Source organism: Rhinoderma darwinii, chromosome 2, assembly GCF_050947455.1.
Source record: "Rhinoderma darwinii isolate aRhiDar2 chromosome 2, aRhiDar2.hap1, whole genome shotgun sequence".
Lineage (NCBI taxonomy): Eukaryota > Metazoa > Chordata > Amphibia > Anura > Rhinodermatidae > Rhinoderma > Rhinoderma darwinii.
The window spans coordinates 447,753,123-447,897,301 of NC_134688.1; the positions used below are offsets into that span (position 1 = coordinate 447,753,123).

The 144,179-nt window shown below is 44.1% G+C and overlaps 2 protein-coding genes across 4 annotated transcripts; one reads left to right on the plus strand and one right to left on the minus strand.

The window, feature by feature from the left end:
• Nucleotides 1–32,512: 32,512 nt before the first annotated feature.
• On the plus strand, nucleotides 32,513–75,317 carry CXADR (CXADR cell adhesion molecule). Of its 3 annotated transcripts, XM_075854505.1 has the most exons (8): nucleotides 37,837–38,048; nucleotides 48,458–48,624; nucleotides 49,892–50,090; nucleotides 50,983–51,138; nucleotides 51,310–51,432; nucleotides 51,962–52,100; nucleotides 53,899–54,097; nucleotides 71,723–75,317. In XM_075854505.1, exons 1-8 carry the CDS (start codon nucleotides 37,946–37,948, stop codon nucleotides 71,744–71,746), a joined length of 1,110 nt encoding a protein of 369 aa, XP_075710620.1. In that variant the 5' UTR covers nucleotides 37,837–37,945; the 3' UTR covers nucleotides 71,747–75,317. The 3 variants fall into 3 exon arrangements, with proteins under 3 accessions (XP_075710619.1, XP_075710620.1, XP_075710618.1); XM_075854504.1 differs by lacking the exons at nucleotides 37,837–38,048; nucleotides 71,723–75,317 and adding an exon at nucleotides 32,513–32,738 and having other exon boundaries at nucleotides 53,899–59,667; XM_075854503.1 differs by lacking the exon at nucleotides 71,723–75,317 and having other exon boundaries at nucleotides 37,848–38,048; nucleotides 53,899–59,667.
• A 6,616-nt stretch (nucleotides 75,318–81,933) lies between these two features.
• BTG3 (BTG anti-proliferation factor 3) lies at nucleotides 81,934–105,965 on the minus strand. The gene is made up of 5 exons (XM_075854506.1): nucleotides 105,836–105,965; nucleotides 94,749–94,985; nucleotides 90,051–90,188; nucleotides 84,471–84,666; nucleotides 81,934–82,573 (listed from the first exon to the last, which is right to left on the minus strand). Exons 2-5 carry the CDS (start codon nucleotides 94,916–94,918, stop codon nucleotides 82,349–82,351), a joined length of 729 nt encoding a protein of 242 aa, XP_075710621.1. The 5' UTR covers nucleotides 94,919–94,985; nucleotides 105,836–105,965; the 3' UTR covers nucleotides 81,934–82,348.
• Between the last annotated feature and the right edge of the window lie 38,214 nt (nucleotides 105,966–144,179).

Sequence of the window (144,179 nt, forward strand, 5' to 3'; positions counted from 1 at the left end):
CTGCGTTTCAGAGAAACGCAGGATTAGCTTTTAGTTGAGCCGTCAGTGCAGCTGACCTGACAGAATCGGCTTTGATGGCAAGAAACAACTTCTATGTATACAGGATACATAAAAGCTGTATGTCAAAAAGTAAAAAAATACGTTTTCAAAGTTGTGTAGAATTAAATAAAACATTGATCTTTCATATACGGATGCAATACTGATGATATACTGAGGTATCTGTATTTTGAACATTCTCCATAGACTCCAATGGGTGTTTTACAATTGGATTTGTCTAAACAAAATCACTTTCGCTTTAAAAAAATAAAATAAAAAGTAGATCCATTAGTATACCAAAAGTATACTAAATAAATGTAAGTGTATACGTCTTCACCATGTTTTTCCAGTATGTTAGTTCTATGTATTTTTCTATAGTATAGTTGTTTTTTTAACATATACTTCAACTCTATAGTCCAAATATGATGTGAACAAAGAAGGTTATCCGCTGATTACATTTTATGACGAGTCAATCAGACCACGACCCACTGATCCCGATTAGGAGTGGATCCCATTCCGGGTTCTTGGTGAAGAGGAGGCCGCTCATGCACGGTCACTCCCCATTGAAGTGAATCAAAGTTACGGAAACCTCAGTTATAAAAGTTAATGATTGGAAAACCCCTTGAACATAAAGATTTCTCTGCATTGAATCCTCAGACTATTACTGACAATGGCTTTGTGTATACTATGCCCGCGCATTTTAAAAGGAGAGGAATCAAATCTTGTATTTTCTCAATAATAACCGATTCTTATTCTGTTACATAAAATGTTAGGCTTTGTATATTGGAGCAGTCTTTATGCCTTCAGCTTTTTTTGTGTAGAAGTTATATACTATAAAAGTGCAGTTTATAAACATTTGATGTGATGCGTGACTTCAATAAGCTGACTACAGGATAAGTGTGTCACGTAGATGCAAAATGTCGAGTTCATATCATCATGAAATGTGTGGTATGTGCTACTCCTACGGAGATTACTCACTGGGAAGAGGAGCGAGCTGCCTGGAAGAGTTGCATCAAATTATTTTTTTAGCTACATACAAATCCTAATACAAATATTGCAACTACAATTCAAGGGGCACTATAGCAAAGTCATGGATGGGGCCCACCACCTAATTTTCTGCATAACTATTTTTACTTGAGGTGAATGATGGTCTAATATAATAGACAACGGAGAACCCACATAATGGAGCTAGACAGCAAAAAGCCACCACCTTGCTTTTACCTACAAAAAGGAATGATAGTCTTACACATGCGTGGGCCCCCTCGTCTGAGCCCCATAGCACCTGCTATAGCTGCTACGGCTCCGATTACTTCCATGCCTTGAACCCAGGATATGTGTCCAAAAGTGTCTGATTGCCCACCCTACATTTATACAGAACTCGTTCACTTTTTATTGCATTTTAATCTTTGTTCTTATTACACACACCGGACATATCATTAAGAACGAATAGTTCATTTGTGAATCATCTTATAATAGAACCTAGTGGTAAGTGATTGCCTCCAAAGTCACCTCCAAATGGGGATGTCTTCTGATGGACATTTGGGGCCCGCTATTGTTACAGAAAACCGGCCATAAATTATAGTAAAAACCTACACCAGCTCCTATTTGATGTAGCTTTTGGTGTAGATTCTACTCTGTGGGGCGTAGGAAGGTAGAGGCCCGTGTCCCGTCCCCCCCCCCCCCCCCCCGGGTCTGGCTACACTTCCCCTCATTGGAGAGTTCAAATAAAAAATAAAATGACATAAAGAATAAAAAAAACAATCATACTGAGCGCTCCTCTTCTCCCCTCCTGCTCCCTCATCTTTCCAGCACTGTTCATACAAGTACTTGACACCGTGCAGCATCATCTTGTTTGAGCGGCGCCGGAGTAATGAGGGGGCAGGAGGGGGGAAAAGGAGAGGTGGAGAGAGTATGTCGGGTTTTTTTTATTTTATGGGCAAAGGGAGGAGGAATGTATGGCACATGGCCGCGCCTGTTGTGCCACAATTGTGGGCCATGAATCGACTGAAAGGTGCGACACATTTTTGAACAGGCAAAACTTTACTCCAGTTTTTCTTTCTATTAAGACTGGAGTATTAAAAGCTAGTCTTAATAAATTTCCCACTAAGTGTTCCAGGTTTTTTTGTATGTTCTTTTTTAATTTAGAGCGACATTATTTTTTTTAATTATTTTTTCTGCCTAAATGCTGGCTCTGAACTGGCAGATTTCAGAAATATATTGCCTTGAACAGAACACTGTCTCTTTAATTACTACTTATCACAATAGAGCCTCTTTTGGGGGCTATAGACACAGCTGATGCATCCCATTAAATGACAAGTATTGTTAGGTCATTCTTTTCTTTTAGGACTACAGGCCTCCATAAATCTACCCACTCCTAATTGTGTTTTCTCATTGATTCTGGTTTAATTGTCCAATAATGGCTGGGATTGGAGCTGGATTCTATTATTCACTTTGTTAGCGCCAGGATAATGTTGGAACGCTGAGCCACTTGTCCATGAGAGGTCTATTCATCAAAGTCGTGAAGGTATGTGAGCAAATCCACATGCAAATTCCCAGTACTTTTAGATTTTTGATTTCACTTAACTCTAAATTATTATGGAGAAGCATTGTTACGTAGAGCTTCATATCTGCATAACTAAGGGCTTCCTCACATTTTCAAAAATTAGATCCGTATTAATTTTGTTCTTTTTTACATTGAAAAAAACTGTGCTAATAAATTGAAATTCACATTTGTTTTTTTTATACGCGCGTTGTTTTATACACATGATGTTCAATACACAGCACGTTTCATCGGATCAGAAGTGGTACTGTTTTTAGCCAATAGAAGTTAATGGGTTGATCTTAAAAACGCTCGTTCCGTTTTTGCATAGTACACACGTGCATATGTGTTCAGTTTTTTTACATCCGTTTTTCAGCAGCTTTACAAAAAATAGCAAAAAAGTTAATCCTTTAATATTTAAAAAAACAACAAAAAACAGAACAAGTACGAATGAAAAACGTACAACTCATAACAATACGGTACAAAAACGGGACAAATTGTAAAAAAACATCAGTATTGCAAATCTGTATTTGTAAGTGTGAAGGAGCCCTAAGGCTAATTTCCCACGAGACACAAATCCCGGCCCGACCGCGGGTCTGAAGACCTGATCTAACAGCATCATAGGTACCACTGACTCCAAAAATGCTACTATAAAACTACTATACACATGAAACACTGTTGTAACCTCTTCCTGGCCCGCGGGTAGTGGGTACTATACACACCATACCGTACTGTAACGGCAAAGGGATGGTGTGTGCTCAGAAACTGTGTCCAGACCATCAGTAGCGGATTTAAAAAGGGAACTCCAGTTTTTGGGTGCAGTTTTATTTAGTCAAATCCAGGAGTGGACACAGAGAAGAGGTATATCAGTATTTCATCAATACTTTTCCTTACTTTTGCATCCACTCTTGGCTTTGGCTCAAAAACTGCATTAAAAACTGCAGGATTTACAGGCGTTTTGCTATTTTACATGGCGTTTTCATTGGTGTTTTTCACAGCATTTTTTTTTAGGTGAAAAATATTGAGGTCAGATGTTACTTTAAAGTCTTTAATGAATTGTGACGCTTTCGTGGCGTTATTTTTTTTTTTTATGTAGCATGCTCTAGGTATGGTGTTTTTTCTGGCATTTTTTTCATAGGATTCTATATGGGACTTGAAAAAGGCCTGAAAAAAATGCATGTTTAAAATGTTTCTAAAAAGAAACCCCCATCAAAAACACATAAAAAACGCTGGAGAATGAGGTAAGTTTTTTTTCAAGCATTTAAAAGCGCTGACAGAATGGTGTGTGTGAAGGCCCTCCGAAGGGAATTTCATGAGGTTAGGTGCCCGGCAGATCATTTGCTAAAATTTTCAGCCACAGATAGTGAAAATCCAAAAATAAATCTGCCTTGTCTGAACATGCCTGTTAGCTGAGCTCTGTAAGATAGGGTCTTAGTTGCAATAATGACAGTGTGTCCAAATTTGATGCAAAATAACAGTTCAAGGCCGGTGGTTTCGACAAATGACCACAATGGAGGATAAAGGCACGGCCTCTTTAAAATGATACACAAGTAATGGCGGGCAATGGTGGCTCACCAACTTTACATGATATAGGGGTACATCCTTTCTCTCTCTGTGTGGCCTTGTTCAATCTCTATCTCTCCCTGACAACTCGACCCACCGTTAATGGCCCATATACAGCTTCAAGGTCTTCCGCTTCTCATCTTCTCTCTAGGGCCGTAGCCTATGTAATGACCCTGTAAGGGTATGTTCACAAGCAAACTCAGAAACCTCTGAAAATACAGAGCTGTTTTCCCTTGATTTCCTGATTTTCAGACGTTTTTTAAGCCACTCGTGATTTTCGCTGCGTTTTTTGCAGCGTTTTTTTACGGTTGTTTCTGGAGCTTTTTTCAATAGAATCTATGAAAAACGGCTCTAAAAACGTCCTAAGAAGTGACTTGCACTTCTTTTTCACAGCCGTTTTTTTACGTGGCCGTTTTTCTAAAATCACATCAGAACAGAACTCCGTTTTTCCTATTGAAATCAATGGGCAGATGTTTGGAGGCGTTCTGCTTCCGATTTTTCATCCATTTTGCGGGCGTTTACACCCCAAAAAACGGCCGAAAATAGGCCGTGTGAACATTCCCCTAGGCGGAAACAGATGCCTTTTATCAACTAAGTCCAGTGTACAGGAGCTACACTACTTAAGTTGTATATATGATGCTGACTTCTTTCTCATGCTGTTGAACTTTATTGTTTATGTACCTTTTAACCCCTTGGCGACATGTCACGTACATACCGAGCGGGCGTCAGCTGTATCTTACAGCTGACACCCCAGTGTAATGGGCAGAATCAAAGATTACCAAGATTCTGCCTGTATAACTACTTAAAGAGGCTCTGCCACCACATTATAAGTGCCCTATCTTGTACATGATGTGATCGGTACTGTAATGTAGATAACAGCAGTGTTTTTTATTTAGAAAAACGATTATTTTTGACGGAGTTATGACCTAGTTTCTCAATGGACAACTGGGCGTGTTTTACTATATGACCAAGTGGGCGTTGTACAGAGGAGTGTATGACGCTGACCAATCAGTGACCAGTCAGCGTCATACACTTCTCTCCATTCATTTACTACAGTAGTATTGCAGTATACCATGCAAGCGATCGCTGGTTCAAGTCCCCTAGGGGGACTGGTAAGATACAGTTAAATAAAGTTTTTTTCAATGTACAAAAAGAAAAAGTAAAAAAAAAAACCTTTTCACATATTTTCCCTAAAGTAATGTTAAAAAAAATGTACATAACTGTTATCGCCGTGTCCCTAAAAGTCCAAACTATTACAATATAATGTTATTTACCCTGTTATTTAAAAATTTAAAACCACCCAAATTACTGTTTTTTGGTCAGCTTAGCTCCCCAAAAAAAATTGAATAAAAGGTGATCAAAAAGTCGCTTGTACCCCACAATGGTACCAATAAAACTGCAGCTCGTCCCGCAAAAAAACATCACATTACTAAATTGACTGAAAAATAAAAAAGTTATGGCTCCTAGAATATGGCGACACAAAACGAATTTGTTTTTTATCCCAAAAGTTTTTTTTTTATAAAAGTGATAATACATGAACGAAACTATATAACTTTGGTATCTCCGTAATCGTATCAACCCGTAGAATAAAGTTGGCAGTTGAGTCTAGGGCAGGATGAGGTAAAGTAAGGAGGCTTTCTCTGCAGGAGCTGGGGGAGTGTTTGTGAGTATTCGTTGAACTTTACACACAAGGGTATGTGCACACAATAACTGCATTTACGTCGGAAATTACGGAGCTGTTTTCAGGAGAATACAGCTCCGTAATTTCAGACGTAATTGCATGTACTCGCGTTTTGCGAGGCGTCAATTACGGCCGTAATTTGGAGCTGTTCTTCATTGGAATCAATGAAAAACGGCTCAAATTACGTCTCAAGAAGTGTCCTGCACTTCTTTTGACGAGCTGTCTTTTTTACGCGCCGTCGTTTGACAGCGACGCGTAAATGACAGGTCGTCGTCACAGTACGTCGGCAAACCCATTCAAATGGATGGGCAGATGTTTGCCGACGTATTGGAGCCGTATTTTCGGACGTAAATCGAGGCATAAAACACCTCGTTTACGTCTGAAAATAGGTCGTGTGAACCCAGCCTAAGACTCGGTTAGTTTGTCACTGGTCTGACCTAGTAATTCCTGCGGCTTCCATGCTGCTCTGAAGTTAATAGTTTGGCACGGCACAGATGGATTTACCAACCAAAAAAGTTGTGCCCCCTGCAACTGGGAACTGCATATTAAGAATAGCTGATCGGAAGGGAAAAGAGAGAAGTGAGAGACCTGCGGAATCTGCTACAGCCAGAACTGTAAGGGTATGTGCACACACACTAATTACGTCCGTAATTGACGGACGTATTTCGGCCGCAAGTACCGGACCAAACACAGTGCAGGGAGCCGGGCTCCTAGCATCATACTTATATACGATGCTAGGAGTCCCTGCCTCTCTGCAGGACAACTGTCCCGTACTGTAATCATGTTTTCAGTACGGGACAGTAGTTCCACGGAGAGGCAGGGACTCCTAGCATCGTACATAAGTATGATGCTAGGAGCCCGGCTCCCTGCACTGTGTTCGGTCCGGTACTTGCGGCCGAAATACGTCCATCAATTACGGACGTAATTAGTGTGTGTGCACATACCCTGACTCTGCTGGAAATTGACTGCCTTCAGTAAAGGTAAAAGTGAGTTCACCAAGTAGCATCCCTGTCTCCTGCCTTATTACACTACAGCATCAAGGGCACCCCAGCATACACCTGACTGGGAGACAAATATCCGACGGTGTGCCCCGAGGGACTACTACTACTACCACCACCATCTTATAGTGCACCCCCTCTTCACTATGCCAGCCCTGGGAGTGAGAAGATTGGTGAGACGACTGTGTTTTACTACTGTGAACACTGTGTTTTACTACTACCACTGCTACTCCCATCCTCTCCACAATGCTCTCTGGGCTGCCGCATAAGCACCACCCCAGTGTGAGGCATGCAGCGTACCTCAGCTGGTTGCATCTTCCCGCTGCTGTTGGCGCAGAGAAATCCACCAGAAAATGGCATCGGGCTTCGATACATAACGTGAGTCACCATTACCTGCCAAGGCACAGTACACTACTAAAACAAGCATAACATATGTAGTTTAGCCAAAGCTATTCTTCAGAATAGGACCTGTAGGACAGAAAATAGTTACACAAACCTAAATCCATACATTAAATGCAACAGTAGCATTTTATTTTTCACAAGAGGGAGCTCTGCATCCTTACATGCCCTTCTTGGACGCCTTATTGACCTATTCTAGAGAGTATAAAATTGCCAATCAGCAGCCAGGAGAAATGAGCCATTGGTACTGGCCAGAGGAATAGACATGGCAGAACTGTTCGGCCTCCATTGAGCCAACAATAAACTGGCAGCAATGAGATTCTCATGATGCAATGTGTCGACGTCTCATTCAGTTGAATGGTAAATGTTGCTCAATATCTCCAGCCAGTCTGAGGTATCATTTTTGATACAAGAATTGGTGGCTCTGGGCTTGGAGGTTAATGCTGAGACTTGTATTTCTACAGGTGCAGGTTTCTCTAATCAGTCACATGGTTTTTCATTTTTGGCAAGAGAACTGTTCAATAAATCCAAGCAATAACAGTTACTTTAGTAAATATACCAGAACCCATTATTTTTACGGCTACATATCAAACAAAGCCAAATTCTGATTCATTTACAAAAAGTAGATAAATGTGTCTGCAAGAACATCACTCACAGCTGCATAAAGTTATACAATGGAGAGAGATGAAGGATGTTCTTGTAAACGACATAAATCGTGCAAAAATTCCCCTGTCAAATGCATAATATACTAAGACCGGCTAGGTGTGGTGTAGCCTGGCCTGAGAATAAGATGTCCACGACTGAAAAACTGATGACCTATCCACAGGATAGGTCATCAATATATGATCGGTGCGGGTCCCACACCCGGACCCGCACCGATCAGTCGCTCCGGCTGCCTCCGGGCGCCGGATGTTTCGAACGGCATGCAGTGGTTGGAGCCGGAAGCAGATTATTCCGACCACTGCATACTGGCCGTTCTGCAGTACTGCAGCTCAGCCGCTATTCCGTGACCGGAGCCATCTGCTTCTGACATGGACGTCCGATGCTGGAGCAGCTGATCGGTGCGGGGTCCGGGTGTTGGACCCCCACAGATAATATTCTGATGACCTATACTGTGGATCGGTCCTCAGTTGTCCGGTCGTGGACAACCCTTTTAATGACAAAACACTCTTAAAAAGGAATAGAATATTGTGACACTGTATATTGGAAAGAGTTTACATCTCTGGACATATACATCTAACGTGCCTATAACGTGCTTTCATTAGCCAGATATATCCAAAAAAGTGAATCCTTTTATCACACATTTGGCCAGTTTACATCGGTATACGTTTCCTCTTAGGCTTCCTGTTGGCAGCTGCAGATATCATTGTGCACCTAAGAACCCGGCACAACATTACTACACCTTGGCTATCTTCTATGCTATAAATTACGAAAAAGGTCACATCCCTGATGAACAAACAAGCATGTGTACACTAAAGTCAGAGTAACCGCCCTTTACACACATCAGAGAAGGATAGAGGAAAAATCTGGGTGACCGGGTGACAAAGAAATTAGCCCCATTAGAGCCAATGTGAATGACATTGGTAACTGTTAGACAGCTACTTCCTGTCCCAGCACAAATGTCTGAACTTACAAAAGAAGAACTGCACACAGTTAAGGCCCTTTTACACGAGCCAATAATCGGGCAAACAAGCGTTTACGTGAACGCTCGTACCTGTTCATTGCCTGTGTAAACAGGACAACGATCAACCGATGATCGAGCAAACACTCGTTCATCGGATGATCTCCCTGTGTAATCAGGTAGGTGTGCCACCGTTATAATGGAAATGTATGGGGACGAACGATTGTAGTAATGATCACTCGTCCCTATACATTATTGATCATAGCTCCTTGTGAAAGGAGTAAATGAGCGCCGAACAACGAGCTGTCTCATTGATCGGCGTTCTTTTTCACGGCCTATATCGGGCCTTGTAATAGGACCCATAGTCCCATAAACAGTTATGTTTTCATTTCTGGCTGGATATATGCGAGCAAATATATATATATATTTTTAAAGTACTGTAACCCCACTGCACCCAGCAAAACACATAGCTATGTTAATAAAGACGCACACTTACATCCACTTAAGTATGACTGACTGTGACATGATGTAGTATAATCGATACTATAGAACAGGTTCTCAAGCAATGAAGGACTCTGCACATGAAAAATGTTCCAATCGAATTACAAAAAATGTCATTCTTACAAGCACTCAGATCGCTATAGATAAGAAACTCTACAGAACAAAGTACTTCATCAGAATAAGTGTCCCTAACACCACCCGCCACATCACTGTGTAAACAGATTGCTGAGTCAGGTCATAATATAATATAATAATAATAATATTAAGCAGGACTTGTAGATGTCAGGACTAGTTGAAAATTTTTATCAAATTTTAAATGTTTTTTAACATGTCTATTTTAGTAAATACTTGTATACTCCATCAAATAACAATTATTGAACACATTTTCTTAGAACTCTGTATTATGTAGTTTCTCTGTTATTACTCTTAGAAATTTATGAATAAATTGACACCTGGTTGTTAGGCCCTGTTCACACAGAGTTTTTTGCAGGCAGAAAAAATCTGCCTTAAAATTCCTGCAGGAATTTTTTGCCTGTGGTCATTGAGCGCTGCGGCCAAAAAACGCTGCAAGAAAAAAGCTTTCTTCTCCTCCCATTGATTTCAATGGGAGGTCAGAGGCGGAACCGCAGCAAGAAAGAGCATGCTGGTTTTTTTTACCGCGAGCTGATAAAAGCCGCCACGGCAAAAACAACGCCACCGCCTCCCATTGAAATCAATGGCAGGTGGTTTCGGCCAATTTTTTAGTGCTGATTCCGATGCGGTTTCCGCATAAAAAAACCTCAGTGTGAACTCGGCCTTCCTATTCCTCTTGTCAAAGGTGCATGTCCCTATACAGTGACACCTTCAGCACTGATTGGACATTGTCAGTTTGTGTAGGGACAAACCCCCAACTAGTAACACCCAGATGTCAATTTATTCATAAATCTACAGCAGGAATAATAGAGGAACGTCACTACGTAGAGATCTAAAAAAACATCCTCCAGAATTGTTATTTTATGGGGAATAAAAGTACCTACGCTAACAGACATATGAGGGTACAGGCCCTTTTTAAATTTAGGCATTGAATGCATCAATTTACTGACAGCAAGCAGACATCGTAAAAACAGTAAAGAAAAATATGCAAAGCTCTTCATTATAGTGTAATTAAAGGAGTAGAAGCATCAGGACCAGGATCGGCCTTACTTTGGATGGTGTCCTCTGTAATACCTTCTGTATGGTATAGTATGATGGCAGTACGATGGCTCAGTGGTTAGCACTATTGCTAACATCTGCATGGAGTTGGTATGTTCTCCCCGTGTTTTCGTTGGTTTTCTCCGGGTACTCCAGTTACCTCCCACACCCCAAAAACATACCAATAGGGAATTTAGATTGTGAGCCCAAATGTGGACAGTAAGTGGGGACCTCTGTACAGCGCTGCGAACTATGTTGGCGCTATATATGTAACAGAAATAAATAACCAAAACAAACAGTCCCTAATTATAAGCTCCATACTGTATGGTTCCCAAATAATAGTGCCATATGTTGGCCAAATAACCCTTTCATACAGTTGCCAATGCTTTAATGTGCTGCCACCTCCATAGACTGCAAAAATAATATACTGTATCATGCCAAATTAGTTAAGCCACACAAAACTACCATACAGTGCTCAAATAATACCAACATACAGTGCCCACGTAACCTCTCCATACAGAAGGCTATCCAATCATTCTGATAGTCAATGTCTAAATAATACTGATATACAATTAATACTTCGATTTGTCGTAGACACAAGCCTCAAGTGCCTGAACATCTGGGTCCCCTTCATCCGGCAGGGGTTGGTAATCTGCCCTGTCCGACCGATAAGGTCACACACCCCTAAGGCCGGCCCTAATCAAAACAACTCCTTCTCTAAAAAAAAAAGCCGCCACTGAGATCAACTGATCACCAAAGGTTTGGCTCCTAGAAGTTTTGTCTGGCACTGCACTGCAAATGTAATATTACATAGCTCCTATCATAATAAATGGGCAATTGTACTAATATATGGATAGGCCGGGTTTGCCAGAACAGGAGCTGCTCTTACTTAGTGGCTCTCCAGGCTTAAGAATAATCAGAGAGAAAAAACACTAACAAACTTTATATGCATGGAGGCATTATCCCCTAGTAGCATCGCACCCAGCAGATCCTGTGTGACGGTGTATGGAGGTTGCGTGGTTCCGTGCTAAGGAGCCGTACGACCATTGTGCATGATGAGTGCTAAAATTTTATGATAGAGCCCTGAGGCTATGTTAAAAAAAAAACTTCTGAGAAAGTCAGATTTCAGCTGGGGGCCATATATAATTCCATCAACAAAACCCTCTGATAACCTTCTGACAGGATAACCCACAAAATAAACCAGATACCACCTAAACTCACTAGATATTTATAAAGACACATTTGGCACATTTATTTACTTGCTGTTTGCACTTGGCTTTGTTACATTTTGTGCTATAACCACATGTTCTGTTTGGCTACAATATGAATATATTCAATCTGACCGTTCACCAGACTTGTAAAGTGATCATTTATCATCCATGACCATGACATTGGCAAGTGATATAGCAGATTTATTTTTTTTGGGGATAACGGACTGAACTTTGTACTACTGACTGCATTAAATTTGCTGATTTTGAAAAAAAAATATTGCTAAGTCAACACAAAATCAGATGTTACATTGTTTAAATTCTACTCAGTTTACCTGTCATTCCATCAAATTCTGAAATAAAAGTATGGCCAGGTAGCTGAGTTTTGGAGCACATACCTTTTTATCCCCTCAGGCTGTAGCGCTGTTTCCAGCCATCCAGTCGTTTCATTGGGCAGTTACACGGCCAAAGAGATCTGCTTGCACGCCAGTTCCCTTAGGGCCCCCTTACACTGGCCAATTATCCGGCAAAGGAGCGATCACAGAACGCTCGTTCCCGAGAACTGCCCTGTGTAAACAGGACAAAGATCAGCCGATGAACGAGTAAACGCTCATTTATATTAACTGATTGTATTTTATATGCAGCCTAAAATATTATCGTTGTCGGCAGCACACGTGCTGCTGACATGATAATAATGTATGGGGACGAGTGATCAGAGTGACGAGCGCTCGTCCCCATACTAGCTCCTTGTGAAAAGGAGCAAACGAGCGCCGATCAACGAGCTGTCTAATTGATCGGCGCTCGTTGTTATGGCCAAAATGGGCCGGTGTACGAGGACCCTTAGTTCCAGTCATGTTATTTTCAGTAAATAAAGTGATTTGCAATTTTCTATTCATTAGACTGGCTATCAAATAGACATAAGTTGGTTGAAGCCACAGTGACCATTTAAGACAAGTATGGTTGAATCATGTTGAGTGTTGCTGCTGTTGGGTATTGACTGCTAGGGATGAGTCTTAAGGTGACCTTACATATTAAACTTAGCGTATCCCATAATTTTGGCCTCAAGTCTATGGGGCTGTCAGATCCCTCAGGGGAGACGTGTATTGGGCCAAGTTAACATTTTTTGTGCCAGATTTATTATTTACCCTCTTCCCCTAGAGAAAAGAAGAGGCATTGGATGAGTTCTGAATAATAAAAAATAAAGCAGAATGTGTCTGGGCCATGCCAAGCAAGAATCCAAAAATGACAAATCTTGTCTATTTTGCTGTTGACACTAAATCTAATCCAGGCTGCTTCCTTTAGATGATGTATGGTTTTTGCCAACCAATCATCTCTGCCCCTCTCTGAAGTGTACTGGAGTATACACACTACCTGTGACATGCATGCTGCTGCACAAGGCACAGTCTAAAGCCTTCCCTGTGCCTTTCCTGTGTCTTACACTGTAACCTGTGGCTCTTCAACATCCTGCTAATAATTTCCTTTTTTGAGAGGATAGGGAGGGCAGTGTAATGATACCTGTTGTGTCATCCAAGTTGAATGAATGAGTAATCAGCGTTTAATGCCGCCGGCAACTGCTCCAGAGGCGGCCCCTTGTTTTCAAGTGCTCCAGACTATTCTCCCTGAACACTGCCTGCCCCTCCCCTCGGGTCTGAGTGATGGCTCTATTGTCCAAACAAGAGATCGCTACAGACATCACTTAGAGCACGGGTGAGCAGCCGGCAGACTTCAGTGTGGAGAACTTGACCATGAAGGAGCTGCCTCAGTGGCACTTGCGGTAACGGCGCCAGGGGTAGTAAACGCTGATTTCTCGGTCATACAACATGTATGATTGACACAACAGGTACCATTACACGGCCCTCCCCACCCTGTATATAGCGCTGTCAGACAGATTCCCTTTGAGTCTGTTTCACATGAAGTAATACTACTGCAATTTATTGTTCGTATTATAGCAGATTCCCCTGCGGTTCTACTGACCTGAACTTAGATTACCATAGTGTTACAAGGTGATCTAAGGTTGGTTCAGTCAAACCGTGGGCCGACCGATTGTTGTGGTCAAGGGCGCAGCCAGGGGGGCCCTCAATTCTGGGTATCGGAAAAGGGGGCATTGTGTTACTCTGTCTTGGCCATGATATTTCGACACAGGGTCAGGGCAGTGTTCTGAATCTTTGTCCTTGGTAAAAGATGCCCCAGCTACGCCATTATAAAGAAGACGCTAAATACATATAACCGGCCTTAAATGCACTTTTACGTTTTAATAAAGGACAATAAATGAACTTGCTAGATATGATAACTTTTAGATGATTTGGAAAAACATGTTTGGATTATATGTGTCGTGGAGCGTCAATCTCTGCCCTTATTTACAAGTGTTTGTTTTTTACTCTCATAAGTTACAATATAATATATTTCACATTTTCCTGGGAATCTTTGACCATTTGAGCTGCAAACAAAGAAATGTATCTGTACTTCAATTAGATATGTCTTATCCAATTACAGGATATTATCGTGGCAGACAGGAGGGAAGACTTTAGCTATTCTCTAACAAGGCAGCATTATTTCCCATTACAATCATCCAGCTGACTAAGCGGTTTGAAGTAACAAAGATTTGCTCTTAGCGCCTAATCCGTCGCAGCTCATCATTTTGTTAGCAGAAAAAAACACGAGTATGCAATCTGTCACAAAACATGAACATTGCTGCACAAAGGTTTGGATCTTTACTGGCCAGAGAGACGTCCATCTGTTTGAGTTTACAAAGTTATAAAATATAATATAAAAGATCAAATAAAGTGTTGGCCTCTTCTGGGATCACTGCGTTTCTATGTCCTGTCTTTGTTGTTGCAGTGTTGACTATTAGTTGATTATTAACCAAATGAAAATAGGAAGTATCGAGATTTGTACAAAGTTGAATTAAAACTTATAATAAAAAGCTGAGCACTGCTGAATACTCCGACAACACTCGTAGACTTTTTGCTGGTGAGGCAGCCCAGGTTTACGTTCCAGAATTCACCTGATTTCCAGACTATTTACGTAAACACCCAGATAGAACCGTAGCAAGACGCATCTGGGGGTCACACTCCCTCCTCTTTTTTTCATTTTTTTCCTCTCTTTCTCCTCCTCTCTGAACATGGTGGGTCAGTGGTTTGCAGCACTGGGGACCTGGGTTTGAATCCGACCAAGGACAACATCTGCATGGAGTTTGTATGTTTTCCTCGTGTTTGTATGGGTTTTCTTCTGGATACTCCAGTTTCCTCCCATACTTAAAAAACATTTGGAATGTGGTTAATTTGTCATTCAGATTGTGAGCCCTAATAGGGACAGGGTATGATAACAATCTCTGTACAGCGCAGCAGAATATGTTGTCACTTTATAACTGAATACAATAAATAAATTCCTTCCCCTCTCATTTTCTTTTATACGTAATACTGCTGATATGAGATGGTGGGGTCTTCTCCTTGGTCACTGTGTGTCAAAAAGTTGCCTCCTAGCCTAGGAATATCATCTAGGGATAGGTGTGGGGCCACCTGGGTCTAGCAGCGCACACTTTATAGTTTGTTATATATTCTTTTGCATTTGCTGAAGGCAGACCTGGGGGCCTTTGTTAGGCCCCCGGCTGCCATGGAAACCAGACGGCGCCCCGCGATATCTTTGCGATGGGGTGACAGAGGGAACTCCCTCCCTCTGTCAAACACATTAGATGTCGCTGTCGCTATTGACAGCGGCATTTAATGGGTTAAACTGCCGGAATCGGAGCGCGCTTCGATTCCAGCAGTTGCGGCAAGAGCCAGGCTGTGTATAACAGCCGTGCTCCTGCTGCTGATCGCGTGGGTACACTGGCAGTACCCACGCGATCAGAGGACGGATATATCCATCCTTTTGCGGGAACTAGCACCTCCACAGGACTGATATATCCGTCCTTCGTCGTTAAGAGGTTAAAGGGGTTTTCCCATAATCAATATTTATCACCTACCCACAGGATAGATGATAAATATCTGATCGGTAGGGGTCCGGCCGCTGGGACAACCACTGATCACGAGAATGTGCTTACCTTGCCGTTCCTGGGAACCCCATAGGAATGGAGCGGTACTGTGCATTCTCGACCATCACTCCATTCATTTCTATGGGGCTACCGAAGATAGCAGTACGGTAGCCCCATAGAAATGAATGGAGCGTTGGTAGAGCAGCTCTATGTATAATAAATTGTACCCAGTCTAAGCACATAGTCTAGGCAGCTCACTAACTTAAGGTGGCTACACGGCTTCAATAGCTGTCACCGAACACTTGTTCAGCCGACAGCTATTCCTCCCGACCTGCACATACACATCCGGTTCGGCGCAGCGTTCAGATGTTTTAAAAGGAGTGGAGGGAATAAGCCGCTGCCAGATATCTCAGGTGGCGGCTTATCTCCCTTGAGAACAAAGGATCGGGCACGTTGAATTTCAACATACCCAGTCCTTTTTTATCTGACATACTGTATGCCAAACAAATGTCGGCCGAACATCTCATACACATTACATGGTTGGCCGGTACCGCCGAAAATAGCTGGTCCAGCAGTTAGTCTAATATATACAGTGAAGGAAATAAGTATTTGATCCCTTGCTGATTTTGTAAGTTTGCCCACTGTCAAAGAGATGAACAGTCTAGAATTTTTAGGCTAGGTTAATTGTACCAGTGAGAGATAGATTATATTTAAAAAAAAACTGAAAATCACATTGTCAAAATTATATATATTTATTTGCATTGTGCACAGAGAAATAAGTATTTGATCCCTTTGGCAAACAAGACTTAATACTTGGTGGCAAAACCCTTGTTGGCAAGCACAGCAGTCAGACGTTTTCTGTAGTTGATGATGAGGTTTGCACACATGTTAGATGGAATTTTGGCCCACTCCTCTTTGCAGATCACCTGTAAATCATTAAGATTTCGAGGCTGTCGCTTGGCAACTCAGATCTTTAGCTCCCTCCATAAATTTTCGATGGGATTAAGGTCTGGAGACTGACTAGGCCACTCCATGACCTTAATGTGCTTCTTTTTGAGCCACTCCTTTGTTGCCTTGGCTGTATGTTTTGGGTCATTGTCGTGCTGGAAGACCCAGCCACGAGCCATTTTTAATGTCCTGGTGGAGGGAAGGAGGTTGTCACTCAGGATTTGACGGTACATGGCTCCATCCATTCTCCCATTGATGCTGTGAAGTAGTCCTGTGCCCTTAGCAGAGAAACACCCCCAAAACATAATGTTTCCACCTCCATGCTTGACAGTGGGGACGGTGTTCTTTGGGTCATAGGCAGCATTTCTCTTCCTCCAAACACGGCGAGTTGAGTTAATGCCAAAGAGCTCAATTTTAGTCTCATCTGACCACAGCACCTTCTCCTAATCACTCTCAGAATCATCCAGATGTTCATTTGCAAACTTCAGATGGGCCTGTACATGTGCCTTCTTGAGCAGGGGGACCTTGCGGGCACTGCAGGATTTTAATCCATTACGGCGTAATGTGTTACCAATGGTTTTCTTGGTGACTGTGGTCCCAGCTGCCTTGAGATCATTAACAAGTTCCCCCCGTGTAGTTTTCAGCTGAGCTCTCACCTTCCTCAGGATCAAGGATACCCCACGAGGTGAGATTTTGCATGGAGCCCCAGATCGATGTCGATTGACAGTCATTTTGTATGTCTTCCATTTTCTTACTATTGCACCAACAGTTGTCTCCTTCTCACCCAGCGTCTTACTTATGGTTTTGTAGCCCATTCCAGCCTTGTGCAGGTCTATGATCTTGTCCCTGATATCCTTAGAAAGCTCTTTGGTCTTGCCCATGTTGTAGAGGTTAGAGTCAGACTGATTCATTGAGTCTGTGGACAGGAGTCTTTTATACAGGTGACCATTTAAGACAGCTGTCTTTAATGCAGGCACCAAGTTGATTTGGAGCGTGTAACTGGTCTGGAGGAGGCTGAACTCTTAATAGTTGGTAGGGGATCAAATACTTATTTCTCTGTGCACAATGCAAATAAATATATATAATTTTGACTATGTGTTTTTCTGTTTTTTTTTAAATATAATCTATGTCTCACTGGTAAAATTAACCTAGCCTAAAAATTCTAGACTGTACATGTCTTTGACAGTGGGCAAACTTACAAAATCAGCAAGGGATCAAATACTTATTTCCTTCACTGTATGGCCACCGTTTCTTAGCTATGGGAGACCCCTTATCATATTCCTAAATAACTGGAACCATGGTCTTAAATATGAATGACCATAATGCTTTGCAGCGACCCTGCTGAAGGGAAGGAGTCATTTAATTTGCAGAAATATAGGAAATAATATATTTGTTTAATTCAAATTGAATATAAAGACAACTCAATTCTGTAGTTGCTATCAAGGCGCATAAGTGGATTAACCTGGATGTGCAGAGAAGTGTAATTAGATGGTGTAATGCGACCTGCTTGTTCCTTGCAGTATAAATTATAGTACAAAATAATAACTACAACAGAAAAGCCAGAGGCTATAGAAATAACGATTTAAACAGAGAGTGTATCAGAAAACTTTCCTAACAAATCACTGAACATGTATTATTCCCCAATACACCCACACTGCGCCGGAGCAGGTAGCAGTTTACACTAATGTGAAGTTGAATCATAATCAATTTGCCGCTAAAAATAAAATGTGAAAAAGGCAAAAACGCTAAAGAGCACTTATTCCAAAGACCTATGCACAATAGGCATATAAAAATAATACGCACTAACATAGTAATAATTGAAGAGCCCTTCTCCTAAATAAAAAAAAATCTAATGTAAATATCAGTCCTTGGTTTGTCCTCTAACAAGTCTTCTAATATCCTACTCAGCTATTTTTTAATCAGTTGGGGGACAACAACTATTACGGCCATCATTATATTTCTTATACACAGCAAATACAGTAAGTTATAGGGTGCCTTCACACAAAGTCTTTTTTGGAAAATAGTCAATAGACATTTTTTTCGTGGTGTTTTTTTCTTTTGTCTTGCGTTTTTGTGCTTTTTTTGCATTTGCAGCATGGGATTTGTTTGGCCTTTTTTCCAAGCGTTTTCCCTAGGCTTCCCTATTCCCACACCCCAGGATTGACACCTTTCTCCCTGCTCAGTAATAGGAAGATAAGTGTCAATTGGGATCTTCAGGGTGGGGGAGGTGAATATATAAGTATACTTGGACTCAAACTTGCAGTGAACCACACGCCACAAGTTCTAAATACTCAATAACTACTTAACATAACCTAGTAAGTGACAGCATGGTGAAATCAGCATGTCTGTCTCTTCTTTGTGCTGCCCCCAGACAGGCTCTGTCACCAGATTTTGCAGCCCCTATCTGCTATTGCAGCAGATAGGCGCTGCAATGTAGATTACAGTAACGTTTTTATTTTTTAAAAACGAGCATTTTTGGCCAAGTTATGACCATTTTTGTAGTTATGCAAATGAGGCTTGCAAAAGTCCAAGTGGGTGTGTTTAAAGTAAAAGTACAACTGGGCGTGTATTATGTGTGTACATCGGGGCGTTTTTACTACTTTTACTAGCTGGACGTTCTGAAGAGAAGTATCATCCACTTCTCTTCAGAACGCCCAGCTACTGCCAGATCACGCTGTGACGTCACTCACAGGTCCTGCATTGTGTCAGACGAGCAAGGACACATCGGCACCAGAGGCTTCAGTTGATTCTGCAGCAGCATCGGCGTTTGCAGGTAAGTCGATGTAGCTACTTACCTGCAAACGCTGATGCTGCTGCAGAATCAACTGTAGCCTCTGGTGCCGATGTGGCCGACACGATGCAGGACCTGTGAGTGACGTCACAGATCTGCACTGCCAGAAGCTGGGCGTTCTGAAGAGAAGTGGATGATACTTCTCTTCAGAAAGCCCAGCTAGTAAAAGTATTAAAAACGCCCCGATGTACGCACATAATACACGCCCACTTGGACTTTTAGTTTTAAACACACCCACTTGGACTTTTGCAAACCTCATTTGCATAACTACAAAAATGGTCATAACTTGGCCAAAAATGCTCGTTTTTAAAAAATAAAAACGTTACTGTAATCTACATTGCAGCGCCGATCTGCTGCAATATCAGATAGGGGTTGCAAAATCTGGTGACAGAGCCTCTTTAAATATCTGACTGATTTGCTTTAGGATCTGGGCTCCCAAGCAATAAATAATTACAAAATTCAATAAATCAATAAATTATTACACTAATCTGGTCACACCGGATTGCAGTGCTTTACTGCATATAATGTATTCCTATTTGATCACATAAAATTGCATGTCTTAAGCGATTTTATGCTACAGTGGTATCGCAATTGTGGTATCGCAGCAATGTTGGATTTATAATCTGGAACCCATAGGGTTATATTAAAATTGATGTGATATTTTGGAATCATGATTTTATGTGACATCCCCATGTAATTTTTCCCTCCTACGTACCCTTTTTCTTAGGGGTCAGTGTACAAATATTCTCAAATGTGGAATTGAGCGTCCCAGGAGCAATTTTAAAGAATTTTTAAATGAAGCGACAAATTAGCATATATTTAAAATGTTCCCTTAAAGGAATGTTCATTTAATTTCTTAATTCTTCCAAAAATTACATTTTCCCATTTCGAGTGGTGGAAGATGGTAATTAGGTGGTGATCTAGCCACTATTGAAAAGTAGTTGGTGTTTGATCTGGAGGCAATCCGCATTATTGCAAATATATTACAGAGAAGAGCGGTGGGACAGTAGATTAAAATTATGTCTACGAGTATACCAGAGTCTAAGGGAATGTGCAACAACTTTATTACTAACCAAGCATAGGTGTGTGCCAAGATGGTGGGACAACATTAGGGCCCATGGGAAAGAGTGAGATATACAAAGAAATTCAAACAATGCCTCGTGTAATGCGGGTTATCAATCCATACTGCTAGTTGAGAAAATTGTGAAGCAAGATAATAAAATTTTATATTTGGCAATCCCAGGTCACCAGACAGAGGGGAATGATATTGTCACGGCCAGGGGCGTAACTAGGAAAGACTGGGCCCCATAGCAAACTTTTGACTGGGGCCCCCCTCCCCTGGGTATCACTCAACCCCCCCTTGTAGATAGTGCCTCCCTATAGATTCCACCACACAGCGCCCCCTATAGATAGCACTATACAGCCCCCTGTAGATAACATCATACAGCCCCCTTGTAGATAACTTCATACAGCCCTCCCCCTTTAGATAACGTCATACAGCCCTCCCCCTGTAGATAACGCCATACACCCCCTGTAGATAACACCAGAGATCCCCCCTGTAGATAACGCCATATATCCCCCCTGTAGATAACACCATACAGCCCCCTGTAGATAACGCCATACAGCCTCCCCTGTAGATAATGCCATACAGCCCTCCCCCTGTAGATAACGCCAAACAGCCTCCCCTGTAGATAACGCCATACACCCCCTTGTAGATAACGCCAGACAGCCCCCGTGTAGATAACGCCAGACAGTCCCCCCTGTAGATAACGCCAGACAGCCCCCCCTGTAGATAACGCCAGACAGCCCCCCCTGTAGATAACGCCAGACAGCCCCCCCCTGTAGATAACGCCAGACAGCCCCCCCTGTAGATAACGCCAGACAGCCCCCCCTGTAGATAACGCCAGACAGCCCCCCTGTAGATAACGCCAGACAGCCCTAAACCCCCCTGTAGGTAATGCCATGCAGCCCCCAACAAAAAACGGCCTATAGTTTGTCCTACAAAAGACATGCATCCACTATCCACAGGATAGGGGATACATGTGTGATCGCTGGCAGCGATAAGGGGAAAGGGGGACCGAAAGTCCCCCGAAGTTCTCCATGACAAACCTCTGACTTCCGGCCTCTGCGTAGTTCAATAAAAATGAAAGGTGCGCTGGTCACGCATGTGCACAAGCGCGACCTGCGCACAAGTAATCTCTATGGAGCTGCAGACAGACCCCGGAAGTCCGAGGTTTGTCATGGAGAACTTCGGGGGACTTTTGGTCCCCCGTTCTCCTTATTGCTGCCAGCGATCACACATGTATCCCCTATCCTGTGGATAGGGGATGCATGTCTTTTGTAGAAACAACCCATTCAGTGGCATCGTGCTGTAGCAGCCATAGCGGCTGCTAGCGGAGCCTCAGGCCATGGGAGGGGGGACCATGCCGGCGGGCGAAGTGGGCCCCCTCATGCTGCGGGCCCCGTAGCAGCCGCTACGGCTGCTACTGCGTTAGTTACGCCACTGGTCTCGGTTATGGGGTGTGTGGACCCACTAGGCTGCTCCACCGTAGTGGAGTAGCTGCTGGCCAAACGACAGTCAATAACAGTCTCTAGGTTAAGAGTTAGGGTATGTTCACACGCAGTGAGCAAAAACGTCTGAAAATACGGAGCTGTTTGTTTAACAACTCGCGTTTTTTACGGCCGTTTTTGGAGCTGTTTTTCAATGGAGCCAATGAAAAACTCCTCCAAAAACGCCCCAAGAAGTGTCCTGCACTTCTTTTGACGAGCCGTCATTTTACGCGCTGTATTTTGACAGCGACGCGTAAAATAAAGGCTCATGGGAACAGAACATCGTAATTCCCATTGAAAGCAATGGGCTGATGTTTGTAGGCGTATTAGGGGCGTTTTTTCAGGCATAATTCGAGGCGTAAAATGCCCGAATTACGTCTGAAACCACTGCGTGTGAACATACCCTTACTTGATGACGTTCTTGCAGATACTCGGAGTAGCAGACACTTGGCATGGATGAGGCTTGGCGTGGCAGATGATACTGGGCGTGGCAGATGACACCGAACGTGGCAGATGACACATGGACGTGGAAGATTACACCTGGATGTGGCAGATGACACTGGACGTGGCAGATGAGACACACACGACTCCAACAATAGAGTTCAACTCAGGAACAAACACAGCAACAGGATACAGGATACGGGAAGCAGGATACGAGAACACTGGGAGCAGGATACAACTAAGGGACCATTTGATTAGACTAACATGGGAATACAACAACGCTCAGGCAAGGGGTGGGGGGGCAAAGCCCTTTTTATAGTCCAGGGTGATCTGGGGATTGGTTAGGGAACTTTTTATCGGTGCGCGCGCTGGCCCTTTAAGGCCGAGGACAAGCGAGCGCACCCTGGGAGAGGCTGCAGGGCAGTACGGCCACATGTGCTGGAGTCTCCGGGGAAATAAAGTCTGCCTGCAAACTCGGGGTCTTCAGCCGGCCCAGATAAATTTATCAATGATGCCCTGGATATGTAATAGAGCACGTCAGACGATGGGCACATTCAATGATCTGAAGAAAAAAAAAATAGCAATTCAGGAAGACTAGTCATGTGGATAGCTGACAATCTCCACAGCCATATGTGATAACGGGACAATTCCTCCAAGAATTTTCTAATGCCTGAGAAAAATTTAGGGAAATTACATAAGTAAAGGGAGGTCGTGTTTTTGGGAATGGTGACCCCCTAGATACGACATGTGTTCCCTTTTCCATCTAGATCCAAAGTCAGTGGCGCATTAAATAGACCATAGGCCCAGAGCTGTTACCCAAACTTAGGCCCCCCCTTCTCCGCCGCCGCCCTGCAGTGCCGTAACTATTGTTAACTCTACCTTTTTGTGCAAGTATTAACAAATGGGTGTTACGATTCCCCTTGTCACAGGGCTGTGTCCCTACGTATTGACAGTATCACACTGTGCAGGGACACATTCTCCTGACAAGGAGATGGTAACACGCATTTGTCTATCAGTCCTGAACTGCACAAAGACTTTTTGTGAAATACAAGGCTTTCCTATAATAAACATGTCAGGAGAGGTGACAGATTCTCTATAAAGCTAGTGACTCACAGGTGACGTCTCAGATTCTAGTAGTTTTTTTCCCTCTTTTCTTCTCCATCTAGTCCAGACTCCATGACGACTTCTCACGGCCATGACCCATTTCTGCAGAATTTGCTGCTCAGACGTCTTCGGCTCCTCACCATTCCAAGATTTCCACACCTATAAACGAAGATAAAATTATCATTGTGCCACACACTGCACCCCTAAATATAATAGCATCATACACTGCCCCTGTAGATAACGCCACATACAGCTCCCTGTAGATACCACCACACATAGCCCCTGTAGATAGAATCACACACACGCCCCCTGTAGATAGTGCCACACACTCCCCATATAGATAGCGCCACACACACTCCCCCTGTAGATAGCGCCACACACCCCCCCTATCGATAGTGCCACACACCCCAGTAGAAAGTGGCACACAGCCTACTGTAGATAGCATCACACACACCCCATGTAGATAGCGCCACACACAGCCCCCTGTCAATAGTGCCACACACAGCCCCCTGTAGATAGCGCCACACAGCCCCTGTAGATAGCATCACACACAATCCCCCCTATAGATAGCGCCACACAGCCCCCCTGGAGATGGCGCCACACAAAGACCGTGTAGATGGCGCCATTCACAACCCCTGTAGATAGCATCACACACACCCCCCTGTAGATAGTGCCACAACCCCACTGTAGATAGAATCACACACACACACACACACACACACACCCTGGAGATAGCGCCTCACCCCCACTGTAGAAAGTGCCACACACACACCCCTGTAGATAGCATCACACACATCCCTCCTATAGATAGAGCATTACAGCCCCACTGAAGATAGAGCCACACAGACCTCCTGTAGATAGTGCCCACACCCCCCGTAGATAGCATCACACACAGCCCCTCCTTTGGACGCGGACAATTGATTCCAGGGGCCTTCAGGTTTGTTGCGGTTTTTGCCGTGACAAAACTGCGATGTGGTCTTTAGGCGGCCAAGGGCCCCCTGGGAGCCTTTGGCCCTTTGCGGCCTCCCATAACGGACCTATGGAGATCCGCCACTGATCCCAAACTATATCCCGAGATAGCAGTATTTTGATGTATAGCGAGGGCTAAAAGCTCCATGTCGATTGCAAAATGGAGAAGGTATAGGGTATGTTCACACGACCTCTTTTCAGACGTAATGGAGGCATTTTACGCCTCGAATTACGCCTGAAAAGACGGCTCCAATACGTCTGCAAACATCTGCTCATTGCTTGCAATGGGTCTTACGATGTTCTGTGCCGACGACCCGTCATTTTACGCGTCGCTGTCAAAATACGGCGCGTAAAATGACAGCTCGTCAAAAGAAGTGCAGGACACTTCTTGGGACGTTTTTGGAGCCGTTTTCTCATAGACTCTATTGAAAACAGCTCCAAAAACGGCCGTAAAAAACGCCACAAAAAAACGCCGCGAAAAACACAAGTTGCTCAAAAAACGTCTGAACATCAGGAGCTGTTTTCCCTTGAAAACAGCTCCGTATTTTCAGACATATTTTGTTAATCGTGTGAACATACACATAAAGTGCATCCCTGCCGGATTACGCGTTCTATTGGAAAGAAGGAAGACAATTGACCCTGTAGCTTAAAGAGGATCTGTCACTAGATTAGTAATGCCCTATCACCTAGCTAATCTAATAGGCACTGTTGCACTGATAATACTAGTGAAAATTGTGTACCAGTTAAAAGTTATAGGCTTTTTCTAAATATGCAAATGAGGCTATACTAGACAAGTGGGTGTCAACACTAGCGATTCTCCTGAGGTGGAGCCTCCTCACAGCCTCTGACGCTGTCCTATCAGCATGAAGCTGCTTCACACAGCGTGAGAGACTGAGGCTGGAGGGAAGGGGGATCATTTCAAACAGCCATATCTCCGGCTGTGGACCATCTAGAACAGCAGTTCTGGTGGCATAGGAAAGATGAGATTTTGGATCAGTATCAGAGTTCTAGCTGTGACACAACCGGAGATATCACCAGTTGAATACACAGTCAGGAATGGAAGCTGTATACTATATGATCAGGCTGTGTTGCTGGGCTGGGAAGAGGAGAAGCTGCATGCTGATTGGACAGCTTCATACAGAAAACATAACACCACACAGAGTGAAAAGAAAGATTCACCTCCTATTTGGCGATTAGAGCCACATTAGCATATTTAGAAAAATGCTCATAACGTTGCAAATAATAAACTTTAAAAAACAAAAACAAATCACACTGTAGTTATCAGCATCATAGCAACTATTAGATTAGTTAGGAGATAGGGAATTAATAAACTAGTGACAGATCCTCTTTAACTTTGGAACAAGGAGCGGAATAGAGAAACCACAGCACCTGCAAAAAGGAGCCCTGATACCCGTTCTTCCCATCACCAGCACTAAGGCCTCATTTACACGAACGTATTATACGCGCGTGCGACGCGCGTGCTTTGCACGCATGTCGTACGCACCTATATTAGTCAATGGGGCTGTTTAGACGATGCGTGAATTGCGCTCATTGCGTGTGCGCAGAAAAAAACTCACGACATGTTCTATAATCGTGCGTTTTTCGCGCACTCACGCACCCATTGAAGTCAATGGGTGCGTGAAAACCACGCATGCCGCACGGAAGCACTTCCGTGCGAACTGCGTGATTCGCGCAAGAGCTGTCAAACTCCTGAATGTAAACAGAAAAGCACCACGTGCTTTTCTGTTTACAAACATCCAAACGGAGTGTCAAATTCGAGATGAGCGCCCCGAACTTCACCGGGTTCGGCCAAACTCGTTTTGACCGAAACCGGTAAAAAATGTTCGGGTACGCGACGTCAGGAGACAGTCACTGTCCACGGTGCTGAAAGCGTTAAACTGGTTCAGCACCATGGACAGTGACTTCCGCTCCGAAAATCCATGAACCTGTAAAAAAAAAAAAGACGTTCTGACTTACCGATAACTCCGGTCCGACCTCCCGGGATGACAGTTCAGTCAAAGTGACAGCTGCAGCCAATCACAGGCCAAGCACAGGCTGCAGCCAATCACAGGCCAAGCACAGGCTGCAGCCAATCACAGGCTGCAGCGGTCTCATGGACTGCGGCGTCATCCTGGGAGGTGGGGCCGGATGACAAGAGAGGGACGCGTCACCAAGGCAACGGCCGGGAGCCCGGACTGGGGGAAGCAGGAAGTTCTTGGTAAGTATGAAAGTCTTTTTTTATTCACAGGTTGGTGTATATTGTGTTCGGCATTCACTGTCGAGGGTGCTGAAATAGTTACTGCCGATCAGTTAACTCTTTCAGCACCTTGGACAGTGACGGGCGTCGACTAGCCTCATCAATATGATGGCGGCTGCGCGAAAATCACGCAGCCGCGCATCATACACGGATGACACACGGAGCTGCCAAGTGCCTTTTGCGCGCGCAAAACGCAGCGTTTTTTGCGCGCGCAAAACGCACACGCTCGTGTAAATGAGGCCTAAATATTCCCATTTCACAAAGTCAAAGGCTTTCTCCAAGTCTGGACTCAGCAGCATTAGTTCTTGAGCATTAGGGAAAGCATGATGAGATGGAATGGACATAATGATTTTGTTACACAAGTCAACCTATATTTTTGATCAGCCCATAAATTAATGGAACGTCTCATAAAATAGTAACGATGAGAACAATTTGGTACAGGCCTTCTTATTGATTTACAGTGTACCTATAAGTTTTGATCAGTAGTGGTTCCGAGCACTGAGACCCCCACCGATTGCTAAAACGAAGCTGCAGAAGCTCTTGGGTGAGCGCTGTGCTGCTTCGTTTCTGATTGGCTTTCCTCGGAGCGGTGTACGGGCTCAATAGAAAGTCTATGCATCCGTACACCGCCGGCTCAGCTTCCCAAGGAAATCCGATCAGAAACAAAGCAGCTCAGCGCTCACCTGAGCCTTGGGGTCTCGGACCCTGACCGATCAAAACTTCTGACATGTCACTATGACGTGTCAACGTTTTTGAAAGTTTAGTTACCCTTTAAAGGATTTCATGTCATTGGTTCCAACTGTTTGGACATCTCAGATTCAATTTACTAACAGAATTCTGGCATGCAATGGCAGATCATCATAGGGCGTTTTGGGTGGCCGCCCGGGGCCCGAGGCTCCTGGGGGGTCCATGGCTGCCCAAAGTACAATGTATTTTTGTCACGTTTTTGCCGCGAAATCCGCGATGAAACGGCACTGTATGTGTCCTGCAAAAGCACCTTTAGACATAAGGTCACATGACCTCATCTCTGAAGTTCTTCCCACTGCTCTATGAACAGCAGCAAAACTCCACAGAGAAGACTGAGGTGAGCTGCTATGTAAGTATAAGGGGATGGATTTGTTTAAGGGGTCTGTATTTAGGGGGTCTGGTGTAGGACTGTATTTAGGGGGGCTGGTTTGGGGACTGTATTTAGGGGGTCTGGTGTGGGGACTGTATTTAGGGGGTCTGGTGTGGGGACTGTAATTAGGGGGTCTGGTTTGGGGTCTGTAGTTAGGAAACTTGGTGTCTGTATTAGTTTAAGAGGTCTGGGGTCTGTATCAGTTTAAGGGGTTTAGGGTCTGTATATTTAGGGGTCTGTGTTAGTTTAAGGGGTCTGGGGTCTGTATTTCGGGGGTCTGTATTAGTTTGAGGTCTGGGGTCTGTATTAGTTTATGGGATCTATTTAGGGGGCCTGTTCTAGGGTCTATATTAGTTCAGGGGTCTGTATTTAGGGGTCTGGTCTGGGGTTTGTATTAGGTTAGGGTGTCTGGGGTCTGTATTACTTTAGGGAGTCAGGTCTGGGGTTATTATTAGTGTAGGGGGTCAGGTCTGGGGTCTGTATTTAGGGGGTCTGTATTAGTTTGAGGTCTGGGGTCTGTATTTAGGGAGTCTGTATTTAGGGGTCTGGGGTCTGTATTAGTTTATGGGGTCTGTATTTAGGGGGCTTGGTCTAGGGTCTGTATTACTTTAGGGGTCTTTAATTAGGGGTCTGTATTTAAGGGTCTGGTTTGGGGTCTGTATTAGATTAGGGGGTCTGGTCTGGGTCTGTATTACTTAAGGGAGTTAAGTCTGGGGTCATTATTAGTGTAGGGGGTCAGGTCTGGGGGTCTATATTTAGGGGGTCTGTATTAGTTTATGGGGTCTTATTTAGGGGGCCTGGTCTAGGGTCTATATTAGTTTAGGGGTCTTTATTTAGGGGTCTGTATTAGCTTAGGGGGTCTGCTCTGGGATCTGTATTAAGGGAGTAAGGTTTGGGGTCATTATTAGTATAGAGGGTCGGGTCTGGGGGTCTATATTTAGGGGTCCTGTCTGAGGTCTGTATTTATTTAGGGTGCTTGTTCTGGGGTCTGTATTTGTTTTGGGGGGTCTGGTCTGGGGACTGCAATAGTTTAGAAGGTCTTGGTCTGTATGTATTCTATGATCTAGTCTGGGGTCCAAATTTATTAGTCTGAGTAAAAGGGGTTGTCTAGGCACATCGATAGGTCATCAGTATAAAAAAACGGTCTGTGCCCGGACATCCCTTTAATGTATGTTCTGGGCCTTGGTGTCTAAATTAGTGTGTTTTCCTATAGAGGCTGAAAATGGCTGCAGAAGTGATGGGCAAAGATGTCTCATCAGGAGAAGTCGCCATAATGTTCTGCGTCAGATGGAGAAGAAAAGAAAACGACTCCCAACAGAGAAGACATCACCTGTGAGCAGGGGCGTAACTAGGAGAGACTGGGCCCCATAGCAAACTTTTGACTGGGGCCCCCCCTCCCCTGGGTGTCACACAACCCCCCCCCCTTGTAGATAGTGCCTTTTTTACAGCCCCCCCTCTAGATAACGCCATACAGCCCCCTCTGTAGATAGCGCCATACAGCCCCCTCTGTAGATAGTGCCATACAGCCCCCTCTGTAGATAGCGCCATACAGTCCGCGCTGTAGATAACGCTATACAGCCCCCTCTGTAGATATCTACAGAGGGGGCTGTATGGCGTTATCTACAGGGGGGACTGTATGGCGCTATCAACAGAGGGGGCTGTATGGCGTTATCTACAGGGGGGACTGTATGGCGCTATCTACAGAGGGGTCTGTATAGCGCTATCTACAGGGGGGACTGTATGGCGCTATCTACAGGGGGGACTGTATGGCGCTATCTACAGGGGGGACTGTATGGCACTATCTACAGAGGGGGACTGTATGGCGCTATCTAAAGGGGGGACTGTATGGCGCTATCTACAGGGGGGACTGTATGGCGCTATCTACAGAGGGGGCTGTATGGCGTTATCTACAGGGGGGCTGTATGGCGTTATCTACAGGGGGCTGTATGGTGTTATCTACAGGGGGGACTTTATGGCGTTATCTACAGTGGGGTCTGTATGGCGTTATCTACAGGGGGTCTGTATGGCGTTCCCTACAGGGGGGGTCTGTAGGGAAAGCCATACAGCCCCCCCCTGTAGGGAACGCCATACAGACCCCCCTTTAGGGAACGCCATACAGACCCCCCTGTAGGGAACGCTATACAGCCCCCCCTGTAGGGAACGCTATACAGCCCCCCCTGTAGGGAACGCCTTACAGCCCCCCCTGTAGGGAACGCCTTACAGCCCCCCCTGTAGGGAACGCTATACAGCCCCCCCCTGTAGGGAACGCCATACAGCCCCAATCACTCAAAAAAATGCGACCTACAGTGTGAAAAGACAAAAGACATGTATCCCCTATCCACAGGATAGGGGATACATGTGTGATCGCTGGCATTGATAGGGAGAGCGGGGGACCGAAAGTCCCCCGAAGTTCTCCATCACTCACCTCTGACTTCCGGTGTCTGCGCAGCTCAAGTGTGACCGGCGCTCCATTCATTTCTACGGAGCTGCCGACACAGACCCTGGAAGTCCGAGGTTTGTGATGGAGAACTTCAGGGGACTTTCGGTCCCCCGTTCTCACTATCAATGCCAGCGATCACACACGTATCCCCTATCCTGTGGATAGGGGATACATGTCTTATGTTTAATGGCAGAGCGGGGAGATACTCCCTGCTCTGCCGTAGTGTTCCGTGGCATCGCACTTTAGCAGCCATAGCGGCAGCTAGCGGAGCCTCCGGCCAAGGTGGGGGCCCGTGCCGGCAGGTGACACGGGCCCCCTCATGCCGCGGCCCCGTAGCAGCCGCTACGGCTGCTATAGCAGTAGTTACGCCCCTGTGTTAGGGGGAGTTCACACTGAGTTTTTTTTCGCGAAAAACGTCAGAAAGTGCCTCCCATTGAAATCCATGAAATTTTTCCTGCGAGCAGTAAAAACCGCATGCGGGAAAAAGAAGCGCAATGCCCTTTCTTCGGGCGTTTCTGTCTCTGACTTCCCATTGACAACAATGGCAGGCAGAAAATGCGTTTTTTGCTGCGTTTCCCTGCCCACGGCCCGATGGCCGAAAAACGCCACAAAAAAACGCAATGAAAAACGCGGGAAGTGTTCTACCGGCAGGTCAAAATATGCCTCAAAATTCCGGAAGGAATTATGAGGCAGATTTTTCTACATAAAAACTTCTCCCTTCTGACATGAACTTTTTAACTTCATCTACCTGTCCTCTGCAGTCTGCACGTCCTCCACCCGTCCTGTGTCTGTCCTCCGCTAATCCTATGAGTTCTCCGGCAGTCCTGACTGTACTGTCCAGCCGCCCGAAGTCTTACGTCGCACCGCCCCCTGTCCTCTCCCCTGCCTGAGCGCTCCTCCTACCACCAGCATCGCCGTCCTGTCCTATTCATCTGTGCCAGATTGGCAGTGCAGTGTAGCGGCTATCACCGGGCCCGGGCCCCCGCCCCCTCCCTCCCGATTGGTAGTGCAGTGTAGCGGCTATCACCGGGCCCCCGCCCCCTCCCTCCCCTCATGCCTAGTGTTGAGATGCTACTAGGCATGAGGGGGCCCGTGCCGCCAGGCCTGGCACATAAAATGTAATGTGCCTGTCAGGGCGACACGGGCCCCCCCATGCCGCGGGCCCCGTAGCAGCTGCTACGGCTGCTACTGTGGTAGTTACGCCACTGCCTGTGAGTCACTGGATCTATAGGGGATCCTGACATGTCTGTTGTAGGAAATCCTTGTATTCCACATATCTTTGTGTACCCAGGACTAATAGACAAATGCGTGTTACTATTCCTATTGTCAAGAGGACGTGTCATACTGTCAGCGATGGTTGGAGACTGTCAGTATGTAGGGACACAGCCCTTTGACAAGAGGAATCATAATACCCATTTGTCAATGCTCGCACAAAAAGGTAGTGTTCACTATAGACACGGCAGAGTGGCGGTGGGGAAGGGGGGCCAAAATATGGGGAACAGCGCAGTACTTAATCTGCCACAGATGGCTTGACTGAATTAAGAAAACGTCATTAGTTATGATCACCATATCCATGAAGGTTCAGCGCCTCTTTTACCGACAGGACTAACGCTTCTATTTTGTGTCAGTACGCAGGGCGTGGTTTTTGCGACTTTACTGTATTGAATGGTAAATCCCAGATACGACCTGGTATAATTTAGTAGTCACTATATATTGCACAACAGACACGCAGCTTGATGGGGAATATGGTATGAGCAAACTAGACAGTAGGTAGCAGTCATGATTAGAGTTGGAGGACTTGTTATTGGTCATATAGTACAAACTTATAATTTCTAGCTGTATATTCTTATATTTACTGATACTATTAAGGAATAATATCTGTAGTAACAATCCAAAGTATCCTGTAGGACATGTGAATCTGGACTAGTCCACGAACTACAACTCCCAGCGTTCCTTGCCAGCCAGAAAACATCCGTATGCCTTCAAGACCCAGCTGAGACAACCTGTGGCATGACACCTGTTGTGGGAGCGCCTGATACTACATGTTGTGCTGCTTCTGCCTCAGTGACTGCACCTCTCTTCTCCTGGGAAAGTAGAGGGAATGCTGGGACTCGTAGTTCAGCCGGGACAGGTGTACTGTACAGAGGTCATGTGACAGGTACCGCTGTCAATCATAACCCTGTAGTACAGGGGGAGTAGGGAGTGTCCGGCCGGAAGTGACGTCACCGTTCACCTGCTGCTGGCTGGGCAGAGCCGGGAGGCAACATCGAGTGAGCGGAGGAGACGGCGCGGCACACGGCGGTCCTGTACCTCGCACCGGAGCGGATATAACTAGTGTCTGCCGGGGATATTACTACCTTGTGAAGGAGGCTGCAGGATGGCGCTGCTGGGGTCCTCGCTTGTACGGCTCTTTATCATCAGCCTGAGCTGTGGTAAGTACCCGCCCGGGGGGACGGTGCCATCTTCACACATCATTTGTAGTACGATGTGTATTAATTACTCGTTACCCTATTGAGTGAGTTTTGGTCGCTGGTAACAAACTGTAATTGCTTAGAGCGATGTCTGCGACCTTTTCCTTCAGATGTCTCCGGTCGTGATGCGTGTCTCTAATACTCCAGACTGTCCGGAGACTACCAGGAGCTCCGCGGCCGGGCGCATCTGTCCTACGTGTGCGCCAGTTTTATAAGACCAGATTATTGATGCTGATAAAGGTGTCGCAGGGCTTCATGAACGTGTCAGAGACCGGTTTAAAAATAATTGTCTTAAAAATTAACTTATATATTTTTTTTTTTATAAAACTGGCGCAACCACCTGCGATAGAGTTCAGGCGACTTCTGTTTTAAAGCTTCAAAGCAACACATTTTCTGCCTTTACATAAGTGAGATATTTGCTTTATATTCTAGTGGGAAAATCATCCCATGAAACCGATGTGACCGTAGAAAATGAAAATAAGTCCTGTGTTTTGGGATCGTTTTTATAGAGATCTCCTGTGTTTGGGGGTTCAGCACCCTTTATAATGTCCCCGTTGGTTTCATTGATGGGCAGGGGGCGTCCACAAAGTTTTGGAGATTGTGGTGAATACAGTGTAGCTGGCATCTCTCCTGGCGGAGGGGGATGGGCATGTTTTGGTGTTTATCCAGCGTTACTACATTATAGGGTTAACTACGCAGCGTATCTCTAGGGGGCACTTGTACTGTTGTCATGCGGTGCAGAGCAGCATCTGATCGCCCCTTGGGGGGGTACATGGCTTAGAAACTTTGGGAAACACTAATCTGGGACTTCTCCCTTCCTTGAGGCAGTGATGGGGGGTCCGTCTCCTGGAGCCCACGTTGATCTGATATAATAAGGGACACAAGCTGCAGGTGAGGACACTTCTCCAGCAGAAGATGTGGTATTATGTGGTGCCCATTAAATCATCGCTATGAGCCCACCAGAAGGTGTTCTTTACATTGGCTCCCCTAATAGGTGCCCCACTCAGGACCCCCCTCTATCCGTAATATCACAAAGCTTCTGGTGACTTCAGCTGTATGTAGTCTCTTGGCAGCATGGGATGGCACGATGCAGTAACCCACCTGTTGCTTGGGGCTGGCATACTGATAAATTGTGATCTTACGTCACACCTATACCGAGCTGTCTGTATTATGGTTGTATGTGAGGGTCTCTGATGGTGGTCATCTATGTATTCTGGTGGTACATGAGGGTCTCTGATGGTGGTACATGAGGGTCTCTGGTGGTGGTCATCTGTGTATTCTGGTGGTACATGAGGGCCTCTGATGGTGGTACATGAGGGCCTCTGATGGTGGTACATGAGGGCCTCTGATGGTGGTACATGAGGGCCTCTGATGGTGGTACATGAGGGCCTCTGATGGTGGTACATGAGGGTCTCTGGTGGTGGTCATCTGTGTATTCTTGTTGTATGTGAGGGTCTCTGGTGGTCATCTATGTAGCGGTTCCCCTTGGTCCTGTGAAGGTTCCCAGCCTCCCTCCCCCGGTGTCCATGTGCTTTCTTCTTCTCTATCTTCTTCATCATGTTCACTGGGGGGTTTTACATTGGGGGATGGTGATGGAGACCTGATCCTATTAAACAATAAATAAGAGGGGTCTTAACATGTGGTGTGGGGAGGGGGCTCAGCCTTACAAAGAATCCCGGTGTCTGCTGCTTTTCAACTCTTATAAAACATTAATTGGGTGCTACAAATGTATCAATTATTTACCTATTAGTAACAACGTTGACACCTCTGTTTAGTGCGAGGGGAAAATCGTAGCAAAAAGCGTTACTTAAAAGAAGTGAATAGTGAAATACGAGGATATAGTCTGGAAACAGTCGGCCGGGCACGTTTATGGGGAGGGGGGAATAATCCGCTGCCAGAGGGGGTAACAGACGTTTTCTTAACCAGTTGTGGGTAAGCTGGGTGCCTGCCAGTGCGACCATTCGTTACAGGGGTTGTCTGTCACTCAGCTTTCCTAGCATTCTGCATGACAGATTTGCCTTTAAAATCCATCAACTAAACCGAAGATTCCATTCTGGAATCTGGGAAAGCTGAGTGACCACTCCTGTGTAATGGTAGATGTTCCTGCTGCCGGATCCCAGGCTGGTGGTGTGATGGCCGGTCCTGTATGCGGGCACTATGCTGCGTTTCCAGGGTGCGGGGACTGGTGTATGTGTAGATGTCCAGTGTGTGTTGATCTTAGTAGAACGGATCCTCCCAGCTGGCACAGGGAATTATTTATTCAGCGTAGGCGATGTGGTTCACCCTCCTTTACCCTGTACACTTCTAATTACTCCAGAGTGTTTATCTAATCTCGTTTCTCCAGCAGCCCCCCAGCCCCCATTGTCTCTAACGGGTCATTAGTAAAAACAGAGAATTATTTATTGGTTGACCATAGACACACATGTGGTTCATTCACACGAGTGTGATTCTCGTCCGTGTATTGAAACCGCACAGCGCACGGACCCATTGATTTAAGTGGGGCTGTTCACACACACACACACGAGTTTTCACGCAGCGAGTGTCCTATGCTGCATATCTTATATCACCCACCTAGCCGCCAGTTGAAGTCAATGCGTGCGTAAAAACCACAGACAGCACACGGGTGTACATCCGTATGCTGTCCATCTTTCACGCATCAATTACATTGAAGGAAAAAAAAAAGTGCTTATGAGTGCGTGAAATGCAAAAACGCAACGCACACGGACAGATTTACGTGCATTTTTTTTACATGCGGAAATCTATCACGCTTGTGTGAATGTTGCTGTCCGCCAACCGCATGTACGGCTGACACCTTCTGACAACCACATACACGCTCCGCTCAGGACACCCCCATACATGCTCGATAGTTGGCTGGTCCCACCAAAATCCGCAGGTCGGGCCAACTTTCATCTAATGTGTATGGGCCCCATTAGCCTTGTTCTCTGCAACCCGTGGCTCCCCAGCTGTTGTGAATCTGGAACTCCCCAGCATGCCCGACCGCTAGATTTACATCTGCCGGGGAACCACTGGTTGTAGTCCACCTTTTTGGCAGGATCTGCTCTCCATCCTGTCATTACAGGGGCTGTCGGACCAGTCGCCCCCCCCAGATTCATTTGTTTATGTGAATTCCTCCATAGACATTAAAGTGCTATTCCATCTGTGATCCTTATGGCATGTCTGCAGGATCACCCACCCCCCCCCCCCCCCGGGCCTACAGGATAAGGCTGTCCCCAGATCCTTGCGTAAAATGAATGGAAAGGTGGCTGTGCATAGGCATGGGGGTCTATGGGAGACATGGAAACAGCTGAGCAAGCCGACGGCCACCTCGACTTGCTGATCAAGAGGTCAAGGGAACCCCGTTCTCCCAATAGGCATCGCAGAGGAGAAACCACATGCTTTAACCGGGCACACATTACATATCGTTAAAGGGGGCTTTCCCACAAAACGCATGTATCCCCCTATCCACAGGAAAGTCCCCTGATGCTTAATGGGACTGGAGCGCTGGTGCACATGCGTTCATTCCATGTGACTTCCGGTACCGCTGTCTCCAGCAGCTCCATATAAATGAATGAAGCGCTGGTCGATAATCCGCACCAGCGCTGCATACTCATGGAGCACTTCGGGAGACTGTCCCCCATTCTCCTCATCGCTGGTGGTCCCATCAGTCAGACCCCCAGCGATCACACATGTGTCCCCTATCCTGTGGATTTTGGATACATGTTTGTGGGAAAAACCCTTTAAAAAAAATAAAAAAATCTGCCTACTTCAACAGTCATATGACAAACTTGTGTATATCCCAAATGGCAGATGTCGGGTAAAAGAAGGGTCATGCTGGTTGGCAGCAGGTTATTCCCCTCTCTAAAGTCCTGAGGATTCTAGATAATGGAGTAGTTACAGATCTGTATATGTCACCTGTGTGTATTTTGTGACGTCCCGATACTGGAATGATTATGTAATATATAGATGTGAATGGTCGTTTATTTTGCTCCGTCCTCGGTGCCTCTGCTGTGAGGTAGGGTTTAGTACATAGCTTGCTGCGAGCAGTAGGAGATGTATACAAGTCATGTGCAGCAGGAATATATCTTACTTGTGGCTATAAACCTTGTTTATGGTCCAGTTTCTGGGTTAAAGGCGTCTTCAGCTCAACATGCAAAAAAATTCTAGTGATGCGTCGAACACGAAAATCTAGTGTTACTTGTCCCACTCCATGTCCTGTGGCCAGTATACATGTATGTGTGTGTGTGTGTGTGTGTGTGTGTGTGTGTGTGTGCGCGCGCGCGCGCGCATGGTGGGAGTATATGCATGGAAGGGTTTTCCTGAAAAAATGTGGACTTGTCAATAGATAATGATCGTAAATTTTTCTTATGGCCCCAGTCTGCCAAATCCCACAACTACGTGTAAGCAATAAGGCGGCGAGTGTCGTCGTCTATTGTGACGTCACATGACCACATCACCCAATGCACGCCCGCTGTCACATGATTTCACATCGCCGCAGTTGTGGGATTTTGGAAACTAGGTGGTGGAGACTTGAGTAAAAATGATAAGTATTGGTTGGGCCTCTGTTTCCAGACCTCAGGTGTTGTGGATTTCATGGTCACCGTTTTCCTTGGCTGCGCAGGTAATCCAGGTCTAGAGGAGTAATGTGTGGGTGGAGTTACCTTGTATGGTAGTAAATCCTCTGGTAGCTCTTCCTGTATCGAGCGTGCTATTTATTGTCTTTACAGCATGTTTGTATTGAGAAATAGTTTCTGTGGAGGTTGCGCTCCCTCCCTCGGTCACGTTGGCTGCGAGCGCCCTTTGTCCTGGAGCTTATCTTCAGTCAGTGGGCATCTGTTGATTTTCAGTCCTCAGCTCTGTGTTATGTGCTGACAAACCGCAGCTCATACTTCTTATCTGTGCTCTGTAAAATGGATGAGCTGCCTGGAAATCCATATCTTCATATCCCGCTTTTATAATACCTGCCAAGAATTTGGACGACTTGTAGGAAACTTCCAGCATCTTCAAATGCAAATGATTCTCCTTCCATCTTTACCCCCACATCCTGCCGCTGAATACATCCATGATCTGTAGTATTTTATGGCTGCAGACAGTGAAACTATGACAGTGAGCAGCCCATTCAATGCAAGACCCTAAACAATGAGTATCTGGTGGCTTTTCTTCTACGGGTCATGGGGCCGTGCATGGTAACACCCCACAGACTCCTTTGTCCAACTGAAGCTGGCCATAGACAGGAAGATTTACTCGTGACCCGATATCTTTTACTATCGGATGGTAAGAAAGTTTCTCGCTTTTGCTTTAGCCTTTGGATGGACACGATAACGTTGCCTAATGTCCATAGCCTCTTAGTGGCCAGCAAGTTCCTTAGAGATCAACAGAAAACAATCCAGAAAGTTAGGTGCCGGCAGCTCGTTTCTAGACGTGGCGGCTACCTGGCTCCTGGCGTTTGTCCAGCCTTGTGTTAGAGTTGCAGGCTGAGGATGATTTGTGTGCATTGTGTTCACTTTCACCTTCTCTATAGTTGTCAGCTCAAGTGTAACACGGAAGATCGTGTGTTTTTGTTTTATTTAATGGTTACTTCCCTTAAATTCTTTGAGCAAGAGCCCTTTCGCTTTATTCAATGGTATTGATGGAGAGAGCAGAGTACAGCGCTTGGGTGTCTGCCTCAGCCCCATAGATATTTAAAGGAGTAGCGCCGCTCATTCTCGACCGCCGCTCCATTGGACCCCCTCACCACTGCAGTCGTGCAGTGAGGAGGAACAGGGTTTTGGGACCACATTCTGGTGACAAGTGGGGGTCCCAGTGATGAGACATTTATCATCTATCCTGTGGATAGGTGATAAATGTCCATTTATAATATGAGAGCCGCTCCCAATACCCCCCATCAAACGGATCATTTTGCAAGGTGAAGTTGCCAATGGCTACTCATTGTCGCTGCAGCGTCCGCTACCGAGAAAAGATCGTATTGCATGTGGCTGTTCAACTGGGTCTACTCTTTCTAATGCATGAGGTCCCTAGCGATGGGGCTCTTAGTTGTCAATTGGGCTTATGGGAGGGGATTTTTGAGATGAGACCACTTCTTCAAACTGGCCAGTCATAAGATAGGATATGGCTGTTGGATGACTGATTTTTCGGTATTGGAAATAACAAAATATCGGATAACAATCCAACCTGCCCGAGTTATGTTAGTTAGGCTCTTAGTCAGCGAAACCCACAAATTTTGTCATCTAGGAGTCCCGTCTAAGATGTAATGTCGCTACCAACTAGTGCAGAACTACAACTCCCATCATACCCTGACAGCTGCAGGGCATGCTGGGAGCTATATATTTGCAACAAATGCAGAAATGCTGTTCTATGGCATATACTAATGAGAGCTGTAAGCTGATTCGGTGCTATGGGCATGTTTGTATTTGCACCATTGTGGGCCGATTAGTCACGGCATTGTCCTCGGTGGACTCTTTTATTAGTCATCCGCTACGGGGAACGGTTGGAGCTCTGATTTGGTAGTTTGCTGGAACAACAGTGATGACTAGATCCCTATCATGTGAGTCGCTCGCTGCAATTTCATGCTATGACTCCGGCCGCTTCCTCCCTTGTAACTCATAATTGCTGGAAATAATGAGTTTTACTTCTAGATAAGGATTGATGGGGTCTGCCCTCTGTGTGCCCAGATCAGGGAACGCGATACTGGACAGACTGCGGCTCAGCACCCATATATACTATATAAGCGGGACAGAAGATACATTACAATCTAAGAAAACCCATGAAATACTTTACAGATAATAAGCTCCTGTGTACACTATGTCGCCAGACTTATATGTGGGGCGTGTTACGTCCTGAGGGTCCGCACCTCCAATTTTATACAGATGTCGTTTTTTTTGGGTTTTTTTTTTTTTCAGTCTGATTCAGACATAATTGAATGTGCTTTGCGTCCAGGAGAGAATATTCCTGTAATAGGGTGTTGTACGGAGTCTCCATAGGGTGAATTTTAGGGTAAAAAAATAAATCTTTAGGATTAGTTTGTGTATGTCAGCGCCAAGTGTGCATGTTTTTAGTCAGGCTGGCCCCTGGATGTAGTGGGGTTGTGTCTGCACATAAGGTTAGCTGTCACCTGTACTTTACTGGGGAAATGTTCATCATCAGTCCTATTAGGAGACAAATCCGGAAGAGGAACGTGCCTGACCCTGCACGTCCTGGACAAGCAGAGGTGCCAAATGTTTACTAAGCTGGTTCTCTGCTGTTTTTACTGTATTTCTCGCTTATATAAATATCTGCTCCTGTGTTTTCGGGGTATGGTGTGGTTGTAAAATGCGTTTCGGACCGGTTCAAAAATGCGTTGGCAAACCGTGACTTATGGCTTTTTTTTATTTATTTTTATAATTGCGGTGATTTAGTGCAGTTGTTTTGCGGTTATGTGACCCTTTCTGACGTACTTCCTTTCAGTATGGAGGCTGCTGGAGGCCTGAACCACTTCAAAGCGGTTCTACATCAGAAGTTCCGATACGCAGTGTAGCCGGTGGTGCAGCATAGCCCATGACCATAACAGGAGGGAAACTGCAGTTAAAAACGCAACTTGGCCGCTTTGTAACATCTACATTACGAATACAACATGATAAGCATCCATTCATTACCTGAATAATCTATCGCAGATCATTTCCGTTTCAAAACCGCACCGTGCAAATTTACCCTTAGACTAGGTTCATATTGTGCATTTTAAATACCTGCGTGTTTTTACAAAGCCTAATCTGTTTTACAATTTACTGGTCATATGCTTCTAGCTGAATCGCGTTGTGAAAACGCACGGGTATTTAAACAACACAGGCACTTTTTAGGCAGCATTTTAAAGCACAACAAAAACACACAATGTGAACCCTGCCTTAGGGCTGGCCCACACGTCATGGAATTGCTGCAGAAATTGTCTGCCGCATTTCTGCTAAAACGATCAGAAATTCCACTGCGGAAAAAAAACGAACCGTTTCCTGCATTTTTTTCAAGTCTGGGAGATGGTGATATCTGGAAATTTTACGCAGCGCGTGGATGAGCTTTGTTAAATCTCACCCAATTTACTGCTACTGTGTTCCCCTGCGTATTTTCCGGCTGCAGTTCCAGATGGAAAATACGCAGCAATTTCGCTACGTGTGAACAAGCCCTTATTCTTATTCTTCCGGTGTTTGTTCACCAATTAGTAGAAACATGAATAAATGAAGGTGGTATATGGCGCCAACGGTTTATTTTTCACACACAACTCATTGTTGCCCAGAACAAAGCTTCAAAAACACAATCTGTAAAACTGCGTGTGTGTGTGCGCGTGTGTGTGTGTGTGTGTGTGTGTGTATAGATATGAATCTCTCTCTTATTGCAGCAGTTGCCCGGTGTAATGTCAGAAGCTGGAGCAGTTCTTCATGAAGCGCTCGTTCATTAGGGTATGTGCACACACACTAATTACGTCCGTAATTGACGGACATATTTCGGCCGCAAGTACCGGACCGAACACAGTGCAGGGAGCCGGGCTCCTAGCATTATACTTATGTACGACGCTAGGAGTCCCTGCCTCTCCGTGGAACTACTGTCCTGTACTGAAAACATGATTACAGTACGGGACAGTTGTCCCGCAGAGAGGCAGGGACTCCTAGCATCGTACATAAGTATGATGCTAGGAGCCCGGCTCCCTGCACTGTGTACGGTCCGGGACTTCCGGCCGAAATACGTCCGTCAATTACGGACGTAATTAGTGTGTGTGCACATAGCCTTATTTCACTTTCATGCTGATGCTTTCTGTGCTTTTCATGCGCTACTAATAGGATCATCAAATAATCGCACGTTGGATTCATTTTTATGCATCTGGAACATGTTCACAAAGCGCATGTAAATTGTAACACAACCAGAACAAATGCACTACATCTATCTGGTAGACACACACACACACACTGTGTGTAGAAGATCTAGATGTGTGTGTATATAGATATATAGATTCTTTCCTCCTTTTAATTTTTTTTTTTATTCTATGGAGTCGCAGATTTCTGCCTCTGGGTATGTAGCATCAGGGCAAATTTGTTTTTGTAATACCCAGCTGGATTATATATATATATCTATCTCATGTGCACGTGCCATCCTGCTGATCATTTTGTGTCGCAATGCATTTTGGGATGCATTGATCAAGCGTGGCATAGCAGCGTTGTGCGGGCTGTCCTCCCCAGCAGGCCTGCACTGTTTTGAGGAATATCAACCGGGTTGTACCTGCTGCAGTTTTCCACCGATTTTCCCTAAAAAAAATTTTTTTTTATAAAAATGTGATTATAAGGCTATGTTCACACGGAGTATTTTGGGGGAGGAATATCTGCCTCAAAGTTCCAAACGGAATTTTGAGGCAGATATTCCTCCCCCAAAATACTCCGTGTGAACAGCAATTATCGCGCCGTTTTTCGCCCGCGGCCATTGAGCGCCGCGGGCATAAAACACGCTTTCTCCTGCCTCCCATTGAAGTCAATGAGAGGTCGGAGGCGGAAGCGCCCGAAGATAGGGCATGTCGCTTCTTTTTCCCGCGAGGCAGTTTTACTGCTCGTGGGAAAAAGACGCCGACGCCTCCCATTGAAATCAATGGGAGGCGTTCTCGGGCCGTTTCTGCCGAGTTTTGCGACGCGGTTTCCGCGTAAAAAAACTCGGCAAAAGACCCCGTGTGAACATAGCCTAACTTGCCACCACCCTGAGGGGTTATTTATTGTTGATGTCTATAAAGGTTCGTATTGCTGGGCCCCTAAAAACAAATGTTAGTTTGGCTACTGGAGAAGTCCAACGAATCATATGGCTATCTTTTTTTCCAATCCTTCCATATCATGTTATGTTGTTTTTATGGAGGGAGGGATACAAGCAACTTTTAGTTACGTCGGTTTCTGGAAAAGATGGGTGACCACTAACATGGTTATCTTACAACTCTCAAATTGTCACCTTCTTTCCTAGACTTTAATTTAACATCCCGGCTGCACCAAAAAAGCACTACAAAAAACACTGATAAAAACATCAAAAACATGCAGCAAAACAGTGTATGTGTGAATCAAGCCTTAAAGGGGTATTCCCATATTGTACATTTATAGCATATCCAGAGGATGCGCCATAGATGCGGGTCCCACCACCCATCAATAGAACGGCGCCCCTCACCCACTTCTTACCTTGTCCGGCTCGCACTGCTCTCTGGCCACTGTCTGATGAGGTGGTCGAGTGTATGGAAATATCTGCGCTGTTTCTGGGAATTGGTAGCTATAAAAACAGCATAACTTGTCGTACTCCACCGTTTCTGAAACTCTTGTTTAGTTCTATGGAAGTTACAGAAACAACGTATCTCAGCAAGCTCGGCTCCTGACCATTTTGTCGGACTGTGGCTGGAGACATGTGGCAGCGGGACAAGGTAGATATATGGTTGTGTTCAGACCGCACCAGTATCTTCGGGTGCTCGAAATAGGGTCCCAACCCAGATGTAGGTCAAGAAAAGTATTCTGCACACCTTGATTGTGTTCAAAAAATCTTTTTATTAATTTCTCAGGGTAAGTGCCAGAGGCTATGCGTGCAACGTCAACGTTTTGGTCGTGAGACCTTCGTCGGGCACTGAGCCGTACTGGGGACTCGATCAGCATAATTATCGCGTTTGTAGTAGCGCTGCTTTCGATTGTGTCTGGCGGCTTACCGCTCTTAGTGGGACAAGGTAGGACGGTGGTCAGGGTGCCCTGTTCTAGAGATAAATGGGACCCGCATCTACATTAATCTTGTGGGTATGCCGTAAATGTCCAACACTGGAGAACCCCTTTAAACCATTAACGACCTATCCTTAGGACCTCCTGGACACCCAATGATCAGCTGCTCAGAGGGGGCCCTTCAGTTTTTTTTCAGACAGCGTCTCATCCGGGTGCGTGGCCGTACCTGGTACTGAAGCTCCGATGCATATGTAGCCCCTAATTCAGCTGATTGGTGCGGGTCCCAAGGGTCTGATTTCCACCGGTCACGTGTCTATATCCTATCCCAAGGACCGGCCTTTGATTTATTTATTTTTCCGTTATACCCCTATAAGCTATTCTATATTCTCCAGCATGAACGTCAGAGACGTGTGAACAGCTCGGAATCAACTTGAGTAGACGGAAGTAAATCTTTCCATTGTGTTTGCTCTGCTTGATGTTTTGGTCTGTTCTCTGATACTTTATTCCTGTAAGGGTATGTTCACACTGCAAACTAAAAAAACGGCTGTAAAATACAGAGCTCTTTTCAAGGGAAAACAGCCTCTGATTTTCAGCCGTTTTTTATGGGGTTTTATTTACAGATGTTTTTGGAGCCGTTTTTCTATTGAGTCAATGGAAAATGGCTCAAGAAGTTACATGCACTACTTTTTTACGGGACATTTTTTTAAAAAACTCCCCGTGTGAATGCAACTCAGTTTTTGCCATTTGAAATCATTGGGCAGATGTTTGGAAGAGCTCAGCTTCCGTATTTTTAGCTGATTTTTGGGGCGTTTACGGCCTGAAAAACGGTTGAAAATAAGCCTTGTGAACATAGGGGAGTATGTTCAGTAGAGCCGGTTAATACTCAGCATATACAATATGTATCAGTATTTGTAGATTTTCCTCGGAGCTCTGCATTGATGTGGTGTTGGATGTATTCCTGGTGGAGCGAGGTCATCCCTGGACTTGTTGCTTAGGAACCTACAGACCGGCTAAACACGACTCCTAGGGAGGCGCGGCGCTGCGTACATGGATCCAGCCTCTGACACTCTCATGTTACATCACTTGGCTCATAATCCGTGAGGGATGTAACAAGGTCCTGGTACAAGTCTTATTCACAGCTCAAATCCCATCTCCTGCGTATTCATCCACGTGTTCAGGAAGCGTTACAGACAATGAGGCCATATGAGACTTCACATTTTTACTATTTGTTGTGCAGCTGGAGGGGAACCTATTGCCACGAATGTGCATGTAATTGCTCTCTCCGCCATAGGGGTAAATCAGCGGTGAATTACACAGTGATTGCAAAGTGCGACAACCACGGCGTGTAATGTTTATTATTATTCATTGATTTTATTTTTTTGTATGTGTAAGTGACACAAATTTAACGCGTGTTGCGATATTTTTATTTCTTACTTGATTTTATTTTCGGGGAGAGGAGTGTAATTTTGAGGCATTCTTCCGTCATGGGTAGATTAAGTAGATAGACTATTTTAACCTTTTGGGTTCTGGCTTTGCTGATACCTCCCCTTCCCAATGGGGCATATGGGTACTTTTTTTTTATTTTTTTATTCTGTGAATATAGAGCCGTGCGTGTCTGCTGCTCTGTCTTGAAGAGAATGCGTTAAGATCTGGGGAGTTTGTAACATTTTTAGGCGCTGCTTTAACCACGGGATTAATGTGATTCATTACTACAACTATTCCTGCTCATATTACTGCTCTGATGCTGGAGATCTGGACACTTAAGGTTTTTACGACTCGCTTCAATAATTTACAGGTGGTTCTTCCCAGTGTACGACTGCCTATCCGGAGAGAAGACCTATACGGGTAGCCTGAAGTCCTATTTAAAGGGAATGTGTCGCTAGAAAAATCTATATATATATATATAATATATATATTTATTTATTTTTTAAACGGTTAGTATATAAATGATTACACATTTGTTTTAATTTTTTCACAAGTCAGGAAATATTATAAATTCGATTCTAATTTATAACCTTTCCATGTGCTGGTCACTAGAGGGAGCAATTCCCAAAATTGCAGCATTGGCATGTGGTAAAGCAACCTCATTGCTTTATGCTGCAAAATTGGAGAAGACTCACTCGCTCTGGTGTGCTCAAACAATCCCCCCTCCTTTATCCTGGCTAGTGCCAGGAGAAAGGAGGGGGTTGTATGTTCAAACCTCCTACACTGTGTGCCGCCATTTTTTTGAGCGAATGCACAGTGTAGGAGGATTAGATACAGTGGTAATCACACAGTATAACACGAACATACACACACATCACATACACAAACATAAGTTACCTGCTCCTGCCTCTCCCTCCGCTCCTAGTCCTTCTGAACATATGGACGGAAGCCGCGACCAGAAGTCATAGAAGTCATCATCTTACTGTCCGGCCGCGGCTTCTGGTCCACATGAAAATGGCGCCGGATGTCGCTCTGCCGAAGACCTTCCTTTTGGACTGTGTGGGAGCGGCGCATGCACCGTTCCCACACAGATGGCGTACGCTATAGTGAATGGAACGGCTCCCGTTCACATTCTCTATGGGGATGTATGTGCCGTATTCCATCTCTGTATGTGTCGTTAATCGACACATAGAGATGAAAAAAAAAAATGGCAGCCCCCATAGAGGAGTAAAACAGAGAAAAAAGTACAACACAAAAACACAAATAAATAAAATGTATTTTCATGACCTACTAAAAAGCAATAACATATAAAAAAAGAAAGGGGGAATATGATCAGTGGGTTGTGCTCTTGGCAAATTCAGTCTCCCTCACCCAGTCCATTATTATTTATTTTTATAGCTTTGGCATTTATTAAACTCCCAGTAGTTGGGCAACTAGTCTTCTAATACCGTTTCATTGGGGCGTTAGTCAGGATCGTGATTTCTTCAAAACACATTCAGATCGTGGACATTTACAGGTTTTGTTTTCATTGGGTAAAATGAGAGCCTCTCATCTACACATTAAGCTGACTGTACACATTAGATCCATGTTAGCTGAACCCGCCAATTTGACACATTCAGCCGACTATCTAATGTGTATGAGGGTTTTCTGACGACCGATGTTTGAGACTTTGTTCTGGCTGCTTTTGGAGGCTGGTTTAGGTCCTCCCTTGAGATGAGCTTGGTCGAGCGTGCATGTATGTGGGGGAGTTGGGAGCCTATGGCCAGATTTACACCAGATATTTGTCTACTGATGGAAACTGGTTGATGGATGATTTTGTAATATTATTTTCTGTGCTAGGAAACCATTTGGTAAAAGCGTCCCACTGACCCCTCAACCCTCCATATCTGGATTTCTCTAGTGAAGAACAATGGCCTACGGAGGATTTCCCCTTGATACTTTATTCAGAGCCAGTTTTTCTTCATTTACACACTCACTGCGGCCCCTTCGGTATGTTTGAACGTCGGCTGACGTTACCTCTCATTCACTTGCTCAGTTTACGTAGCTTCGCTGATGACTGTTATTAAATAAGTTATGAAGTTGTGAGCATTCGTGTTTGTTGTCGGGGAGCTGGGTGACCAGTAGTATGTGACCAATCTCCCAATGAGCCTAGGTCTCAGATGTGGGTCCCACAACCATGAGACATTCATGACCTATCCAACTTCTACACCATCATGCCAATGGTTTAAATGCCTCGTAGGTTTCTCGTACACATAAGATGAAGAACCTGCTGGTTTTCGGCTGGACTGGCCAACTATCTAATGTGTGTGTGGATGCCCATTCCTTTGTATCTGCAGCAGATAAGCCGCTGCCTGAGGTGTCCATTCCCCCCTCCTTGTTGAAAACACTGTCTATGGGGGAGTTGGCCCGACCGCTATTGTATGGCTATGGGAAGCTTTAACCCCCTCAAAGTCTGTTGTATATGATGTTTTTACGTCGGTCGACATCTTCTGTTGCGCCACCTTGCTACGGTCGTCATGTAGAAGAAGATTGCAGCATGATGCGCTGTACAACCCCGGTAACCATACTGTTGCTAACAGACTTTATTGTAGGGCACTAATCGGAGACCAATAAAGATGGTCTCCGATCATTTAACCCCCTAGATGCGATGGTCAATTAGGTAACTCCAGAGGCATGGCCCAATAGTTTGCCTGTTTGTGTAGCACGGACAGGCAATAATGCTTCAAAATATTATGAATTTTAAAATATTACTTAAGCGATCGGGCAAGTCCCTAGTGGGACAAGAAAAAAAAGTATAATTCGATTTTAATAAAGTTTTCGACATTTAAAAAAAAAAGCTGCTAAATTTGAAAGAGCCATTATCTATTTTTATTTTTTTTCTTTAAATGGTTCACCATTAAAAACTACATTTGGTATTGCCGCAATAGTAATGACCAGTAAAATAAATGTAACTTTTATTTTTTTTCTACTGTTTTGCGCACTGTAAAAATAACAAACTATGGCGGAGTAGCTGCCTTTTTGCATTTCCTCTTAAATAAAGATTACAAAATCAAATTATTTGTACCCTAAATTTGTAACAAAAAAACCTTCAACCTGCAAAAAACAAGCCCTCGCATGGCTGGGTTGAAGGAAAAATAAAGTTATGGATCTCAGAATTCCATGATACAAAAATGACTTTCCTATAAAACGGGCACCGACCGACCTGCAGAATAACATTAACTTGTTCATTTCTTCTGCTTGGTGAACAGCGGGGAAAAAATAAAAAAAACGGAATTACTGTGGTTTTATTTTTATCTTTTAAATTCCTCCCCAAAATAAAAATGAACAGCTAATTATAAATTATATTTACCCTAAAATGGTGGCGTTGACCAAATAGATTTCGTCCTGCAAAAGACAAGCCTTCCTATGGCTAAATTCACGAATAATCGAGTTCTGGCTTTTGAAATGGGACAACAGAAACAAATCACTTAGTCCTTATGGTCCAAAATATGTTCGGTCGTCAAGTCAAAGCGGCATCGAGGAGTATACGTTAATGTTTACTCGCCATTCACCCGGTAATGTTTTGTTTTTCAGCCTTGTTGAATGCTTTAGAGCTCCTTCCATCAGAAAAGAAGTATGATGGGATTCAAGGTGATAAAATGGCTCTGGATTGCAAGTTCACTCTCGCGCCAATTGATACAGGAACACTGGATATTGAATGGTCCTTAGTGGCCGCTGATGCCCAGCAAGCAGATCATTTGGTAAATATATGAAAGATTGAATGTCTTCTATACATTGTGTTTACCCCGCAATAATAATCATCCACGGGGGAGTTCTGATATCTTTATTATGCCAACTATCCAATACCAACGTTTACTACATGGCATTGAACATTCTTTTAAAGCAGGTCGGTCATCAGACTGTTCTGTTCTATGTAAGGGCAGCAAAGTACGGGGACTGGTCTCCTCATGAATACACCGGACAGTTTTTTTTTTTTTTTTTCCCCTTGATGACATTCCCCAAAATCACAGAAAAAAGGCTCACGGTTTTTAACATGTTGTCTCCGCACAGACAATCCCTTTAGTCTTAGGGTATGTGCACACGATAACTGCATTTACGTCTGAAATTACGGAGCTGTTTTCAGTTGAAATAATTTCAGACGTAATTGCATGTACTCGCGTTTTGCGAGGCGTCAATTACGGCCGTAATTTGGAGCTGTCCTTCATTGGAAACAATGAAAAACCGCTCAAATTACGTCTCAAGTGTCCTGCACTTCTTTTGACGAGCCGTCTTTTTTACGCGTTGTCGTTTGACAGCGACGTGTAAATGACAGGTTGTCTGCACAGTACATCGGCAAACCCATTGAAATGAATGGGCAGATGTTTGCCCACGTATTGGAGCCGTATTTTCAGACGTAAATCGAGGCGTAAAATGCCTCTATTATGCCTGAAAATAGGTTGTGTGAACCCAGCCTTAGAGCACCAGGAAAAGGCGGATTTTGCTGCGGAAGATATGCCCGGTTTCCCTTTTTTCCCATTTTTTTTTTTTTTTTTAAATGTTTTTATTTTTTTACCGCTACTGCAGTGGAAATGTAGCATTGCATGACGGTTATTCAGATAAATGGTTGTCCACCCTGGATAAGAGCGGAGGACACGGTCTTTCAAACTTCAGGGAGTGAAAGAAGCAACCAACCCCCCCCCCCCTCTTCAAGTATTCATGTAAAAAAAAATAATAGTACTTTGCAATATTCTAATCCAAATAAATATTTATTAATAGTTTTAAAAAAACAAAAATAGGAATCAACCAAATAGATGCAGAATATGTCTATACAAGCGCACACTAACTTAGGGGGAGACTAGAGACAAAAACATAGCATTGTGGGGTCTGGAGAGGTACCTATGGCTCATTATCCAATGGTTGACTTGTCTAGATAATAAAAATACATTCGTCTCAATGTTTGTCCTTTTTTTTAATTTTATTTTTAAACTGTTTTTCTATCTATTTTCCCTTTTTTTTTTTTCTTATCAGATAATTGGTTTCTCTGGAAAACCATACCAGCAGGATGGGCCTCTGAAGGGCAGGGTCGATTTTGTGTCTTCCCTTCCTGAAGAAGGTGATGCTTCCATAATCATTTCTAACTTGAAAGAATCTGACTCTGGTACTTATCAATGCAAAGTGAAGAAGTTGCCAGGTTCACAAAACAAGAAAGTGACCATGAATGTTTACGGTAAGCTATTGTCATTGCTGTGGAACAATATCCGGGATGCTGCTTGTTATTTGGCTAGGAGTACATTTCTCCATATATTTATCTTAGCAGTGATGGGTCAAAAAATGATCTCCCTTTTAAAAGGGAAAAAAAAAAATGTGCTGTCCCAAATTTAGGTAATCCTTTTAAGTTGCTTAGCATTTATATCTTCATTGCAGAACTGTCTCCATGGTAACAGACTACAAACAAACTCTTGTGTAGTCTGTTCCTACAGTGACTACCCAGAGTTCAACTTTCCTCCATCAACTCTACTTATTTAAAAAAAAAAATACATTTGGTCTGTTGGCAAGAAGTAGGGGACAGATGGAACAAAGTTTCAGACTAGACAGGGTTGTGCGGTTGGTTACCATGGCAATGCAAAGGTCTGCATAGCGGCTGCAGGCTCTAAACAATTGTAATCAAGACTTTTTGGAAAGTTGCTTTAGTATACTGGTTAGACCCTAAAACTGAGACTACATACACGCTACGTCATGATCTTCTTAAAGATGATGATTCTCTTGAGTGCTTGGAAATGGACGGTTGCGCTTGTTGTTGTATCAAAACTGTACCCAGCCCAAGGAGCTCTCAGCTGGCACTAGTGACACCTTCCCATCAAATTGCAAGACTGAACTAGGTGGATCTGGATGTCCATTTCCAGCCTCTGTGTGTTGTGTGCAGTTTCTGGTCTGAATATTTCCATACAGGTCTGTAGTACAGGAAGGGGATGAGGGAACTGTAATCCAGTGTTGGGCTAGGACTACATACAGACTTCAGAAGACTTAAAGGGGTTGTCCATGTTTTACAATCTTTTTGTTAAAAATTGGTCACAGGTTGTCCCACCGTTCTGATAAGATGTCATGAATTATTTTCACAGTCAAGCCTGCGAAGACCAGGTGCTTAATCGAAGGAAAGCAGGAGGTCGGGCGAGATCTTGACTTAAAGTGTATGGCCAATGAAGGTTCCTCCCCAATCACCTACTCCTGGCTAAAAGTCAGTGGTCAGGAAAAGCTTCCGGCAACGGCAACCGCTGGCAAGTCCTATGGGGTCTTATTCTTAAGGACCTTTTTTATTTTATCACCTGTGTTTCCATTTGTCTCTTTGAATAAGTTGCCATTCTCTCATCGACGCGCTCTATACCCCTTGTGCACATGCTTATATGACAAGATGTTCTTGACTCGATTAAACTTTTTGCTTTATTTAGATCCAACTGGAAGTGTCCTTCATGTAAAAAATGCTTCTCAGGAGTACAGTGGTACGTACAGGTGCATTGCCAGAAACCGAGTTGGCACTGATGAATGTCTCGTCATCCTGAATGTTGTTCCTCGTAAGTATATTTTATTTTGCTGTTTTATCTTTTATTTATGATGTAATTTTACCCGGCTACCAGAATTGGATGCTGGGATTTGGCTCTATAATGCGTTATAATTTGGGCTATTTCTAGACCAAATGTGTCGCCTCTTAGCAGCTGTGCTTGTTTCTAAGTGGATTTGGCTGATGACCGTATGGCAACTTGAAATGCAACCATCCCCCCCCCCCCTTTTCGGATTAGAGCAGCTTAGAAATAAAAGGTTTACTCCTATAGCATTGCAAGTGTGCGCAGCAATTCGAAGATTTCATGGCTGTGAGAGAACAATGCTGGCACAATTTGATAAATCAAACACATACATATATACATACATACATACATACATACATACATACATACATACATACATACATACATACATACATACATACATACATGCACACACATACATACATACATGCACACACATACATACATACATACATACATACACACACATACATACATACATACATTTGATATTTGTTCCTTTGTTTTTTTTTTCCAGCTTCAAATACAGCAGGAATTATTGCCGGAGCAATCATTGGGACCTTATTATTCCTTATTGTATTGGGAATTTTGTTATTTTTCTGCTGCAGAAAACAGAAGGAGAAAAAATATGAGAAAGAAATACAGCATGAAATCAAGTAAGAGCATTGATGAGATAGCAGTGCGCCTCGCCGCTCAGGGACCCCATAATCTGATGTCTGCACGGGGCAACTGCCTGCAACTAAAATGCTTGTTGTACAGGACAGTCATGGAAATGAATAGAATTAAATAATGATTTTTCCTTTCCGTTAGCACTTTAGATAATGGAAAAGTTTTTTTTTGTTTTTTTCTTCTGCTATAGATACCCCCAATAGGGCATTTATTAGTGGGTAATGTACCCCCTTACAGCCAGTTACACAGGCTTTGCTCCAAGTTCAGAGTGCTGGGCTTGGATAATACAACTGTTGTGGGACCATAAGTGGTCGGGATGTTTTCGTTTTCTCATAAAATCGCAGGCAAGGGCATACATAGAAGAGAGAAGGCTCGATAGCACAGATGAAAATTGAGTTGTTCATTTGCACGTACAACCAAGGATAGGAGGTCCTATTGCTCATTTAATCCCCATAATCCTTTGGTTACCTTGGTTGCTGTGGCTGTGTAGAGCAGGAGTCTGGCACATATGGTCAGTGGATTAGGCCGACCTGGGCCTAACCGGAATCACATGGGCTGCCTTAATGAGATGTCTGCTCTTGTTTATGGCTAGCATTCATCATTCTCTTAAAGGGGTTGTCCATATTGGTCAATGGCCTTTTGTTAGGGGGGTCCACTGACAATAAGTTGATCACAGGCTGTTCCCCTGCAGCACCACCGCAGGGGACATTAAGTATTACATAGTTCCTGTTGAAATAAATGTGCTGTCCGTGTGATGCATGGAAAAGCTATGTTCTCCAGATCAATGCATTCTTTGTAGCCGCTTTCTGCCCTGGCTGATAGATGAGGGTCCTGAATGGGGGGATCCTCAGTAAATGGGTTTTCCGGCTCACAACAGGATTATGTGTCTTAGAGACTGACTTACTTACTTGATCAATAGGGGTAAAACAGAATCCTGTAGTTTACCAATATCCCTTCCCTTTCTCCCATCCATCCCTTAGTTGAACTTGATGGATATGTCCTTTTTTTAACCCTAGTAACTATATAGAGAGCCCCTGAAGTGGTCAGATGCGCTGTTCTGCCTGTTCCCCGTTATCTGCATCGGTCATCATTATGTGACCAAATACATCTGCGTGCTTGTAAGTTGTAGATGAAAAGGAGGGCTTCAGGCTGTGTGTAACGTAATTGACCTGCCCATTTGAATGCCCTCTGAAAGAACGGAGAGACATGATCACATGAGTGGTGCTGATAAATGTGAAACGGGCCGGTATAGTGCATCTGACCACCGGAGCGGCCATCTATATCGAAGTAACTTTCCTTACATTTAAAGGAGCATAAACCTGTTATTAGCCGTAAAGCCCCTTTAACCGAATCCTTTAATAGGGTATTTTAAAATGGGTTTTCTAAACCAGACCACTCTTAAAGAGGCTCTGTCACCACATTATAAGTGGCCTATCTTGTACATAATCTGATCGGCGCTGGAATGTAGATAACAGTGTTTTTTATTTAGAAAAACGATCATTTTTGACGGAATTATGACTTATATTAGCTTTATGCTAATGAGTTTCTCAATGGACAACTGGGCGTGTTTTACTAAATGGCCAACTGGGCGTTGTCACATCATGTACAATATAGGCCACTTATAATGTGGTGACAGAGCCTCTTTAAGGCTTTACTTTATCATATATGGGATGGCGACTTACAGATGAAATGTACTTGATTGATGACTAAATTGCTAATGTAAAAACATTGTCCAGTGTGCATCCTATAAGAACAGGAAATAACTTTTCTTCCTCCTTCATACAGAGAAGACGTGGCGCCTCCCAAAAGCCGCACTTCAACAGCACGTAGCTACATAGGAAGCAACATTGGAAGCAATCACTCATCGCTAGGTTCATTGTCCCCATCAAATATGGATGGTTACTCCAAGGCTCGATACAACCAAGTCCCCAGCGACGAGATGGAGAAGTCACCAAGCCAAGCACCAAACTACGTCCCGCCCAAGGTAGCTGGTCCAAATCTTAGTAGAATGGGAGCCATCCCTGTCATGATTCCAGCACAAAGCAAGGATGGCTCAATAGTTTAAGTCATCTCTTGATGTCATGAATAATAAGCGGTTGACCCGGCGTCCTTCAGACTTTTTGTTGGTCGTATTCCTTCCCCCTACATTCCATAAGGACGCCTCATACTGAGTTGCGGCGGAGAGACCAATCAGCTCTTTCTCTCCAGTCACATGGATGGTTCTGCATTTGTTATTCTCTTTTATAGACTTCTCACGTTTTTGTTAGTTTCTTTTTTTTTTTTGCCGTTCGGAAATTCACTGAACCAATTTAAGTCTATTGGGGTTGGGACATACAACATGCCAGAAGTGAGAACATGCAGTATGTCCCAGATTTCCTATTTCTCTCATGGGAGGTACCAGTTGAGTATTAGCATTTTTCATGTATAGTTGTATAATTTTTGTTTTTCAATGAATTGTGTACAAAAGATGATCTCGTTTCTAGAAAAGCCTTCGTCCATAGCATGATATGTATCAGAGTTGGTGTAAATGCCGGAATGATGCTTGTTGCGTTCTTTATTTATTTTGCTTCAGTGCTGATAATTCGTAAGTGGACAGTAAAGTTGTTCGGTTTTTTTTGTGCTTTTATAAGACCTTTTAGCTTCTGGCCGATCCAGCATGACTTGAAGAGAGTAGCTATTGTAATAAATTGGGTTACTCTTAGCCGGACAAACTAAGCTCTGAGATACCGTTTTTGGCTACCTAGGTCGTTTGTGGTCCGTTGTTTAACCAGATTGTACAGGGCATGTAGCATCCTTTGTTCCTTCCACCGTCAAACCAACAGGTAACTTTTTAAGTGTGTTGATATAGGCCATTGCTTAATGGGAAGACACAGTTGGAGTCCACCGATAGTGCTTTATAACATATATATGTAGTCCCGGAGTCGGGGGGAGTGGGCAATGCTGCTTCTATGCCACGTCTTTACGTGAGGCTGTAAGGGTGGAGCACCATGCCTTGACGTCCATGTAAGGCTGTCCTTATGGGGCACGTACACAAACATGGCATATAAGGAATCCCTGCACCCTTCTCGACTGTATTGGGACATAATTTGCTGGCAGATTTTGATCAGTTGGGATCGATGATTTTGTCACCACAGCTGATCATCGGAGGTCTCTTACTCTGACTAACGTTACCATGATACAGATCAATGTTGATTACTAGGGTCATGGTATTTCATTTTTTTCTCTTTAATTGACCCTTCGACCACCAATGTTTGCGTTTTGTCCATCTTACGTAGTGAAGGTCGGTTATACATATCCAGACTCGTGCCGGCTGTGTGAATGTCAATCATGTTCTGGGTCAGGGTTGTCCGAATACCACCACAGATCTTTTGGGTTGATGTCTGTTTGGTTCTTTGCTTCAGTATAAACCCAGTTACACCTCTGCCGTGCGCAATCTCCCTAAGATGGTGCCTTTATTAAAATGAACCTTACGCAGGAATGTAACTGACCACGCTCGTGCCTACATTGGTCTTTATTAAGGTGCTTTAAATATGATGGCGCAGGATGGGAGCTCTCCTTTCTACAATGATTGTCTCTTTTATTAAAACCATTTTCATACCCAGGAACTCCCTACTAAATACATGAGGAGGTTTCTTGAATGGGACCATTAATTGGCTTCAAACCCTGTAACGTTCTTGAGTATGACAATGGGCTCGAGTGTTTTCCTGCTCGTTTTGACACAGTTCATCATTTAAATCGGAAAATCTTCTATAAAAAGTAGACGCGGCCATTTTGGGATCTTAAAGCCGAGCTCCACGCTTGTGGCTACGGACTGGCCTTGGAAAATTGTTCCCCATACGGCACCACTCTTGTCCATGTGCTGTTCCTGGCATTGCCACTCTGCTGCTGCAGTCCTAGGACGAGAGTGGGTATATTTCTCAGAAAGCAGGGATATTTTTTTTTCCCAGTCTCTTTAACTCAAGTTTTATAGTCACAGGGGTCTAGAAAGCTGAGGAGTTTGGTGGGGGTCTTCATACTGTAGAACTGCTTTACCGGTCTCTGTGCCGGCTCCTGACATGGAGGTAACAAGGCGGCCACTGGTAGTTTTTTATTTTTTCCCCTAACCTGATAATGAATCTATGGGGTCACCAATCAAAACCCTGCAAGACTCATAATTGTTAGTCTAGTTAAAAAATGACCAGTGACGAACATATTTTTAGCGTGGCAGAGGGATGAGTAAAAATTGTTACATGTGAGGCCCCCTGCCAAACTGTGCGTGTGATAGAGGGGGGATAAAGGGCAGATCATAAAGAATACACTGAGATCTGACATATGTAGACCGGTCAAAGGAGAACAATAGTGGATGACCATGTGCTGAATCCTCACCAACGTGCCCTTTATAGAGCTCCCAAACCCCTCCGCTCTGAGTTCTGGTGACACTGACCTGAAGAAAAAAACTCCCAAAACCTTTTTTGCATTATTCATTTTAGAACAACAATATTTTACAAAGTTTGGGGGGTCCTTGCATAGCAGCAACCCATGTGACACAAGGCGACCACCATTTCTGTGTCCCGTTACCAGGCCGGGTGTTCTGTACATCTTAAGGCAGCTCAGATGAGGGACAAGCACTCTTTGGAATATGTATTTAGATTCCCCTTTGTCATTTTACTGATGATCATACACATGTCCCACAATGATCAACCGATCAACTTTACAATCCTTTTGGTTTTTATAAGTGTTATATGATGGACTGTGCCAAACTTTTTCTACAGTGTAATTGGTGTAAATGTGCGATGTCCGATTCCACTGTTCTTTAATCCTAACATCTTTTTTTTTTTTCTGTTACAAATATTTCTCAAGTTGTCAATTTGTTAGGATAGAAAAAAAAACAAAAAAAACAAAAAAAAACTGAAATAAAACTGAAGTTTCTTCAATTATTTTTTTGGAAGTCCTGATTGCTGAATTCCCAAAGTAAATGTGTAGATAAAAAATAATTTACCATTGACTGACCTGCTTTAATGTAGTGATGACCGGGGAGTAGCAGATAGCAAGCAGGAGCCGCAGTAAACGGTGAGGGCCGGCTCAACACACTGCAATTCTGTCAGGTTTTACTTACATTTTTTTTTTAACAGAAAACGTTATACTTTCTTTACTCTTTAAAAAAAAGAAAAAGTAGGAACTCCGACCCAATTGCAGTGTGTGGACCAATCCTTAAAGTGAATGTTCACCCTTGATTACCATCTTTAGTGGTTTTTTTTTGTTTTGTTTTTTAAACCGATATTCTGGAAATTTTTCTAATATGTTTTTAGAGAAGTTGTAGGTCTGTTTTTCTCACCCAGAACTCCAAATCCACTGCATAGATAAATTAAAATGTCATCTGCTTGCTGTCACCACTAGAGGGTGCTTATGAGCTTACTTCATACTTATTGAGTTTAACACTTTTACGACCGCCAATGTTACATGTACATCCTGGGTAGACGGGGGCTGTATGAAACGGCTGGGATCGTAGACTCTACCCAGCTGTTACACCCTTTAGAGGCTGCGGTCAATAGTGATGAGACATCTGATCGCTCCCCCGCGGTGGCGATGGGCTTCATAGGAGCCAGTATTAATCTCGATATACTGCAATATGTCAGTTTTGGGTTATTTTGTGCCTGTGATCCAACGATCGCTAGTTAGTCTCCTTGGACTAGAGAAAAAATAAAAATGATAAAATAAAGTTTTTTTTTTTTTTAATATGCAAAAAACAAAATTGAAAGTTGGGAAAAAAAAAAGTAATTCCCTCCCCCCCACCACAAAAGCAGTGTAAAAACATAATTGGTATCGCCACATCTCTAGAAGTCCAACTATTATAACATTTAGCGCGGTGAAAGCTGTAAAAAAATGAACAAAAACAGATTCACTGTTTTTTCTAAACTTCATCTCCTACAAAAAGTGGAATAATATATCAAAAAGTCGTATGTACTCAAAAATGGTAACCATAAAAAACATGCCCTCACACAGTTCTATTGGCGGGAAAATAGGAAACGTTACGGCTCAGAATATGGCGACACATTCATTTATTTTATTAACAAAATGTTTCTATTTTGTAAAAGTAGTAAAACCTAAAAATAACAACTATAAATTTGATATCGCCATAATCCTATGGACTCGCAGAATGAAGTTTTTAACATGTCACTTTTACCGCAGGATGAACGGCGTAAAAACAGATCCCAAAACACTGGGGAAATGGCTGTTTTTTGTTTTTTCCCCATTTCACCTTACAACATTTTTTAAAATATCTCGGGAAAATTAAGTGGGATATTAAATGCTGCAATCCTTATACCGCAATGTCAATGGTAAAATCTAAAAGTTCTGCTTCTCTGAAGGGGAAAAATGCCCTGTCATTAAGGGGTTAATAAATAAACCATACGCTGTAAGCTCCTAATGTCCCTCTAGTGGTGGCTACAGGTAGCCTAAATGTTATCATTTACCAACTATGAAGGGGATTTAGAGTTCTGTATCAGAAAAAATAAGCTGTAACCCCTACAAAGATATTTATTATGAATTTAAAGTGGTTTTCCCATCAGGGACATTTATGACACATCCACAGGATAGGTCATAAACATCAGATAGATGCGGGTCCCACCGAACTCTAGAACAGGGTCCCCTAAACCCCGTTCTAGTGCTCTGTGTTGCGGCTGAAGGGTGTGATTTCCGAGCATGAAGAAGAAAACGGTGCAGGTCGCTGCGCTACGTGGTTTCCGTAAGTCCCATACTAGTGAATGGCAGTTGCGGAAAAAGCGTAGCATGCGAGCTACTGTTTCCGTAACCACCATTCAGCTCTATGGGACTTACGGAAATCACGTAGCGCAGCGACCTACAACGTTTTCTTCGTGCTCGGGAATTACGCGAGTCAGCCGGAGCACAGGATAGGTAGAATAGGGCTCAGAGGGCCCCGTTCTAGAGATAGGTGCAGGTCCCAGAGGTGGGACCCGCATCTATCTGATGTTTATGACAGATCCTGTGGATAGGTCATAAATGTCCCTGATGGGAAAACTCCTTTTAATTTGCACCGAATTTTGGCCCTGGTGTTTAAAAGGGGAGTCTTCACTTTTAAGGGGTTTTCAGTTTTATGTATATAAAGCTTCATCACTGTATAGATGAAAAGTTCAACAACTTTCTGATCTAATTTGAAAATGATGAGAAATCGAAGTATACGTTTGCTGTCGGTGAACAGTCTTCTTTACATTCACAGACTGCAAACCTGTACATACCTAGTCCTTCTCTCAATTGTATCTCGTGATGAAGCTTTTAACCTATAACCGGAAAACCACTTTAATGGCCGTTACCTGTTGCAGCTCCACTCAGTATTGTTTTCTAGGCTGATGTTTTTGCAAAATATTTCCTTCAGAAGATCTGGCAGAGCGCGATTGCGTCTCCTTTTTATATCTATTTCCTAATGAACTTCAGTGACACATTTGTGTTGCTTTTTACTTTTTATGTACACTAAGGGCTTTCACACTTGTAAAGTTTTTTTCATAGTTTTGTGAAATGATTGTACTTTTTAAAATAAAAAATAACTGGTGAAATCCGCATGTGTCTCTTTCAGCATTGTGTCTGTGATTTCTCTCTTTCTGGGGGTTAACCATAACCCGGTCTTTATTTCTCGCTTTTCTTTCACCACTTTATAAATCGTGGGTCTTTCGGAGTCATGCGGGGGTCGTGTGAGTTGTGACGATTCACAGACGTGGTGTTTGAGGTAACGTTGCGGTGATGGCCTCGGAGGGAATGATATGAAGTTTGTGAACCTCAGGAAATAAAATAGCTTGACGTTCATGTGGTTATTAGTTCAAGGCTCGTACAGTAGACTGGATTTTTATATCACAGCACAAATGAAAAGCTAAACTGAAATAGTGGAGTAAAATGGGTTACAGAGGCGCTGTCACCAAATTCTCAAATCCCTATCTCCTATTGCACGTGGTTGGCGCTGCAATGTAGAGAACAGTAATGTTTTTGTTTTGTTTTTTAAAACATAAATTTTTGGCCAAGTTATGAGCTATTTTTTATATATGCAAATGAGGTTTGAAATGGACAACTGGGCGTGTATTGTGTTTTTAACTGGGCGTGTTTACGTGTATGATGCTGACCAATCAGTGACCAGTCAGCGTCATACACTCATCTCCATTCATTTACACAGCAGCGATGTGCAGCCACATAAACAGAGATTAACGTTACTACAGTGTCCTGATAATGAATACACATGAAATCCAGCCTGGACGTCATGTGTACTCAGAATCCTGACACTTCTGACTTTTCCGTGAGACTCCGGCAAGCCACGCATAATCTTGCGAGATTACGGAGGTAAACGAGATTTGGTTTCCCTTGCTAGAAATCTCAAAGAAAAGAGTCAGAAGTGTCAGGATTCTGAATACACATGACGTCCAGGCTGGATGATCATGTGTATTCATTATCAGGACACTTGATTAACGTTAATCTCTGTTTATGTGGCTGCACATCGCTGCTGTGTAAATGAATGGAGATGAGTGTATGACGCTGACTGGTCACTGATTGGTCAGCGTCATACACGTAAACACGCACAGTTAAAAACACAATACACGCCCAGTTGGACATAACGAAAAAAACACGCCCAGTTGTCCATTTCAAAGCTCATTTGCATATATATAAAATAGCTCATAACTTGGCCAAAAATGAACGTTTTTAAAAAAAAACAAAAACGTTACTGTTATCTACATTGCAGCGCCGATCACATGCAATAGGAGATAGGGATTTGAGAATCTGGCGACAGCCTGTTTAAGCTTCAAGGTGGCCATGGATAGAACGGGTTTAATGGGCTTGATCATAAGCAAAGAATCAGAAATTAAATCAAAATTTTTGCTTTCACATTTGGTTGTTTTTGTGGTCCTTGTGTATTTGTGGTATTAGGTTTTCGGACCATCAGAAAATCCCAATAACTCCCCATATTGAAAAATAATAATTCTCTTACCTTTTAAAATGTTGCTCCAGGCCCCCTCTGCCGGCCTCCATTACCCCCGATGATGTGTTTAAATTCCAGTGCAATAATCTGTTGTCCATAATGACGTCCATTCATGTGATCCCAGCCGCTGTATCGGAGAAGTTCAATCTATAAAAGCTCAAGCTCTACCGCCATGACTTCCATACCTGAGGCACCTATGTATGGAGTGAATGGCTCTGTACTTAAAAGGCTGTATCTGCGCTATACACTGGCGGTTCAGGATGCATAATCGGACCCATTTTGCATGTCTTCCCCACTGTCCTAATACTGACTGCCACATCTAAGCGAACAAATCAAATGAGGTGGGGCTCCCTTTTGTCTTCCCATTGCCGGCCCCATGGCTGCCATATGCAGCTGCCTATTAGGTTGTGCCTTGGGTATGGTCTAATAGGGGCCTTTAACTGACACTAGTGTATTGTAATACAAAGGTATTATCCAATGTAATATTTGTTAAAGTAAAAGTCTCCAAGTAAGACAAAAGATAGATAAAAAAAAAAAAGTCCAAATAAAAACAAAATATTTTTTCATGAAGGAAAAATACATATATGATATAACCATATAGACCCGCAGGCTAAATGTAACACTTAAACAATGTATAAAAAAAACAAAACCACGTAATTTCTTTTATTTTTCCCATTACTCCACATGATAAAAACTGCCAAGATATATGCAACCCAAAATGGTGCTATTAAATCATATCGCACATCCTGCAAAGAATAAGCCCTCGTGTATGTAAATCAAATTTAAAAAAATACAATGACAATACAAAAACATTCCCTGCATCAAGAGAGTTGGTGACCATGTCAGGTCCTTAGTGCATCTAAAAGATAACCTGTGGCGCTGCTCCTGCCACGTTTCTGGACCACTTGTGAACACGTTTAGTTAATAGAAAAGATTCTCCAACCGTGTCCTGTGTGGTCACCATGTGTCTCTGAGGCAATAGGTCGTGTCCTGTGCGGTCGCCATGTGTCTCTGAGGCAATAGGTCGTGTCCTGTGCGGTCGCCATGTGTCTCTGAGGCAATAGGTCGTGTCCTGTGCGGTCGCCATGTGTCTCTGAGGCAATAGGTCGTGTCCAGTGCGGTCGCCATGTGTCTCTGAGGCAATAGGTCGTGTCCTGTGCGGTCGCCATGTGTCTCTGAGGCAATAGGTCGTGTCCTGTGCGGTCGCCATGTGTCTCTGAGGCAATAGGTCGTGTCCTGTGCGGTCGCCATGTGTCTCTGAGGCAATAGGTCGTGTCCTGTGCGGTCGCCATGTGTCTCTGAGGCAATAGGTCGTGTCCTGTGCGGTCGCCATGTGTCTCTGAGGCAATAGGTCGTGTCCTGTGCGGTCGCCATGTGTCTCTGAGGCAATAGGTCGTGTCCAGTGCGGTCGCCATGTGTCTCTGAGGCAATAGGTCGTGTCCTGTGCGGTCGCCATGTGTCTCTGAGGCAATAGGTCGTGTCCTGTGCGGTCGCCATGTGTCTCTGAGGCAATAGGTCGTGTCCTGTGCGGTCGCCATGTGTCTCTGAGGCAATAGGTCGTGTCCTGTGCGGTCGCCATGTGTCTCTGAGGCAATAGGTCGTGTCCTGTGCGGTCGCCATGTGTCTCTGAGGCAATAGGTCGTGTCCTGTGCGGTCGCCATGTGTCTCTGAGGCAATAGGTCGTGTCCTGTGCGGTCGCCATGTGTCTCTGAGGCAATAGGTCGTGTCCTGTGCGGTCGCCATGTGTCTCTGAGGCAATAGGTCGTGTCCTGTGCGGTCGCCATGTGTCTCTGAGGCAATAGGTCGTGTCCTGTGCGGTCGCCATGTGTCTCTGAGGCAATAGGTCGTGTCCTGTGCGGTCACCATGTGTCTCTGCGGCAATAGGTCGTGTCCTGTGCGGTCGCCATGTGTCTCTGCGGCAATAGGTCGTGTCCTGTGCGGTCGCCATGTGTTTCTATGAGGCAATTGGTAGAGTCCTGTTATTAGACGTCTGAACATCTGGAGACCGTCTCTCTGCAGCATTGAACAGCGTGGTCTACAGCAATATCCAGCAGAAATACATCGACCTTATGGCCTCCACTTTACACATCTGTTAGACTTTCATTGTAGGAAAGTTGTATAATGTGAACCTGTGCACTTGGGGCGGGAGTGGAGTGATATGAGGGGTATGTGAGCCTGGATGCAGCACATATGACTCGTGCGGAAATCATATAGTATATAGTGTTGGTACAGCAGTCAGATTATGCCACATACAGGTTCACATATAATACTATACGTCTGTCATAGACTTTCATAAGGTATTTCTGCTGGATATCGCAGTACACTGCGCTCCAATACCGCAAAGAGACTGACCATCTCCAGACGTGTGATAACAGCACTCTCTACTGTTGTATGGTTGCCTCATAGAAACTTATGGAAACGCCACAGGACATGGTTGGAGACGTGTTTTTTTTTTTTCTTTTCTTCTACCAGCCAAAAGTATTCTTCAGATGAGGCCCAGAAACGTGGTGGGAATAGATCCAAAGACTAACAAGCCATTGAGATGCTCTGTTCAGGCAAAGTGAACAGGATCGGTAGGAGACCCGCCCCTATTAGTACCACGACCAATGATGCCGAAGTGTCGACCAAAATTTCACCTTTTGCAGTGACCATTCTGTAGGTTATTTATTTTACTTTGTGGGAGTTTTTTTATTTGTTTTTTTTTTTTAAATTTTCTATTAATCTATGTGTAAATGGGGAAGCAGGAGGAGATTTTGTGTATCGGTTTGATGTAACTTATTCTGCTATATATTAGACCCTTTATTGCATGGTGCCCCGTTGAAAAGTTGTGTCCATGCCATAGAGGATGGTTGTTGCAGTGCAGGTGAGGTCTAGGAGGGGTTTCATTTTGTTTTTTTTAGAGACTAAAACTCCTCTTTAAATCAAAAATATCTGCTAATTTGTTTTAACTTGGAATCTGGACAATATACAAGAAGTAATATTTTTTACCATGCTCTGTCACCAGATTATAAGTGCCCTATCTCCTACATAATGTGACCGGCGCTGGAATGTAGATAATAGGAATGGCTTTTATTTTGAAAAACTAAAATTTTTGAGCAAGTTTATGAACAATTTTAGCTTTATGATAATTAGTTTCTTAATAGACAACTGGGTGTGTTTTTACTATTTACCAACTGGTCGTTGTACAGAGGAGTGTATGACGCTGACCAATCCGTGACCAATCAGCGTCATACACTAATTGTTCTGGAACAATGAGAAGTGTAAAATGTCCTACTTTTTTGCGGTCCGGGCAATGCACAGACCTTGGAAGCCACGGTCGTGTGCATTGGCCCATAGGATAGCATGTGTTCTATACTATCAGCTGATAGTATGTGGCCGCAAATGCACGGTCGAGTGCATGAGGCCTTAGTACTTAGTTGCATTGCCTTGCGCAGGTAAAACTATACTACTCCACTGTGGTAGTAGCCATAATACCCATGAGACAGGTAGCAGGAGGACATGCCCATTTTAAACATTTCACAACCGTTGACACCGAGCCTTTGGAACAAACAGGTTGTCCGTGTAATCCAGAGAGAAACACTATAGCCGCTCTTTGCTCTGGCTATGAGATGGGGTCCTCAAATGTGGGACTCCACTTTAAGTTAAGGGCCCTAATGGAGTGTTTTCTAATGAGAAAGTCTGTCTTTAACCCCTTCATACATCCGCTGTGTATATGGAATATATTAGATGCTGCGGTCAATAGCAACTGTGGCATCTAAGTCATTAGAAAGAGGGGCAGCCCTCCTCCGAATGACCTTCGTTCCCCGCAACATAATTGCGTGGTGCTGATGGTGGTTATGGCAGACCTGGGGGGGGGGGGGGGCAAATGAAGGTCCTCCCAGGTCTGCCATTTTTGTGCTGTTAAAGGGGAGTTCCACTACTGAACAAATGATGACCTATCCACCAGATGGGTCATCCGTACATGATATGTGGGGGGGGGTCTGACACCCGGATCCCGTATCGTTAAGCCGAACCGGCTGCCTCCGAGCACCGGATATACATACCGGAAGCAATTAGCACTGGCCACAGAATAGCGGCGTACTGCAGCTCTGCACCTATTCAAGTGCATAGGATCAGAGCTGCAGTTCAGCATCACGGCCGCTATGCTATGTACGGAGCCAGCTGCTTCCGGCTCCGTACACAGCATTATGTGCCATAAACTCCAGTGCCCGGAGTGTCGGACACGCACCAATGATATACTGATGACCTATCCGGTGGATAGGTCCTCGGTTGTTCAGTAGTGGACAACCCCTTTAAGTCCCGATAGGAGCCTGTGAAAATCACAATATACGGCAATACAGTAGTATTTTCTCCAAAAGACAATGTAAAGAAAAAATGAACATACAAGGTATCGCTGTGTCAGTAAACGTTGGAACTAGTACAACATAGCATTATTTAACCCGCATGGTGAACGCAGTAAAAAAAGAAATCACCAGAATCCGGTTTTTTTAGTCGCCTTCTCTCCCACAAATCTATCCAATAAAAACTACAGCTCACCCCCAAAAAATAAAAAATAAGCCCCCACCGCACTAAATAGACAGAAAGATAAAAAAATAAATAAAAATAAGCTATGGCTCTCAGAATATGGCGGCACAAAACAAACTTTATTTTTAACAATATCTTTTCTTTGTAAAACCTAAAATATATAAATTTGGTATCACCGGTTCCCAGTACATTATATGGCGCCATCAATGGTGATGTGAAAAACTACATCTCGTCCTGCAAAAGCAAGCCCTCCTATGGCGATATTGATGGAAAAATAAAGACGTTTTATGGCTTTTGGAAGGAGGGGTAGGAAAAATGTAAAATTGGCTGTGGCAGGAAGGGGTTAAGGGTAGTTTGTCAGAGTATATGTCTGACCTCGCTAGGTAGCTAATGGATTAGGGACATACCTGTATTCCTGATGTTAATAGTTGCATTACTGGAAAAAAAAGTTTTATTCTGCCACACCCACCGAACCAGGAAAGAATCTGACATCTAGCGCTCCAGCCCCCTCCCCTCTCCTGTGCATTTGATTGACAGCTGTATCAAACTTTTAGTTTTTCCCATTTCAAGCAGGAACACAGGTATGACCCTAATCCGTTAGCCACCTAGTGGCGTCAGATGTGAAGTCTAATGATAGATTCCTATGATATCTGATTCTGAGTCACATCTCTGTTCACGTCAAAAACAAAAGCTCCTTTGATTTGGGCTCCCACAATGCACTGCTCTCGGGTAACCTGCAGATATTGGAAAATTTTGTTTGAAACCGCTGTTCAAAAGTGGAGTTTTCCTTTAACGGAGTGTCCATTATATTACATCGCTTCTCTGACGAAGGGTCCGTTTAAAGTCGGTGCTCCGTCTTTGAGTACAGGTGCTTCCTTTATCCTCCTTTCGGCCTTATTCACACGACTGTGTGCGTTTTGTCATAAGTGTTTGCTGCGTGATTATCGCGCATATGCCATCCTTAAGACACGCGGTTTTGATGTTTCGAAAAAGAAATGAAGAAAGTGGTTTTATCTTTCCTCTTCATTTCTTGATCTACTGTTGCGTGAATCATGCGCGACACACGGAAGTGACTACAATGGATGCGTGAAAAACGGCCAAGTATAGGACATGTCGTGAGTTTTACGCAGCGGACACGCTGTATGAAAATCACGGACTGTCTGAACGGCCCCATTGACTAACAAAGGTCTGTGCGAGGCGTGGGATTTTCACGCGCGTATCACGGACGTTAAACACGTTCGTGTGAATAAGGCCTTACAGGAATTATAAACTTCCGGTTTACAGATATTTATCTAGTCATCTGATGTGTCATGTGATGTGAATCGTCAACCCCGCTGTGACCGCATGAGCCCCCCCCCGCACTGATCAGGCCTCATTAATGGATTACTACCACCATCATTTTGTTTGCCAGTGATGTGACATTTTATACTTTGAGTAAAAACTGCAAAGTTCATTAAACTGAACACTCAATGAAAGCGGAGGACCGTACAGTCCACATCACAATTATTAGGCGGGGAGCGATCGTACGGCACCCGGGATGTGTGATCTTGACGGTTCACTCTTATGTACACTACGTGGCTGAAAGTATAGGGACACTGATCCTCAATGGTGGGCTTGGCCATTGGAGCCTCCTGTATGAGGTGTATACAGCCATGCGATATCCATAAACCACCATCAGCGGTAGAATGGATGTTACGCCAGAGCTCCATGACTTTCCAGCGGGCACATTGTAATGTTTGTAGCCGGAATCAAACACCGATCTGATGGCGATTCTGTCGCTTTTGGTCTTTGAAGGGAATTTTACAATTGGACCATTTCCACCACTTCTAAAGCTTTTTGGAGCTTAGCGGAAGAGGGTGGGGCCAGTTATACCTACGCTAGTTCCTGGCTGGCGTGATTTAATTCAGTGGCACATGAACAGCCGAAGCTGCGTCACAGTTGTGTGGCAAGCGCCTCTAAATAACGTTGTCGCGTCTTACTCCAGCTTGTTTCTTATTAAGAATGATGTAATGAATCCCTCCCTATGACTTTTATAAGTGGGTGAAAATGGCCCCTGCCGACGTAGTGTTACATGTGCTGACAGGAGACGACTGGTGCTGCTCTTGACACGGCATTTTTCAGCCCGGCGCTGTCATAGGAAGCCACCTTTAGGCTTCATTTTGTCAGTGTTCTGCAGCCAATGTGGATGCAATGCAGAGAAGTAGAAATCTTTCCTGTGTTTTAGGATCCAGTCCTGGTTTTGGCTTTGATGTAAAATACTGACCAAATCTGACATATGTGAATAAGGCCATACAATAAGTTCATAAATGATGGCCATTCTAGAGCTGCCCCAGTCAAACGTCGCTGTCCCTTCACAGAACGGGACTGTTGAATCGCTGCAGGAGCGGTCTATGGGATACAGGACACTCGCTGTCATATCACCGCTGTCCGCTCCAGTCCTAGAGGATGGGGACATAGGGATGTAACATCCTATAGGAGGATTTTAGGGTTTATTCTGCTATTATAAATGGCACAAAATAATTTTAGGTGGGTTGGATTGCCTCCTGCGGCGAGCTTACCATCACCATGTGCAATGTCTGGAGTGGAATAAAGCACGCGACTATCGGACTGGAGTGGCGGGAATGTGGTAAACTCCATTACTATAAATCTATACTGATAGTGAAGTTTATAAAACAAAATCTCTGTTTGTGACCTGCAGACATTGACTTCCCTTTGGTTTCAGGTTCTTGTTATAAATGAGTAAACAGTTGATAGGTTATCGGCATAGATTAGTTCTATCAGTTCTGCGGGCTTGTTTAACCAGTGCCTGGTAAGAAGTGACCTGAGGTGACCTCTGCGGAGCAGGTGGTTTATGACTGTTTGGTCGACTAATCAGAACCAGATCCTGGATAATAACCGCGTGTGACAGTGTCTATAGGTCTTATGTAAGTGACGATCAGCGCTGATCTGACTATGCGGATACGATAGTAAATATATGGCTCCATAGAAATGCTCTTTCGGAGAACTACTTGTTGGAGTCCTCAAATGATTGAGAATTGGGTCAAGGATCTTATAACAACTTGTTATCAAATAATGAATCGCATTTTTGTTTTCATGTGTTTTGAAACGTTTGCTGCCATCTAGTGGCATTAAAGGGGTGTTCCTATTATTGAATCTTAAACAGAACCTTTCACTTGCCCAAACATGTGCAGCATGTTATAGGAAAGGCTTCACAAACCCTGTCTCACGTAAAATTATTTAAGAGACGAGGAGAAGGAGATCTACTTACATCCGTCGATGTGCGCGCAAACGGCCGTGCGCGCACACGCTATCTGCAGCACAACCACCAAGTCTGTGTGTGTTCTCGTGGGAGGGAACACAGCGCAAGCCGCCCTGACACTGTCCACAGCTGATTGGACAGTGTCAGAGCAGAGACATCTCGCCCCCTTGCATTTTAGTTAGTTAGAAACGCCCCGTTGACTGTTCAGGGGGTTATTTATATATCAGGCACCAAATATAACGGCAGCAGTATGTAAATAACGGAGGGAGTTAATAATTTTACGTGAGACGGGCAGGTGAAAGGTTCTCTTTAAAGAGACTCTGTCACCACATTATAAGTGCCCTATCTCCAATATAAGGAGATGGGCGCTGTAATGTAGGCGACAGTAATGCTTTTTATTCAAAAAAAACTATCTTTTTCACAACGTTAGCAGCGATTTTGGTTTATGCTAATGAGCTTTCTTAATGCCCAAGTGGGCGTACTTTTACTTTCGACCAAGTGGGCGTTGTACAGAGGAGTGCATGACGCTGACCAATCAGCATCATGCACTCCTCTCCATTCATTTACACTGCACTAGCGATATAGTTATATCACTATGTGCAGCTACATACACAAGCCCTAACATTACTACAGTGTCCTGATAATGAATACACATGACCATCCAGCCTGGACGTCATGTGTACTCAGAATCCTGACACTTCTGAATCTTTTCTGAGAGATTTACAGCAACGGATACGAAATCTCGCGAGATCACGGAGCTAAACGAGATTTGGTTTCACTTGCCGGAATCTCACAAAGATTCAGAAGTGTCAGGATTCTGAGTACACATGACGTCCAGGCTGGATGGTCATGTGTATTCATTATCAGGACACTGTAGTAATGTTAGGGCTTGTGTATGTAGCTGCACATAGTGATATAACTATATCGCTAGTGCAGTGTAAATGAATGGAGAGGAGTACATGATGCTGATTGGTCAGCGTCATGCACTCCTCTGTACAACGCCCACTTGGTCGAAAGTAAAAGTACGCCCACTTGGGCATTAAGAAAGCTCATTAGCATAAACTAAAATCACTCCTAACGTGAAAATAGATAGTTTTTTTTAAATAAAAAGCATTACTGTCACCTACATTACAGCGCCGATCTCCTTATGTAGGAGACAGGGCACTTATAATGTGGTGACAGAGACTCTTTAAGGCATGTTCTGATTTGAGGGTGTCCATCAACGTCCCTCATGTTTATTCCTTTACAACAGAGCTCCTGTGCGTGGATTTGAGTAAGCCCTTATTCACACGAGCGTGTCCGTTTTGCGCGTGTTGCAGTTCCATTTACGGCAGCAAAAAAAGTTAAAGGTGTTTTTCTTTTTCCTCATCATTTCTTTAGCAACTGTTGCGTGAATCACGGACAACACGGATGTACGTCCATGTGCTGTCCGTGATTTTCACGCACCCATTGACTTCAAAGGGTGCGTGATGCGCATAAAACGCACAAGAATAGGACATACGCTGCGTGAAAAAGACAATGTCTGAATGGACCCATTGAAATGCGTAGGTCTGTGTGACGACTGTTGTTTTAACGCACGTAACACGTACGTTAAATACGCTCGTGTGAATAAGGCCTAAGATTGTGTTGTCGTTACTTGCACGGCAGGGGAACGCTGAGAAGGATCATGGAGCTCCAGGCTGGCGGATCAGTGAGCAAAGGGAGAGTCTAATGAGATGTCATCACTTGCTATGAGGGGAAAACCCCTGTAATGAGGAAACTTAAAGGGGTATTCTAATCCGGACATGGGATATGCCAAATAGATGTGAGTCCCGCTTATCTCTAGAACGGGGCCCCCCTGACCCTTGTCCTACCTTGTCCTACCTTGTCCAGCCACTGAGTTAATAGATGGCCAGGAGTACAGAAACAGCTCAGCTACACTTTTTCTGTAACTTCCATAGAAGTGAATAGGAGTTACGGAAATCGCGACTAGGCTGTTTCCATAGCCCAAGAATTCCATGAAAAGTGTAGCTCGCGGTTCTACGCTGGTTTTGCAACTTCCGTTAACTTCTATGGAAGCTGCGGAAAAAGCGTAGCTCAGCGGTTTCCATTCTTCCGACCATCTCGTAACTCAGTGGCCACAAAGCAGCGTCAGCTGGACAAGAGTCCGGGGCCCAGGATGGATGTCCATGATGAGAATATAAGGAACCTTTTACAAAAAGTGTTTTGTTGCCAGTTTTAGGTTGGCAAAAATGTCAGCGATTTTATTAGACACACCGTAGTCACAGAGAACACGTGGAAGCGTTACAATTTTACCGGAAAACATCAAAAGTTCCTTTAGTGTAAATTAAATGTGTAAAACGCTTTACGATCTTCTTGAAATCACAGGCCCCAACCTAAAGTGGCAATAATAAGATTATGATAACACTTCCTGTTCTGACTTCTATCCGGTGCAGTGTTGTCATGGGAGACCTTGTGTGGCTTCAAATTGCAAAATACAACAAATATCTGCCTCTTGACTGACTTGAACAGTCGCAGATTGTAGGGAAACCAATTTTAATCCACATGTTCCCCATGAGAATAAAGGAGGTGTCATCGCAATCCCTCAGCCTTGAGATACAGGAAAAAGGTGTGTACACTGATCTTTAGTCAATGAATCCCCCTATTAATCAATCTCCGGCCCCCGGATTTGGGGGATGACTTTTCTATTTTTTATAATCTTTCTTTGTTGAAGAAAAACACATCCCCCTCCCACCTTTGGGCACAGGTCTTCTATGCCTAAGAGTAAATTGGTCCCTACTGATCGTTCTCATATTCATCTATTGTATGTGAAAAGAATGTATTTTCCATGCCGCCATCTAATGTCATCCGTTTTGTCTCCTTCATTCAAGTATCATGGCTTAACCGTGGTGTAAACCGGACCTCGCCTCCAGTATGAGCAGCGACTGGGACATGAAATTCCTTTTACTGACGCACTTTTATGTACATTTAAGGTTTACGCCACACACGACTTGTTTACGTGGCCTCCCGCCTTGAGGAGTTCTTGAAGACCGGGCAGCTCGTCTTTTATAACAATGACTGTAACTTGGAGACACGTTATATCGCCCTGCAGTTCAGGGGGTCGCAGCTCCATCATCTTGTAGATCCTAAGTGTAACGCTATTCCGTACATGAACATTTTCCCTGTCCTCACAGGGGTCCAGGAAGCTGAGATCTGAGGTGCTGCTTGCCCTTGGTGACATGGTGGTCACCGGTAATTTACTGGTTCTACAAAATAAAATCTCCTACAGATTAGTGTCTGTATTATGGCCGCTAGACCTAGACGCCCTGCGGTTCACATGAACTGAACTCATCACTTGGAACCCTATGGTAATCGAAGATCAGCTCACATGAACCACGGGGAGTCCAGGTCTAGCGGCCATAATACAGACACCAATATGCGGCCACATTATGCCCATCTTATTACAGCCTTAGGATCGGGGTTTATTTGGTTTTTGCTTTCCTTGATTATTTTTGCTAATTTAATATCGTGGGTATATTGAAGGGTTTAATAACTAATGACCCATATTTCCTCATTTACAAAAAGACCCTACTAACTCAATGATACATTTCTAAGCGCTATATATATATATATATATATATATGTGTGTGTGTTTTCTATATACATTTCAGTGGTTTTGAGGGGCTGCGATGAGCAGTTGATCAAAGCTTATTATATTACCACAGTAACATTCCTGCAATGTAGCACTAAAAAGACCTGAGAGGTTCCAGATAATCAAATGTTCTAGACTACTGGATGGTGGTAGAACATTTTTTCATCCAAGCATCATGCACACGACCGTTTCCATTTTGTGGACCGCAAAATACGGATCCTTGTGGCCTCCATGTGCTGTGTGGGGTTTTTTGCGGACCCATACACTAGAAAGGGTGACAGACTGCAAACACTGACAAGAATAGGACATTATAATTTTGATGAACGGACACAAGGGTCCGCAAAAAAAAAAGGGATGTGTTCATGGCCCCGTAGCAATAAATGGTTCAGTATGCTATCCTCAAAAAAAAAACAAAAAACGGATAGAACACCGAGGAAAACGATTTGTCTGCAAAAAAAACTTCCGTAGTGCATCTGTGTGACATCAGTGTTGACAGATCCGCAAAAAAAAAATAAATGCAGTGACGGTCATGTACGATGGGCGAGTCCGTGCCGCAAATACAGACCATAAAAATGACTTGGCCGGAGTCTTTGCGGCCCGGACTCGAGGCCTCCGCACGGATTTGTGAACATCACGGTCGTGTACATGTGGCTATATAAGTGAATGGGTCCGTGTGCTATCCGCAAAATTGCGGAAAGCACACAAACAAAACAAAAAAACCACGGTCGTGTTCATTAGGCCTTATTATTCTACAAACACAAAGTTGTCTAAATTGTTTATTTCTTGAGAATTAGATGCCGGATTAAAGGAATTTTACTGTATGAAATGAAGAATTCTGTGTAAGATTTTGGTTACATTGTAGCTGCTATGAATTGCGCCTTTAGATCTGATAGAGAACATATCTACAATACTATAGGGCGCGTGCACACTGGACCATTCCGTGCAGTTTACAAATGCAGCAACTATTACTTCCACAAAACCGTGTGGAGAAGAGCGAACAAAAGTGACTGGCGGCGTCGCCGCCGCCGACGATGAGCTGAAGTATCTCAATGTGAATGGAGTCTAGTGGTTCAACATTCCTGCTGCCTTGCATTGCTGGAGTCACAGCCTTGTGTTCAGCCAGGACAACGGTGTGGTATCTGCACGTTCTGCCCATGCTGCCATTGTTTCCTCCTCCAAGCTGAGACAGTCTGTCAGATTGTAAGCTCCACTGGGGCCGGGACTGAATGCAATCCTTCTCTGGACTACATCAGATCTTCTCAAAAGCAAGAAGATGGTCAATGGCTGCTATAAATAATGCGGGAGGAAGGCGGCCGCCATTACCGGCCATGTACTCTGATGTCACAAGTATATAAAGCCTCAGCCATCTCAACAAGTGCGTGGCTACGGCTGTGTAGGGTCCGGGTTCCCTTGCTGACTGCATATAGAGCTGTGGCCGTTGTATGCCCCTGTGGACTACACGTGTTTGTTTTTTACCCCGGTCACACTCATTTTCACCCAAGCTTGTTTCGAGTAGTTCGGCATGTTTTGGCTTGGGGTGAGTCGGGGCTTCTAACCTTTTTGCTGCCTGAGACAAAATGTGGAATGGCAAAAAAAAATTAATTCTACATGAGAAAGTGCATGGATGGACGGACTACGTATTTTTTTTTTATTTTATTTTTTTTGGTGAATGGTATCAGTTGAGGTGACGTTCTCATCTCATGGGTGGTGCACCCCTATATTTAAAAAAAAAATATTTTTCCTAAGGTAAACCGCACATGGAAACACGATCTTCACACAAATACCCTATAGATTCAGGCTACTGTTTGGAAAGGAGACAAAATTAAATGTAAAAAAAAAAATACTGAAAACATACATTTGGTAAAATCTTTACATTCCCTAACAATCAATCTGTGACACATTGCGATCATCATATGGGGTCTTCTGATCCAGACGGACGATGCAAGAGCCAAATAACTCAGTTAAAGGTGAAATCCATATTAAATGAGCCACATGTAAGATATCCCCACCCCCGATTCCTAAATTGGAAGGGCAACTAAGTCTTTGAACACAATTTTTTTTTTTTTTAATAAAACATTTTATTAGGGTGTTTATTGCAACTTTTGAATTGGTTTTTGAAAACACATTTTTAGAAATAGAAGCTGTAACTTACGGCCTCGGTCACAGCCGGGCCTGCATGTCTCTTACACAAAGGGTTCTCCTGTTACCGAACACGTCTAAGTTATGAACTTAAATGTGATCAATAACAGGTGGATCGATCTAATTGATAACAGGTGGATCCTGCGTACCGGCTGTCACCAAAGCCGTCAGTCCCGCTAACCTGACGGATTCGTGTTTCTGCACAAGCTCCAGCTTCTATGTATCCAGGATACATAGAAGCTGTATCTCAAAAAGTTAAAAAATTCAAACATTGCAATAAACACTATAATACATTGTTTTATTTAAAAAAAAAAATCACATTCTACTCAATGAAAGCGGTGTCGTGAACGCTAGTTTATTACGGATGTGACTGGAGCGGCTGTAGAGGGCATTAACCAATATAGAACAATGTAGTGTATATAATGTGGAGCGCAGTGATCACATATAACGGTAGGAATACCTAGAAGCAGACTTACTTACTGTATTCCAAACCGAGAACAACATGGATGATTTCCATACATTTACATCAACTCCAGAAATAGAAGCCAATACGAAGGTAAAACGGCTCAGATTGACTTGGAGTCGGATTGAGGAGACTGCTGGAACAATACAGCTTAGAGAATATTTCTTATATGGGATTGCGATGTCGACTTGTATACTTTTTATGTTAATATGAATAAAGGCGTTTTATTTGAGTTTTTACTGTTACTATTAACAAAATCTCCAAATACAAATTTGCATAAATATAATAATGAGGATTTAAGCGCTGCGAATGAAAATGGACTTTTTAATTGTACAGCCGAGTGTCCGCCTTATACGCAGCTCCCCCCAGATTCATAGTGGGACCCATCTATAAGTGGCAGAGTTGCAGCCGTATTCTGCATCAACCTATAGTTTGCCAAGTAGACTCCCCTCTACTGTACCCCAACATGGAATGGTTGACAAGTCTCTTCACACAGGGGTTTTTTTTTTGTCCGTACATTCTAACAGAAAAAACACTATACGTAGAGCAGGTTACATTCTGAGCAAATTCCACTGACCCCAAAACCACCACAAACCAAAACACCGTATATGTAGCATCTTCGTATTTTACTCTAGACTTTAAACTAAAATCTGGCTGAAGTTGTTTTAGCCCCCCCCCCCCCCAAAAAAAAAACATTTCTCGTGTCATATACAATACTATGGGGAGACCAGATTGAAGATGCCCATGGACAGTCGAATATCTATAGGGCTGCTTGAAATATCACCTCCTAAATAATACTTTATCTAGAAACAAGTAGTGCCATGATTAATGTGCAGCTGCTTATCCCCCCTCCCCACTTTCCATGAGTTCCTAATAAACACTGAATTGGTAACAACCGATTTCACAAGCATTTCCCCTAAAGTCAACTATTTGTTATATGAGATTCGGGTTAAGCTAGGTGACAAGTGAAAAACTAACAGAGTCACAGCAGGTCCCCAGAAAAGACATGTACATAAAGCTGTGCACGACCGGTTTCCAGATGATAGATGAATGTCCCAAGTCTTATCAGTGTGGGAAAGGTTAATGATCAGGTGGAGTGAAGCCCATTTATAAAGCAGGCTAAGGCGGGCCGTCTGTGAATAATTACTTCACTGCGTTCTGCGTCTTTTCACGTAATCCTAATAGATCAGTGACCGCTCTCACATATACATTTTCTCTGACAATTGCACTATGGAGCGCCCTCTGGTGTTTTGCCCATCTAAAATTGCATGGGTGCAATTGCCATGCAAACTCAAACGCTCAAAAGATGATGGAGGAAAAACAAACAAATTTCAGCCAACCATTTGCCGTAAAAGTCTAAACCAGCCACGGTGGACAACTTCTAACTAATACTTCCTAATAGGTAGACGGACTACAGGATTAGAAGAACTTAAAGGAGTGGGCTCCAAAACGACTCTGAGAAGGTATGAACAGAGATGGGCAACCTGAATAGCCTGCTTATTCCACCGGGCTATTATTGACTTTGGGACCCCAATTTTTTTTCCCTAAAATTGAAGCAGCAAGTTTTCAGCTATTTTTTAGTCCTTAGATCCCTTAGTAAACATCAGCAAATATCAAGACTATTGAATACTTCCTCTATTTTGTGTTTAAGATTCAGGCAAAAGGATGGTAGAAATACTTCTTGTTGTCTATGGAAGTCAGACATGACCTTTGGGAGAAAGTAAAGGTGTAATGACGATCCTACCATCAAGTATAGAAGTGAAAGGGCTATAGGCTAAAAAAAAAAGTCTGCTATTTTCCTGCACTCTCCTATTTAAAGAGAAGCTTTCACCTCCCCATACATGTGCAGCAAGTAATGGGGAGGGCTGCACAAACCCTGGGGCACTTTACATTTTTTCCCTACCCTCCTCCGTTATTTAGATGAAGGTGCCGTTATATTTGGCGCCTGATATTTAAATAACCCCCTGAACGGTCAATGGGGCAAGTAATGGCAAGGGGGCGTGTTACTATGGCCGTGGCACTAACAGTGCCACAGCAAGAGCTGGAGAGAAGAGAGCGTGTGCGCGCGCATGCTCTCACTCTTCAGCTCTTGGCAGACAAGGACAAGACTGATCTCTCATGAGAGATCAGAGTCTTGTACTTGTCTGCGGAACTGGCAAGGGAGCGAGTAATGGCAAGGGGGCGTGTCACTGCTACGGACAGTGCAAGAGCTGGAGAGAGGAGGATTCACTTCTATGGGAGTTACGGAAACAGCGTAGCTCAGCGAGTACTCGGCTGTTTCCATAACTCCCGACCACCTAACCAGGAAGTGGCTGGAAGACAGCGGAGCCGAGTAAGCTAGAACGGGGTTTAGGCGCCCCCGGTCTAGAGATAGGTGCGGGTCCCAGATGTGGGACCCACATCTATCGGACTTTTATGGCATATCCTGTGTATATGCCATAAATGTCCAAGATGGTAAAAGCCCTTTAATAAAAGTGTGGATTGAACACCATATAGCCACCTTGCAAATCTGGTCTGGGGATGTGTTTGCTTTCTCTGCCCAAGAAATAGATACAGCTCCATTGGAATGAGCTCCAAAGAATTCTGGGGGATTAGTGTTCTGGCCCACATAGGCTAAGTGTATGGCCTGTTTAATCCACCTTGCTATTGTCAGCCTGCTAGCTGCAGAGCCCCTATTTGGACCCCAAAATTGAATAAAAAGATTCTCTGCGGACCTCCAGTCTTTTGTAGCCTTTAGGTATTGAACTAAACACCTCACATCTAAGCAATTAAACTCCTGCTCCTTTGGATTTTTTGGGGAGTCACAGGAGGAGGGAAGAATAATATCCTGATCTTGATGGAAGGGGCCAATCACCTTTGGTAGGAAACCAGGTAAGGTCTTCATAATTACCCTATCCTCCAACACCAAGGTATAAGGAGGGAAGGCCGAGAGTGCTTGAATCTCGCTTACTCTATGGGCGGTGGTAACCGCTAGTAATAAAGTCATCTTTAGAATGAGAAACTTGATGGACAGGGAATCTAGAGGTTCAAAGGATGAACCCATCACGGCTGTAAGTACTAAGTTTAAGTCCCAGGGTGGGACTGAAGATCTTATTTGAGGTCTTATCCTGGAGGCTGCTATTAGGAACATCCTGATCCAGGGGTGTTCAGCTAACCTGAAGTCATAAAAGGAGCTTAGAGAAAAAACTTGTACCTTTAGGCCTTATTCATACAAGTCAATGGGTGAGTGAAAATCATGAACAGCACATGGACGCACATCCGTGTGCTGTCCGTGATTCACACGACAGTTGCTAAAGAAATGAAAAAAAGCAAAAAAAACACCTCGGTTTTTTTTTTGCAGACGTAAAAAACGCGTGACATACGGATGACATGCGCGTAAAAAATGCAGACGCGCACCCTACACGGATGTCACACGGAACTGCAACGCTAGAAAAACGCCACGTTTTTTACGCACGCAAAATGAACACATTCGTGTGAATAAGGCCTTAGGCTTGAGATTTTTGTCCAGCCCAGCGTGGAGAAAGTCTAGAATCAAAAGGTATATCAGGATCTGTTAAGAGATTTATATCAATTCCTGTAAAGGAGAGAAAAGCTTTCCAGACCTTTAAATATATATTTGAAGTAACCGTTTTCCTATTTGCCCATAATGTGGACATGACAGATTCTGAAATGCCTCTCCTTCTGGGAATCATCCTTTCAGTCTTCATGCTGTAAGGGTATGTGCACACGACCTCTTTGCAGACGTAATGAAGGCAAAACGCCTGAAAAGACGGCTCCAATACATCGGCAAACATCTGCCCATTGCAATGGGTCTTACGATGTTCTCTGCAGACGAGCTGTCATTTTACGCGTCGCTGTCAAAAGACGGCGCGTAAAATTACGCCTGCGTCAAAGAAGTGCAGGACACTTGGGACGTAATTGGAGCAGTTTTTCATTGACTCCAATGAAAACCAGCTCCAATTACATCCGTAAAAGATGCAGCGAAAAACGCGTGCACTTGTAAGGGTATGTGCACACACACTAATTACGTCTGTAATTGACGGACGTATTTCGGCCGCAAGTCCCGGACCGAACACAGTGCAAGGAGCCGGGCTCCTAGCATCATACTTATGTACGATGCTAGAAGTCCCTGCCTCGCTGCAGGACAACTGTCCCGTACTGTAATCATGTTTATACTACGGGACAGTTGTCCTGCAGAGAGGCAGGGACTCCTAGCGTCGTACATAAGTATGATGCTAGGAGCCCGGCTCCTTGCACTGTGTTCGGTCCGGGACTTGCGCCCGAAATACGTCCGTCAATTACGGACGTAATTAGTGTGTGTGCACATACCCTAAAAATGTCTGAAATTCAGGAGCTGTTTTCTCCTGAAAACAGCTCTGTAATTTCAGACGTATTTGGCGTTGTCGTGCGAACATACCCTAAAGGTGATGATGGGATGAACCACTGGGCCTTAGGACAGGAGATCTGGGAGAATTCATGGTTGAGCTAAGGAGAGCTTCCTCAGTCACGTGAACCATGGTCTTTTTGGTCAAAATGGAGAGATTAAGATGACCGAGGCCCTGTCTTTTGATCTTCTTTAAAACTCTTGGTAGTAGACAGAGGGGGAAATGCATAACTCCGTTCTTGACTCCCAACACTGGGAGAGAGCATCTACTGCTACAAGGTTGTCCCTGGGGTCTAGGGAGACGAATCTGCACACTTTCCTGTTCTCCCCGGTTGCAAAGAGATCTATGGATGGATCCTCCCATCGGAAAACCCATTGGTTTAAGGACCATTCTGACTGTAGCAACTGTTTTCTGCTCAAAAACTCTGCTACCTGATTGTCCTTTCCCTTTAGGTGGACTGCAGAAAGGGACAATAAATGAAGTTCTGCTACTGAGAAAATCCTTGTGGATAATTCCATCAGAAGTCTTGACCTTGTACCTCCCTGATGATTTATGTGCGCACTGTAGCCGTTTTGGCTGAGAAAAAATCTTTACCTCCTTTCCCGAGGCTATAAGTATGGTGCCTTTTATGGCTTGAATTACTTCCTCCAGTTCCCTGTAATTGGAAAATATTACAGAGGTCTGAAGATCCCATTGACCCTGAAGGTAGAAGAACTCGCCCTGGGCTCCCTACACCCAAGGACTGGCATCTGTTATGTTTAGGGTTGGAGACATCTCCCATGACACTCCATTTCTGAGATTCTCCACCTACATCCACCACCTGAGCGAGTCTCTGGCTACTGACCAAAAGGTGTACGGAGTGATCTAAGGAGAACTTGCTTTTGTCCCACTTCTCTAATATTGCCCTCTGCAGAGGTCTGGACCTGAACGGTTCCCACATTATGGCCGGGATACAGGAAGTTAGAAGACCAAGCACAGACAATGATCTTTTGAAAGAGGTTGAGTGATCTAGAAAGAGGTCGGAGACCCTTTATATCAATGGTTGGCACTTTCCGAGGGAGAAAGACATTTGTTTGGAGGAGTCTAAGTTTTCCCCAAAAAATTCACTTTTTGGAAGGCGTTAAATTCGACTTTTTTATGTTTATGTTCCACCCTGGATCTATCAGAGTTGAGCAAACTGACTGTAGATGGTGTCAAGGTCTGGGCTGTATCTGCCACTAACAAAAATTTGTCTAGGTAAGGAATTACAGGAATGTCTCTTGTTCTTATGTATGAGGTCATCTCTTAGGCTTATTATAACCCTGAATTTGCCTTCTGGTTTTCTTACCAGAAAAAGGGGTGATTGGTAGCCCTTCCCTATCTCTAGTTTCTGCACTGGAACTAGAACCCCCTTCCTGATAAGGGAAAAAACCTGACTCTCGAGTGAGTTGTTTCTCTGTCTGTCTGAACTTTTGTAGGGAGGAATCTGTCTGGAGGAGGGGTCCTGAATTCTAAAGTGCATCCTGTTTTCATGATATTTAGAACCCATTGACTTGACGAGATCTTTTCTTACTGCTTTACTGCGAATTGGCACAAATTTGCAATGCGCATTCAAGATGTTTAATGTATGCCGTTGGCTATGTTCACATCTTGTTTTTGGTATATATGACATACACTGAAAGAATCCATAGGATTTATTTGACCCGACATGTGCCAAGTTCTGAGTGTCCGTCAGGATGGTACGCATTGTCATACCTTTTCTTTATTCCACGGTACTAAAAAGCGCAGTCAACTACACTTTTCAATATGAAGGGGTCCCTTGTGGGAGTCTCTGAGCAACTGCATGACATAGTTGCATACATCTGGAGCATGTCGTGATAGTGAGATGTGAACAGAGCCTATGCTTCTCCATCCAGGTCCTCCCTCACTCCAAATAGATTACTACAAAATGGTTCATAGTGCATATCCTTAAAGAGGACCTGTCACTAGGTCATATAATTTGAACTGGTTGTCGGACCTGAATTGCATTTGTTTTTTCCATTCCAGAGAAATGGACCACTGTTGTGTTGGCTCTCTATATGCTAATGTACTGTAGTTCGCCAACGGGGTGGAGCTAGCTTCCTTGCCTCTGATGCTGACCAATCAGTGTGAGGCAGCTTGAGGATCGTTCACACCCAGTTGGCGAACTACAACAAAGTAGCATATAGGGAGCCAACACAACAGTGGGCCATATCTCCGGAACGGGAGGGTCCAGAAAGGAAAAAAAAAATAAAAAAAGAGCTAGAATCGGGATGACCGCACTAATCAGGTCAGTAAACCTAGTGACATGTCATCTTTAAACAGGGGCAATTAGATTGTGAGCTCTGCAAGAGAGCAGGGACTAAGGTGAGTATTAGAACCGCGCAAAGGAATACATTGGTGCTATATAAACAACAAGGACTCGAATGTTCATTATTATTATTTTTTAGTAACATTTTCATAGCATTATTACAATTATCAGTCCATCCTCATTACAATGTAATTTGTTCCATTGCTGTAATACAATATGTTTATTACATTATTATTATATTAATAAAAGATCATTTATTAGTCTAATACATAAAATATCAACTTGAGATTTGCAAATAAATACATTTGGTTTTGAAACGTCCAGAATAGCAACTGATTAACATGATTTTTCTGTGCAAGTCGTAATATATAAATATTAAAAATACTTAGGCACTTAACTATCAACCCTATACAAAAAAAAGTGTTTCTGAAATTACTAGTAAATGTACAAAAGTGCAGCAAAGTTTGAGTTAAATAACCATAGAAAAAAAAAAAAATCTAATAGAAAAAGATGCTCCTATGATTTGGTCCAGCATTAGTTTAGTACTTAGATTACAGAGCGACTTATCATTTAGACTAAGCACTGGTGACCAGTGCCCATCATATGCAGACTGTGCCAGTGGTTCCGCTCAGCTTGCATGACCGGCTGCAGCCAGGGGACGCGACCATACGCCTGGTTTCTTCCTTGCGGATAATTGGAAGTAAAATGGGGCCGATAGTGGTAATGGGCTCCTTGCTTTCTCTTTGTATTATTGTTGTTCCATGAAGGAGTTGGTTGGGGTCTGAATTCTGGCACCTGAACAAAGAATGGGGGGGGGGGGGGAGAGAAAAATTAAAATAAAAACCTGTAAATAGCACTTATATACATCTCCTATTAAAATTAATAGGGTAACTACAGCTCCTGTACGGAATATGGGATACCATGTCCCCTTCACCCGATCTCCAGAGATGGGCCAAGTATAGGTGGATATGGGGTCCTTGCGTACTTCATGTATGGGAGATTATACAACAAATTGCTGCCATTGGCCTGGGTACAAACTGCCCCAAGTGGATGGGGCAAATGAATGCTCAAATCTGTCCTGCATATTCACACAAGCCATACAATAAAACGGAAACCATAACATCTAATGATAAGCCTGCTTGTTGATGGTTTCCAGGTAGTAATAGACTACACTGCAAAAAAAAACCACACATATATATATATATATATATATAGTTTTTTTTCTTGAGTCAATGTTAATCATAAAGGTGGAGCGGCACTTCTAGATAACTGAAATAACTAGAAGTGGCACGACCTTTAGGCCTCTTTCATACACAGAACGTTTTTGGCAAACTGCATATAAAAAAAAAAAAAAAGGGTTACTAAATTATAACATGCGTTTTTTGTGGCTTTTTTGCAGTTTTTCATTTTTTACATGATTTTTTTTTTTTTTTGAACGTTTTTGAAGTCCTATAGAGAAGCCTACGGGGAAAAATACCAGAAAAAAAAACGCAATACCCAGAGAACGCTGCGTTTAAAAAAAACAAATGCCTCAAAAACGCAACGAACCAAAACAGTTGTGTGTAGTGCGTTTGATGTTTTAATATAGATTTTAGGCCTCATGCACACAACCGTCTTCAGTCCGTGATATACGAACCGCATGTCATCCGCATTTCCCGGACTGAACACACTGCAGGGAGCCGGGCTCCTAGCATCATAGTTATGTATGACCATAGGAGTCCCTGCCATCACGTTTTCAGTACGGGACAGTATTCCCACGGGGAGGCAGGGACACCTATGGTCATACATAACTATGATGCTAGGAGCCCGGCTCCCTGAACTGTGTTTGGTCTAGGAAATGCGGCCGACATGCGGTCCGTATATCACGGCCGTGTGGATAAGGCCTTAAATGTGACCTTTGGCCACACGAAAAAAAAAAAAATAATAAAAAAAAAAAAAGCTGTTAGAGAATCTTTCACCTCCCCATATAGGTGAAGCTGAGTGCAGCATGTAATGGGGAGGGGGGGCTGCACAAACCCTGGGGCACTTTAAATTTTTTTTTTCTACCTCCCTCCATTATTTAGATATCGGTGCCATTCCACTCCCCACGCCCCCTTGCCAGTTCGTCAGACAAAGTACAAGACTGATCTCTCACAAGAGCTGAAGAGATGGGAGCTCCTCTCCTGCCCAGCTCTACACTGTCCGTAGCAGAGACACGCCCCCTTGCCAGTTCGGTTGAAAAGACTGCAATCGCACACTCTCTCCTGCTATGGCACTCTCCATATCTGATTGGACAGTGTCACAGCCATAGTAACACGCCCCCTTGCCAGTACACGCCCCGTTGACTGTTCAGGGGTTTATTGAAATATCGGGCGCCAAATAGAACGGCACCGATATCGAAATAATGGAGGGAGGTAGAAAAAAAAAATGTAAAGTCCCCCAGGGTTTGTGCAGCCCCTCCCCATTACATGCTGCACATGTATGGGGAGGTGAAAGCTTCTCTTTAAAAACGCTGTCTGAATCCAGCCTAAAGGGGGTTTTCCCCACAATAGACATGGCATATCCCATAAATGTCTATAGTGGCAAAACCCCCTTAAAATATAACCCACCCTCTTGCATCTCTTAAAAAAATCAAAACATTTTATATCACTACACCATAGCGCTGTAATTCTATATAATTAGGGATATAGTTCTATCTGATGAACGCAAATACCTGATAATAATCGTTGGCAGCGAGTATCAGCGGAGGAGGCACCATCTTCTTGTTTATGTAGACTTCATCATCTGAGGAGCCGGAGTGATAATCCGAAGTAACTTTCTCCATGGCATAGATCACTTTCTGAGAGATCTCCATCTTATCTTTACTTTCAAAGCTGGCCACCACAAATGAAGGGTTCCTCTCTCCATATCTAATGTAACAACGTCAGCATCACGTTAAACTAATACACCAAAAACAAATCAAGTGTTTATCCCTTCCTTCTCATCTCTTACACCCGCTTTCTCTTGCGCCACCATAGGTTTTACCACTTTACACGGATATTATATTGCCTGGACACTGTTAGTTCTTCCTGTTATTCACTGTACAGTTCCTTAAAGGGGATTTCCCATGAAGGACATATCCACAGCATAGATCATAAGTGTCAGATAGATGCGGGTCCCACAGCTGGGATACGAACTTCTCTCTAGAACAGGGCCCCCATAACCCCATTCTAGCTTTTTGTGCTCGCGCTGCCTCCGGGCCACTTACTGATTATATGCTCAGGAGTTACGGAAACAGCATAACTCGCTGAGCTATGCTGTTTACGTAACTCCCATAGAACTGAATAGTAGCTACAGAAACAGCGTAGCTCAGAGAGTTATGCTGTTTCCATAACTCCCGACCATGTAATCCGTAAGTGGCCGGGAGTCAGCGTGAGCACAAAAAAGGTAGAACAGGGTTTAGGGGGCCCTGTTCTAGAGATAAGTGTGGGTCTCAGAGGTGGGAGCCACATCTGACATTTATGACGTATCATGTGGATAGGTTATAGATGTTCCTCATGGGGTAAACCTCTTTAATGGTGTCTTTTACTGTCTCGGATACATTCTACAACCCCTGACAAATTATGTAAATCACCACAATTAAAGGATGGTTACCCACGTTTTTTACTTAAAAAAACCTTCGCACACTAGGACGCAACTGTATGTTGCGGTGAGGACTAACTTCCCGCACTTTGACGTAACAGTAAAGTCGCAGTGATGGCATTGACACAGAACCTGTGCCCGCGCCATCAGCAGCAAGTGCCGGCTGCACTATAGAGTTGGTATCCAGCTGCAACATCAAAGGAGTTTAACAGAGGGAGAGGAGCTCCCTTTGTATCCCCTCCCCCCCCCCATGGGCAACCATGGAGCATCGTAGGGTTGGATTTCATGGCAGCTGGGGCCTAACAAATTCCTGCCATGTCTAAAGGACTATTTGGTTTGAGTTTTACACTGACCGGCAGTAATGCTTTGGTATACCAAAGCATTATAGAAGTGATCAGAAGATCACATTGTGAAGTACCCTTGGTACAAAAAAAAAAAAAAAATACATTTTAATAAATGTATTAAAGGGAAAAAAAAACCAATAGTGGCACAATCATAACAACCCGTAGAATAAAGGTAACACGTTATTTTAAACGCACTTGGAACTGTAGATTTTTATTTTTCAGTGAACAGCGCCACCTGCTGATTATTGGATAGTACTACAATCAACCGATAATTATAATGAGTTTGGACAATAGAAATCCATGCAGATTCCTGAACAACATTTAATCCCTCTAAAACAGCCCAAAAAATTGTCACCTACTATTCTGCCTAGGGTTGCACGATGCCATTTAGAAATACTGTGCACCCTCAAACGGTTCAATACCGTGAATGCATGTATTTGGATACTAAGATGTGCGGTCGCACTCATTTAGTCAGTAGCAACATGTGATGCAGGTGGCGCTGCACTAATGAGCAGCGGCACCGCCCCTGAAGACAGAACATGGAGCGCGCACATTGCACAGCGGCCCCTTGTTCTCGGCCTTCAGTGCCACCACTCTTTAATCCAGTGCCAGCCACATCACATGCTGACCGATCAGGAGCAGGGCAACGGCAGTATTACACAGACGCAGCCCCGCTCTAACAGCAGAGAACTGCGAAACCGGTGATCTCCGCCGCTACCCCCTTGAATTCCACGATTAAAGCAGACCGCAGCATTCAAGGGGAAAACGAGAAGGGGAGATACCCTTTTGATTGCGTCACAGGAAATCCCTGTGACGCGATCGAGGACCATACCATATATGGGCAGACAGCCCAGGGTCCATTAAAGGACCCCACGGCTGTTTGACCATATTTCCTCTTAGGCAGTTGTTAGGGCATACTTCGGTATGTCCTATCAGTACACAGGCTAATGTACTGGCATATAGATATATGCCTGCACATTAAAGTTTAAAAATAGAAAACTAGATAAAGTAAATGTTAAATAATTTAAAAAAAACAAACAAAAAAAAATTAAAAAAATCGCTATCGTCGCGATCGTAATAACCTGCCTAACAAATTTATAGCGTCTTTTATTATGTGAACGCTGTTAAAAAATCAAATAGAAACTGCTTTCTTTCACTTATTAACGTGAGGCACGAGGTGTTCTGAATTTTGAACCTCCATGTGCCTCACATTAATAGTAATGAACCCCATCATGTACCTCACACATTAACCCAATGTTGTCCATTATGACAGTGAGAAACACGATGGGGTGAATTACTATTAATGTGAGGCACGTGGAGGTTCAAAATTCCTCACACCTCGCGCCTCACATCAGAAAATGGAAGAACTTTTTTATTATTATTGTTGGCCAAGCATCGTTTTGGTATCGAGAATCACAATACTGCACAAAGTATCGGCATCCAAGTCCAAATTCTGGTATCGTGACAACGTTAGTTCTGCCTGTCAGCTTTCCCTGCAATTCTTGCATTTTATTAACAAACCAGAAAGGTCAGTGCTAGAGAGAAGAGAAATGTGGGTTGTGTTTTTTTTTAAATTCCATATATTACCTTGGGTAAGCATACGATGAAGTCCCCTACAAATAGCTTTTTATTAAAATATAGGGACCAGGTGACAAGAGCACCACCATTCGGCAAGTACACACATGCACCACTTTCTGAATTTAAAACGAGAGTGAATACCATGCCAAGACTGGAAAAATATGTATATGGAAAGGGGGTACCCATGCCAAATCCGAAAACCTATGGTCCCCTTGGTTGGACGCTCCAGGCTTGGTGCCAACAATTTTGTTAGTGGATAGGTCCCCCCGGTGTTAACACTTTCCCGTTGGCTCTATGATTCTTACAATCCAATCGTACATTTAGGCTGCGTCCTAGATCTGTTTGGCACCTGAATGTTCTATTTCGGCTACTCATGTACTTCATGTACACACATCCACGTGCCCAGCATTCGCTTTCTACAGGACAGGGGTGTGGGTGATCAATTTTAACCATTACCTGCTTTCAGCAGCCCCCCTGGAGGTATTTACAACATTTTCCAGGATTGGACAAACCCCAGGCCTAGACAGTACACCACAATCTTCTATATACAGTGTTCACTTTAGAGGAGTGGTCCTGTAGCGTCATCCCCTAGCTGTTTCAAAACTACAACTCCCAGCATGCAGAATAGGTTGGCGCAATATAAGCAACACAAAATAAATGAATAAGAGCCTCTGCCTTCTCCAACCGCCGGGCACCTCACAGCCCCTACATGTTCTTCATTTATTGTAAAGATATGACAGACCAGGTTTACATCTCGTTCCGAATACGGTGCAGCACTTCTGGTCTCTAGAGGATATTTGGTTCCCAGCTGCCAAATGCGTTATTGTTTGTTTTACATGTTTGTCTCGCTGTAATCCTGTAATTATTAGACTGTGTCATTGCCAGATTAGAGAATTTTTCATAAAAGAGAGATGCCAAGTACGGAGATTAGACAGAAGCCTGCGCCATTTCTTACAATGTTCCAGACGGCCTGGAGTGCTTAACCAAATAATTACCTCTCACTATAGAAAAAAATACAGACGACCGAATATTAACCTCATGTAGAAAACAAAGACTCTGCATTGTCTGCTCGGCTATTAGGACTTGAATACGGTGAAAGAATAGAATTCCGGAAACAATTTCTTCTTCTAATGACATTTTAGCAGGTTTTGTCTCAAATTAATTGCGGTTTCTTGTGAATACGGTGGAAAGCTCGGCTCTCCGGTGAGAGAACGCACAGCCACTCATTATCTGCGGATTGCAGGGTTTTCCCAGTGTCTGTGTATGTTGTAAATGTATTTACATAACGCTCCGTTATTCATCAGCGCCTGGCAACCGAGTACATGCTTATCAATGCCGGCCCACAGATGGAGAGAATGAAATCCTCCCTGATCGCAAACATCCAGAGCAAACTCACAGGATCGGTCATTAATAAAAGATGAATTATTGCGGTGAAGCTGCCGCCAATATCCCTAGCAGAGCGTCTATGGCGGCAGCTGCCGGATATAAACCCAAGATCTGGCGGATTATTATTATTGGACGTGTTGATAAAAGCAATTGGAGAAGGACAGATGGGCCGTCTTCTACAGGATTATTTACTTATCACTTTCTTTGAAGGAACCTCAGTAAAGCTTTGAGAATCTAGATAGGAGAAGACGTTTGGCTTTCCACTCCCCGCCTTCCAAGCCATAACTCTTATTTTTCCGCCAATGGAGTGGTGTGAAGGTTGTTTTTATTGCCACTATTTAAAATGCCATATAATATACCGGGAAACGGATAAAAAATTCTTTGTGGGGTGGAATTGGTAAAAACGGATTCCGCCATTGTTTTTTTGGGTTTCGATTTTCGATCACCGAATACCAAAAGCGTTTTACGTTTTTCTGCGGGACGAGATGTAGTTTTGTCACCATTTTTTATTTGTAGTACATACGACTTTTTGATCACTTCTCATTAAACCAAAACCAGCAATTTCGTTTTTTGTTTTTCTTTTTAAACGGAGCTCATCGTTTGGGTTAAATAATGATATATTGTAATAGCTTGGACTTTTACCGACATAGCGATACCAATTTTATTTATTTTTTACATTACTTTAGAGGAAATGATTATTTTTTTGCTCTTTCTTTTTGAACTTTATTCAACTATTTAACTTTTTTCATTTAGTCCCCCTAGGGGATTTAACTAGCGATTGTCAGATCGTTGATACAACACTGCAATACAAATGTATTACTGTGTAATGTAATTTTTACCCTCTCCTGTTAACAGAAGCAGAAAAAAGGCAGACATGAGGGGCCTTGATTAGGCCCCCGAACTGCCACAACCACCATCTGAACCCTGTAATCAAGACGCATGGGGGGGGGGGGGGTGAAGGGGTCGCCCCTCTTTATCTTACATGCTGCGGTCACTATTGACTGTCATCTAAGTGGATAAACGGCCAGGATCAGCGTTTTCTCTGTTCCTGGCCATTATTGCGAGCGGTCACCCGCAACATATGGAGTGGGATCAGCTGTGAGCCCACTCCATACCTCAAGCTCTGTACTAGGACGTAGTGTTTTCATGGTGTGTCGAGGGGTTAAATAAGGTGACTGTCACCATGACTTTATGTCTACTGCTGGAAAGAGAGCAACAGAGGAAGGTAGGCACCCACCAATAATAAGGAAAATGGGGGAACGGGCAAGATGACGGTCCAATGAGGAGACTGCACAAATCGCTTTATGCATTGAACAATGCCGTCAGCTAAATTTATACAGTTATTAGATTTGCCCATCACTTACCTACAACACACTTCACATGGGTCTACCCACAGAGTCATTTCCCGGGGCAATCCTAAATCTTCATACATTAGTCCACTGTTGAAACAAGCTTTCTGGAGATCGGGATCAACACCTTGAAATCTGTTCACACGGATACATCTGAAAAGAGAATCAACAGTGACCTTTATGGAGATCTAAGGATAATGTAGATTGCGTCCACTGGTTTCCCATGAGTAGAGTTTAATCCAGGCTTGGACAACTCAGTCAGGTCTTGCAGCCAGCAACAACAAAATGTGGGCGGCTCTACACATCTTCCCCGGTGGTCACAGCTGCCACCACGTATATCGTCACCTCCAGCTGGCAGAAAGCGTTCCCATTACCAGCTGCTGTATGTAGCTTCCTGCATTGGTGTCTGATAAAAGATCAACGCAGGAGGGGCACACAACCCTGTCCTTGCAGGACAGTCGCTACATGGTCATGTGATGGACACACAGGTGCTGGGTCAGAAGACACAGTTCTGATAGACATACTGTAACGAGCCGTGCACCTGTGCGTCAGTCACATGACCATGTAGCAAGCCGGGCGCCTGTGCGTCAGTCACATGACCATGTAGCAAGCCGGGCGCCTGTGTGTCCATCACATGACCATGTAGCAAGCCGGGCGCCTGTGCGTCAGTCACGTGACCATGTAGCAAGCCGGGCGCCTGTGCGTCAGTCACGTGACCATGTAGCAAGCCGGGCGCCTGTGCGTCAGTCACGTGACCATGGAAAGAATTGTATCCACTGGAAATAAACAATGAATGTTGCTACTGAACAACAAGCAGAGATCTTGAAAACCGGGAGAAATTAATACAGAAAATATATTGGAAAATTATATAACTTAAATTGTACAGAAAAACACTACATTTTGCGGAAACTGGAAACACCTTATAATTGAAACAAGCAAAGTAGTAATGTCATAAAAATATTCTATGGCTTCTGGTCAGGACAACTAGTCCTGCTACAGGCAATGTTAAATTGGTACATCCGCTTATTATAACTACGGCACGTCTTTAAGGCTCACATTCCTATATTCTATTCTTCATATAGTCTTGCCGGTTTTGGTCACCAAAAGCAGATCTCGAGCTTTACATTCTGTCCTTAAAAGTCCTTCGTGTACCACTGCTAGACCCTGTAATGTCTTCAACAGTGGCGGATTAAGAAGACCATGGGCCCTGGGCTGTTACCCAAACTTGGGCCCCCCTTCTCCACCACCACCCTGCCGCGCCGTAACTATTGCTAACACTACCGTTCAAAAGTTTAGGGTCACTCAGAAATTTCCTTATTTTTTAAAGAAAAGCACAGTTTTTTTCAATGAAGATAACATTAAATTAATCAGAAATACACTCTATACATTGTTAATGTGGTAAATGACTATTCTAGCTGCAAACGTCTGGTTTTTAATGCAATATCTACATAGGTGTATAGAGGCCCATTTCCAGCAACCATCACTCCAGTGTTCTAATGGTACATTGTGTTTGCTAACTGTGTCAGAAAAAGAGAGCTTTCATGTGAAACTCGACAGTCTATTCTTGTTCTTAGAAATGAAGGCTATTCCATGCGAGAAATTGCCAAGAAACTGAAGATTTCCTACAACGGTGTGTACTACTCCCTTCAGAGGACAGCACAAACAGGCTCTAACCAGAGTAGAAAGAGAAGTGGGAGGCCCCACTGCACAACTGAGCAACAAGACAAGTACATTAGAGTCTCTAGTTTGAGAAATAGACGCCTCACAGGTCCTCAACTGGCAGCTTCATTAAATAGTACCCGCAAAATGCCAGTGTCAACGTCTACAGTGAAGAGGCGACTCCGGGATGCTGGCCTTCAGGGCAGAGTGGCAAAGAAAAAGCCATATCGGAGACTGGCTAATAAAAGGAAAAGATTAATATGGGCAAAAGCACACAGACATTGGACAGAGGAAGATTGGAAAAAAGTGTTATGGACAGACGAATCGACGTTTGAGGTGTTTGGATCACACAGAAGAACATTTGTGAGACGCAGAACAACTGAAAAGATGCTGGAAGAGTGCCTGACGCCATCTGTCAAGCATGGTGGAGATAATGTGATGGTCTGGGGTTGCTTTGGTGCTGGTAAAGTGGGAGATTTGTACAAGGTAAAAGGGATTTTGAATAAGGAAGGCTATCACTCCATTTTGCAACGCCATGCCATACCCTGTGGACAGCGCTTGATTGGAGCCAATTTCATCCTACAACAGGACAATGACCCAAAGCACACCTCCAAATTATGCAAGAACTATTTAGGGAAGAAGCAGGCAGCTGGTATTCTATCTGTAATGGAGTGGCCAGCGCAGTCACCAGTCTCAACCCCATAGAGCTGTTGTGGGAGCAGCTTGACCGCATGGTACGCAAGAAGTGCCCATCAAGCCAATCCAACTTGTGGGAGGGGCTTCTGGAAGCATGGGGTGAAATTTCTCCCGATTACCTCAGCAAATTAACCGCTAGAATGCCAAAGGTCTGCAATGCTGTAATTGCTGCAAATGGAGCATTCTTTGACGAAAGCAAAGTTTGAAGGAGAAAATAATTATTTCAAATAAAAATCATTATTTCTAACCTGGTCAATGTCTTGACTATATTTTCTAGTCATTTTGCAACTCATTTGATAAATATAAGTGTGAGTTTTCATGGAAAACACAAAATTGTCTGGGTGACCCCAAACTTTTGAACGGTAGTGTGTGTGTGTGTGTGTATATATATATATATATATATACACACACACACACACACACACACACACACACGAGTATGCACATTATACACATCAGACACACATGAGTATGCACAATATACACATATAAAGTACACATTGTAAACACACGAGTATGCACATTATACACAAATAAAGATGCTGCGTAAAATTTCGGCCAAGACATTTTGTCCTGTGGTGCGTATTTCTCGTACTGCAGCATGTCAATTCCTGCTGCGAAAGTGGACAGAATTGATGCGTTTTTTCAGAGGAGACGTCACCATCTCCCAACATTGAGAAAAACGCAGCAAAATACGCACAAGTTTCTGCCGCATAAATGCAGGAAATGGTGCTTTTTTCTGCAGCAAAATTTCTGCTAGTTCCTGCGGAATTGCTGCAGATGTATATTATATATATATATATATATATATACACACACACACACACACACATATATATACATACATAAGTATGCACATTATAGACATTGTAAACACACATAAGTATGCACATTATAGACATTGTAAACACACATGAGTATGCACATTATAGACATTGTAAACACACATGAGTATGCACATTATAGACATTGTAAACACACATGAGTATGCACATTATACACATATAAAGTACACATGAGTATGCACATTATACACATATAAAGTACACATGAGTATGCACATTATACACATATAAAGTACACATGAGTATGCACATTATACACATATAAAGTACACATGAGTATGCACATTATACACATATAAAGTACACATGAGTATGCACATTATACACATATAAAGTACACATGAGTATGCACATTATACACATATAAAGTACACATGAGTATGCACATTATACACATATAAAGTACACATGGTAAACACACATGCACTTACCTTTTATGTAGGATATTTGTGAGTCTTCACTGCAGCTCTTCTCCTGCTCACAGCCCGACACAGAGCCCGCCGACAGTCTCCCCTCCCCCATGTCCCGACAGCTAGCAGCAGGAGGAGAGATGTTTAGAGCAGGGAAGGGGGAGCTTCTAAAGCAGCAGAGACCACGGCTGCCAAGTAGGAGCGTAGCTCCCCTCGTCTCAGGACAGGTGCGGTCCTGGCACCGGGGCTCCCTCCGGTGCTAGCAACGCCACTGGGCATGAGGGGGTTCGGGTGACTATGGGCTCCCTGGGAGCCTTGGGCCCCGGGCGGCCGCCCAAATCGCCCTAATGATAATCCGCCACTGGTCTTCAACCGGGAGCAGGGTAAAATAAAAACCCTGTTCTTGGTTTGACTGTGTTGAGGGTTGGACTCCCCATAATAAGATCCACCAACAGCAGCTTGACTACTTATTGTTAAAGTTTCAGTAATGCAAATAGTTTGCTAAGTACAAATGCCTATTATTTGCACTAGGTAGATGTGTTACAGAGCCAATGAAAGCCACAGCTAATTCACAAAAGCAATCCACTGCACAAAACAGACACATAATAGGGATACCATATCTGTCAACAGCAGCTTTTTGACAGCTTCCAGGTTGCAATTATTTTATACTTATATTAAATACATAAGGACAGGGGTTGTTAGCGGACAGTCCCATTAAAGGGGTTTGCCGCCTTCTGGCAACTGATGACAGATCCACCGGATAAGTCATCAGTACATGATCTGTGGGCGTCCAACACCCGACATATGCCGGAAACACTACGCTCCAGCCACGGAATAGCATGGCTACTATGCTATGTACGGAGCCAACTGCTTCCGGGCTCCGTACATAACATTATGTGCCATAACATCCGTGCCTGCAGGCCACTGGAGCGGCTTATCGGTGCGGGATCCGGGTGTTGGACCAGCACCAATGATATACTGATGACCTATCCGGTGGATAGGTCATCAGTTGTCAGAAGGTGGACAACCCCTTTAAGGTTTATCCTCCTCTTGTTACCCAATAATGTGAAGTCAGGTCAGTTTGCTCCCTTCTCCGCAATTACCTGTATGCTTGTCCTTTTGTTGGAGTTTCGGGATACCAGTGGTTAACATACTTGTTATGCAAAATCCTGCACAGTTCTTCAGAAAAGATCTCAATCTGCTCTTTACATAACTTATTATTTTTTAGCAGCTTTGAAAGAAAAAATACAACCGCGGAAATTTCTCTCTTCATCTTCTACTACTCAAAGTAAAACAAAAAAAAAAGTATAAAAAAGGAAATGTGGGATAGCTATAAGGATCTGAAACAAAAAGGAGAGAGACAACAAATTACTAACGTGCTGAAGGATAAGAAAATATATTACATTGGTTCACGTTGAATGCATCAAGATCGAAATTCGTCAGGGTATTAACAAGAGACAGAGGACCTCGGTGTCACAAAAGGAGCCGCGAGCTTCAAGAGTCTCTGTCACCACATTATAAGTGCCCTATCTCCTACATAAGGAGATCGGCGCTATAATGTAGGTGACAGCAGTGCTTTTTATTTAAAAAATGATCTGTTTTTACCACTTTATTAGCGATTTTAAATTTATGCTAATGAGTTGCTTAATGCCCAACTGGGCGTGTTCTTACTTTAGACCAAGTGGGCGTTGTACAGAGGAGTGTATGACGCTGACCAATCAGCGTCATGCACTTCTCTCCATTCATTTAGTCAGCGCATAGGGATCCTCATAGGGGTCCACCACCGAAAGAGCATGTGAGCATCAGAACTGGACCATGATGTAATGAAAGATGGCGGCTTGGTCTTCTGAATCACCTTTTATTTGACATCATGTGGACGGCCGGGTGCGTGTGCGTCGCTTACCTGGGAAAGAGATGGCACCAGGATGCACTATGGGAAGAATACAAAACGGCGGAGGTAGTGTGACGCTCCGGGAAATGTTCTGCTGGGAAACCTTGGGTCCGGTCATTCATGTGGATGTTACTTTGACACGTACCAACTATCTAAACATTGTTGCGGACCAAATGGAAACCGTATTCCTTAATATTAACGACAATGAACCCCCAAAATATTTGAAAGTGGTTTAGAACAACGTCATGCATATATTTAAACCAACTCGGAAAAATAGAAGAAGTCCTAAAATCCACAAACGCACAATGAGCAGCCTTTTCATTGCTGTTGGGATGGTTTTTAATTCTACATATCCAATAAAGTTGTTACAGTATTGATGTCGCATTATCGGAGTGTGTACGGCTTCAGAGTTGTATCCATATCCTTATTCCATTCTGTATTTTACATTTATTTAATCAAATGTATATTTTAAATTCATAATATTCTGCTCATTGTGCATTTTTGGATTTTAGGAATTCTATTTTTTCGAGTTGGTTTAAAAGTATTCCCTAATAGCAGCGGTCACTTGCCGCAGGATAATGCCACACTGCAAATTGTTCAGGAATGGTTTGAGGAACATGACAGAGTTCAAGGTGTTGACTTGGTCTCCGAATCTCAATGAGATCGAGCATCTGAGACGTGCTAGGACCTCCAAGTCCGGTCCATGGAGGTCCCACCTCACAACTTACAGAACTTAAAGGATCTGCTACTAACATCTTGGTGCCAGACACCACAGGAAACCATCAGAAGTCTTGAGTAATCCATGCCTCGACGGGTCACAGATGTTTTGGCGGCACGAGGGCGACCTACACAATATTAGGCAGGTGGTTTTAATGGTCCTAATAGCCAGCAGTAACTTTTTCAGCAAGGCTAGCCTCTGCTCCCCACATGCATCAATGAGACTTGGACCACTTTCGGTAGAGACGAACCACTGCGTGTCGTGCCAGGAACACCCCACCCCAAAAGACCTGCTGTTTTGGATACGCTCTGACCAGCCATCACAATTTGGCCCTTTGTCAAAGTGGCTCAGATTCTTTTGTTTGTCCATTATTCCTGCTTCCAACACATCAACTTCAAGAACTCTTTGCTGGCTGTCTAATATATATCTACCCCATGACAGGTGGCCTTCTGGGAGCCCAAGTGACAGCTGTAATGTGCAGGGAAACCGGTCAGTAATTGCTCACTACAGCGCCACCACAGGATAAACTACAGAATACAAAGAGCTCATTCATATTGATGGGTTGTCTGTGTAATGCAGGACAGGACAGGTCCTCCAGAGTGACAGACGCTCTTTGTAAGCGATCTCCCCAATGGTAAAAAGAAGATGAGGACCCTGAGCAGAGGGCCACGTCTATTAACTCAGAATTCCATAATAGGGTATATGAAAGTGGGGTTTCTATACTGCACAACCCCTTTAAATGACTGCAGTTATCTAGTTCCCTTTGTTTAGTATTAGAACATTGGGAGGAGGGAGTGGAGACCTTTGTACAGCACGATATGTGCAACACAGAAACCGGAATGAAAAGTCATTTCAAAATGTTGAAATATGGCTAGAAAAACACATGACGTAACGCGGACTCAGATCAAAGAGTGAAACAATGGAAAATATCCTGCGCACTTACATCAACACAGGAAAGAATCCTGGAAAAAGCTGCATTTGACTTCAAGTGGTATTCCCAAAATCATAAATCATCCCCTATCCACAGGACAGATGATAATTTTCTATTCGCTAGGAGCCCCACCGATCGTGAGAACGGGGGGTCCCAAACCCTAGAGATCATAATTACTGCTCCCCCCCGCAATGAGGAGCAGCTTGAATGAAGCAATAGTCGAGTATGTGCCGACTGCTCCATTTACGGTCTATGGGAAACAGGACGTCACAACGATCACATGACCGGAGTCCATACTGAGTGGTCCTAAACGCCACCGGGGAGCAGCAAATCAGCTAACTCTGCAGGACGTACTGGGATGTCCTTGCAGAGCCAATTGCTGACCGCCCGGACGTTTATAGTCTATGGGAGGTCCGCAACTGGTTAACGGGATATTCCCATCTCAGACACTTATGGCCTACCCACAGGATAGGATCGCAACCAACTCTAGAACGGGGCCCCCTCACCTCCATCCTTCCTTCTGCTGCCAGGCTCCGGCCATTGAGTTACACGCATTTTACCCACATTTTTACGGAAACAGCCTAGCACAGCGAGTTACACAGTTTCTGTACCTCCCGAGTTTTGCAAACAGCATAGCTCGCTGTGCTACGTAGTTCCTCTAACTTTCATTCACTTCTACAGGGTTTCTGGAAAGCAAAACGTGCTAGACTGGTTTCGGAAGACACAGCCCCATTATTACTTAGTGGCTGCAGCCCAGCAACAGAAAGTAGAATGGGAGTCCCGATCTAGAGATAACTATAGGTCCCAGAGCAGGGACCTGCATCTATCAGACAGGATATGCCATGAATGTCTGAGATGGGAATACCCCTTTGGGTGCCTCTATTTTCTTCAAGTTCAGGATCTTTAAGACCGCGTTCACATGCAGTTGAATGGGCGTTCGAGTTACCAACATACGGCAGATGCCAAAATTCAACTCTTAATATTTGTAGGTCCTACTTGGAATATTTCCCAGTGCACATGCTGAATATACACACCAAAAGTAGTGTGAACACAGCCTTATGTGACATGACATACAGATTGAGGGGAGACAAACACAAGAGAAAGGGCTGGCACAGCAGCGAGGGGATACCTGGCATAGGAAATCAGCATGCATAGTACCCAAAGGAAGTGATAGGGAAGGGGCTCACATAGACGAACAGACTGCGGCCATAACATCAAATGTTTATAACTTCCCTGCAAAACCAAACTAACAAAATATTATATTGATGAACCAGGAAGCGCAGGATGAACACGGCTGTAAGTTCCACCTAGATTAGAAGAATTGCGGGATGTAAGTTTATATACACTTTTGCAAACACATTTTTTGTAACGTTGCAATTGGAAAAAAAAGTTTTCAAAACTAAGCAACTTTGAAAATAACTTCTACCGCTCTGTGTATTCTGAACTCATGTGTTACTCGACTCCTCTGCCCCGACACCTACTGTCTGCAAGTTATCAAGAAAATGGGGAAATCTAGATGGGAGTAACATGACTGCAGGATCGGGCTACACAGGGTTATTTATAGACTATAACCATGGAGACACATGTGACTGCATAGGAGCTGTATACACAAAATGGTAGAAGGCTTTTTCTTTTTATCAAGACTATTTGCAAAGTTGCTTCATTATTATTTGAATAAAGGAAATGGTAATAAAAGTGTACATGCCCTTTAACACATTGGCGACATGTTCCGTACATTTATGGTGATGGCGCTATGTAGTGGTATGGGGATGGTGTGGGCAAAGGAACTGTGCCCACTGTATATTACAAAGGACTCAGATCCCGGCTGTTTAACTCCTCAGAGGGAAGGGTCTCCCCCACAACATGCACATGGGTTTCCATGCAGCCTAAAGTAAGAGGCCCCAGGTCTGCCATCTGCTGGCTCGCAGTTTTAGGGCTTGTCCACACGTAACGGATTTGCGGCAGAAAATTTTTGCAGCATTTCCACTTCAACTAGCGGACATTCTGCTGCTGAAAAACCGCACCATTCACTGCGTTTTTTTTACTGAAGAACATAGCGCAGATTTTTCTGCGCTTTCTTTCAAGTCTGTGAGACGGTTTTATCTCCTCCGAGAAACACAGGACTTCAGTCACTTTCTGCCTCAGTAATGGACATGCTGCCGAACTAAAAATACTCATCGCAGGTGAATTTCTGAACTCAAATTTTCCGCAGCGCGGATGAGATTTGTTCATTCACACCCACTTTGCTGACACTGTATTCGGCTGCGTATTTTCCATCCGCAATTCCGGATAGAAAATACGCCACAATTCCGTTACGTAATATAAATTTGGTATTGTTGTAATAATACTGACAGAATAAAGACAACCTATCATTTATACCGCTCGGTGTACGTTATAAAAACGACAAACTCAAAAAATCATGGCTTTTTCTTTCGTATTATTTTTTTTTTATTCTCTTTTCCACCCTCATAAAAAATAAAAAAAAATATATATATATATATCAATACATTATATGGTGCCATTAAAACCCATCATACATAAGCCTTCATACACCTACAGCGACAGAAAATTATGAAATGTTCTCGGAACAGAAAGATTTAAAAAAACAAAAACTTTGCCCTCAAAGGCCAAAAATATTGGCGTCATCAAGGGGTTAAATAAACAGTAAGCAGATCTGACGTGTGGTTGATATCTACGCGGGGTTCCTGGATAGCAGTTTATGGCTGGGGGTTTCTGGCACTCAAAACCACAACACCATCTACTAAAAAGAAGTAGTGCCCGGTAACGCAATGGCACGACTCGCACTGCCAACAATCCATGCAGTGTTAGAAGCATGGCGTCAGAAGACCATGAAGAGCAAGGCCAGACGTGTCAAACCCACTAGCCACAGCAATGGAGATGTGGTCACACCAGAACAGGGTACGTAAAATGCCAATCAGGGGGGTGGGATGGAAAGAAACCGTGTACCCAACCCCCTCCCCTCAAGTCAGTAATGCCAAGTGGCCCACATGCCCGGCTCCTCCACAGCGCGGTCCCTTCTATTCCGGCTTTTAGTCAAGGCTTTATTTAGATGAACGAGTGTAAAGTCGGAAGTGAAAAACAGTCTTTTTTCACGTCCGAGTCGCACCCATGCGGAACCAGTTTTCACGGATCCCTCATAGACTTGAGTATATTAAAAGATCCATGAAAACGGATGAAAATAGAACATGTCCCATTTTAATTTTTTTTTGTTAATGGGCCCTTCACACGATCCGTTAAAACAACGGCCATGTGAACAGCCCCATTGAAAGACATGCAGCCGTGTGACGGCTGTTAAAAAAACATTGTCCGTGTGATGCCTATGTACGTTCATCTGAATAAGCCCTTCGGGTATGTTCACACAGGGCGGATACGCTACGTAAAAGCACACCGCGTATCCACTCTGTGCGTCGTAGGGAATTCTGCAGAATGTCAATTGTATTTGCGTAATCGCTGCTTATTTGTTGGGAGTTTTCTCCATCAAAATCAATGGGGAGGTAAAACTCGGAAGCAGATGTTGCGTTTTTTTGTGGCGGAAAATCAGCGATTCTGCCGCAAAAAAAAAAAAGGATTATACATACCTGGAATTCTGTGTTGATTCGCCCAGGCCGGCCTCCTGGGATGACGTTTCATCCCTTGAGACCGCTGCAGCCAATCACAGGTTTTAGCGGTCACATGGGATGAAACGTCGTCCCAGGAGGCCGGCCTGCAGGACCGCGTCGCCATGGCTATGGAAGTATGAATCGTTTGGTTTTTTTTGTGCAGTTTTCCGCAGCAGACATTCCGGTTGAAAAACTGCACCACAATTTGGGGATTTTGGTTCGGCCTGAATTCCCTGCAGGTGGATACGCTGTGCGCTTTTACGCAGGGGGTGAAGGAGGGAAGCGGCAGTTGGAGTTGTAAGGGTGCATTTAGACGTTGCGGTTGAGGTGCGGTTAGAACCACATCAGAAAGCCACATGCGGTTTTACAGCTTTTTGTTGTATTTTTTGATGCAGTTGGGTTTTTTAACACAATATACGATCAGGAATCACTCGTGTTTTTTTTCTCCGTAAAGAAGACGTTCAAAGAATTATTCTATGGAGAACTGCATTGTGGGAATTTATATATAAAACAAATCTAAGCCAGTTCTAGGATTCCATTTGTTGTGTCTTTTTTTGCAGTGAATGGGGCTGAAGTGCAATACCACACACAACCTGTGGACAGATGGGGCACAGTTTCTGTAAGAACGCAGCCATGTTTTTCATTCCTGTACAACCCCCTTGACGCATTTGTCGGCTGGATGTGGTCGCTGATATTTACTACCGGAGGGGAGGGGGGCACTTCTGTAACTAAAGGGAATGATGATGTTCTAATCCTTAAAATGTAGGGACCAAAACCCGGTTAGTAGGGCTGTTTTTTCTAGTCACGTCTAGTCGACTGCGCTATTGTTTCCGTGAAAAAAAACCAAAAACCTTACGGAACGGAAACCATTTGCAACAGAAGCATTACCATTGAAATCAATGGTAATGCAAACGGAAGCTATCGTCTCCGTTTGCCTTTCCGTTCATGGGTTCCTCCGACGGAAATGTCTAACGGAACCCATGAGCGGAACGGAACGCTGATGTGAACACACTCCGAGTCTGGCGCTGGTAGAAAATCACCATTACAGTTTTTCCAATGAAGTAAAGGGAAGAGATTTGTTATTTTTTATGACACTTTTTACAGGAGCTCCAGGTTTTGAAAAAAAAAAAAAAAAAGTGTTGCGATAACGGGCGTAACAATCAGGAGCCATAAAACTCACCAAAATTATTAACCCCTTCCCGACCACCCACTGTCTTGACGGCAGACGGTGCAGGTCCAGAGTCTACAGCGACGTCTTTTGGTGTCGCTGTAGAATAAGCTCCTGAGCGCTCATCCTCTAAGCAGGAGCTGTAACTAAGGCCTCATTCACACGACAGGTTTCCGCGGCCGGGTGCCGGCCGTTCATAAATCGGCCGGCACCCGGCTGCATTAGGAATAATAGACCCCTAATGGGGCTATTCACACGACCGATTTTATGACGGTCGGAAAAACCGGCCGTCAAAAAATAGGACATGCTCTATTTTCGGCCGGATACCCGGCCGCCCGGCTCCCATAGAAGTCTATGGGGCCGGGTAATACACGGCCATCACCGGAATGTGTCCCGAGTGATGGCCGGGTTTTCCGTGGCTTGCGCTCTATCTCCTCCTCCTCACAGCGCAGAGTGCATGTGATTAGGAGGAGTTGATGCCATTCGGACGAATGGCTGTGCGCTGTACACTGTGTGGCAGGGCCGGGGTGTACAGCAGGTGGAGGGAGCGCTGCGCTGGCTCCCTTCCCCTGCTTGTTTTAAAAGCGCCCTGGCCCGGCGACACCTTCCATGGCGCCACTAGCAGCTGCTGCTACTACTGTAGCGACGCCACTATAGCAGAGCAGAGAGGTATCTCCCCGCTCTGCGCTAGCCCCACTTTAGCTCCTTGAAGGAGCGGAATCCCTGTGTGTTCGGGGATTCCGCTCCTGGACAGAGCGCTTGATGTCTCTGTCCATATCTGGGCAGTGACATCAGGGGAAACTCCTGAAGCGGAATCCCCGAACACATGGGAATTCCCCTTCAGGAGTTGCCGCTGATGTCACTGTCCAGATCTGCCCGGCCCGGATGCAAAACTTTATGCAAACCGGCCGGGCAAAATGGCCGATTTTACCGGCCGATACTCGGGCTCGGGCGGGACCCGGTCGTGTGAATCCCGCCTAACGGTTCCTATTCTTAGAGCAGCCTCCAGAATACAGCTGGGATCGGAGGAAACTCAGACCGTGGCTATTTAACCCTTTGATCGCTGCAGTCCGTGACTGCGCATTAACCCCTTCCCGAGGCAGACATTTTTTGGATTTTCATTTTATCCTCCCCACCTTCCAAAAGCCATAACTTTTTGACATTTTCTGAGGCTCGGGCGGTATGGCTGCTTGTTTTTTGCAGGACGAGCTGTAGTCGTTAATCGTACCATTTTGGGGTACATGCATGTTTTTGATCACTTTTTATTCTATTTTTGTGGGTGATGTGATTTATTTCTTTTTTTACGGCGTTCACCGTGCGGGTTAAATAATGTTATATTGTAATAGTTCAGACTTTTACAGACGCGGCGATACCAATTAGGTTTATTTTTTTTACAATGCTTAAGGGGGGAAATGGGTAAAAGTTTTTTTTTTAACTTAATATTTTTTTATGTACAAAATTATTATATATTTTTAATAGTCCCCCTAAGGGGACTTAGAACCAGCGATGAGGCTATTCACACGTCCATGTTTTTTCACGCAACGCGTGTCCGTTTCATTAAAATTTACTGCAGGTCTGAGGCACACGAACGTGCTTTTGCGGCCACAATTCCCCCAAAAATCCACAGGAGAATTGCGGCCCCATTTATTCCTATGCGGCCATGCACACGACCGTGGTTTCCACGGTCCGTGCATGGCCCCAGAGCCCGTACCGCACTCCGAAAATCACGGCCGTGCACATGGCTACGGTCGTGTGCATGAGGCCTTATTTTTGACTGTAATGCAGACCAAGTCGCCTATTGAAGCCAATGGGTGGATGAAAAACACAGACCGTACACGGACGACATCTGAGTGCGGTCCGTGTTTTTCACGCACCAGTTGCCAAAGAAATAACGAGGGGGAAAAAAAACAGGAACACTAATACCACACAGAACTGAGATGCATGAAATACCCTCCTTTTATGAAGACGCAAAACGGACACGCCTGTCTGAATAAGGCCTTACCACGTTTACATCTCAAGTGTCTGAGCCCCATGTATTTGTGCCACACGCAATGATCTCACTTGGTGCGGCACGTCGTCCACATTGTTTGCTTCCAGCAGCCCGACGTCTCGTACACAAGAGATAAATGGTCCCCTGACAACCCCTGTACACAGCCTGAGGGCCCCGCAGCTTGTATTCTCCACACATTGTGTATGTGGTCAGGGAGCGGACAATCTATATAAGAGGTAACTATGTGCACGACTCCTCGTATTCATGTGTCACCGCTGACAAGTACAGAGTCTTACCAGCCCGAAACCAAACACATTCATCAGTATCATGGCCGACACTTCTCTCCGGTCTGTAAACAGAGGTCGTTCTAATACAAGGTAAACACATTCAGAAATCCCGAAAAATACACAAAGACCAGTGCAGGAAAGTGTTCATCACCAGACCACATACAGGTAGAGACAGAAGCCACTGACAGGGGACCAGTCCGCTCTACTGGCATGTCTGCTTTACTAAATACACCGTATACCCTACGAAATGATCCTGGACAATCTTCTCTCAGAACACTGCACTGTGCTGTTCCTCTGTTATTCCTCCTGGAAATGCATGAATAAATTGACAACTGAGTGTTCCCATTCCCCTTGTCAATGGGGCCTGTTCCTATACTCACAGAAGCCAGAGCGGACAACACTGGCCGGGAGGCAGCGAGGAGTTGGAGTTTTTCCCAAAGTGCAGTTTTTTAATGCAGTTTTGGTAGGGTTTTTAGTTACGTTTTTAAAGCCACAACCAGGAGTGCATCGTAAAGGGAGGGGAAGTATATAGGAAATATTTAAAAAAAAAGAAAATTTTTTTTATTTTTTTTAAATCCAGTCGTGGTTGTGTCCTTAAAAATCTACCAAAACGGCAAAGTGTGAATACACCCCAAGGGCCAAGCTGTTAAACTATAATCTGATAAGGCTTCGTTCACATCTGCGTCAGGCCTCTATTTTGACATTCGACTCTATTCTAGTCAATTACGGTATTGATTCCGTCAAAACAGCGGACCCCTTACACAACAGACAAACGGAGACCATTGGCACCGGATCCATCAATAGAAAAGAACCCAACAGGTTCGGCGCCAGTGGCAAATTTCTCACGCTGTTGGCTAAGTGGGATCTGTCCAGGCATGCCGATAGCGAGCAGCGCAATGTTTGCATGAACTTTAATAAGTAAAAGATAGTTAGCGTCTAATATTACGTAGCCTAGGACGTCGTTCACGGTCCTATCGCGCTTACAGGACCACGAGCATGCAACATTTCACGTATTAAATGACAGTGGACAATTTCAGGCATCCATTAAACATCAACCGTCCGCATCAGCAGCGCCGGCACGTAGCGGATCTGATCACTGCCGCCGCCATGTTTACAGGCTGCGTTCCTTTATGATCTAAATTCCCTTTTTGGGATCCAATCCTGGTTTTGGCCAGAGCTACATAAGGGGAACACGGACACTTATGTCACCAAGTAACCACGCACATTGTGGAAGGAAGCGTCCAGAAATAAAAGTTGTTTTTTTTTTAATGATAATCTACATGCGGACTTTAATAGCTTTGGCGCAGATTTATCTATGGATTTTACAGCAGCTTCTGGCGCAACATTGATGAAAATTAGCTTGTTAGATCCATTTAAGATATTCCCCATATTAGTTATTATGTATCACCATTATATGTGTATCTAAGCCCAGGTCTAGAAGATGACCCCCAGAACTCGTTGCTATGGAGCTGCCCAAAGTCAACTAAACTTAATAGAGGGTAGGACGGATACAAAGTATCAACCAGAGTCAGTAAGCTCTGCAGCAGCCGCCGGATCACACACATACAGTTTAGCGATCTCTTACCACTTGCAGCCTTCATGTAAGCCCGGCTGTACCGCCGCTGACCCGGGACGAGGTGATGCTCACAGGGAGAAGCTCCCGCCTGCTCCGCCGCTCTCTGACGTCAGCCGTCATCCGGGCCGCATTCCACTGCGGTTTTACTTTCACACCGCTGGATGCCGCTGTGGAGCCAGAAACGTTCATCCAATCAGCTCAATGAGGAACTGGACGACGCTGCCGCCATTTTTATTATGGGCACAGAATACCGAAGGTACAAGTTCAAGTCCGAAGTTCTGATGGATTGTGGGTGACTTGTGCCTATAGTCACTGCAGCTTTCACCCAATGCAAAGCCGCTTTTAACCTCAAGATGGCGGTGACTCTGTGTCGTAATCGCATTGAGTGTATGTTCACACGCTTAGCAAAGAACGACTGAATATACGGAGCTGTTTTCAAGAGAAAACTGCCTCTGGTTTTCAGCTGTTTTTTTAAGCAACTAGCGTTTTTTACGGTGTTTTTTGTGGCCGTTTTTGGAGCTGTTTTTCTATAGAGTCAATGAAAAACGTCTCCAAAAACAGCTCAAGAAGTGACATGCACTCCTTTTTTCTTTTTACGCGACTGCTTTTAAAAACAGCTGCGTAAAAAACACCCTGTGGGAACGGAACGCCGTTCCCATTGAAATCGATGGGCAGATGTTTGGAGGCATTCAACCCCCGCATTTTTAGACGTTTTTCAGAGGGTTTATGGCTCGAAAAACGGGTGAAAATAGGCCGTGTGAACATACCCTCAAGGTTCTTGCAGTTTTACGTTAGTAAAACTTAATGATTGTATTATGAAAAGTTTCAAATCGTTCTAATATACTTTGTGTTCCAGTTCCATTTCCAAGATCTATGCTTGTTGTCAGTGAATTGACGCATCCTTTTTTGCATCCAGAGGCTGAAAACCTGTAAAGACCTAGTCCTGCTCACAGCTGAGGATTTTCTAAATTTGTATCCAGTCTCTAAGTAAGAATATATTCAGACGTTGCGGTTGAAACCACATAAAAAAAACCCGCATGTTTCACAGCACATTTGGCAGTTTTCAGTTTGTCTGGAGGGGCAAAAAATTATCCAGACTTATTCTTTACAACATACTGAACAGTTATTGAGAAGTGACGTCAGAAAGATTATGAGAATTGCAACATTTTAATGACCATAGGACCCCCCCTCCCCCCACCTTAGACTTGTATGGTGCTCCAACTTCCAATCCATTCTGATGAACCGCAGGAGGGCCAGGTGTTGTGAAAAAAAGCACCTGTATTATTCTCGCGTGAAAGCGGCTTAAGCGTTTGTTCACATGTTCCAGAAACAAATTCATTCAGATGTATAGTGTGGATCTTTCAGCAATGAGTGTAAATATGCCCTAAGGCTAAGTTCACCTAGAGAGGCTTTGCTCTGGAAAATTTCCACAGGAAATCTGCACCAAATCTGATCGTGTGGACTTTGATGCAGATTTCCCTGCGGACAACAGCCGAGTGTCCACTCACCTCTCCTGGCGCTCCCTGGGCAACGCTTTCCTGGTCCCGCTGGTCTCTGTACGCCCGGCCTCCAGCGATGATGGGTCATTACATGTGACTGCTGCAGCCTGTGATTGGTTGGCTGCAGTGGTCACGTGTCATTACCAGATGTCCGGTGTAAGATATCCTTCACATATGGATTAGAAGGAGAAAAAATGGCGCTCCATAGTTTGGTTTTAGATGTTCATGTGTAAAAGCAGAACTGCTCACTTGGTGAGGATGTGCCGGACAGGCACAACTCTGTGAAAAGGTGTAATGGCTGTAACCATGTAAGCTGCGGCTTTCCCTGCCGACTGCTCTGCAAAATATAAGCAGAAAAATAAATAAATGGGCAAATGCAGCGCTGCTTGAACACCAAGATAGGAAACTGCAAGTAATGGTGATATTTATTGGAAAGTTTAGGACAACTTTCAGCTCTGGACTAATTCCGCAGAGATCCGCAGAAAAATCCTCATCAAAATCCACATGTAACCCATGAGGATTTTGATGCTGATTCGCTGCGGAAAATCTGCAACAAATTCCCTATGTGTGTGCCCTAAACTTATCCTTTATGTAAATTATTTACCTTGCCCTGTCTGGATGCCAGATGATGATGATGATTTGTAGATATGTTGTTGTTTTGTTTTCTTATCTTTCAGGAGAGGACGGGCTGCGATACTCTGCGGCACTGCTGATTGTCCGGCGCTGTCAGGAGGGAGGTGGCGTGTGGCAGGAAAAGATAAGGAGGGACAGGCAGGCCCTAGAAGAGCTTAGTACTGGCAAGTAAGAGCGTGGCGATGCCTATACACTGCGCCACCACCACGCTGGTAGGAGGAGAGACCAGAAAGAGGCTGGAATTTTAAGGTGGTGTTTTGGAGCCCAAAGGGGTGAAATGCAGGAGAACCGCAGGGAGTACAGGGAAGCTGTTGCTGTATAGCTTGTGATCAGGGCGGGCATGACTATTGCAGGAGAGAAGTGGAAGACTGGAGGTTGTAGTTTCTTAGGGTGGATGCCGGAGGGTAACACAAGACTGTGCGGAACTAAAGCAGAGACTGCTGTGGTGTTCAGTGCGGTAGGAGGCAGGAGTCACGGAGAAGACCATAAAATATCACATTACACATATAATCTGGGGTGGAGAGAGGCAGGCTGTGGAGGAGGGTGGCCTGGTATCAGTTGCCAACATTTGAATTTTTTTTCCAGGGACACTTAGGGTGTGGCATCTTTGATGGGTGTGTTTTATGGGGGCATGGATAATCTGGTGGGTGTGGCTAGTGGGCGTGGCTTTCCAGAATTTCTGCATACAAAAAAACTAACTACATTTCTGCACTAGTTTGGCTGACAACTACTATGGTGGCCGCTATGTCCCTAGTTATCTGGTTGTTTACAGGCAGGTGATGTCTCACTTTATCACTAAGGCTAAGCGATATGTGCTGACCACTAATGGCACTGTAAAAACCAGCGTAGATAGTGCCACACTCAGTGCCCCTTGTAGATAATACCACACACTGCTACCTATAGATATTGCCACACACTGCTACCTGTAGATATTGCCACACACTGCTACCTGTAGATAATACCACACACTGCTCCCTGTAGATAATACAACACACTGCTACCTGTAGATATTGCCACACACACTGCTCCCTGTAGATGATGCCACACACTGCTCCCTGTAGATAATACAACACACTGCTACCTGTAGATATTGCCACACACACTGCTCCATGTAGATATTGCCACACACTGCTACCTGTAGATAATACCTGCTACCTGTAGATGATACCACACACTGCTCCCTGTAGATGATGCCACACACTGCTCCCTGTAGATGATGCCACACACTGCTCCCTGTAGATATTGCCACACACTGCTACCTGTAGATAATACCTGCTACCTGTAGATGATGCCACACACTGCTCCCTGTAGATATTGCCACACACTGCTACCTGTAGATAATACCTGCTACCTGTAGATGATACCACACACTGCTCCCTGTAGATGATGCCACACACTGCTCCCTGTAGATAATACAACACACTGCTACCTGTAGATATTGCCACACACTGCTCCCTGTAGATGATGCCACACACTGCTCCCTGTAGATGATGCCACACACTGCTCCCTGTAGATGATGCCACATACTGCTCCCTGTAGATGATGCCTCACACTGCTCCCTGTAGATGATGCCTCACACTGCTCCCTGTAGATGATGCCTCACTGCTCCATGTAGATTAAGCCACAGACTGCTCCCTGTAGATATTGCCACACACTGCTCCCTGTAGATGATGCCATATACTGCTCCCTGTAGATATTGCCACACACTGCTCCCTGTAGATTATACCATATACTGCTCCTTGTAGATGATGCCACACACTGCTCCTTGTAGATGATGCCACACACTGCTCCCTGTAGATATTGCCATACACTGCTCCCTGTAGATGATGCCATATACGGATCCCTGTAGATATTGCCACACACTGCTCCCTGTAGATAATACCACACACTGCTACCTGTAGATATTGCCACACACTGCTCCCTGTAGATGATGCCACACACTGCTCCTTGTAGATGATGCCACACACTGCTCCTTGTAGATGATGCCACACACTGCTCCTTGTAGATGATGCCACACACTGCTCCTTGTAGATGATGCCACACACTGCTCCTTGTAGATGACGCCACACACTGCTCCCTGTAGATATTGCCAGACACTGCTCCCTGTAGATGATGCCATATACTGCTCCCTGTAGATATTTCCACACACTGCTCCCTGTAGATTATGCCATATACTGCTCCCTGTAGATGATGCCACGCACTGCTCCCTGTAGATATTGCCACGCACTGCTCCCTGTAGATATTGCCACGCACTGCTCCCTGTAGATATTGCCACGCACTGCTCCCTGTAGATATTGCCACGCACTGCTCCCTGTAGATATTGCCACGCACTGCTCCCTGTAGATATTGCCACGCACTGCTCCCTGTAGATGATGCCATACACTGCTCCCTGCAGATGATGCCACACACTGCTTCCTGTAGATGATGCCACAGTGCCCCCTGTAGATAGTTCCACATGGCCCCTTGTAGATCGTGCCACAGTGCCCTGTAGATGATGCCACACACAGACCTCCTGTAGATGATGCGACACACAGACCCACTGTAGATGATGTCACACACAGCCCCCTCTAGATAGTGCCACACACAGCCCCCTGCAGATAGGGCCATATACTCCCCCTGTAGATAGGGCCACATACTCCCCCTCTAGATAGGGCCACATACTCCCCCTCTAGATAGTGCCACATACTTCCCCTGTAGCTAATGCCACATACTCCCCCTGTAGACAGTGCCACATACTCCCACTGTAGATAGCCCACCCCCTCCCTCTATAAGCGGAATCCCCGGCCAGGTGTCAGCAATGCTTTGGCCGGGGCTTCCGCTTCAGGAGGTGCCCCTGACGTCACTATATGACTTGTATGTGGCATTTTTTAGAAGTTTTCTCCTCTGCAGGCTCTATCTCTAATTCTCTGTTTTCCCTGAGATAGTGGGTGGAGACTAAATGCTATGATGTCTTCTAATCACTGCACCCATAGGGAAGAGAATATCCTGCTCCCCTAGCTCTTTGTAGCACAGCCTCAGAAACAGCAGCATGGAGGACATCATACAGCAGTAAGGAGCAGTTTAGCTGTAAATCCAGCACTGGGGTAAGATATAACATTTACTAGAAGCAGCAGCATCTCTGTGTGTCTCTCTGCCTCTTTCTTACTCTGTTCCTACTCCCTCCGCCTCCCCTCTCCATAAACTTCTATGGGCAGCAGTAGCTTAATCCCTCAGTGAGCTGAAGGGCCATCTCCTCTTGAGGAGACTGGCTTAGCAGTAAATTCAGAGTGAGTGAACAGTTAGGAGAGAGGGGTAAGGGAAGGAACCTGATGGAGAAAGGCATTTTACTCTAACAACATGCATTTCAAAGTTTCTTATAGTCGCTTGTGCGCATTCGTGACCAGCGCTCCTTTCATTTTTATTGAGCTGCGCAGATGCCGGAAGTCAGAGGTTAGTCATGGAGAACTTCAGGGGACTTTCAGTCCCCCGTTCTCCCTATCGCTGCCAGCGATTACACATGTATCCCCTATCCTGTGGATAGGGGATACATGTCTTTTGTAGGACACACTGTAGGTCAGATTTTTTTGGGGGGGTTGGGGCTGCATGGCGTTACCTACAGGGGGGCTGCATGGCGTTACCTACAGGGGGGGCTGTATAGTGTTACCTACAGGGGGGCTGTATAGCATTACCTACAGGGGGGCTGTATAGCGTTACCTACAGGGGGGGCTGTATAGCGTTACCTACAGGGGGTCTGTATAGCGTTACCTACAGGGGGTCTGTATAGCGTTACCTACAGGGGGGGCTGTATAGCGTTCCCTACAGGGGGGGCTGTATGGCGTTAGCGCCATACAGCCCCCTCTGTAGATAACGCCATACAGAGTCCACCCTGTAGATAACGCCATACAGAGTCCCCCCTGTAGATAACGCCATACAGAGTCCCCCCTGTAGATAACGCCATACAGCCCCCCCCCCACTGTAGGTAACGCTATACAGCCCCCCCTGTGGGTAACGCTATACAGCCCCCCTGTAGATAACGCTATACAGCCCCCCTGTAGATAACGCCATACACCCCCCTGTAGAGAACGCCATACAGCCCCCCCTGTAGAGAACGCCATACAGCCCCCCCTGTAGAGAACGCCATACAGCCCCCCCTGTAGAGAACGCCATACAGCCCCCCCTGTAGAGAACGCCATACAGCCCCCCCTGTAGAGAACGCCATACAGCCCCCCCTGTAGAGAACGCCATACAGCCCCCCCCTGTAGAGAACGCCATACAGCCCCCCCTGTAGAGAATGCCATACAGCCCCCCCTGTAGAGAACGCCATACAGCCCCCCTGTAGAGAACGCCATACAGCCCCCCCTGTAGAGAACGCCATACAGCCCCCCCTGTAGAGAACGCCATACAGCCCCCTCTGTAGAGAACGCCATACAGCCCCCTCTGTAGAGAACTCCATACAGCCCCCATTGTAGAGAATGCCATACAGACCCCCTGTAGATAACGCCATACAGCCCCCTTTGTAGACATCGACAGAGGGGGCTGTATGGCGTTCTCTACAGAGGGGGCTGTATGGTGTTATCTACAGGGGGTCTGTATGGCATTCTCTACAATGGGGGCTGTATGGAGTTCTCTACAGAGGGGGCTGTATGGCGTTCTCTACAGAGGGGGCTGTATGGCGTTCTCTACAGAGGGGGCTGTATGGCGTTCTCTACAGAGGGGGCTGTATGGCGTTCTCTACAAGGGGGGCAGTATGGCGTTCTCTACAAGGGGGGCTGTATGGCGTTATCTACAGGGGGTCTGTATGGCGTTCTCTACGGAGGGGGCTGTATGGCGTTAAAGTTGTATATAAGAAAGTTTGTTACAATGTATCAGTCAATCATCTGTGAGCTAAACGCAGCAACAGCACAAACCCCTCTCCTGTGCTGGACTCCAGGCAGATGGCTCTTATCTACACTGATACATTGTAACAATAGCATCAGCTGTGAAAGTAATAAGCCACGACTGGTTTTAATGTTCTCATTCACAGACAGCAGGCAGAGATCTTGAGAATCATGAGGAACTGAAGCAGGAAGACAGAAAGCTGCAGAATGTCATTATATAGTAGGCTGGGGTGCTGCACCACTCGCAGGGAATTTATACGTGTAAGGCTATGTTCACACAGTGTATTTTGACTAGTTTTTTTACGCGGAAACCGCGTCGCAAAACTCGTCAAAAACGGACCGAAAATACCTCCCATTGATTTCAATGGCGTCGGCGTCTTTTTCCCGCGAGCAGTAAAAGGGGGGCCCAGAAAATTTAGCTGTATGGGGCCCTGAAATTCCTGAATGTCATGGTTGAAATTGCCCCCTCCCCTTAGCTCATGCCCCTCTCCGCTCCTTAGCTCATTATACAGTGTGTTAAATCATTTTCAGCCAGTAGATGGCACCTTTGTTCAATGACAGATTTTTTTAAGTCTTAGCCATCCAAAAATAATCCACCTCCACATTATCAGCAATACAGAATTTATTAGCAAAAAAAAAAGAGCCGTTTACTGGAAATTGAACACCCATAGATGTAGCTATAAGTGCATTGTGTGCAGGGAACTGAATTGTTCACCTTTCTAAGCTAAAAAATGCAATAAATGGCTGAATTAAACATAAATATGCTGACAATCTTCTTCCAAAATCCTGAATTTAGCATATTTATTATTCTGTACAGAAGGTAAAGTGCGCTGCCTGTATACTTAGCACTTGCTGTGAACAGTTGCTCATTAATAATGATAGTTATCCTATGTGGGAGTGAGGGCAGAGATGATTCATCCGAAGAATTGCAGATCAGGGAAACTTGGAGTCTACATGACAAAACGAAGATTCATTGTGAGAACAACTAAGGACAAGATAGAGATATGGCACCTTAAGGCTGCTTATTCATGATCATTTGGGCACAGTGAACCGAAAGTTTGTAGGAAGTGATTTTTTCAGTCTCCTTAAAGAGGCTCTGTCACCAGATTTTGCAACCCCTATCTCCTATTGCAGCAGATCGGCGCTGCAATGTAGATTACAGTAACGTTTTTTGTTTTTTTTAAAAACGAGCATTTTTGGCCAAGTTATGACAATTTTTATATTTATGCAAATGAGGCTTTCTAAAGTACAACTGGGCGTGTTTAAAGTAAAAGTACAACTGGGCGTGTATTGTGTATGTACATCGGGGCGTTTTTACTTGTTTTACTAGCTGGGCGTTGTGACTAGAAGTTTATGATGCTGACGAATCAGCATCATCCACTTCTCTTCACACCGCCCAGCTTCTGGCAGTGCACAGACACACAGCGTGTTTTCGAGAGATCACGCTGTGACGTCACTCACTTCCTGCCCCAGGTCCTGCATCGTGTCGGACGAGCGAGGACACATCGGCACCAGAGGCTACAGTTGATTCTGCAGCAGCATCGGCGTTTGCAGGTAAGTAGCTACATCGACTTACCTGCAAACGCTGATGCTGCTGCAGAATCATCTGTAGCCTCTGGTGCCGATGTGTCCTCGCTCGTCCGACACGATGCAGGACCTGTGAGTGACGTCACAGCGTGATCTCTCGAGAACACGGCTGTGTCTGCACTGCCAGAAGCTGGGCGTTCTGAAGAGAAGTGGCTGATACTTCTCGTCAGAGCGCCCAGCTAGTAAAAGAAGTAAAAACGCCCAGATGTTACACACATAATACACGCCCAGTTGGACTTTTACTTTAAACACGCCCAGTTATACTTTAGAAAGCCTAATTTGCATAAATATAAAAATGGTCATAACTTGGCCAAAAATGCTCGTTTAAAAAAAAACAAAACACGTTACTGTAATCTACATTGCAGCGCCGATCTGCTGCAATAGGAGATAGGGGTTGCAAAATCTGGTGACAGAGCCTCTTTAAATACAATACAACCCTATAGTATAAAAAAGATGGCAATATATATTTAGGGGATAGTAAAGGATTATGCCATAAATGCCTGCATATCTGGGACACTCTCCTAACATATACTTGCATTTCCAATAAAATAATAAAAAAATAAAAAAAACCATAAAAAATTCTGATGTAATACGGATCAAAAACAGATAATTCGTACTTTAATCACTCTCCATAAACTTCAATAGGCGTTTTCCATCGGCAAAATGGATGAAAGAAGTGCATGCTGCGTTTTTAAAATATGTGCATATTTTATACGCCCATGTGAATAGACTCATAGATGGAATACTGATGAAAATATATGCTCCTGTGAAAGCAGCCGAAGAAAAATGTCAACAGTTCACCGCTCCGTATTAGACTATAAACCCAAGAGTGCTCCTGGATGCCGGTCCACGGCTAGCATAGTCGGAACACACGTCACCAGCACCGTGCACACTTGTCAGGGAAGGAGCTGCGCACAGGAGTTTGGCAGCCGGCAGAAATAATGAATGACTAGGACCATTATTGGGTTGGTGCAGGCTAACATAGGGCGCAGAGTCTTAGGAATCTCCCGTTCTTCACCCTTAACCACCCCAAGGAGGTATGGACTTTGCCGGTAAGATTCCTAGGTCGCGGTCCCCAGGTAAGTTCACAATAGACGATAAGGCTGCAGATGGCGGGTGTGAATCGTTTTTGTGGTCAAACAGATCCAGGTGGGTAACAGACGGGAAATGTCGGGTCCAGTAATCAGAATCATGAGGCAAGAACAGTGTCAGGCCAGAGGTCCGTACAAAGTCAGAGTCAAGAAAGCTGGGTAAGACATAGAAAAATCCCAGGGAACAACAAGAAAACACTAGTTCCCCTTTAAAGGTCCAGGAGGAGCAACGTCATGTGCCGCACAGGGCCCGATCCTACAGCTGGTGCCGCCAGTAGAGGTGATGTCATGGCACTGGACGGGGATCACCGCGGAGCTTGTTTCTGCCCATGGCTGACAATAAAACATTTTTAGCATCAGTTCCTTACCCTTTCAAGCTCTTTGCTTGCTGATAATGAATGGAAACATTTATTATTTGAATCCAGAGACTAAAATCCTGTATAGACCTAATACTTCTCACAGCTTTGAGCTAAAGTAAATATATCAGCAGCCCAAATGTCTTTACTGTCATGAAGGTTTTCTCCAATGTATCGGTGTAGATAATATAGTTTACAACAAATGTATGTAAACAAGGCAGCCCACCTGATCTAATAGTATGGGTGTAACTAATAGGCTGTATGCCAGCATGGTGCACTACATGTAACCGTGTGACTAGCACACTTATAGAAGCTTTATCTGCGTGCAATTATAATACTAAATAGCCACCGCCCTCATGAATAGTAGGTGTGAGAGTGGCTGTTCATCAGTATTTTGCACCTGAGTAATCTCCCTCGATGTAGCATTGTAGTCTGTCTGCATCCTGCTGGGAACTGGTGTGTACCTGCCCTTGTGAGTTAGTATGGTCTTTTTCAGTGATTTTAAATTAATATAGTTCTTTTCTCTGTGATTTATTTGTGATATGAGTGTAGGGACTCGCAATACGATGAGGACCCTTGACGCGGGTTGCGAGCTTGAGTATTTTGGCCAAAATATAAACGAATACCCCATGTTTATCATGGATATTTTGTCGCTTATCATAGATATCTTTTCAGGATGCAGCCAGGCCTTGTAATGTTGGGGGAGAATAGTGTGTCAGTACTTTGTGTGGTACACTTAGAAGGTTCTGGGCAGCCCGTCTGATCTAATAGCATGGGTGTAACTAATAGGCTGTATGCAGGGCCATACTGGCCATCTGGCAAATGCCAGATGGTCGGGTGCACAGTGGGCTGGTTTGGCTGACATCCATGTAGTTCTTTTAGCTAAGGACTGAAGTCTATTCACACTGGATGTCTGATCAAGCTTCTCTGTAAGCGGCCACTGATCAGAACAAAGGGGAGAAGAGGGATGAGGTTGGCTGCCTCTGTATAATCGAGCAACAATAAAGTGGCAGCACTGCTTCCTTTCACCAGAAGGAAAGAGCCCGCTTACCAGCCAGTATTAGTTAGTTTACTGTGTGGTACTGCACCACGCCACATCTGCAGATTTCACAGACCTCACTATTTTAGAAAAAATAGAGAAGGCACTGCTGAGCGGCTCCTGTATTCGGAGCCAATAAGAAGTCATTACACCTGGCATACAGCAGCTGCTCAGCAGTGTCACTCTATCTATTAGGTTTACAGTAAACCAACACCCCCAGTAGCTGCAAAGAAGTTAAGTTCTGTTTTCATCTGCTCCGGAGCCTCTGTCGCAGTTTCCATCAAATTTGACGAGAAAAATAGTGATAGATGCTGTGTTATTTTTGTTGTCAAAATTACTTACAACACGTCCTTTCCCGATGAACCCCATTGTAGGTCATTATCCTCGGCTTGGGTGGTGCGTGTGCGGCATGTGTTCTAGGTGTGAGTGGCACATGTGCGACATGTCCCAGGTTATTCATGTGTACAGTATATATGGCAGCATTATTTATGTACAGTATATATGGCAGCATTATTTGTTTACAGTATGTATGGCAGCATTATTTATGTGTAGAGTATGTATGGCAGCATTATTTATGTGTACAGTATATATGGCAGCATTATTTATGTTTACAGTATGTATGGCAGCATTATTTATGTGTACAGTATGTATGGCAGCATTATTTATGTGTACAGTATATATGGCAGCATTATTTATGTGTACAGTATATATGGCAGCATTATTTATGTGTACAGTATATATGGCAGCATTATTTATGTGTACAGTATATATGGCAGCATTATTTATGTGTACAGTATATATGGCAGCATTATTTGTTTACAGTATGTATGGCAGCATTATTTATGTGTAGAGTATGTATGGCAGCATTATTTATGTGTACAGTATATATGGCAGCATTATTTATGTTTACAGTATGTATGGCAGCATTATTTATGTGTACAGTATGTATGGCAGCATTATTTATGTGTACAGTATATATGGCAGCATTATTTATGTGTACAGTATATATGGCAGCATTATTTATGTGTACAGTATATATGGCAGCATTATTTATGTGTACAGTATATATGGCAGCATTATTTATGTGTACAGTATATATGGCAGCATTATTTATGTGTACAGTATATATGGCAGCATTATTTATGTTTACAGTATGTATGGCAGCATTATTTATGTGTACAGTATATATGGCAGCATTATTTATGTGTACAGTATATATGGCAGCATTAGTTATGTGTACAGTATATACGGCAGCATTATTTATGTGTACAGTATATATGGCAACATTAGTTATGTGTACAGTATATACGGCAGCATTATTTATGTGTACAGTATATATGGCAGTATTATTTATGTGTACAGTATATATGGCAACATTATTCATGTGTACAGTATGTATGGCAGCATTATTCATGTGTACAGTATATATGGCAACATTAGTTATGTGTACAGTATGTATGGCAGCATTATTCATGTGTACAGTATGTATGGCAGCATTATTTATGTGTACAGCATATATGGCAGCATTATTCATGTGTACAGTATGTATGGCAGCATTATTTATGTGTACAGTATATATGGCAGCATTATTTATGTGTACAGTATATATGGCAGCATTATTTATGTGTACAGTAAATATGGCAGCATTATTTGTGTACAGTATATATGGCAGCATTATTTATGTGTACAGTATATATGGCAGCATTATTTATGTGTACAGTATATATGGCAGCATTATTTATGTGTACAGTATATATGGCAGCATTATTTATGTGTACAGTATATATGGCAGCATTATTTATGTGTACAGTATATATGGCAGCATTATTTATGTGTACAGTATATATGGCAGCATTATTTGTGTACAGTATATATGGCAGCATTATTTATGTGTACAGTATATATGGCAGCATTATTTATGTGTACAGTATATATGGCAGCATTATTTGTGTACAGTATATATGGCCGCATTATTTATGTGTACAGTATATATGGCAGCATTATTTGTGTACAGTATATATGGCAGCATTATTTATGTTTACAGTATATATGGCAGCATTATTTGTGTACAGTATATATGGCAGCATTATTTATGTGTACAGTATATATGGCAGCATTATTTATGTGTACAGTATATATGGCAGCATTATTTATGTGTACAGTATATATGGCAGCATTATTTATGTGTACAGTATATATGGCAGCATTATTTATGTGTACAGTATATATGGCAGCATTATTTGTGTACAGTATATATGGCAGCATTATTTATGTGTACAGTATATATGGCAGCATTATTTATGTGTACAGTATATATGGCAGCATTATTTGTGTACAGTATATATGGCCGCATTATTTATGTGTACAGTATATATGGCAGCATTATTTGTGTACAGTATATATGGCAGCATTATTTATGTTTACAGTATATATGGCAGCATTATTTGTGTACAGTATATATGGCAGCATTATTTATGTGTACAGTATATATGGCAGCATTATTTATGTGTACAGTATATATGGCAGCATTATTTATGTGTACAGTATATATGGCAGCATTATTTATGTGTACAGTATATATGGCAGCATTCATGTGTACAGTATATATGGCAGCATTATTAATTTGTTTAGTGTAAATAGCATTATTCATGTGTACAGTATGTAGTGGAGTTTTTCATAGGTACAGTGTATATGGTGTTGTTATTCATGTGTTTAGTATATATGGCAGTGTTATTCATGTGAACAGTTTATATTGGTGTTTTTATAATTACTCATTTGTACAATATATATATATGATGGCATTGTTAGTATAAACAGTTTATGTCGTATAGACACGTTATACTGTATGTCCTGTGGTGCATGATGTATTATATTTATTACACACATATATTCTTAATATTTCTGGAATATATTTATTACTATAAATTGAAATATGATTGAGGAGAGTTCATTTCTGGTTATTGTCACTATCTCCAGTAGGTCTCCATTCCTGCCGTCTTCCTTCTGTGCTGCTTAAATATTTTATAGCGGATAATCAGGGACCGTTCCTGTATGAGTTTTGACCGGTATATTCTGTACATTCAGCTCATCACATGCTGCTCATATTTAATGGTTTTGTGGGATTTATTGATTTATGACATATCTGAGTAGCACAACAGGAAGGCAGGATTTCAAGAAGCATCAGAAACAATGTACAATGCTCATCTAAAGCTGGAGGGTGGGCCTGCAACCATATTGCATGGATAGCAGGTGGGCCCAGGGCTGGCGTCAGCACCCGGGGCCTACTGCCCTTGGCCGCCGGGTGCTTTACACTGCCGTCATGGCTCCTCCAGGAGCGGAATCTCCTAGAGGGAGCCGCTGGGACGTCAGGGGCTCCTCCTGGACCGGAATCCCCGGCCAGAGCGCTGGCATCACTCTAGCTGGGGATTCCACTTCTAGAGGGAGCCACAATGGCGCTATCTACAGGGAGGGGGATGTAGCACTATCTACAGCGCGAGGTGTACGCGGCACTATCTACAATGGTGTGTGTGTGTGTGGTACTACCAACAGATGGCACTGTAGCATTATCTACAGGGGGTTTGTGTGGCACTAACTACAGAGGGCACTGTATATATGGGGGCACAAACTGGGGTCTTAACTTCTATATGGGGGCATAAACAGGGCCAACTTCTATATGGGGGCACAAATTGCAGTTTTCTGCCGTTTTACTGCCACTGTGAGTTCCCCCGCAAAGGGGCCCTCTAAGTCTGTGTCATCCAAGGGTCCACAGAAACCAGAAGCTGGCTCTAGGTTGGTCTGTGTGTTTAAAAATGGCAAGGCTGATTTTAAGTCCAAGTCCGGCCCTGACTGTATGCCAGCATGGTGCACTACATGTAACCATGTGACTGGCACACTTATGGAAGCTTTATCTGTGTGCAATGATAATACTAATCAGCCACAGCCCTCATGATTAGTAGGTGTGAGAGCGGATGTTAATTAGTATTTTGTACATGAACACTCTTCCTCTATGTACCATTTGTGGTTCGTCTGCATCCTGTTGGGAATTGGTCTTTGTACCTGTCCTTGTATGAGTAAGTATGGCCTTTTTCAGTGATTTTAAACAAGATGGTTTCCATTAACTGACAGCAAGCAGAAATCAGGAAAATGTATAGAAATTTAAATATAAAGTATATTAGAAAGTTACAGAACTTTTTATTATACAATGATTGATCTTTGTTTACAGAAGACTAAAAACTCCCCTCTAAATATCCAATATGCTAATATGGTAATTGCAGCATTTGCAGGTTACATTTTTCTTTCTCCTTTATTGAAACCCTAAATATTTATAAGGAGTAGAAAAATCACATTAAATATCTCTCTCAGCAAAAACATGATCACTAATCCACTCGGGATCTGGCTGATTAAATGATTCTTAATTACATGACTGCAGTGTTATCTGTCATTAGCACAATTTACCACTAGAGGGGGTTGTTGATTAATTGGATGCTAATTGCCAAACATCAGCGTTAAAAGGATATCATCCATCAAGCTGCGGCACATTGTATTATCGGTGGGGAATGGATGGCAGGCGACGGGCTGACAATATTATTATAATCTGTCTCTGGTATGAATCCACCCACCTTCTTATCACTCAACTAGTCCATAGACGTAACATTCTGATGTAATAAACATCCGTTCTTAGGGCCAACATATCATTAGGTTTTATAATCCTTGATAATTGCTCAGTATGTCGCCTAAAGAATAATTGTCAAAACAAGTTGGAGAATGGGCGCAGTGGGAATAACAGAAAGATACAATAGTGACACATGGACTGCCTAACACGGGACGCGTCTCATCAATTATAAGACGACAGCCAAGGAATTCTAGGAATCATATTAAAATCCTCGGCTGTAAAGAGACCGTGCGGAGCTCACAAGTGATCTGCCCATAGCATGTACTGATGTATTTATGTCTTATTGATGGAGCTGATGGGATTACAGTTCATGTAGTCAGTACAATTTCATGGAGATTTCGTATTTAAAGGTTCACAGTGCTCAAAGTTTAGAACTTAAAGGGACATTACGCATCATGTATTGTATATGTAAGTTCTATTTGCTGTGCAGATAAAAGCGAGCTATTGTTCTCTGTAAGCAGACATTTTAGGTTTGGGAGAGGCTGACTGTAGTGTTCTTCAATGGTAATAATGACAGAAATATCCCTGCCCCATGATTATAACTTTATCTCACATATCCCTCGGTTTGAGAGTCTCCAGGTGTAAAGCATTTATTAGTCTCTTTTTTTTAAATTAAAGTTTTCATTCAGACGGCCGTGTTTGGTCTGTGATATATGGACGGTATGTCGGCTACATTTCCCAGACTGAACACAGTTCAGGGAGCCGGACTCCTAGCATCATAGTTATCTGTGACGCCAGGTGTCCCTGACTCTCCGCGGGAATACTGTCCCGCACTATTATCACGTTTTCAGTATGAGACAGCATTACCGCGGAAGCCCCGCCTCCCTGGACTGTGTTTGGTCCGGGAAATGCGTCCGACATGCGGTCCGCTATCTCACAGACCGAATATGGGCGTCTGAATAAGGCCTTACACTGCAGGTTGCGGCCCCTTTAATTCTAAACATTTGTAACACCAAATTAATTAATTAAGTAGTGATAATGGGCCAGAGAAGGTTTACAGGAGTTATTCAGTTTTAGGGTAAGGACACATATAGCGGCGGCCGAAAATTACGCCCACGTGCAGTGGACATGGTTTACTATCTGATAGTAAATGGCCGCACTGCGGTATTACCTGAAAAATCGTGCACCAATTACCTATTAATTTGTAACCCATGCTCACCGCATGTAAGCTTGGTTTTTAGCCGCATGCGGCTGCCACTTCATCTCTACATGTGTCCTCTCCCTTATACTGTAAGTCAAGTAAAGCAAGAAAATAGTTTCCCATGTGAATTCTCATCTGTAACCATGACGTCTGATGTCACTGCTGCCTCTTGTAGGTATCCGAGTATCTAAATATCACGTAGATTGTGTCTGAACCATTGCATAGCAACAATCCTGGGGCTGCACTGGGTGACAACCGAAAATCTGTATAGCCGTGTGTATTTTGCTCTTGTCACTCCTCCGGGCTGCTTCCGGTTTGCTGCAGATGTAGGGCTATTGCTAACCAATCATCACGGCCCGTTTTTGCAGTGGGCTGGACTGCCTGTGACATGCATGCTGCTGCACTATGCTGCCTGCAGCCTCTCCAGAAGAGGCCGTACTGAAAGAAGAAAAAAGGAATAAGGGAAGGCCTCCATGACTAAAATAGATGGGAGGGACACAGAGTTGGCTGGCCTATGAGAGGAAAGGGGGGGGGGACAGCAGGAGGGCTTGAGTGAGAAGGGGTGGGGATTGAAGGGGATGTACCTGTTTCCTGTTTGTGCTCTCCCTCTCTTCGCCAGGACACAGAAGCAGGAACATGTTTGTTACCCCTGCTGCGTCTGATGAGGAGGCTATGGAGCTGTTGCGGGCCGCGGCAGCCTCTCAGGGTCCTGGATGGCTCGGAGCACGAGTGGCGACGCTGCTGCAGGGACAATCGGGCGCTCCGGTCCAGGAGCGGGCAGAGTCGGCTGGAGCAAGCGGGGAGCGCTCTGTCATGCCGGTGGTCGCGGGGCTGCTGGAGCAGGCCGAGGTACAGGACCGGCGTACCAGGGGGTCGGGCAGGAGAAGAGGAGAGCCCGTTTCCCCCATGACTCAGGCCAGGGCTGGCACTCCCGGCGTGACGCGCAGCACGAGGCGCTCGCGCCCGCCCGCAAGGCTGAGTCCTGAAGACATCCCGCGGGCGCGGCGGCGCAAGAGGAGCCCATCAGTGGACCCTGCAGGCCAGACCCCAGGGCAGCCTGCTGCTGCTCTTTCGTCTGGTCCTGGGAGGAATCCCAAAACGCGGCAGCGCCCGGCGGCAGCGGCGAGGAGGACGCGGCCTTCACTTCCGGTCACATCCTCTCCTTCTTCAGCACGTGGCGGAAGGGCAACGGCGACCCTGCATGGTGATGTGCCAGCCAGAGGGTCGGCTCATGGTGTCGTCGAGGTGGAAACGACCAGAGGTCGCAGGATGAGGTCGGTGGTTGGAGTGCCAGGGACGGAACAGCTTGGAGCTGGTTCAGCGGGACGGATGAGGCATGAACTGGACCTCGGCCAATTGGATGATGCGATGTCACCCCCCCTTTACTCAGACAAAAATCGGAATTCCCCGTGCACACATTGCCAATGCGGACAGCGCCAGAGGGAGTCCGGAGCATTGGAGGACGGTGAGCGGCGGGCCTCTCCACGTGGACATGGGGGTCCGGCTGACGGGTTCACAGCCCCTGGGCAGCCTGGTGAGTTGACACCTACGTTACCATTTCCAGCTTTATTGATGTCGGGTATCGGTGTAGAGGGTGTCGAGGCGGTGGGCGTCGCGGCGGAGTCGGGGGTCCCGTCGCTACAGGCCGGTGCGGGGGATAGTTTGGCGGAGTTAGTGGGATGTTTAAAAGTGTTAGTGGGGCGGCTAGGTGGTTCCCCTTCCCAAGAATCGTCAGGTGTGGCGCCGGCCGCGGTGTGGGGGGGCAGTGTTGGAAGCGCTCCGGTTCGTCAAAACGGTGGGGGGTTGAATGCCGGGGCAGCGGTGGCAGTGGCGGCGGCGGTTCAAACAGACTCGCCAAAGGAGGTTGATAGGGTGCGTCTTGATGATCGTGCGCGCGGGGAGGTTTATGTTTGTTATGAGGGCCCGTTAGGGGCGCATTTAAAGCAGGAGGTAAAGGAAAGGATTTGGAAGGACGAGTATGTGGAGATTTTTTCCTTGCTTCCGCTGGAGAAGTTTAATTTAGATAAAGTGAAGCGGGATGAAACAAAAAAGGATGAGGAAGAAAAGAGACGGTACAGGTTGATTCCAAAAACGTTCGTCAATTGGATGCAGGCTTTTGCAATTTTGGCGAGCGTTATTGGGGAAAAGGCGCCAGATAATTGTTCCGTTTTTTTTTTGTTATTTGGATGCGGTGGGGGAGGCGCATCGGGTTTATGGGGGCCAGGCCTGGCTTCGTTACGATGAGCAGTTTCGGCAGAGGAAAGCGGTGCGGCCGAATATACGGTGGGACCATAAGGACATAGCCTTATGGTTGAAAGTGACGGCACTTTATAAGCAGGGGCAGTCCTTTCCCGGGAGCGGGAATGCAGCAGGAACTTCCGGCGGGGGTAGTCAGGCCTCAGGTTCAAAATTTGGGACGTGTTGGCAGTTCAATGAGGGGCAGTGCAAATTTGGAGCGACGTGTAAATTCAAGCATGCGTGTTCACATTGCAGCGGGCAGTCACATGGAGTGTCTAAATGTTTTAAGAAGGGTAAACGACAAGGGGGAGCCAGCGGTGCGTCTGGTTATGGGGGAGACTCCGGTGAAACTCATAAAGATGGCCCCCTTTCTAAGTAGGTACCCCAATAAGGAGGGGGCGCGGTTGATTAGTTTAGGTTTTGGTTACGGTTTCGTTATTCCGCCCCCTTTGCATGAGGTCCGTTTCACGCAGCGCAACCTTAAGTCGGCATATCAGCATGCGGGGGTAGTCTCGGAAAAAATCCGGAAGGAGATTGATCTGGGCAGAATGGCGGGCCCCTTTAGCACGATCCCAGTTCCAGGTTTGGTGGTGTCACCGTTAGGGGTGGTTCCAAAACGAGAAGGTAACAAATTCCGGCTTATTCAGCATTTGTCCTTCCCGAAGGGGGCGTCGGTTAACGATGGCATTGACCAGGATCTCTGTTCTGTGGTCTACACGTCGTTTGATGCGGCGGTAGCGTTGGTACGTGGTTACAGAAGAGGGGCTCTGATGGAAAAAACTGATATTCAAGCGGCGTTTCGTTTGTTGCCGGTTCATCCGGACAGCCAGAGGTTGTTGGGATGTTATTGGGAAGGGGATTATTACATTGATCGATGCCTTCCCATGGGTTGTTCGTTGTCGTGCGCGTACTTTGAGGTGTTTAGTTCTTTTTTGGAATGGGTAGTCAGGGAGGTCGCGGGGGTGGAATCAGTTATTCACTATCTCGACGATTTCTTGTGCGTTGGCCCGTCGTGTTCGGGGGTTTGCGCAAATTTGTTGGAGACGGTCAATTGGGTGTCAAGGGAGTTCGGTGTACCCTTGGCTGTGGAAAAAACTGAGGGTCCGGTGACGACCATTTGTTTTTTGGGAATTACTATCGACTCCGTAGCAATGGAGTGCAGATTGCCGGAGGATAAGTTGGGGGATTTGCGGTCGGTAGTGGAGCGAGCGTGTCGGATTAGGAAAATTACGCTACGTGAATTGCAGTCCTTATTGGGGAAGTTGAATTTTGCCTGCCGCATCATGCCGATGGGCAGGGTTTTTTGTCGGCGGTTGGCAGCGGCGACGGCGGGGGTTCGGGAACCCCATCATTTCATTCGTCTGGCTGCAGAGCACAGGGAAGATTTACAGGTCTGGCTCCATTTTCTGGCACAGTATAATGGGCGCTCTCTTTGGATGTCCCGGGCGTTAGATAGCTTCGATTTGGAATTGTTCACTGACGCGTCTGGGGCGGTGGGGTTCGGGGCGTTCTTTAAAGGTCAATGGTGCGCGGGAAAATGGCCGGTTGCATGGGTGGAGGCGGGACTGACGCGTAACTTGGCCCTACTCGAACTGTTTCCCATCGTGGTGGCGGTCACCATTTGGGGAGACAGGTTCCGGGACAAAAAAGTGCGTTTTCATTGCGACAATTTGGGGGTGGTGATGGCTATAAATAATACTTCGGCGTCGTCCCCTCCAGTGGTTCGCTTGTTGCGTCAGTTGGTGCTTTCCTGTTTGAGTTTAAATGCATGGGTGGTGGCGGTGCATGTTCCCGGGGTAGAGAATTGTATTGCTGACGCGCTTTCTCGCTTGCAGTGGGATCGTTTCCGGCAGCTGGTCCCGGACGCGGAGTTAACAGGGGTGGACTGTCCCAGTCATCTGTGGGAGCTGGTATCCAGGCGGCAGGTGCATTGATTAAACGTTCACTGGCCAGTGCGACGTGGTCGTCGTATGCGGCTGGATGGAGGCAATGGGAGGAGTGGGTGAGATCTTTGGGAGATGTGTGCTCGGATGATGATAGGATGGTGGCCTTGCTGTTTTGGTTGGGGGATGCGTTCGCCCGGGGTTGCACGGTCGCTAAGGTTAATCGCTTCGTGGCGGCCATTGCTTTCGGTTGTAAGTTACGGGGGTTGGCAGATATCACGAAGCGGTTTTTGGTGGGCCAGGCATTGAAAGGGCTGAGACGGGGTGTAGTGGTGAGGGATAAGAGGCGTCCCGTGTCATTTCAATTGTTGTGTTCCCTGGAGGTGGTGGTGCGGCAGGTGTGTCGTTCAGAGTATGAGAGCAAGCTTTTCCGGTTGGCTTTTGCGTTAGCCTTTTTTGGTGCTTTTCGGGTAGGGGAATTGGTTTCCCCCAGTTCGGTGAGAGCGGGGGGCTTGTTGCAGGATAATGTCGATTTGTATGAAGACAGGGTGGAGATAGTGTTGCGAAGGTCCAAAACGGACCAAGGAGGGGCAGGACGTCGAGTGGTTTTGCTGGCGGTCCCAAAGAATCCGGTTTGTCCAGTGTTGTGTGTCAAGGAGTACTTGGCGGGTTTAGATCTCTCAGACGGGCCGTTGCTGCGGCACGAGGATGGCTCGTTTCTGTCGCGGTATCAGTTTATTTCGGTTTTCAGAAAGTGTCTGGTGGCTAGCGGGGTGCAGGCAGAGCAATACTCGTCTCATTCTTTCCGTATAGGGGCAGCGACGGAGGCGGTGAGATGGGGTTTAGATGATGCAGGCGTGCAGCGGATAGGGCGTTGGGAGTCGGCGCGTTTCCGTTCTTATGTGCGCTTGAACATGTTGTGATATCTTGATGTATAGCATGTTCCGGGTGCGTGCGTTTCCGCCTGAGTATTAATGGTACGCGGCAGCAAGAGGTGGTGCGTGTATGTTCTTCATTTGTTTTGCAGGCCGTGACTCATGCATGGTGTGGATTATGGGACATTCTTTTGTGTACTGGGGTGCCCTTCGCGCGGATGTACGGCCGGACGGTCGACAGCTCAGGATTCCGCGGGACGCGGCGGTTGTGAGGTGGATGGGTATACGAGGAATGACATGGAACAGGGTATTGCCCGAGTTTCACAATTTTGTACTGCTTGACAGGGCGCCGGAGGTACTGGTGTTGCATGTGGGAGGCAACGATATGGGTATACGCCCTTTCCGGGAGTTGGTACGGGACGTCAAGCATGATTTGCTCTGCTTATGGGCAACTTATCCTAAATTGGTGACGGTGTGGTCTGAGATGGTCCCTAGGAAGAACTGGCGGATGGCCCGTTCTGTGGGAAAAATTAACAAGGCTCGCATTAAGGCTAATAGGGCCATATCGAGCTTCGTGACGCGTAATGGTGGGGTTGCGGTGCGCCACTGGGATCTGGAGGCTGGGACAGGCAGCTACTGGAGAGAGGACGGTGTGCACCTCAATGAGGTGGGGATGGATATGTGGAGTCTGGCTTTGACCGATGGAATTGAGCGAGCGGTGGGAGTGTGGAGGAGCTCGCAGGCGTGAGGTGGTCAAGGCCTGTTTCGCTTTGGCGGGGGGGAGTCCTTGAAGTAGGTCGTAAAAAGTGGTGGGGGGGAATGCATCACGGGATGCACCCCCAATTTGTCGGCTTCTTAGGGTGTTACCCCTTTTGAAAGCTGGGTTATATATATTTATATATATATGGTGGTCATCTGCAAAAAGGTAATTTGGTGCTCCTGGGCCGGGTTACGGCTGGGGGTAAGGTATTTGTGGGCAGATGGCCAAAATTAAGTATCGGTGGCTTCAAGGACTTGCCCCTGTCATTCTGGTTGGTTTATAATGTTATGACCCTGATAGGGTCGCAGTGGGTTATTTGTTGTTATGATGTATCCCCTTTTTTGGGGATTCAAAAATTATGGTATTTAAAGTTATTGTTATTTAAATAATAAACGGCTGCTGTGGCCATTAAAATCCAACTCTGTTTCAGTGTCTGCTTTGGGAGGGTAGATTTACATAAGGGGAGAAGCGACTCGACTTATTTGAGTCATGTGTATTAGACCGGCACCCCACTCACGGTTTGGAATAATCTATATAACTTTAGTTTCTGATAGATATGATCTGTCCTCAACTATCTGTGATGTCATCGTGGGTGATGTAGTTGCCAGATCAACATATTTCTAAAATCAAGAGGGCATACAAAAGCTGGACTTTTCTCTTTTATAAGCAAGTACAGGTAGCATGGGTGGAACAAGAACTCTGGCACAACGTAGGTTGGGTACAGGGCGGCTGCTTGGAATGATTTCATTTGTCTGCTGTAGTTTCTATTCAAAATGAATTTATTCAACTTTTTAATATTATAGTTTCAAAATATGCTGCTTGCTGTCAGTAAAAATAACAATTCTTCTTTACATTTATGCCCTTATCCAGTCTTCTTTACACATCTACAGTTTGTTACAATATATCAGTGTAGGTAGGAGCTATCAGCGTGGATACAGAATATGAAAGAGATTTGTGCTGCTCCTGTGTTTAGCTCAGACTGATACAATATAACAAACAGCCGCTAAGTGAAACTGGAACTAGCTCCGTACAGTGTATGAAAAACATTTCTGTTCACTGACAGGAAAGAGAGATCTTGAAATGGTGAGAATTTGAAATACATTACAATATTGTAGCATTTTCCATTATAAAATTATTAAAAGGGAAACACTAGTGAAAAACCGGGTTTTCATTTTAAAACATTCTCCAAGATCCAGATGGATTTCTTAAAACCCTTTTATCATTCAGAACATGAAGAAATCGTGGCACGGCCTTCTGCCGGTCCAGGGCCGTGCTATAATTGGCTGCTCTAGTCCTGTGGCGTGACATCTGAGGCTGGGTTCACACGACCATGTTACGTCCGTAATGGACGGAACGTAATTCGGCCGCAAGTCCCGGACCGAACACAGTGCAGGGAGCCGGGCTCCTAGCATCATAGTTATGTACGATTCTAGGAGTCCCTGCCTCGCTGCCGGACAACTGTCCCGTACTGTAATCATGCTTTCAGTACGGGACAGTAATTCCACGGAAAGGCAGGGACTCCTAGCATCGTACATAACTATGATGCTAGGAGCCCGGCTCACTGCACTGTGTTCGGTCCGGGACTTGCGGCCGAAATACGTTCCGTCCATTACGGACGTAACATGGTCGTGTGAACCCAGCCTAACAGCGAAGGAGATTGGCATTCAGACTACTGGCAGTGAGGGAGACTATGATTATATTAAAAAGTTTTGTATTTCTTGACATCCTGCACAGTAAGGGTCAGTTCACACAGAGTTTTTTTGACGCGGAAACCGCATCGGAAAACGCGCCAAAAAATGGCTGAAAATGCCTCCATTGATTTCAATGGGAGGCGGAGGCGTTTTTTTCCCGTGAGCGGAAGAAACGGCTCGCTGGAAAAAGAAGGCACATGTCCTATCTTCGGAAAGCAGAGAAAGCGTATTTCCCTTTTTTTTGTCCGCGGCGCTCAATGTTCGCCGTGAAAAACGGTGCAGAAGTTTGAGGCAGATTTTCTGCCTGCAAAAAACTCAGTGTGAACCGAGCTTAACGCAGTTTTACAAAATCCACTCGGATCTCGGAAAACCCTTTTAAATTCTTACCTGGGCTATTAAATAAACCACATGCGGTTTTGCCACAAATTGATCTAGGTTTTGCGATGCGGTTTTCAGCCACACAGCTTGTACGGGTGCAACACATTGTTTCATGGCTCGCTCTAGTGGTGGGTAGCCAGCATGTTATCTTTTAGGGCAGTGGGAAAATTTATTAACCAGTTCAGGACCGGGCTATTTTGCGCCTTCAGGACCAGACACCGTTTAGCCATTTTTAGCACGTGTTAGTTAAATGGCTATAACTTTTTTATTTGTTGGGCTAACGACGTGATTTTTGTGACGTTTTTTTCCGTAGACAATGCAGGTTTCTTTTTTTATCGTTTTTATACACACCTTTTTGCTATTTTAAAATTTTTATTCATAAAGTTTGAAAATAATAGTAAAAAAATAAGCTTTTTTACGTTTCAGCTATTTTTTTGGTAATAACATAGTTTTACCCTAAAATAGACCTTTTATTTGTGATCGTCATTGTCTACCGTAAATTTTAATATATTACATGTCTATATTAGGGTAATTGGGTCAGCGCTAGCGTTACAACAATGATTGGCGGGGGGGGAACGTTTTTTTTTGGGGTGGGTATTTTATGTGTATTTATATTTTAATTTTTTTTTTGCACTTCACTTTATTATTTTTTTATTACTATGGTCTGTCCCTCAAAGGTCAAAGAAGACCTTTGGGGAACTTTATATATTTTTTTTCTTTCTTTTACACCATGTTTTTACTGTAACTGGGGCTGCACAGCACGATTGTCACTAATAGGGCTGTGCTGGGTCTACTAAGACCCAGCAGCAGTCTGTCAGTAACGGCACCCGGCGATCATGTGACCAGTCACATGATCACCGGGACCAATAGAGACACAGCGGCGCAGCCGCTGCCTCTATTACTATACACAGCGTTCATTGAGCGCTGTTTAAAAAGACATCAGAGAAGAAAGAAGCAGCGACAGCTGCTTCTATCCTCTACTCAGGGTCCCCGGCAGTCACTGACAGCCGGAGACCCGACATTCAGCTGCCCGATCGCGCGGGCAGCAAGTTAAAACCCGAGCCGTAAAAAGTCTATGGCTTGGGTTTTAAGGACCCTGACCGCTGGCCTTAAAAACACAGCCAGCGGTCGGGAACCAGTTAAGACTGGCATATTATACGCCAGTCTTAATAGCAAGAAGAATGAAAGTAAAGTGCAACACATTTATTAAGAGCCAAAAGCCTCATAATGAATGTGGTGCATCATTTGGGGCGGGCTGTGTGCGACAATTGTGGGGCATCGACCATGGCCTGCGCCATAAATTTCCGCCAAGTCTCCCATAACATAAAAAAAACACATACTCACCGCAGCACTCCTCTTCTCTCCTCAATTCTCCAGCCCCGCTCGTGAAAGGTCCTGACACCGAGTAGCGTCTGGGCCTTATATATGATGCAGCACTTCAACTTCATCCGTGATGCTTTGCATATGAAGTCCTGATGCTGCCCGGCGTCATTACGTTGTATGAGCGTAGTGATGAGGGAGCCAAAGGTGAGAAGGAGAAGACGAGCAGAGAGATGAGTATAATTTATTTTTGTAAAACATTTTTTTTCATTTATTTATTTAACTCTATTGGGGAGGGCAGTCGTTAGTGTGATCAGGGGGGGGGGGGGCGGACAACAAGATACGGGCCAAAAGTTGCCATTTGCACTATAAATTGCGACTTTTGGGCCCTTTTACGACTTTTCTTTGCCAGAAAATTGACGTAGAAAAGTTACTAAATTACCCCCATTGTCTTTACAGGGGATTTGGAGCTCTGTATCAGAAATACTGAGCTCAGACTGCTTTAAAGATATATTACGACATTAATCAGTAAAGAATTTTGGACTTAAAGAGGATCTGTCACTAGTTTATTAATTCCCTATCTCCTAACTAATCTAACAGGCGCTTTGCTGCTGATAACTACAGTGTCATTTATTTATTTATTTAACGTTTATTTGCAATTTTATGAGCATTTTTCTAAATATGCTAATGTGGCTCTAATAGCCAAATAGGAGGTAACTCTTTCTTTTCTCTCTGGGCGGTGTAATGTTTTCTGTATGAAGCTGTCCAATCAGCGACATATAATTCTCCTCTTCCCAGCCTAGAAACAGTGTGATCATATAGTACACAGCTTCCATTCCCGATGGTGTTTTCAACGGATGATACCTCCGGTTGTGTCATAGGAAAGATTAGAATCTCCTCTTTCATATGTCACCAGAAGCTTTGTTCTAGGTGGACCACAGCCGGAGATATGGCTATTTGAATTGATCCCCCTTCCCTCCAGCCTCAGTCTCTCACACTGTGTGAAGCAGCTTCATGCTGATAGGACAGCGTCAGAGGCTGTGAGGAGGCTCCGCCTCAGGAGAATCGCTGCTGTTGACACCCGCTTGTCTAGTTTAGGCTCATTTGCATATTTACAAAAAAGATCATAACCTTTAAAATAATAAACTTTTTGGGACACAGTTTTCACTAGTATTATCAGTGTGACAGCGCCTATTAGATCAGCTAGGAGATAGGATATTACTAAACTAGCGACAGAATCTCTTTAAAAGCAACATGAAGATAAACTTAAAATTCTAATACACAAACTTTAGATTTCTGTATCTAGAGAGTTGATCTCCTCAAGATAAATTGGATAAGTGGTAGAAGAAGAGATATTTTGAGGACACATACAGATACTTGTCTTAGTTGTCACCACTAAAGTAGCAAGGGAGCAAGACATATGGTGTGGGCTGGAGGGGTTGGGATTAGAATTTACAGTAAAGAAAGACAGACAAAATGTTTGGAAATAGAATAAATTAACATCCAATGGAGAAGACATTGTTGAAGGTAATTTGCATCTTATTTACCATCTGTCACTTCTCCGCTGGATAAGAGGGAATTAAAGAGCTGCTCAACTATATTGTTCCACAAATCGCTCATTAATGGTTCCCCATGTTGTTTTCCCTCCTCATTCCTATACATAGTGCTGCTCTTGTTTATAACTTAGGGACCACTGTAATCTCTTAGTAATCTCCCAGCAGTCTGTCTTGCTGTTGTAAGATTGTTTTTCCATGGATTTCCATCACAGATGTCTGCACAGAGAAATAGGTTTGTCTACATATTTCCACACAGCCGGGTTCCAATTCTTATAAGTAAAAAGCAACACTGTTCGAGTCCCACATCAGGGACAAAATATGTTATTGTGGATTTACAACAGCATATTGTCAAGTCTCTTTTGAGCTATATTCAAGAAGATTACCAAAAAATTACATTGATGACCTATCACCTATTCGTGAGGTTCCTGAGCGCCGGGGTCATTTACTTTCCGTACCTGGTACTGCACAGATGCGGCTCAGCTACAGCATAACTCCATTAAAGGAACAGTAAATTTAGAAATGAATGATAAATAACAGGAGATATATTTGCTCACACGGTTTGTCAGTTTGCAGGATCTTCTGCATGTTCCTGAAACAAACAGTCTTGTAGAAATCTTGCAGATAACACGGGGTTCAATTAATACTGGGCGCGGGGCTTAGTGATTTGTGTGTGTTCTACAGCAGACAGGTGTCGTGGAAGTGAATGGCTCAAAATATATAGTAGACTGAAATTTAGACGAGTCCAACAGACTCTCAGGCCAGGCACTTTATCCAGCATCCTAATCAGGATATTTCATACCGATATATATCGAGAGAGGAGTAGAAAACACACAGACGCTGCTGATATGCTCAAAATACTCCTCTGGAGGTTTATTTCCAAACTCAAACTATAATACTATCATTCAGAAGGGGTGTAGGCTTGAGGTTAACCAATCAGAGACAATGTGACAATAATTCTTATTCAGCCAATTACAGACATACGATACATTCCAGATACATCATTATAATTCTTCACACATCAGGTTTGCAGGTGGCCTTCTCTCTCTTGGCAAGAATGTTCCTGTAAGATGGGGGAGGCATTCCCACAAGCATATTTGCCACCCACCCATCTCACTCCCTGTGCCTTCTCTGCAAGCTTCGTATGGGAGCCAAGGTCTAAGATAAAACATACGAAATCAACATTACTTGCGTTAAAGGAACAATTACTTTCTTATTCACTACAAAAGAACCAAGATGGGAACTCCAGACAAGATGGCTGCTGCACAAAACGAAATCATTTAAACATTATTAGAATCACTTTCACATCATACATATCTTAGTAATTCGGCCTCCTGCTTGATAATTCATAATGTAATTTCATACAGAGAATATAAGCAAATAGACCATCCTTCACAAACCCCCATTTTTCTCATATTAAATTACAGAAATTATATATTATGATTATAAAACTCAAACAATATATCAATAGGGCCACAACTAATATGATGCCATCACCAATGTCCGGTTTGGGTATAGGGTCCCACCAGTGCATTGACAAGTCCTGTACATCATCATCATCCTCTTCTATCTTCTGCTCTTCACTGACTGTCACCCTCAGGGTAACCCACACAATTATGGTGTCAGACTGTACGGTGGTGTCCAATGGGGGATTTATTATTACCCCTTCCTGGTCACTTACTTATTAAAACACTTGGATGCTGCTAACGGGTTCACTTTTTTTTGTCTTTTCTTTACTTTGAACTTTGCTGGTGTCATCAGGACTTTGTTTGGTCCTTCTCATCTGTCAGACACACCGTCTCTTTTAGTATACGGCTGTACATAGCACCTCATGCTGTGAGCCTGAGGTGAGATCCCACGTAGACGGTTTAGTGGAGTTTTATTATGACTACTACAAACCCTCCGCATCTGTCCTCTTCCTCTGGAAAGTTGCTTGGCTGCACGGCTGCTTAGAATTGTGACACTGCCGTCAGTTCAGGACAAGCGCATTGTATTGGCTCAGGCTGCGCCTGCCGCATCTCAGTGATGGAGTTCATCATGAGTTCATGTTTACTGGCACTTGCTGGGGACCCCCAACCCTTGTCAATTGTTAAAATAAATACTAATCTGGTGATATCATCTACGTAATATAAAAGTTGTTCTAAGTACATACAATAACAATGTCAGGCCCTTAAAGGAACAGTGTCATCACAAAAAAAAATTTCATATGTTAAAGATGTTAGTGCTTTATTAAAAACGTTTATATTTATTTGTGTGTTTGTGTTTTACTTTTTCTTATTTTTACACTTTTTTTTCCCTATGGGGGCTGCCATTTTTTGTTCCATTTCTGTGTGTGTCGATTAACGACACATACAGACATGGAATACGGCAGCCACAGTCCCATAGGGACTGCGAACGGCTCCCGTCCCATCCACTTCTGTGTACGCCGTCTGTGTGGGAACTGCGCATGCGCCGTTCCCACACAGTCCAATTTGAAATTGGCGCCGTCCGGCGCCATTTTCCTGTGGACCGGAAGTCGCGGCCGGACAGTAAGATTACTACTTCCGGTCGCGGCTTCCGGACTTGTGCACTTGGACCAGCGGCAGCAGACGGAGTGGACGGGCCGGAGGGAGCCGCGGCGGCAGGAGCAGGTAAGAGATTTCAATGTATGTTCGTGTTTGTGTACGTTTACTACTGTATGTAAACCTACTACACTGTGTGTTAGCTCAAAAAATGGCGACACACAGTGTAGGAGGTTAGACAGTTCAAACCCCTCGTTTATCCCGGCACTAGCCAGGATAAAGGAGGGGGGGATGCTGAGAGCTCACTAGAGCGAGGGCTTTTTACCCAATTTTGCAGCAGAAAAGCTATGTGGTTGCTTTACCACATGCAATGCTGCAATTTTGGGAATGGCTCCATCTAGTGACCAGAAATGGTAAATACTATAAATTTGAATCCAATTTATAATATTTCCTGACTCGTGAAAAAAATAAAAAAAATTTGAACAATGTTTAATCACCTACACACTAAATGTTTAATTAAAAAAAAAAAAAACATGTTTTTCTGGCAACACATTCCCTTTAAACTACATCAAACAAACACCTTTATATAAGAAAAACTTCTCTGTTACAATGGACAGGGCACCTAGAAGATGTGTGGTTACTGGGTACATTGTGTTTGCACTTGGTGTTACTCTTTTCAGCAGGATTTGTTCCTTGTTTTGAGCTGATTACCTGGAGCAGCTCCAACTCACAAAAATATACACAGATTCCACATGTTTATCTGACAAATGTCGCAAACCAATTTTTCTTACCCTGATTTGTATTGCCTGGGAAGGCCTCTCAAGGTCTGTTCTCTTCGTGGGACGCGGGTATGATAAGGTGGGCACCGGTCTGCCAGGACTGTTCTGTAGGCAAATCAAACAGCTCTAACAGAATTTAGCAGCAACAGCTGTAAAGCCTGGGACAAACCAATTAGATCTTACCAAATCGATCCTTGCAGTCTTGGGGCATATGTGAGGTCATACACCATCAATGTAAGTGCCAACAAGAGTGCCTTGGGTGCTACCGGTTTACCTTCCTTTATCCATCCGCATTCTGTTAGAATCTGGTTCTCACGCCTTCCGCTCCCAGTTGGACTCTTCCTGTGGAGAACAATCTTTTTCATTGCATAATCATTAATTGATCTTAATCAGATCATTAATTTGAAGAAAAACATTAACAAATAACATCTTTACATTAAACGTTCACATTGAGCAGTAACTAGAAGTGGTACATGCAAACTCATTTTTCTTCTTTATATATACATACACTGCACAGAATTTTCTGCTCTAAAATTTTCCTTTCACAACAACAACAAAAAAATAAATAAATAAAAATGTTTTCAAATGGGAATATTCCGCTTCTGTACCTTTTATCTGACGCCTCCAATAGTCCAATGCTAAGGCATGCTGGTCTAGAACTTGACATAAAACTTAACCTCAGTTTTTACTTCTTGAATACAGTTATTAAACAAACTAACTTTGGGATAACATCTGGAGAACTGCTGACATCTTATTGTACAAACACCAGTTCAATACTTGGGATAAAAATGATTCCTCTGTCACTACACACAACTTCTGCAGTGGGAAAGATACCGGCCGGGCTTCAGGCCATCGTGAGAACAGGTCTACACATACGAGCACCTTTTCATACACACCTACCTCGGGTAGTTGTATGTTCTGCAGTCGCTGGGACAGGTAAACTGGCCGGGCTGCACTTTTCACAGGTACCTTTGCTGTTTTACCTATGTCATGCCGTGCGCACATCATGCAGGCTGCTACAAACCTAGTGGTGACATTGTATCCAGGGACAAGCCAATTTACTGATACCTGGCTGCACATGCTCTTCTTGTCAGGTTTGTCTTCTCTTGCTCTCTCAATTGGCTTACCTGATGATCCAATAAAGTTCCTACTACCAATGGGCCCATAATTGTGGGCGATGCCAAAAGCGTACCTAGAGTCAGTGTAAATGTCAGCCGCCTTACCTTTTGTCAGGTTACAAGTCTCAGCGAGCACCTCCAGCTCCACTCCTTGAGATGAACAAGAAGGTGAGAGTGGTTTCTGGATGATTTACCTGGTGCACCGTATCCTGTCTTGTACATACTGTATATGATAAAGTATCTCTACATTACAAATTTACGTTGGAAACCCATGTCACATATAGATAGACTATTTCAAAAGGATGGAGTTTTATTTTTCCACATTCATCTGATGATCCAGGACACTTGTAAATCCCACCAACCAGGTCCTGTAAATACCTGATTAATACAAAAACAAACAAATGATGTTACTGAAATCTGGCATAAAGTTAACAATGTTCAGACAATTTTTTTTTGTTTTGTCTTCTCCCCCATCTAAATCTGTAAAGACTCATCTGTGAGTGACGTCACCTCGCCTCCTGTGTAAATTTGCTGGAGGGGGATGGTCTCTAATACAATACCTCATATTAGGTGGAGACTACAGTACGTTCTGGAAGGATCTGGAACCATCTATAAAGAAAAACCTCAAAATTACTGTCATACACATTTAATCTGGATTACTCATTGGGGTCTCATACACAAAACAAAACTACCTGATCAGTCCCTTCACCATTCCCTCCTATTTGGACTCTGCGAAAGTAATGTAGCAGAGTTCAAAACTACACTACCGTTCAAAAGTTTAGGGTCACTTAGAAATTTCCTTATTTTTGAAAGAAAAGCACAGTTTTTTTTCAATGAAGATAACATTAAATTAATCAGAAATACACTCTATACATTGTTAATGTGCTAAATGACTATTCTATCTGCAAACGTCTGGTTTTTAATGCAATATCTACATAGGTGTATAGAGGCCCATTTCCAGCAACCATCACTCCAGTGTTCTAATGGCACATTATGTTTGCTAACTGTGTTAGAAGGCTAATGGATGATTAGAAAACACTTGAAAACCCTTTTGCAATTATGTTAGCACCGCTGTAAACAGTTTTGCTGTTTAGAGGAGCTATAAAACTGACCTTCCTTTGAGCTAGTTGATAATCTGGAGCATTACATTTGTGGGTTTCGTTAAACTCTCAAAATGGCTAGAAAAAGAGAGCTTTCATGTGAAACTTGACAGTCTATTCTTGTTCTTAGAAATGAAGGCTATTCCATGCGAGAAATTGCCAAGAAACTGAAGATTTCCTACAACGGTGTGTACTACTCCCTTCAGAGGACAGCACACACAGGCTCTAACCAGAGTAGAAAGAGAAGTGGGAGGCCCCGCTGCACAACTGAGCAACAAGACAACAAGGTCCTCAACTGGCAGCTTCATTCAATAGTACCTGCAAAACGCCAGTGTCAACGTCTACAGTGAAGAGGCGACTCCGGGATGCTGTCCTTCAGGGCAGAGTGGCAAAGAAAAAGCCATATCTGAGACTGGCTAATAAAAGGAAAAGATTAATATGGGCAAAAGCACACAGACATTGGACAGAGGAAGATTGGAAAAAAGTGTTATGGACAGACGAATCGAAGTTTGAGGTGTTTGGATCACACAGAAGAACATTTGTCAGACGCAGAACAACTGAAAAGATGCTGGAAGAGTGCCTGACGCCATCTGTCAAGCATGGTGGAGGTAATGTGATGGTCTGGGGTTGCTTTGGTGCTGGTAAAGTGGGAGATTTGTACAAGGTAAAAGGGATTTTGAATAAGGAAGGCTATCACTCCATTTTGCAACGCCATGCCATACCCTGTGGACAGCGCTTGATTGGAGCCAATTTCATCCTACAACAGGACAATGACCCAAAGCACACCTCTAAATTATGCAAGAACTATTTAGGGAAGAAGCAGGCAGCTGGTATTCTATCTGTAATGGAGTGGCCAGCGCAGTCACCAGATCTCAACCCCATAGAGCTGTTGTGGGAGCAGCTTGACCGTATGGTACGCAAGAAGTGCCCATCAAGCCAATCCAACTTGTGGGAGGGGCTTCTGGAAGCATGGGGTGAAATTTCTCCTGATTACCTCAGCAAATTCACATCTAGAATGCCAAAGGTCTGCAATGCTGGAATTGCTGCAAATGGAGCATTCTTTGACGAAAGCAAAGTTTGAAGGAGAAAATTATTATTTCAAATAAAAATCATTATTTCTAACCTTGTCAATGTCTTGACTAAATTTTCTAGTCATTTTGCAACTCATTTGATAAATATAAGTGTGAGTTTTCATGGAAAACACAAAATTGTCTGGGTGACCCCAAACTTTTGAACGGTAGTGTACATATCTCAACATAATAAAGTCGGGCACTCTATGTGGGGGGGGGGCACTAGTTTAGCCCCCTGTAATACACAACAGCCTGGAACAAAAATTACTTTCTCCTGACAAAAATACATTTTATCTTTAAAATGACTTGCAATCATTTACCTGTAATACATCTCACATTTTCAAAAATAACATTTAGGCAGCACCATAGCACGTGCCTCGTGTGAAAACAAAAACAAAACAATTGTAATTAGTTATTCAATAAAACAGAAAATAATATATCTGGTAATATTAATTACTGCAAACCAATAAACTATATATATAAAAATAGGGAACAGAGGGAGCACATACATTTTCAAGTCCCCGTGTCTCACAATATCTGTATTTTAATTCATTTGAATTAACATCAAAACATTCCAACATTAAATCTTATCACATCATAACACATAAATATGCAATGTAGCTTTTATTTTTTTGCAGACAAATCCAGCCGGCTGTAATATTTTTCTCGCTTGGTGTAGTTACGGACAACAGCACATGCGCAAAGATAAGAAACATTCCTATACACAGAAAAGAGGAACTGATTTTAACCCCATACACAAAACACTAAGAATTTTTTTTTTCTTAGACATTACTGCTGTTAAAAATAAGAGCATACAATATAGATCTGCTTTATTGTGGCCACTAGTTTCAAACTTCACACATGTTATATTACACACATCACACAGATGTCACATCACACCCGTTCACATTACACTCCCCACGTTCTAACCCACGTTAGTCACTGCAATGTACCTGGCTGCTCCGTTTTCTTCACTCTTCCTATGAAAATTTACACCTGTATTCAAATTGTTCTTTTTCACATCAACTTACTTGTAACCACCTGTAATCACCTACTTTGTCCTTTTAACTTTCTCAATTTTCCACAAACCATTCTATTTATCCCATGCAAACATCCATCTTACGGCTGCCAGCCTCTTCAACAATTTTTTACAGTGTGCTATTTTGCCTTCACATACTTTACAAATAAAGCCTCAGCTCCTTTTGCTCATTCTACTATAATGATGGCCGGGACCCGTGCCCCAAGGCTGTCCCGCATTTTTGTCTCACTTCCTCCTGACCCCATGGTTGGAGAGCAGTAGGGAAATCTCCGGTGAATCCCCCACCTCCGGGCAAACTGGCCACGTTTGCCGACAGATATCTCAGACCAGTCTATCTCCTAGACTGTCTTACCAATACGATATCAAAAGTTGTTCCTCCAGACATTCTAGCAGTAGGATCTCCTGTCCTCTGATCCCTCACTGTATTGAACATCAAGAACAGACAAAATGCTGCCAATCAACAATTACAAGAGCAAATTCTTCAACACAATCGACATTCATGAACCTCCATTGAATCAAACAGGAGTTGGTCACATTCATTTCAAACATCTACAAACCCCTCACTGCCGGGGTATAGCTTTTGGTTCATACAGAAGGACCCTTACACACAGTATTACAAGCTGGCAGTGTGTGCTAAAAGTGTATCAATGATTATTCAAAACAACATTAAAAGTTTTCCCTGTTGCACTGGATTCTCCATTATCAGGACTTAACCATTGAAGCCCTTGTGGTACTACAGGATATTACTCACAAATATCCAACTTTTCTCTCACCTACAGTCAGTACCTCCCAACTATAATCCCAGACAAATGGGTAACAGAACAACTATTAATCCTCAACAATTTTACAAAACTAAGTAACAAATGACACACTACAACAGAGCAGCAAGCACAAGTTTTTTCCCTTACTGTCCAGACTACAATCTTGTCATTTCAAAAACTTCACATGTGAGTTACAACTTCTCTCCGCCATGCGCTACGTCATTCTATTGGGGGGGGGGGGGGTGTCTTACACTTCTCACAATTTTTTCTGATTAACAATGTAATTGCTGCCAAAAATTCTCTCATGTCTTTCATATCAACAGTTTAAGATCACGTACGCACATGCAATCTTTCATCACACTAAAGGTTTCAACATACCTTTTTGGATCCATCTTTCATCCCACTGCTGGACAAAGTGCCACGTCCAGAAGATATGACGTCATGACAGCTAAATTCCAAGGCTTACGCAATACATGTGTGAATGGTGTAAGAATAAGCTCCTTACCTACCGCGTTTTTTTTTGTAATTCACAGATGCAAAGAGCCACACCTCTCTAGCGACAACTATCAGACGAGCAATCTCCCAGGTTTTTTCGGCACAATTACTGTCGTGGAAGTCAATGGCTCAAAATATATATTAGACTGAAATTTAGACGAGTCCAACAGACTCTCAGGCCAGGCACTTTATCCAGCATCCTAATCAGAATATTTCATACCGATATATATCGAGAAAGGAGAAGAAAACACATAGACGCTGCTGATATGCTCAAAATACTCCTCTGGAGGTTTATTTCCAAACTCAAATTATAATACTATCATTCAGAAGGGGTGTAGGCTTGAGGTTAACCAATCAGAGACAATGTGACAATAATTCTTATTCAGCCAATTACAGACATACGATACATTCCAGATACATCATTATAATTCTTCACACATCAGGTTTGCAGGTGGCCTTCTCTCTCTTGGCAAGAATGTTCCTGTAAGATGGGGGAGGCATTCCCACAAGCATATTTGCCACCCACCCATCTCACTCCCTGTGCCTTCTCTGCAAGCTTCGTATGGGAGCCAAGGTCTAAGATAAAACATACGAAATCAACATTACTTGCGTTAAAGGAACAATTACTTTCTTATTCACTACAAAAGAACCAAGATGGGAACTCCAGACAAGATGGCTGCTGCACGAAACGAAATCATTTAAACATTATTAGAATCACTTTCACATCATACATATCTTAGTAATTCGGCCTCCTGCTTGATAATTCATAATGTAATTTCATACAGAGAATATAAGCAAATAGACCATCCTTCACAAACCCCCATTTTTCTCATATTAAATTACAGAAATTATATATTATGATTATAAAACTTAAACAATATATCAATAGGGCCACAACTAATATGATGCCATCACCAATGTCCGGTTTGGGTATAGGGTCCCACCAGTGCATTGACAAGTCCTGTACATCATCATCATCCTCTTCTATCTTCTGCTCTTCACTGACTGTCACCCTCAGGGTAACCCATACAATTGTGGAGTCAGACTGTACGGTGGTGTCCAATGGGGGATTTATTATTACCCCTTCCTGGTCACTTACTTATTAAAACACTTGGATGCTGCTAACGGGTTCACTTTTTTTTGTCTTTTCTTTACTTTGAACTTTGCTGGTGTCATCAGGACTTTGTTTGGTCCTTCTCATCTGTCAGACACACCGTCTCTTTTAGTATACGGCTGTACATAGCACCTCATGCTGTGAGCCTGAGGTGAGATCCCACGTAGACGGATTTGTGGAGTTTTATTATGACTACTACAAACCCTCCGCATCTGTCCTCTTCCTCTGGAAAGTTGCTTGGCTGCACGGCTGCTTAGAATTGTGACACTGCCGTCAGTTCAGGACAAGCGCATTGTATTGGCTCAGGCTGCGCCTGCCGCATCTCAGTGATGGAGTTCATCATGAGTTCATGTTTACTGGCACTTGCTGGGGACCCCCAACCCTTGTCAATTGTTAAAATAAATACTAATCTGGTGATATCATCTACGTAATATAAAAGTTGTTCTAAGTACATACAATAACAATGTCAGGCCCTTAAAGGAACAGTGTCATCACAAAAAAAAATTTCATATGTTAAAGATGTTAGTGCTTTATTAAAAACGTTTATATTTATATAAATATAAAGAGGAATAATATAGAAGGGAGTGTTAAAAGGAAAGGGTTCAAATTGAGGAATGTGATAAAAAGATGTGTTTTTAGGGAAACTCTCAAAACTTTGAATGTTAGGAATGAATCTGATTGGGGGGGGGGGGGGGGTAGTCCAGATAAATGAAAATCTTAGATCTATCCATCTACTAAATGTCTGCCTGGCTGGGTTTTAAAGGGTTATCCCTATCTAATAGGTGCAGGTTTACCCCTTAGCAG

What these genes read in the sequence shown, in the direction of transcription:
- CXADR (XM_075854503.1), top strand. Translation starts at nt 37,946, where the DNA reads ATGGGGCCGTGCATGGTAACACCCCACAGACTCCTTTGTCCAACTGAA. An exon ending in CCCAGCAAGCAGATCATTTG is followed by an intron (nt 48,625 to 49,891) that starts GTAAATATATGA and finishes TTTTCTTATCAG; the next exon opens with ATAATTGGTTTCTCTGGAAA. An exon ending in GAAATACAGCATGAAATCAA is followed by an intron (nt 52,101 to 53,898) that starts GTAAGAGCATTG and finishes TCCTTCATACAG; the next exon opens with AGAAGACGTGGCGCCTCCCA.
- BTG3 (XM_075854506.1), bottom strand. Translation starts at nt 94,918, where the DNA reads ATGAAGAGAGAAATTTCCGCGGTTGTATTTTTTCTTTCAAAGCTGCTA. An exon ending in ACAAAAGGACAAGCATACAG is followed by an intron (nt 90,189 to 94,748) that starts GTAATTGCGGAG and finishes TTCTCTTTTCAG; the next exon opens with ATGTATCCGTGTGAACAGAT. An exon ending in CTGCCAACGATTATTATCAG is followed by an intron (nt 82,574 to 84,470) that starts GTATTTGCGTTC and finishes TTCTTTGTTCAG; the next exon opens with GTGCCAGAATTCAGACCCCA.